The sequence below is a fragment of the Cynocephalus volans genome, chromosome 11 (assembly GCF_027409185.1).
Source record: "Cynocephalus volans isolate mCynVol1 chromosome 11, mCynVol1.pri, whole genome shotgun sequence".
Lineage (NCBI taxonomy): Eukaryota > Metazoa > Chordata > Mammalia > Dermoptera > Cynocephalidae > Cynocephalus > Cynocephalus volans.
In genome coordinates this window covers 83,328,792-83,472,970 of record NC_084470.1, presented here as the reverse complement: position 1 = coordinate 83,472,970, position 144,179 = coordinate 83,328,792, and the positions used below count along the sequence as shown (strand labels likewise).

Here is a 144,179-nt window from a genome sequence, read left to right as displayed (position 1 = left end):
TAGGGTCTCGGCCTTTTTGCAGGTTTGTCCTGAGCCCTCAGACCAAGAAATTTCTTACAAGGGGCTAATAAATTGGGGTGATCTTAGACATCATCCAGGAAGATTATGCACCCTGTAGTACTCTCAGCCAGTGAGGAAGTGGGGGCAGGGACTTGCCTACTAGGGGATAAATTACTTGCTACAGCCCTTTTCCGTGCACCTGCCCTTCAGATACCCAAACCTGGAAGGCTGTAATTAAAGTCTCATTTCACTGTACCTCGTGCCTTCATGTCCATCCTTTGGCATTGGACGGGTGAGGGTATTTCTCACACTGGCCACATCATAGAAACTACACAATACTTTCATTTCAACTGCTGAAAGTATAAATAACCTTAAATTTCAGTTCTCTCACCCAAAGATCAAGCCTAATGCTGAATACAAAGTAAGTGTTTAATAAAATATTATTATCCAATATTCACCAGGTATAGTGAACATATATTATTTTGATTATCAAGCCCAACCTCCAGTTGGGAACAGTTTCCATTCTAGCCTGTGACCTGTATCTTTTAATCATGTTGGTACAGCAGAAGCAGCCATGTCTATATAATACATCTCTACCATATAAATGCAATCTATTGACTTGGAGTGGACAGCTAACCCAGGATAAGCTCATGGAATCTCTTCCCCAGGAATTGAAAGATGAAGAGCCAATTCAGTTGTTCAGGTGCATGGACCAGTAACAGGAAAACTTGGGATAGAGCTATATTTGTAACATATAGCCTGTGGAATAGAGAATGTCAGTGAGTCACTGGGAAGAAAAATTAGGTAGATTCAAGAAAAAGAGCAAATGTAAAAGACAGAATGAGTGTCCTTTTATCATTTGTATCCTTTATTTCAGTTCTAAATTTATTCTAAATTTCTGATGTATTCCTATCTTTTGTTTACATGGCACATAAAACACATACCATATTGCTCCTAATTTTCTTCAAGTTAGTTCAAGTGGGCTTTGTTATATTAAAGAGCTTCAACTGATATGCCAGCATATATATGTATGTATGTGGTCTGGTTGCAATTAAGCATCAGACTTGTTTCTTTAATATGTTATTTGAAGTTATAACAAAAACTACTGAGATGCAGTGAAAATGGAAAGAAGCCATCTCTGTAGCAATCATGCTTTTGAAAAAATGGGAACTCGCTAAACATGAGTCCTTGTTGGCCTTGAATTTAGAACAGGAATATTAAATGTACAAATTGAAAGTACGTTGAAAAATATATTTAAACTATAAGAAGAAAACAAATTGCTTGAAGAAGCTTACCAGCATGTGATTATGCAAACTAATATAGGAATTTTAAACATTGGGGATTACTAAAGAAAAACACTTTACAGGACTATTTGCTAGAGCTTAAAATTCCTTAATATCAAAAGACATTCACAAGGTGCTAGTAAAAATTACTTAACTGAAAGTACTTAAATAGATGGTAGCTGATGGTTCTCCTGTGGTTATGCAAAATGGATTATATTCTGTACAAGAGACTGAACCAGATTACAATTAAGTTCACATATTGTGATTCAACCTCCATAAATAACACAGTGCATGGGGCATCATAGGAACTGAAAAAATTCAAATAATGTATAAAAAGATATTCACTTTCATTAGAATTAGAGAAATGTATAAAAAAGCAGTAGATGTGAACATTAGAAAATTAAACAATCTCACAATATTAAGTGTTGGCAAGAATAGGGAGAAAGGGGAAGTCTTATACTCCACTGGCAGAAATACAGTCTTACCCAATTTGTAAGAAAATTGTAAGGAAAATTAATAATGTGTATATAGTCCAATCCAATAATTCCAAGTCTAGGTTTGTAAACTACAATTACTGTTGTACATGTGTGCAATATGACATGTACAAGTATGTTCATTGAAGCATGTTTTATAGTAGCAAGAAAAATGAAACAATGTAAGTACCTATCCATAAGGGAATAGATAAATAGATAAATCAGATGTAATATATTCATAAAACTGAATCCTATAGATCAATTAAATGAACTAGATCTATGTAGAAATGGCTAGATAGCAAAAATATATTACTAAATTTCATAAGTTGAATGAGGCTTTCCATAGCATGAAACCATCTCTGTTAGTCCTGGTCCTGCAAGAAGCAGTCACCAAGAGATTGTATTAGGGGTACTGTCCATGTGAAGGGAAATAGGAAGGGAGCTGGGAAGGGCTGGGAAAGCCATGAGACTTTAATGCTAGTCTGACATGAGGTGGAGAGGGAAAAGTTTGAGTGGATGAAAACTACACTCCTTTGCTATCTGAGGAAGCTTCTACAAAGCCAACAAGAAGTCCTGAGCCAGTCAGCAGATGAATGTCAGGAGCGACTCTGCTTTAGTGTCTCTTAGCACTCACTCTTTGGCAGAAAGCAGCTTGTGAATGACATGGCCTCATCACAAACACTGCAATTGGTTTCAAAACAGCAGCTCGGACTCTTGGTCAGTTATGTTCCCTGTAGGAGGAGGTCTTTGAGGCACATCCTCATGACTGATGTGCCATCCTTAAAACAATCAAACGCACACAGACTAGACCAAAAATTGCTCATGGAGAAATTTATTTTTGTGAAATATTTTTTAGTGAAATATTTTAAAATGACCAGGAAGGATTTACACCAAAGTCCTAATAGTGATTTCTTCTAGAATTGGAAGGAAATGAGATTGTTAATGAGACACAAAAGGGAATTCAAATGTAATTGTAATGTTTATTTATTTACTTTTACTTAAAACAAGACAAAGAAATATAACAAATTGTTATCATAAGTCAATCTGGACCATACATATAATGATGCTTTATTATCTTCCATTGACTGGTGATTGATTTGTTGTCATAAAAAGTTTAGTATATTTCAATGGTATTTGTTGAATGAGAATGAATATCTACAGCAACACTGGGCCATCTCCAAACATCTACCTTTTACACTGTCTTGTAGTGTGGTCTGGGATGGTAGCATTAAATTAGAACCTGCTTTATGAAATTTTGGCATTGAGAATGCATATTTTTTTCTGACATAAATATAATACAAAATGAAAGTATCAATTCAGACAGGTCATGTCCTAAGAAACCTAGTTCCAAGCTATAATATGTAACATAAAATTAATATATAAACATCCTTTATGAAAAAGTTTAAATTCCTCCCAATCAGTACATAATGCCTTCTCCATCCCATAGAAATACCTATCACTAAAATCTATAAATCTTTGTTTAGTTAAATTGCTGAAGAGAGCCTTCAAGAGTCAATAATTGATGATTACTTTTTGGAATGTGAGAAGGTTGACTCCACAGTCATTTACTTAAGGCTTTAAGAGAGTGGTTCTAAAGAAATCCCGAAGGTCATAAATAAGATAGACTAATTTAGTGTAACCAGTTTCTCTTATTTAGCAATAGAATTTTGAGAAAACAGTTTATCTTTTGCACTCTAGTTCCTATGGACTGGAGTCTATTCTAACCCAACCACTTAAATTTCTTCTGATACAAAATGAAGAAAAGACTTCACACAGGAAAATGAAATTGGAAAGACTGCAATTAAATGATTGAAAGAGTATAGAAGACTTATAATGCTTTCCTCTTGGAGAAAACATTATTAGTCCCCAGAAACCCAGATTGGGAAAAAGGAGGCTAATAAAATAGTGTTCATACACTTTGTTGTCACTCAACAGCCCAAGCCTCCCTCAGTTTCCTCTTTAAATTAATTATTTTTTGCATGTCCACCCTTTTCCTGCATTTTCCTCCTCCATGTGAATATGGCAACATCTCCAGGTTAAAGGTCACTCCTGAATTAGGTGAGCCAGTCACTGGAACACAATTTCTCTTGTTAATAATGTCAAGAGTGAATTTGTGGCCTAATTCTGGCCAATGAGTTAGGAATAAATGTCTGCCAGAGGGCTCTTGTATAATGTTTTCCTACCAGCAAAGGGAACACACAGAAAAACCCACCTCTTCCTGCCTTTTAATGGTATCGTTTCTGGAAGTAACGTCTGGAAGTGCTACGACCTTCTTACTACCAGCCTGAAGATAAAGCCAGAACAAGAGGGAGTACAGATTCAAGGAACACCCTTCAAAAAAAGATGGAGAACCATGCCTGAAATAATGCCCTTTTATTATTTGGGCACCTTACCTAAGTGCATCATTTTAAAATGCACCTTACCCAAGTGCATCATTTTAAAATAATACATTCATTTATTGTTTAAGCTATTTGAGTGGTAGTTTTTCTATTACTTGAAATTATGGAAAATAATATCATGAGATTTTATCTGTTTTATTACACTTTATGTTCTGTTTTGTTTTAACATGATATGTTCCTTATTTGCCAACGGAAAATATCACATTAATTCTAAACTTATCTTGGTTCATTGTAGAATGTATTAACCAGATTTCAGCTTTTCCCCAACTTCTTTATTTTTGCTCTTTGTTCTTTGGTCATTTATTGTCCATTGGCAATATCTTCTGACATTGGCTTTGAGGAAGAGTTGAAATTTGATTCAGATAGTTTAGAAGTTTCTGTGTGATTCTAGTGAATGTTTATATGAATGTGGAACTGTACTATACATTGATGTTTACAATTTAGTAAAATTGTTAGCTAAAAAGCAGTTGAAATGATTTATTCATCTATAGATATCTACAGCATTCTTTCCTATATACTTGTGAATAGGCCTTGTAATAAAGGCTAAGAAAAAAATTTTTTAAGAAAATCCAGTACTCATAATACTTCTTTTTGCTCTTGACCCAACCATGAGACAATCTGTGAGACAATCAGATTTTGCAATCTGTGAAATGGGTATTAGAACAACATAATTTAATTTGAAATTATTCTGCCAAAATATTGCTAAAATTTATCAATAAAGGCTTCAAGCATATTAAACCTGCTCTATAGAAAACATATGAGCTTTTTAAAGTTGAAGCTGTCTTATTTCACCTTTCATAAAAAAAGGGTGGGGTGCAGGAGAGGGACATAGTTACTTGGCAAAGATAAACTGTTTTCTACTTCCACTAAGAGTTGTTAGTGGTAGGAGACCATCAAGACAAATTAGTCCAAACACTTGTGATGTCTCTTGAGGAAAGTGACATCCCTACGAGCCACCTCGTCTGGGGACTGTTGATGCATAAATCTAAATCACAATTTCAATTTCAGCATGTTCTTCAGTCTCATAGACCACAATGCTCAGTGTTTCTCCATTAAAGCATTTTATCTCATTTCACTTTAATTCACAATACAGTTCTGCTTTCATGCAGAAATTACCATTTTTGGCTCTTTCAACAAAGAACATTTATTCTTTGAAGTTTCCATGAAAGGGAAGACACTGAATTTAAATGGTTTGTTCTCTTGTGTGATATTCATTGGCTGAATGTAACTGAATAAAATCCATCAAACTGAGTAGCCAGCCAACAGGGGAACAAGATTAAAAAAAAAAAATTCCAATGTGTAAACTTCCATTTAGGATTTTTCACAGGATGCGAGGCTGCACAGTACAACAAAATATTTAGTATATGATAGCATTAAGCACTAATATTTAATCTTCATATTCATTAGAATCATTCCTCCCCCTCCCCCAGCAATTGACTAATGTTGACAGCATATAATGCTATGATTTATGTAGACAAGAGTTTTCCTAACTCCCATTAGTAACCTCATACCAATCCCTCTTCCATGCCCAAATAGTATCTGGGTGTTGTTACATCACATAATTAAAATCAGTGAAGACAGAAAAGTTGTATTCATTTAAATTTTTGGAAAACACATGCTCAATTCATGTTGTGCGATGTATTCCACAATTAACATATATTTAAAATGCTATTGTTACAGTCTGGCCTGTTAGCTCAGTTGGTTTAAGTTCAGTGTTATAACACCAAGGTAAGGGTTCTGATATACATTAAATAAAAAAAATATTTTCTTTACAGCAGTGCATTCACTGAAAAACACAGCCTACAATTTGTATTTGCTGGTTAGAAAGGGGGTCAGAGAACTAAGATGACAAATTTGCACAAGTAATATTTCATAGTTTCAGAATTCTCAAAGCTCATGAAATAGGAACGAAGCTCTTTCCCAGAATCCTAGGTAATCACCATTGTTCAGTTACAGTCACTGCCTCCTGACATTAAGGAGTCTTTTCTCTATATTTTAATTAGGTTTTTATTTTGTTGTCTCCCACATTAATAATGTATTTATATATCAAATTGTCAGCCAATAATCGAAACTTTTATCTCTGGAGGAAAAAAATTTAGAAAAATGTGTTCAATGTATGTAATTTTGAAATGGAGGAAAGATTTAATGTTAAAAAAAAAACCTTTATATTAATTATTAACCTTGATATTGAAATGGAGAAAATAAAAACCTTTATATTAATTAACTGAGTAACATCTTCATGGTGAGAATTACTATATTGAATATAAACCTATTACATCATAAAAATATAAAGTGCTCAACCACCATGTGTAGCTAATGACTGCATACTGGACAGTATAACTATAGAATATATAAAGCAGTCAAACAAATTAACAAAAGACACAACAAAATAGAAAAAAAAAAAAGCCTATAAAGAACATTTCCATTCTCACAGAGTGTTCTATTGAACAGCCCTAATATAGAGTAACCACACCTTACATTTTGTAATAACTCAAGTCAAATGTGGCATCTTCTTTGGTGTTTAATGATATTTTTTGAAAAAAGTTCATTTTGTGTTTTGTTTTCAATCACAAAATTACCTCTACTCCTTTCTGCAAAACAGTAGGACATGGGAATTATTAGCAAAGGAATATCCTAGGAACATAGCAATGAAGAAAAATCCAAAAGAGTAGATCAAGTCGTGCTGATGTCAGTGGAAAAAAAAAATATGGTCTTAAAGATAAGTAAGAAGGTAGGTAGTGGGTAAACCCTCTCTGCACCAACCTCCTTTAAGCAATGTTGCTGGTGAGTCACCACCTGCCCTTCCTTGGGCTACCTTCTAGCACACTGGTACACTCCTGTTTCACCAGGTGACTTACACATTTACTAACTTTAAATATTTAAACATTTAGAAACTAAAGTAATATGTATGTTCTATGAAACAAGTCATAAAGGGAATTTGCTCAAAAATTATTGTAAAACTAGGTATATGACAGTTTTAAATAATTGGGGAAAAATTATGAAAATATAAAAGAGCTCACTTTTGAAAAAAAAAAACAACAACTAAAACTGGAAACCTTAGGTGATGCAACATGAGTATTCTGTAATGAGCAAAGGGCAGTGAGGAACTCTGTCAGGGACCATGCTCAGTAAACAAAATGCTTTGGCTTTGCATCAAATGCTTGAGAATAAAAGAACATTTATATTCTTATATGAGAGGAGGAAAAAAAACACACACACACTGAGGGGAAAAACACAACTGTTTTCCTCTACTTTTACAACACAGTTATCGGCACATAAGACCAACTGCCATGAAGAGATGTTGGGGGCAGTTTTCTCTCCACCAGCAAACAAGTAACAAATGCTGCAGCAGACACCAGCGAGGTGCCTTCGAATCCAATCCTGACACTATCTACTTGGAGTAGGTCAGGTCCCGCGGATTGAAGTCTTAGTCCCCAGCATAGCCCCTCACCCTGACTTCTGATGCCAGTCACAAGCTACAATTTGTTTTTTCTGGGCTTCTGACCAACTGGCCGTAAATTACGGTTTGCACAACTCCTCTGTCGGTTTGATTAGTTAGCTGAGTGGCTCACAGAACTCAGGGAAACACTTACTGATGTTTACCCATTGATTATAAAGGATATTACAAAAGATACTGGTGAAGAGATGAATAGGGAGAGGTATGGGGAAGGGGCACAGAGCTTCCCTGCCCTCCCCTGGTCTGCCACCCTCTAGGAACCTCCATGTGTTCAGCTATCCAGAATCTCTCTGACCGCAGGCCCCTTGGATTTTCATAGAGACTTCATTACATAGGCATGATGGATGAGATAATTGGCCACTGGTAATCAACTTAATCTTCAGCCCCTCTCCTCTCCCTGGAGGTTGGGAAGGACGGGACTGTTTGGGTCTTTCCAGTGACCAGTCCCCATCCTGAAGCTACCTAGAGATTCTAAGGATTTTAGGAGTCGTTGTAAGTCAGAAAACAGGGAGGAAAACCAAATATGGATTTCTACAATATCACATACATTAAAAATGTTTGTATTTATCTATTGATATGATGCCATGTTATGTATTTTTATAAGACTGATCAAATACCAGAGCCAATTTTGTCAAATTGGGCTTCTCATGTATATTTTTCTTTAGCAACTAAATCCAAAGGACAAAACACCACTTATTGAATTATATTTTATTGAGAAAGAAAATATTCACATCATTATCATAGGTTTATTTAAAATGCTGTTTTTAAATTTTCTCCTCCATGTTTCTAAACCTCAGTTTCCTCACCTGTAAACTATATATAATAATAGCACCAACCTCAGAAATTTGTTGTGAGAAATAAATGAGATAATGTTATAAAATACAACACTGTCTAGGACTTAAGAGCTCAATACATTTTATATGATCTACTTACAGAGTACTTTTCAGAACTCCTCAACAAGCCTCAAAATTTACACTCCTCAGGTCACCACAGGGAACAGTAACATTCAGATCAGAAATTGGACGGAGAAAAAGCAACGTGGCTGGGCCAGCAGCCAACCATCTGGTTGCAGGGCCTTGCCAGACCTTTTCCTGTGCAAACTGGCACAACTCATTGTCTGAGGTGCTCAGCTGCAATCAGCTCAGTGCTCCACACTCCCGGCGCACATTCATAGGAAACCTAGTGGCCGTTGTCAACAGCCTGACACATCTGGGCATGGGGAGCATGGTTAGCTTACCGTTGACAATTGAGCTGCATGTTAGGGGAAGGGAAAAGGTGAGGCTGCGCTTGCAAAGTCTCTTCAGTCTATTTACGGTATTTTTTGTTTGTTTATCTGTCTGTTTATTTTGTTTGGTTGGGTGGCCAGTACAGGGATCAAACCCCAGACCTTGGTGTCGTCAGCACCATGTTCTAACCAAATGAGCTAACTGGCCAGCTCCCCTGCTCCCCACCCCATTTGCAGTAATATAAAAGCAAAATGCCTATCCTTGTAAATTATTTTCTCATCCATTTAGAGATTTTATTTAACTCCAAAGCTACATCCAGAATAGCTGCTTAGTAAAATGCTTGTTGAATATTAACTTTAGTTGATTATGTGTCCTTTCTAGATCTAAAAGTCTACACACTATTTTTCCCATTAATTATACTGTCACGTTGTCAATTCCATCACGCTTCCAGAGGACTACCTTTGTGGATAGAATTCATTCATCGCTAAAAGTCTATGACACTATAGTGCAATAAATGAATTCTATCCACAAAGATAGGCCTCTAGAAGCGTGATGGAATTGACAATGCTGGAGTATACATAATGGGAAAAATACACAAGTAATAGCAAACATTTATTGAGTGTTTGATATGTGCCAGACACCTTGCATGCCTTAGCTCATTTATTTTTCACAATATCTTTGTAAGTTAAATATTACTATTTCCATTTTATTTAGGAGTTTATGGCAAAACAAAAGGAAACTAAGCTGATGTCACAAAATTTAGATTCTTTGATTCCATATCTGTCTGATTTCAAAGAATGGGTTCCTCAACAACTAAATTATATTCCCTTCTGGAGATAATAACAATGAGATGGAGGGTTTGCTAGCTGAAAGATAAAAGAACATAGGTCATTGAGGCTGTTGTAACACGTAATTGCAAATACTTTGATATCCCTGCCAAGAGAATGGGGTCTATGTCCCCTCACCTTTTATCAGGACAGACTTATGATTGCTTAAACCAACAGCGTAAACCAACAGAGTATAATAGCAGTGACTCTATGTATCTTCCAATGCTAGGTCCTAAAAGGCCATGCACCTTCTGCCTTGTTCATGGACACACTTCCTGAGTAATCTGTGAGAAGTTAGACTACCTGGAAGCCATCATTCTGGAAAGGACATGTGCAGGTGTCCAAGGGACAGTCCAGACATGCCCACCAAGGCACCAGACATGTGTGCGAAGCCATCTTGGATGACTGAGACCAACTTATCCACCTGCTGATTACCACATTATGTGTGCAACAGCTATGAAAATGCACTGCTCAGGTCTTCGTCAAGGTAAATGGCTGCAGGGGACATAGGTGACTAACAGCCACTACTTTGGATCCTGCACTGTATTTGTGCCAAGCCATACTTCTGGGCTCCTTCCATCCAATGACTAAGCACAGTAAGGCTACTAGTGGATGTATGTTCCTGCAGGACAGAGGATTTTTCCAACAGATAACTTCTGGCCTGGCCAAACGTTTCTTACAACAATTCTGCAATCTAAGATTCTTCTACCCAATGCTTGTTCCTTCCCCCCTCTATCACAGGTGTCATGACTTGACAAGAAATAACCAGTCCAGGCAAATGAAGCCTGAGCTAGGGTGAGCAACCCATCCAGATGTTCCCATGACTTTCCTGGTTTTAGCACTGAAATTACAGGGTCTGAGGAAATGCCTCACTCCAGGGTAAATCATGACGGTGGGTCACCCTACCTGTAACTCTTCAAATGCAGTAAGTAAACAGGACTAAGATTTTCCTCTTGGCCTCCATGGCAAAAAGAATTTATCTCTTCCTCAGAGAAGCTCATTATCTTAACCAAGAGTCACACTGCTTAATATAATTGTTTGGTTATGAACTCAAGGTCATTTCTACAAAATTAAAATCTGACGATAATTTGGCCTTACTGCTGTCTCCTCTGTCAGGGGATTTCTTTGATGGAAAATCCCAAATACTTTCAATATAGTTTCCAGAAAACTTAGAAAGAAACTGTATACTTGATCCCAGCCATCACCATAGTCCAGACTGACATTTCCCAGAGGGTGTTACTCTTCTGAACTCTTGTGCTTTGAGAAGCTTAAAGAAAGAAGAAGGGGTCTGTGGTTAGTTTGGGAAAACTGCATATTGTGTATGCTTTCCGGAGAATCTCAGCACATAACAAGTTAAGAATTGGAGTACACTTGAAGAAAATTAATCTTTTCATAGGGAAATACAAATCACCAAGAGATCTATTTCACTTACCAGATTTGCAAAACCTAAAGTGATTTATAATATCCACTGGTAGCAAAAGAAGGAGAAAACAATTTCTTGGATAAGATGTTGAAAGTATAAATTAGTAGACATTTTTTGGAAGACAATTTAGCAGTTATTATTAAACATAAATGTATCTATTTCTCCATCCAGCAAGTCTGTCTTTTAGTATCATCTTAGAACAAATATTCGTTACCACACAAAGATATTTTTACAAGAACTTTTATAACCACACCTTTGTAATAGCAAAAACTTTATTTATGTATTTTTTAAATTTTTAATTAATTATTATTATTATTATTATACATTCTTGCTGTTGTGGAGCAGTTGGGGGTGAGAGAGAGAGTGGAAAAGAGAGGGGATAAGGTGGGAGGAGGAGAGGAGGGGGGTTATGGTTGAGGCCCATGGTACCCCCCTCATTCCAGCAGAGGAGCCCAGGGGGTTCCAGCAACAGCAGAGCTGGAGGTGAACTTTGGGGTGTGTGGCTGAGGCCCTCAGCCCTCCCCCTCCCCCTGTTTGGGAGCCAGGGGGCTTCTGGTCCTTCTAGGTTTTACAGGTGTTCTTTGGTGGTGTTAGACCTTTACTGGCTAATATCAGAACATTGTCTCTGATCTGTGTGATTTTTTCTTTCAGTTCTGTATTGGATTATTCACTATTCCTAGCACTTAAACTCCACACTGAAACTAATTTGTTGTCCTTCAGTTACTTCTAAATTGGAGGAACTTACTGTGGAAACCAGCACTTCAGTCCTGTGGTTGAGCTAAATTGCTGTTTGCTGATGATTCTGTGGGGAAGACTTTCTGTGCAGCCAGGTTTTAATTGTTGACCTTGTAAGCACTTTCGAGTCTTGAGTTCTGGTACACCTGGGTTGTGTGGAATCTCTGGTCTGAATCTGAGCCTTTTCGGTAAACTGCACCCTTGCAGTTCGACATTCCTGACCAGTCTCCACTGAGTGGGCCTGTGCTGATTGGGGGGCAGATCAGCTGTCCATGCTGTGCCCTAATATTCCCCTACTAGCCCATCTCTCCCACCCCCCACACTCCAAACACTTCCCATAGGACGGGCCATGTGCCAGTCCCTTGAGATGACTCTCTGGCCTCTGAGTAGCTCCTTTTTTCAGTTGTTGTGGCTCCTTGTTCCTGTGTGGGTCCATGGGAACCCTGTTAGTGGTCTTGCTGGTCTGGGGGCCACCAAGGCCCTCTTCTCCCCTGCAGACTCCAAGCAACTTCATACAAAGGGCACAGCACTGGCTTTTGCCAACTCTTGTTCCATGCGCTCAGTAGGGCCAGCCTTGAAGTGTTTGGGGCTCAAAATGGTCGGAGAGGTTCTTTCTTCCTCTCATCATGGCTTCTCCTGTCTTCATGAATTCTGTAGGTCCCTCCTCCTCTTCCCCTGAGCTCTAGCAGCCCCAGCTTGTCTGTCGTTGGTTTTTAATAGGTGTGAATTGGTGGATTGTGGGAGAAGGTGATACTGAGTATCATCTATTCCCCTGTCTTGGTCAGAAGTCTAGCAAAAAATTTAAATCAATCTAAATGCCCATGTGCATTTATTTTACAAGTGTATATTGAATGTTTGCTATATACCAAATATTGTTCTAGTCACAGGAGATGGACTAATGAAAAACAGAGATAAAATATCAATGGTCCATCATGAAGTTTATATAGATGGGACTTAGTCAGGGAAAAGGAAGACCTATAAGAAAAATAATAAGCAAACAAAAACTAGTAAATACATAGCACTTAGATTTAGATTTGGCTTGTTATAAAAGAGACCCAAAACAATAATGGCTTAAACAAAGGAGTTTGTTTCTTATGTCAAGTCTAGATGGGTGGTTTAGGGATGGTTTGCTGACTTTAGTCATATGGAGCTCCTACAGTCGGCTCCACTATCCCCACATGTAATTCTCAAACTCGGGATCCAACATAGAGCTCAAGCCATTGTCACATCCACATTCCAATCAAGACAGTGACAAAAGGTGGGAAGAAGGGACATGTATCTTGGAAGTTGCACCTACCATGTTCACTTAATCCCACTAGCCAGTCATCTTAAGGACATGACAAACTGCAAAAGAAGCTAGAAATTATGCTAATTTTTTTTCTTCTAAGCATTCATGTGTCCAGTAGTTCTATTAGTAAGGAAGCCAGAGAGAAGAGGTACTGGGTGATAGCTAGCAGTTTTTGTCATGAGATAGCAACAAGCTATAAGGACAGCAACCTAAGTGATGTTAGTGAAGATTGGGCAGCTTTTTAGATTGGGTTGTTAAGAAAAACATTTCTCATTATTTGATATTTAGGTTGATATCTGCCAGAGAAGAAGTCAGTTACTTTAGTTAACTAATTTCAATAATAAATCACCCCCAAAACTTAGTGGCTCAAAACAGCACATATTTATTATCTCAGTGTTTGTGTGAATCAGTAATTACGGCATAATTTATCTGCGTCTTCTGTTTCATGGCCTATAACAAGGCTAGAATCAAGACATGGGCCAGGGCTAGAATCTCATCTCAAGGCACAAATAGGGAAATATCTACTTCCAAGCTCATGTGGTTTTTAGCAGAATTCAATTTCTGGCAAGTTGCTGGACTGAGGTACTTGATTCTTCACTGGCAGTTAGCTAGAGGCTGCCCTCAGGTCCTGGCCACATGAGCCTCTCCAATAGGGCAGCTAGCTTCAACAAAGCATATAAGCTGAAAAGGCAATAAAGAAACTTTGCTATCAAAATGGAAGTCATGGACTTTTGTAACCTAATCTCTGAAGTTACATCCCATCCCTTTTGTGCTTTATTTTAGTTATTAGAAGGAAGTCACCAATTCCTGTCCATACCCAAGGAAAAGGGACTACACTAGGGCATGAAAATAGCAGGAGTTGGGCCTTCTTAAAAGACTGCATACTGCACCAGTTATGGAAATGTATGTATTAATATTATTCCAAGCAGAAAGGTCAACAAGTACAAATATCCTAATTTGATTTCAAAGTTGGTATGTTTACAAAAGAAGGAAGATATGTGTGATTGGAGTGTAGGAGAGAGAAGAAGCATGAAATGAGGACATAGTAGTAGATGAAAGTCAAATAATGTAGATTTTTTAGCCCCAGGTAGTCTGGATGTTAATATGCTAAATCCTTTGGAAGATTTTAAACAAGAAAGTAATATGGTGTAATTAATGTTTTAAAATTTTCGCTCTGGGTCATTGTGCAAAATAAGCCAAGGGCACTGAGATGGTATGGTCCATGGGTAAGAGGAAAATCATCAAAGTGTAGTGTCCTGGAAGGCAGGAGAAAAAATAATTTCATGATGGTGAATACTCCTGAGAAGTTAGGCCAGAGACAGAGAACTGACCATTGGGTTTGGGACCATGAGTGACATTAATAATATTGAAAGCAAGGGAGTACTGGGATTGGTTCCTGAAAAATAACTACCACTGCCATAAAAACCCAAGAAAAATCAATACCCACTAGTATATTAAAAATGGCATTCATGAAGAGAAAACAAGCAAACAAAAATGCTATCTACAACCTAAGGAACCAACAAACACAGAAACCAAACAGTAAATCAGAAAGCAAGGAACAAAAGACACCTAAGACAACCAAACAACCAATAAAATGCTGGGAATAAATCAACACCTTTCAATAACAACTCTTAATGTAAGAGGCTTAAATTCCCCAATCAAAAGACACAGACTGGCTGACTGGATCAAAAAGGAGGACCCAACTATATGCTACCTACAAGAGACCCACCTCACCCATAAAGATTCACACAGACTAAGAGTGAAAGGATGGAAAAAGAGTTACCATGCAAACAGAAAAGAAAAACGAGCTGGAGTAGCTATTCTTATATCTGACAAAATAGACTTTAAACTAAAAACCATAAAAAGAGACAATGAGGGACACTACTTAATGATAAAAGGACTGATCCAACAAGAAGACATAACAATCATAAATATGTACGCATCCAATGTCGGAGCAGCCAGGTTCATAAAACAAACTCTATTAGACCTAAGGAAGGAAATAGACACTAATACCATAATAGCAGGGGACCTGAACACCCCACTGGCAATATTAGACAGATCATCTAGGCAAAGAATCAGTAGAGAAACACAGATCTAAACAATACTCTAGACCAATTGGAATTGGCAGATATCTACAGAACATTCCACCCAACAACCTCAGAATATTCATTCTTCTCATCAGCACATGGATCTTTCTCCAGGATAGATCACATATTAGGTCACAAATCAAGTCTCAATAAATTCAAAATAATTGGAATTATCCCATGTATCTTCTCAGACCACAATGGATTAAAACTAGAAATTAATAACAAACGAAACTCTGGAAACTATACAAACGCATGGAAATTAAACAGCATTCTACTTAATGACATATGGGTCCAAGAAGAAATCAAGCAGGAAATCAAAAAATTTATTGAAACTAATGAAAACAATGATACATCATACCAAAACCTGTGGGATACTGCAAAAGCAGTATTGAGGGGAAAATTTATTGCATTAAACGCTCACTTCAGAAGAATGGAAAGATGGCAAGTGAACAACCTAACACTTCACCTTAAAGAACTAGAAAAACAAGAACAATCCAAACCTAAAGTTAGCAGACGGAAAGAAATCATTAAGATCAGAGCAGAACTGAATGAAATTGAAAGCAAAAAACAATTCAAAAGATCAACAAATCAAAAAGTTGGTTTTTTGAAAAGATAAATAAAATTGACAAACCATTAGCATGGCTAACAAAAAAAAGAAGAGAGAAGACTCAAATAACAAAAATGAGAAATGAAAAAGGCGATATTACAACTGATTCATATGAAATACAAGGAATCATTCGAGACTACTATAAACAACAATACGCCAACAAATTTGAAAATCTGGAGGAAATGGATAAATTTCTGGACACACACAAGCTCCCAAAACTGAACCGTGAAGACGTAGAAAATTTGAACAGACCAATAACAATAAAGGAGATTGAAGCTGTTATCAGAAGGCTCCCAACGAAGAAAAGCCCAGGACCAGATGGATTCACAGCAGAATTTTACCAAACATTCAAAGAGGAATTGACACCGATTCTTTACAACCTATTCCAAAAGATTGAAACAGACGCAAATCTCCCAAACTCATTCTATGAAGCAAACATCATCCTGATACCAAAACCAGGTAAAGATATGACCAAAAAAGAAAACTACAGGCCGATATCCTTGATGAATATAGATGCAAAAATCATCACTAAAATACTAGCAAACAGAATACAGCAACACATACGAAAAATTATTCATCACGATCAAGTGGGATTCATCCCAGGGATGCAAGGTTGGTTCAACATACGCAAATCAATAAATGTGATACACCATATTAATAAAGTCAAACACAAGGACCATATGATCATCTCTATAGATGCTGAAAAAGCATTTGATAAAGTTCAGCACTCATTCATGACAAAGACCCTCTATAAGTTAGGTATAGAGGGAACGTATCTCAACTTAATTAAAGCCATATATGCCAAACCCACTGCCAATATCATCCTGAATGGGGAAAAGCTGAAAGCTTTTCCTTTAAGAATAGGAACTAGACAAGGATGCCCACTCTCACCACTCCTATTCAACATAGTGTTGGAAGTACTAGCCAGAACAATCAGAGAAGAGAAGGAAATAAAGGGCATCCAGATTGGAAAAGAGGAAGTCAAACTGTCCCTGTTTGCAGATGACATGATCCTATATATCGAACAGCCTAAAACCTCTACAAAAAAACTGTTGGAATTGATAAACGATTTCAGCACTGTAGCAGGATACAAAATCAACACACAAAAATCAGTAGCATTTCTTTTCTCCAATAGTGAACATGCAGAACGAGAAATCAAGAAAGCCTGCCCATTTACAATAGCCACCAAAAAAATAAAATACTTAGGAATTGAGTTAACCAAGGAGGTGAAAAATCTCTATAATGAGAACTACAAACCACTGCTGAGAGAAATTAGAGAGGATGCAAGAAGATGGAAAGATATCCCATGCTCTTGGATTGGAAGAATCAACATAGTGAAAATGTCCATACTGCCCAAAGGGATATACAAATTCAATGCAATCCCCATCAAAATTCCAAAGACATTTTTCTCAGAAATGGAAAAAACTATCCAGTCATTTATATGGAACAATAAAAGACCACGCATAGCCAAAGCAATGCTGAGCAAAAAAAATAAAGCTGGAGGCATAACACTACCTGACTTTAAGCTATACTACAAAGCTATAATAACCAAAACAGTATGGTACTGGCATAAAAACAGACACACTGACCAATGGAATAGAATAGAGAATCCAGAAATCAACCCACACACTTACTGCCATCTGATCTTTGACAAAGGCACCAAGCCTATTCACTGGGGAAGGGACTGCCTCTTCAGCAAATGGTGCTGGGATAACTGGATATCCATATGCAGGAGAATGAAACTAGATCCATACCTCTCACCGTATACTAAAATCAACTCAAAATGGATTAAGGATTTAAATATACACCCTGAAACAATAAAACTTCTTAAAGAAAACATAGGAGAAACACTTCAGGAAATAGGACTGGACACAGACTTCATGAATACCACCCCAAAAGCACGGGCAACCAAAGGAAAAATAAACAAATGGGATTATATCAAACTAAAAAGCTTCTGCACAGCAAAAGAAATAATTAAAAGAGTTAAAAGACAACCAACAGAGTGGGAGAAAATATTTGCAAAATATACATCTGACAAAGGATTAATATCCAGAATATATAAGGACCTCAAAAAACTTTACAAGAAGAAAACAAGCAACCCAATTAAAAAATGGGCAAAAGAGCTAAGCAGGCATTTCTCTAAGGAAGATATACAAATGGCCAACAGACACATGAAAAAATGCTCAACATCACTCAGCATCCAGGAAATGCAAATCAAAACCAAATTGAGATACCATCTAACCCCAGTTAGGATGGCTAAAATCCGAAAGACTCTGAACGATAAATGCTGGCGAGGTTGCAGAGAAAAAGGAACTCTCATACATTGTTGGTGGGACTGCAAAATGGTGCAGCCTCTATGGAAAATGGTATGGAGGTTCCTCAAACAATTGCAGATAGATCTACCATACGACCCAGCTATCCCACTGTTGGGAATATACCCAGAGGAATGGAAATCATCAAGCTGAATGTATACCTGTTCCCCAATGTTCATCGCAGCACTCTTTACAATAGCCAAGAGTTGGAACCAGCCCAAATGTCCATCATCAGATGAGTGGATACGGAAAATGTGGTACATCTACACAATGGAATACTACTCAGCTATAAAAATGAATGAAATACTGCCATTTGCAACAACATGGATGGACCTCGAGAGAATTATATTAAGTGAAACAAGTCAGGCACAGAAAGAGAAATACCACATGTTCTCACTTATTGGTGGGAGCTAAAAATTAATATATAAATTCACACACAAACACACACATACACACAAAACCGGGGGAGGGGGAGAAGATATAACAACCACAATTATTTGATGTTGATACGACAAGCAAACAGAAAGGACATTGTGGGGGGGAGGGGGGGAGGGAGAAGGGAGGGAGGTTTTGGTGATGGGGAGCAATAATCAGCCACAATGTATATCGACACAATAAAATTAAAAATAATAATAATAATAATAATATTGAAAGCAATTTTAGAGCAGTGGTGGATATTGAAGGATGACTGGAGTGGAAAGATAATGATGATGTTGAGAAAGTAAATACAGTGAAGGTGAGTGAAGTTAGAGGCCAAAGGATGGCAGCAAGATTTTGTGTAGTGGTATCAGTTAAGCTTCACTAGGTCCATGGGTAAGAGGAAAATCATCAAAGTGTAGTGTCCTGGAAGGCAGGAGAAAAAATAATTTCATGATTGTGAATACTCCTGAGAATTTAGGCCAGAGACAGAGAACTGACCATTGGGTTTGGGACCATGAGTGACATTAATAATATTGAAAGCAATTTTAGAAGAGTGGTGGATATTGAAGGATGACTGGAGTGGAAAGATAATGATGATGTTGAGAAAGTAAATACTGTGAAGGTGAGTGAAGTTAGAGGCCAAAGGATGGCAGCATGATTTTGTGTAGTGGTATCAGTTAAGCTTCACTAGGTTATGTTGAGATAATAAACAACCCTGACATTCAGTAGTTTAACACTGCATATATTTCTCTCTCATGCTACAAATCTAATAAAGGCTTGAAAGGGCTTTGATTCTCATTCTCTCTCAGAGACCTAGGCTGATAAAGGCTTCATCTCAACACTTGCTTCTGTGATCACCTGGCATGAGGCAGAAAACATGAAAAGTCTTTCATTGTCTTGTGAAGCTTCCACTGGAAATGACTGGCCACAGCAAGTATCATGCCTATATATAAGTTCAAAAATCTTGAAGCGCGCAGTTATACCATGTGTTTTCAAGGAGAAGAAAACACTTTAAACATAGAGGGGAGACTTAAAAACCTTTGAAAAGAACTTCTACCATTACATATACATTTCAGAAACTCCATGAGATGACTGCTACAAGTAGGGATAGAAGTTAAAGATACAGGACAAAGAAGAATTGTGAAGATGAGACACAGGATGGGTCTTCAAACTCAAACAGAAAATATTCTTAATGTAATACAACCAGAAATTTTTTATCTATTATAACAAGAGGAAATGCAGAATGTTTGGAGAGGTTGATAGATTTGATGGGAATGTTTAAATAAATGACAGCACAACATGGTGTTGGCCTTTAAAATAATTGAGGTTTATCTATGTATACTGACAAAGACATATACCTAAAGTATATTGTCACTTGAAAAAAGTGACAGAAAAACACTTATAAGATGAAATACACAAGGAATATGGAAGTTATTAATGTAAACAGCTAACCCACACACATACCCATGGATGCCCATATACACTTTTGCTATGCAGTACACATACGTGTATGTACCATCATACAAAAAATGAATATGATGCTTACTCATTAAAATGTCAACAAGCAATGGATTTAAAAACTAGACCCAACTATATGCTGCTTACAAGAAACTCACCTCACCTGTGAAGACTCACACAGACTAATAGTGAAGGATGGAAAAAGATATACCATGAAAATGGAAACCAAAAATGAACAGAAGTAGCTATTTTTATATTGGATAAAATAGACTGTAAACCAGAAACTATAAAAAGAGACAAAGAAGGTCATTATATAATGATAAAAGGATCTATCCAGCAAGAGAATATAACTATTGTAAATATATATGCACCTGACATCAAAGTACCCAAATATATAAAGCAAATATTATCAAACCTAAAGAGAGAGATAGACCCCAATACATTAATATCTGTAGACGTCAACACTACTCTCTCAACATTGGATGGATCAGCTGGGAAAAAAAATAGCACAGACACACAATATTTAAACCACACTTTAGAAGAATTGGACTTGACAGACATTTACAAAACATTTCATCCAACAGTTACAGAATATACATTCTTCTCATCAGCACATGGAACATTCTCCAGGATAGACCACAGGTTGGGTCACAAATCAAGTCTCAACAAATTTTTTAAAAATTGAAATTATTTCAAGTATCTTTTTTGACAACAACAGAATAAAACTAGAAATCAATAACAATCAAAACTCAGGAAACTATACAAATACATGGAAACTAAACAACATGCTTCTGAACAACATGTGGGTCCCAGAAGAAATTAAGCAGGAAATAAAAATATTTCTTAAAACAAATGAAAACAAAAGTACATTATATCAAAACCTATAGGATACTGCAAAAGCAGTACTCAGAGGAAAATTTGTTGCAATAAGTGCCTGCATCAAAGGAAGAGATAGACTTCAAATAAACATCCTAATGCTACAGCTCAAAGAATTAGAAAAACAAGGAAATCCAATCCAAGAATTTTAGACAGAAATAAAGATTAGAGCAGAACTAAATAGACACCAAAAAAAGATACAAAAGATCAATGAAACAAAACGTTGGTTTTCTGAAAAGATAAAGAAAATGGGCAAACCATTAGCTAGACTAACTGAAAAAAGAAAGAAGACCCAAATACAAAAATCAGAACTGAAAAAGGAGACATTACAACTGGTATCACAGAAATACAAAATATCATTAGGGACTATTATGAACAACTTATACACTGGCAAATTTGAATATCTGGAGAATATGGACAAATTTCTGGACACACACAAACTATCAAGACTGAACCAAGAAGAAATAGAAAACCTGAACAGAACAATAATGAGCAACAAGATTGAAGCAATAATCAGTAGTCTCCCAACAAAGAAAATCCCAGGACCAGATGGCTTCACTGCTGAATTCCACCAAAACTTTAAAGAAAAATTAATACAATCCTTCAACTATTCCAAAAAATCAAAACAAAGATCATTCTCCCAAACTTAAACAATGAGGCCAGCATCATTCTGATACCAAAATCAGGCAAAGACACAACAAAATAAGAAAACTACAGGCCAATATCCTTGATGAACATGGATGCAAACATTCTGAAGAAAATATTAGTAAACAAAATTCAACAGCACATCAAAAGATTATACACCATAATCAAGTGGGATTCATCCCAAGGATGCAAAAATGGTTCAACATATGCAAATCAATAAATGTAATACACCACATCAATAAAATCAAGGACAAAAATCATAAGATCACCTCAATAGATGCAGGAAGGCATTTGACAAAATTCAACATTGCTTCATGATAAAGACTCTCAACAAATTAGGTATAAAAGGAAAATATCTCAACACAATAAAAGCCATAGATGTCAAACCCACTGCCAATATCATCCTGAATAGGGAAAAGCTGAAAGCTTTTTCTTTAAGAACAGAAACAAGACAAAGATACCCACTCTCACCACTCCAATTTAACATAGTACTAGAAGTTTTAGCCAGAGTAATAAGGCAAGAGAAAAAAATAAAGGGCATCCAGTCTGGAAAAGATGCAGTCAAATTGTCTTTGTTTGCAGATGACATGATCTTATATATGGAAAAACCTAAAGACTCAAACCAAAAACTCCTAGAGCTGATAAACAAGTTCAGTAAAGTTGCAGGATGTAAAATCAATACAAAAAATTCAGTAGCATTTTTATACACCAACAAAGAACTAGCAGAAAAAGAAATCAAGAAAGCAAGCCCATTTACAATAACTACCAAAAAAAGGAAATACCTAGGAATCAATTTAACCAAGGAAGTGAAAGATCTCTACAATGAGAACTAGAAAACAATGATGAAAGAAATTAAAGAGAACACAAAAAAATGTAAAGACATTCTGTGTCCATCGGTTGGAAGACTTAATGTGAAAAAAATGTTCATAGTACCTAAAGCAATCTACACATTCAAAGGAAATCCATTAAAATACCAATGGCATTCTTCACAGAAATAGAAAATAAAAAAAATCCTAACATTCATGTGGAACAAAAAAAGACCCGAAATAGCCAAAGCAATCCTGAGCAAAATAAATGAATAAATAAAGCCAGAGGCATTACACTACCTGATTTCAAATTATACAACAAAGCTATAGTAACCCAAACAGCATGGTACTGGCATAAAAACAGAAAGTCAGACCATTGGAACAAAATAGGGAACCTGGAAATCAATCCATATACTTACAATCAACTGATCTACAAAGGCACCAAGAACATATATTGGGGAAAGGACAGCCTCTTCTGTAAATGGTGCTGGGAAAACTGGATATCCATGTGTAGAAGAATGAAACTAGAGCCTTATCTCTTACCATTACCAGAATCAACTCAAAGTGGATTGAAGACTTAAATATAAGATCTGAAACTATTAAACTACTAAAAGAAAACACAGGGGAAACACTTCAGAATGTAGAACTGGGCAAAGACTTTATGAATATAACCTGAAATGCACAAGCAACAAAAGAAAAAAATAAACAAATGGGATTATATCAAACTAAAAAGTTTCTAAACAGCAAAGGAAACAAGAGACTGAAAAGACAACCTACAGTATGGTAGAAAATATTTGCAAACTATGCATCTGACAAGGGATTAATATCCAGAGTAAACAAGGAACTCAAACAACTTAATAATAAAAAAATAATAATCTGATTTAAACATGGGCAAAGAAGCAGAGTACATGTCTCTCAAAAGGCGACATGCACATAGCCAAGTAGTACATGTAAAAATGTTCAACATCAGTAATCATCAGGAAAATGCAAATCAAAACTACACTGAGATATCATTTCACCCCAGTTGGACTGGCTACTATCAAAAAGACAGAGAATACAAATGCTGTGGAGGATGCAGAGAAAGGGGAATCCTATATACTGTTGATGGAACTGTACATTAGCACAGCCATTATGGAAAACAGTATGGAGTTTTCTCAAACAACTATAGGTAGACCTACCATGTGGGCTAGCAATCCCATTACTGGGTATGTACACAAAGAATGGAAATCGTCAAGTTGAAGGGACACCTGTACTCCCATGTTCCTTGCAGCTCTATTTACAATAGCCAAGTCATGGAACCAACCTAAATGTCTATTGACGGATTACGGGACAAGGAAAATGTGGTATATATACACAATGGAATACTACTCAGCCATAAAAAAATAATCAAATTCTGCTATTCACAGCAGCATAGTTGAGCTTAGAGAAAATTATATTAAGTGAAATAAGCCAGACACAGAAGAGAAATACCATATATCCTCACTCATAGTGGGAGCTAGAAAAATAAATTAAAAAGAAAGAAAGAACAACCATAATAATATGTTGAACTTTCAGAAGGAGAGAATAGACTGTGATTACTAGAAGCCAAAAATGGGAAATGGAATGAGGGATAGCAAGAAATGGTTTGCGAAACAATTACTTGCGAAACAATAAGTTCTATTGATATACAGTCAAGCTAGGCATCTATAACTAACATTAATTTCCTGCATGTTATCAAATGACTAGAAGAGAGGAGATCGAAAGTCCTCAACACAAAGAAATGATTATGGTTTGGAATGTTGAATACGCTAATTGTTCTGACTTGATCATCAGACATTGTATCCAGGTATTGATATTCACCTCTGTGCCCCACAAATATGTATAATCAATTACGTTTCAATAAAAGATGAACGTTAACAAGTATTTTTATTTTGAAGGACTAGAGTGAAAATGAGCATAGAGAGAGATGAGAAGACTTTTTTTTTAATTGTTATTTTTTGTCATTTTTGTAAAAGGACAATATCCCATGTATTATTTGTATAATTTTTTAAAAAGCAAATTAACTTTTTTTAGCCCAGCATTTCTAAAATTTCTAAAATTTCTGTGAAATTTTAATAAGTGCTCTCTCTCTCTCTGTGTGTGTGTGTGTGTGTGTGTGTGTGTGTGTGTGTGTGTGTGTGTGTGTGTGTGTGTGTGTGTGTGTAATAAGTTGGGGAAATACATCTGACTTTTCTCCAGCTCCTTACTGGGGGCTCTACGGGAGGATGAGGAGAAATTATTATTATTTCACATTCATATCCCTTGCAAGGGGTATCTTGTCTCTGGCCCTTCAAAAAAACTGTCAGATTAGAAGATGCTATTTTTTAAAAATTTACATCCTTATAAATAAGTTTCTCATTTTTATTCTTTTTAAAAAAATTTCATGGTGTTCGATATAGTCTACATATGGTGTCAGGTTAAATAATATTAACTTTCTTTTCTTTAAGAAATGCTTCAAGATTATTTGCAAATCGATTAAAGATTTTCATTTGGATTTTATTAAAGTGTAAACAAGAGCACCCAGGTGGACTCACACAAACCTTATGCATAAATATTCCTTGACTGACAGAGCCAAACTCCATGATACATGGAAACTTCTTCCAAGACCCACCCTTGGGAAGGCCACTGAGTTTGCTTTGTAATACTCTCTTATCTACTTACTGAGGCATTTGAATTCCTTTAAAAATAAAATAATAGATTATGTGTTATTTTGAAGTGACACTTAAAGAATATTTATCATTAAATATGTATTTCAGAAATGTCAGTCCAAATATTTATCATCTGGTAGTTGAATCCATCCTGAAGAGAGCTATGCATTCACAAAGCAGATATTGTAATGTAGAAAAGATGAATATGCACAACAGAAATATTTTTGGCTACCAGAAAAAGTATAACTAAAGTTGACCTAAACAAATGGTTTTTTCACCATGTGACAAGAAGCCTACAACACAGTATTTGCTGGGTGGGTTCAGCAGTTCCAAAATGACAATGACTGGCATGTCTATGATTATTTGTATTTTCCCTGTATGTCACAAGATGACTGCATGGCTCCAAGCTTCACAGTCTCCACTACATGCAAAGGCATGAGGCAGGAGATGGTACAGAGAAGAGCATTTCTCCTTAAGCTCCCCCTTTAATAAGGGAAGGAATTTTTCCCAGAAGCCATTCAATTTATATCCCCTTACATTTTCCCCCTCTCTACATCAGTACCCTATATCAGTGTCCTTCTCCCCAGTAGGGAAAAGAGGCTCAATGACTTTGGAAAAAATAACGACCAGAGTCTGCATCCATAATCTTAACAGTAAGTCCTAGTAGTAAGAAGCACTTGTGCTTAACCAGGCATTGTTCTAAGCCTTTTATAAATATTAGCTTATTTACTCCTCAAAATAGGTATATAGGAGAGGTACTGTTATTATTCCCACTTTTCAGATGTTGATATTGAGGAACGGAGAAAGTAAATAAGTTAGCAGTGAGTAAGCACCCAGAGCCAGGATTTGAACACTGGCTGAATATCAGATTTCTTAATCATTCATGCTAAAGTGTCTCTCAGGATACAAGTGCCATAATGACTAAAAAATAATGCACGTGAAAAGCTCTCCTGCACTCTTGAACACTGCTATGTTAAAGTGGGAGGCAAATCTTGCACAAATCTTTCAGATCCCACTCAAAAAGGCATCACTCAACTGTAAACAAAAGCTAAAATGTGAAGAAATATGAATATGGAAAATGAAGGAAGGTTACCTTTATTCAGAAAAAATCATAAAAATGAAATTCAAAATGAAAAAAGAGGTAAGGAAGGAGGAGGAATAACTTAAAAGAAAACTAAAATATCCTATAGGTAATAAAGAGCAGGTAAGATTTGGGCACTGGGTGATTTCAGGTTGCAGTACTTTATTTTCCTTCTTAGAACCAGAGACACAAAGGCTAGCTTGAGATAGAGACTCATCAGAGTGAAGGATCAGGGAGCTGGGAGGAAATGACTCACATCCTTCCTGCTTTAGTATCTGACAAGGAAGGCTTTGTGATTCTGTCCTCAGGTGAGCTACAAGGAGAAATCAAACATAATATCCCAATCAAATTTCCCTGCTGAAGTCCTTGACTGAAGTTAACTAACACAAGGGGCCATTAGACTATAAATGATGTCTTAGCAGACATCCTATTATTTTAAAGACCACCTCTTATCACAAATAAGAAAGGCTAAATAAAAAAAAAGAAAGGAAAAAGAAAACAACATTAAGTCAGCCCTTCCCCAGCCCAAGTCAAGTGAAAAGGAATTTAACACATTCAATCACTGGATAATGTAAACTAAAAACTAGTTTTTAAAATTTTATTACTATGCAAATTTTTTTTTTTCATTTTTAAGGATCATTTTAAAATAATAATTTTATTCATTTATTTTTTAAGGTTACGGGCTAGTTTTTATTCCTTTCAGTTACAGAAATAGACAAAAAAATATTTATTCCTTTCTTGTCAACTCACAGCCAAGTATTTGAGTGCCTGAAAGCGTCAAACTCTTCATATATATTTAATATACTGCACCCCAATATTTACAGACAAACATAGTTGCATTGTTGTTGTTGCTGTTTTTAATAAATATCTTGCCTTATTTGCCATTTTCCCTGCAATCAACGGCTTTAATTTCCACCTCTGTGTTGATTATGGTTAAAACTATGAGCATTTTTCTTTCACTGTAAACTAATTTTTATTTCCCCTTGAGAGTAATTCTAGCATTTCAGAACTACAAAAAGCTGATGCTGTTTTATTGAAGTTGATAATATAGAACTAGGGTCAGCAAACTTTTCCTGTAAAGGGCTAGATAGTAAATATTCTAGGCTTTATGGGCCATACCCTCCGTGACAACTATTCAGCTCTGCAGTTACGATCTGAAGACAGTAAAAAACAATATGTAAATATGTGCACCTGTGTTCCAGTAAAACTTTACAAAAACAGAAGTTGAATTTGACCTAGGGACAGTAATTTACAGACCCCTGGTAAGGAACTATAGCTCTTAAAACACTGGGAGACTTAATTATGCATCTAGCTGTTATCATAGCAGTTTAAATAGAATGATCAATTTATAGAGATATGTGTAATGGAATTGTCAGCTGATATTGTGTATCATATCTTTTTTGTAAATTTAAATTTAATTATTAATTTCCTTATTTATTAGAAAACTGTTAATGCCTGATGAGAAATACGAAAAAATTCATAATTGCACGTTTTAGCAGGGAAATTATTTTGTAATGCACATGGAAACAATAGTGGATTTCCAAAACCTGATAACAGTGTTGTAAAAATCATGTTTTAGTATTACCTCTCCTTCTTAGTCATTCTTCCTCACTGCAACCAGCTTCCTCTCTTGTCTTGACATTGGATACTTCTACAATACTACTGTAAAATACATTAGATTGACATTATCATCGCCATTAAAATATGACGTGTAACAATGCAATGCCCACAAAGGTTAAATAACTTGCCCAAGATTCAAAAACACATGTAGTAGCAAAGCTGGAACTGGAACCCAGACATCCTGACTCTTTCTATTGCTGTTACTATCACACCACTCTGATCTCTTTTGGTAGAAAGAAATCTCCATTGGTCTTAGAGAGTGACTTTTTACCCTGCTGGCAGAAGTTCCAGGAAAATTACCCAGATTTGGGGAACTGAGGCAGCAGGTACTCAGCCACTGGTGACCAGATATTTGGATGATGCTGAATGGTACAGAGGTTTGGTGGCCCGAGTCTTTAGCAGCAGGATTCCATGTCTTTGATGGTTAACTGTTGGAAGTTGATCTCAAAGTATTTGTTAAGCGATTGCCCGGGACATTGGCAAATATTCGTATCTTTAGGCATTATGTATTATTGGCCTAGTTAACATATAAGCCAGGAAGCCTCAATTTGTGGTATGAGCCGTTAATTAAAATTTTGACCATATGGTGTATGGGCCTAGAATCCTCCAATCACACCCACGGCAGACATCACTTTTCCATCATGGCACCCTTAACAGCAGTGCTATATTTGAATCTTCAAGAGGATCTTCCCCATAGACTCCATTTGCCATTCTGAATATTCACAATATTTGAAATCTATTTGCCATCTTAGCCCTAGATGACCATATTATTAGCTGTAGTTCATGTCTGGAGAAGGCATTGGTTCCAGTCTTCCACACTTGTATATGAATTTTTTGATAAGCATCAACTTTGGTTTGAGACTTAGTCAATGAGCAGTGTTTTGGGTTGGGGCTTAGGTCATTGGTGCATGCATGTATGTAACCACATGTAGCAGTATATCTCTGGGTCTCAGTGAATGGCAGACATTTAGAAAGGTATTTTTATCTAGTGCATCACATTGTTGCAGAGGAAGGGGAAGAGAAAAATAAGCAAAGTGAAATGAAGAAAAGAGAAGGAGAAAAGCTTGACCCAACCATCATTTAGTCATTCAAATCGAAGCATTGGGACAATGGTAGAAACAAAAGGAGATTTTCTGCTATTCCTATTCAAGCTTCTTCGACTACTTTTTGGAATAAAGGACATTCTTCAGTTTTGCATTGATAAATCAGTTGTCTTTAATTCTCTGAATAATAACTAGTGTTCAATAAGTTTTGTATAATTTATTCTACATCTTTCTCTTAAGTTTTGCATGTGTCTTTGTTTTTTGTGGCTTACTACAAACCTTTTATATAACACAATCATGTTATTAATGTATGTACAGTTTCTATAAATGTGATTTACCTACATTTGAAATACTGTTATGTAAATCATAAAAAAGTCTATTTGTGCAACATCCTTTTTTCTCCCCCAAATTAAATCCAAATATGAACTTGATTTCATAGCTAGCTCGGTAAATTGTATGCTGTGTCTTGTCAAGTGGCATTAGCCTCTTTAGCTGATAAATATAAAACCAAGTTTTTCAGAATGAATCTTGAATTATTTTGAATTGTATAAGGCCTTTAGCAACACAACTGTACAGAAAGTGGAGTGCCCTGAAAATCAGAGTGTATTGAAATGGAGTTTCATCATGTAACTCAAGATTGATGAAATATCTAAAGAGGCCTGAAAAAATATTATCTATATAAAAATTTCTGAGCCCAAAAGGACTCAAATAATGATGAATACAGGCTCTTTAGCGATGAGAAATCTCACAGTATTTTCTCTAACTACTTGGGAAAGCTAAAATATCACGGCAGGAAAGTCACTATGCTTTATTGCTAATTGAACCAATAAGCAAAATCTGTCTGTAGTTCTAGGACTTGGCACTCACTAAAATACATCTGACAATGGATATAGGATAATTGAGGGTAATTACTGACTATAAAGACAATAATTATGGCAAAAATTTTCTGTATTTTCCATTGCAGAGAAATCTATCAGATAATTTTATTGGTTATTGTCTTGATTATAAGAACAAAAGAAATAACTATAGCCTTGTCAAATGGTCCAGAATGTGAAAATTGATAGGGTGTGGAGAAAAGATAGATAAGACGAACATCAGCTAATCCTTTGTCTGATGGAGGATTTTAAAGTTGGCTCCAGTTTATATTCTGTGTATATTTTATCGAGAATAAAATTAAGTTTTGTCACTACTCACACACAACCCGTCTTTTTGGAAATCACTTTGCCTTCTATTTTCCCCTCTCTACCCTTATTATTTGGGATTCCCTTGACCAAGTACTTCTTAATCCTCTTCTTTCTTGAGGCAAATGTTTCCCCTTAGCCAAATCATGTATAAAAAATCATTGTCTAAGTACATTTTTTTTATGAGTTGCCTTTGCATTTGGAATTCTACTATTTAGCTCTTGGCATGAAGACCCACATCTAAACACTGTGCCTTAAGTCATAGGGTGAATTAAGATATTTTAAATTAGAAGGCCAAAATGGTTGTTTCAGAGGGCTCTCATTATCAGTCCCCCTAGGAGTTCTCATCAAATATGAATGAAACTTTATTTCCGAAGAAGGTGTATAAAGCAGAATTATTAGTAAACTTCACAGATGTACAAAGTATGTTGGTACTGTAGGTTGGACTGTTAGGTTTGGGTAGGCTAATTGGTGGGTGCTAGGAGATGAAGTGTAAGACGGTTTAATAGTACTTTCTATCTGGTAATTTTATTCAAAGACATTTTTCTGAATGTAATGATTAAAATTTGTATACTAAGTTATTGTAACTCAGCCTTTTCAATTATTCTAAGAAAAAATAATAGTTATTGATACTTTAGTCTCCATAATTTACACACCATTAGCATCCCCCAAAACTCATGTTTTAAAACCCCAACCCTCAATGTGACTATATTTGGAGATAGGGTCTATGAGGTCTTAAGGGTGGGGTTCTGATCCTATAAGATTAGAGTTTTTATAAGAAGAAACACCAGAGAGCTTGTGTGCTCTCTCTTTCTCTCTTTCCTTCACCTGCCTCTGTCATGTGAGGATATAGCAAGAAGGAGTTTGTCTACAAGCCAGGAAGAGGGTCTTCGTCAGAAACTGAATTGATCTTGGACTTTCCAAACTCCAGAAGCATGAAAATAAATTTCTGTTGTTTAAGCCACCCAGTCTGTGGTATTTTGTTATAGCAGCAGGAGGTGAGAAAAACATACTCATTGACACTGGCTTAAATCAGTGCTATTCTATAGAATAGGAGACCCGAGAGACAAAATCCTCCCAATCTCTCCGTGGACTATGGAAAATAGTAAGAGGTAGCAGTTCAAGGCTGGATCTTGAACTCAAACGGCCCTGGGTTACAAAACTGGCTGTGAAAACGTGGGCCTCTTTAAGTGTAATTTTCCATATCTGGAAATCATTCTGGTCATAGTAACCAAAACTTAGTGAGGCTGTGAAGGTTTTTTAAAAATTAAAGGTGTGAAGCTCTGAACAGTGCTTCACATGAAGGTAATAAACAGAAATGATCACTAGTGCAGTACCTATTAGTATTCAGGGGAGACAAGTAAACCAATTCATGTGGGTGAGGCCCCACATTAACACTGGTGAATTGCAGCATTAAATATAACAGACGACTTGATGATTTTTGAAAACTAGTTGTAGATCTTTTCTAAAATGAAGTTGTTTTTGACTATAAAACATAGCTTGGTGCTTACCAACATACAGACCTTGAAGGTTACAATGTTGAGTTTTACCTGAGCGCTGTGCTCCAGAAAACACCAGAATTGAGAAGTCCTCCACTCCTTTATGTTCTGGGTAATGGCTTAACTTACTGCAAAGAAAGACCTTTCCCCATAGAACATAGATAAGACTCATGGCACTCCCTTGTTTAACAATGATAAGGCTAAACACAGACCCTCCAAATTCCCGTTGACTTCGAAATGATTAGCTAAACTGTTTTGCCCTACTGATCAATGTAACAAAATGGTTGTTGGCCAAACTTTGGTTAATCTTCTCTCCTTCTCCCAAACCCCTGAAATTTGACCCACCCTCTTCAGCACACAGCCCCTCCTTCATGGCCCCTCCAGGGAATAATAGGCTGATATCAGAGTTGAACATTCTCTGATCTATTTCTCTACATACACCCTCCCGGCTCATCAACTTCCCCCACCTGTTCTGCCTTATTTCCTCCCTCCTTACAAAAGAAACCCCTTTTTCGCCCACACCTTGAGACAATAGCTGACTGTGTGTCAGCCAGTCCCCTTCCCACTATTGCAGTGTCTGTCTACCTCTGTTGTAATGATCCCTTTGAGCAGTCTCTTCTTACCTAGGTCCTGATTTATTTTTTTATTTGACGAAGGAAACTTGAATGAAATAAAAAGTTCTCAAAAGCCTCTTTTATTAATTGGCTCCTCAAACTGTTCACCTCCTTTTCCCCATAATGACTGCCACTGTTTTTGGTTTCTGCTACTAAAATTGAAAAATTGATGGGTAAAAGTACAAATATATGTAACCAAACTGAAGAATTTACGTATGTTCTCAAGGGTATTTTCTGTCTAATCCAATCCTGAGTATTCTAATACAGTTTTTTGTTATTCAGCATTTTTTGTACAGAGTTGACTGAGTTATTTTGCCAAATCAGTTTTAGGGTGATTGTATAAGATACATTAGAAAATTCAACCATCTTTACTCTGTAGAGCAATGGACATGATTATATAGTCTCATAACATTCTGATCAAAAGGTTTGCATGTTAAAATGATCGGGATTCTCTCTAGAGCTATATGTTTTACTTAGAAGTAAGTTGGCTAGGGTTTGTAACATCTGGAAAGAACTGTGGTTTAGAGTCACATAGATTTGGGCCCCAATTTCAGTTTGCTGTTTTATAGCAGTTGAGTGACTTAGAACCTCAATCGCCTCACCTGGAAATTGGGCTAATAACACTTAGCTCACATGGGTGTTGGGAGCACCAAATATGGGCAAAGGTCTTAGCACAGTGTCTGGGACAGATTAAATCAATTAATACTATTATTATTAATATATTAACTTTATTCAGTCTTGTTCTGTCCCTCTGCTCAATGGCAGAAATTCTCTCCCTGTCTCTAGATAAATGTAGGTAGTTCTATGAATTTACTGGTCAATTTTAAGAATTACAAAGTTCAATGTTATTTTTTTCCCTGGCTCTATTGAGGTATGATTGGTATACAAAAATTGCACATAATTACTGCATACAATTTAGTTAGTTTGGACATATGTGTACATTCATGTTAGTGCATCCACAATCAATGTAATAAACATATCTATCACCTCCAAAAGTTTCCTTGTGCTCCTTTGTGTGCTTTGTTTTATGCGTGAGTGTGTGTGAGTGAGTGTGTGTGTGTGTGTGTGTGTGTGTGTTAAGAACAATTAATATGAGATCTACCCTCTAAACAAAATTTTAAGTGCACTATACCTTATTGTTATACCTTATACTACAGGCACTATGTTGTAGAGCGGATCTCTGGAACTTACTCATTTGTGTAAATGTAACTTCGTACACATTGAAGAACAACTCAATCTAATGCTGCCTTAAGTTACAAAACACATCTTCTGTTATCCTCCGTTCAGAAACTAGAATGTCCCCATCCAGATAACATTGATTTTAAAGTAAGCCAGCATATGGGATCTGGGTGGAGGTAGTGGGAAGAGTATCTGGTTTGCTTCTCTTTTTTCTCAGTCTGTAATCCTGGAAGGTGTTTGTTGCTGATTCTTCCATTCCCAGAAGGTTTTGTTGGCTCTTTGGAGACCAACATTTTCCCATTGTTGGAGAACTCTCTTTTCCATCTCTCTTGACTATGGCACAGAGATTCCCATTTCTGCTTGTCACTTCTTCTGTAGCAGCTTCTCTAGAATCCAGAAATCTACTGCCAGCTTTTGTCCACTGATGTAATTCCTCCAGGACAGTTGTCTTGAGCAAGATTTGACCACTGACTCCTGACCCCCTACCCCACACCAGCTCTCACTCCCTCATGGGCCACATCAGGACCACAGAAAACACTTTCCCATCCTTTGCCCCAGCAGACTCAGAGATTCCAAAGCATGTTTCTCTCCTTCCACTTGGAGAGAAACTGTCCTCAATTGTCCATCTCTTGCCCTTTGGATTTTTCAGTTAAGAATCAGACACCAGTCTACTGCTTCCTCAACCTCTGGGGACCCATTTTCAAGGTCTCTTTATGATTGTGTTGAAGTTATTTTCTCTAAAAGCAAATGGGGTAGCACCTCCAGTTCTTCTCTTAGACAGAACTAGAGGAGACAAAACTCATGGGAGACAAGGTGCTCCACAATCCTCTCCTGCATTTCATATTCAAAGCAGGTGAGCTGTTTCTGAGACATCTAACTGGTTCTCGGACACCTAAAGTTACCAAGTTCTATCCAGTGGACTCTTTCATGACACTCTATCAGCACCACGCTCACCCAGTGAGCAAACCGGCCATCCCTATATGGGATCTGAACCTGTGGCCTTGGTGTTATCAGCTCCGCACTCTCCCGAGTGAGCCACAGGCCGGCACCATTTCATGACACTCTAGAATGTCTGATATCTGATACTTTGGGTCTATTTTAACATCCAGTTCCATTATTATTACTTTATTAAGGTTATTTAACTCAGTAAAAATAAAGCCTGCTTAACAGTAATACATAGATGATTTGCACACTTAACTTATCGTCCAAAGGATTCTTTTAGGTGACCTAAGAAACTCCCAAAAGGCTTATGAGGGAAAGTAAATGCATAAAAAGAAAACAAAAATGTGAGTTTTAATACTTGGCACCAGATTCAGACCAACACCTACAGCTTGAGCATTAATGAAGTGACTGGTACTAACTTCAGTGGACACTGTAGCTTCTTTCTCAATTCATGTCTTCACTGATAGAATAAAAATAGTGGCTACCATTTTCACGTGCTTTATTAGCAGGCGTTGTGCTAAACAGCTTTATATTCATTGTCTCAAGTAATGTTTACATCATTCAGAATGCCAGAAATAATTTAAGAGTTTGTTCAAGATTACAAGATTAATACATGTAGAGACATAAAATTGATACCAGGTCTGTTGGAATCCTTAACCTGAGCTCGTAAACTCTGTCCTAGTTGATGTTATTCCAGACCTTTTTTTAGGTTATGCAAAAAACTTCTCCAAGGTCTATATTACACTCATGCCATGGACCCACTCAAACTATGAGGAAGAAAACCTGTTCTGAGATATTATACAGTATTTTTTTTCTTTAGTTTGGCTGGAGACATTATGCTGTTTACCAATTCAGAGAATGATGTCTCTTTTTAAGTTTTTCCAATGGTCCACCAGAAACACAATCAGAATCAAATTTAATAATTCAGTAATGGGTTCAAAAGTACATTCTGTGGTCATAAACAATAGAAAATAATTTCCTACTTCTTGTTTGAGGAGAATCAGACAGCCTACCATTAAGTAGATTAATAAAATTATGAAACAAATGGTTTTAAAAAAACCTAAATATAGATATATAGAGAGAGAGATAGATAGGTAGGTAGATAGATAGGTAGAGCTAGCAATACATTTAAGGACAGGAGGGGAAATGTTGAGATCATATTTCCCAAACATGTTCTCACAATGTCCCACATGATGTGAAAAGAGTTCTAAGAAAAAACAAGGCTGTGAAACAGGCTTCCATTCTATATTTTTGCAGTCTTTAACTTGTTTTTATTGGTTATGAATATTCATGAGATACAAAGCTGATTGTCACCCCTCGAGCCCAAGATGTGAAGGCAAGATCAATACTGGCAGCATGCCCATTACCACAAATTGTGATTGTACCCAGTGTCCCCCACCCGATTATCCCCAGCCTCCCTCCCCATCTGCCTTTCCCCCACTCCACTTTGTATCCCTATGTATGTTCTCTCCCTCTGTAAGTCCAATGCACCACTGTGGTCTTTCTTTCTTTCCTTCTTTCTCTCTTAGCTCCCACTTATGAGTGAGCACATGCAGTATTTATCCCTCTGTGCTTTGCTTATTTCACTCAACATATGTTTCTCCAGGCTCATCCATGTTGTTGTAAATAGGAAAGAATATGGAGGCTTCTCAGATAACCACAGATAGATCTTCCATACGATCCAGCAATCCCACTTATGGGTATATTCCCAGAGGGTTGGAAATCATCATGTCAAAGGGATACCTGCACTCCCATGTTCATTGCAGCTCTGTTTACAATAGCCAAGACATGGAACCAACCTGAATGTCAATCGATGGATGATTGGATAAGGAAACTGTGGTATATATACACCGTGGAATACTGCTTAGCCATAAAAAAGTCTTTAACATTTTTGACTCTCTAAGAAGGGGCGTGTTGTATTGTAGTTTCACATTCCTTTGATCGTAGAAGCCTTTTGTTCCCCCATCCACCCGCCCATTGAAGAAAGAAACTTTATGAAGTGGGGTGTCGGGGTCCAGGCAAGCTTCTTTGAGAAAAGGTGATCCAGGAGCTCACAGAGAGAAAGAAAGCCACTTTTCTAATAAGTCAGTTTTAATTGTGATTGTTGGGAAAGAAGTAGTCAGAATTACAGGGTTTTTTTTATCTAACGAGGAAAAGTCAAAACCATTTTCTGGTGAGAAAGAAAGTGTCCAAGTCAGATGTTTCGTCAGGAGGAACACTGCATAATGAGGTTGAACAGTCAAGCTGACAATTTGATATGCATACCCGAGACTGATGACCAGACTTTGACTTCTCTTTGAAACTTTTAAGCAATAAGTGCTCATTTGTGTCACCAAAAGTCAGTCTCTTTTCCCTTGTGATTTCCAGCTGAAATACTCATCCAAGTGATAATGTACAGACTGTATACTGCAGATAAACTTGCTTCTGCCATCTGCAAATGGAGCAAAAACAGCAGGAGGGCATAGTGGCTACAATACGTAGCTTCTTTTAGTAAAAACTAGAGAAGAGCAGCTGTTAGCAAGAGGAATGTTCCAGTCCTTTCTAATTTATTTATTTTACATCTCAAAGTGTTAAAGGAGTCATATTAATTTCATTTTTCATTACTGAAACTGGAAATAAGCTCTCCTGGTAAAAGAAGCTACTTAGACTGCTGTGAAAAATAGTGCAATTAAAATCTCTCCCACAGAAGCTGCCTTTGCTGGATTTTAAGAAAGAGTTTGATCTTAGACCCTCCCTCCACATGGCTGAGCCCAGCAAAACTGTTGCCCATGTAGGGCTTATGTTGATAGCTCAGAGATGGAGCAACCTTTGCCCACGAGCATTATAAACTAGTACTGAAGTCATCTGGCCATTCCTGGTCTTCTTGGATGACCCCACAATTCTAACAAACATTGCAATCATCAGCTTTCAAATCTGTTCTTAATCCTAAATGGCAATGGTTCCTGGAACTTCTTGAAAGTATAATTTCTTCAACTTTGAAACTAGGGATTCCAACACAAGAAATGACTTCTCCAAGAAGTTCCATTTAAATAAGTAATAATATAATCTGAAACCATCTGACAAAATATTAACGTTAACAATCTCAGATATTGGGTAGATGGTGTGTTATTCTTTGAGCTTCCTGAATTTTCAAAATGACATTGAAATGTCTATTTTTTTTTGCATGTGTATAGAACTTTAGAATTTAGAAATTATCTTTGCTTTCAGTATCCCAACTAAATATTTGTTAATGACACATTAGTGAGGAAGGTGGGGTATGTATTGGAAGCCCAACCATATGACTGACCCAAAAGAACTGAGCCTAGATTCTCCCCAATACCATCATGTTTCAAAAGCCAGCAAACCTTTCATATACCACAGCCAACTCCTGCAAAGTTTTCAGACATTTAGTTTGGAATCCCTTGAAAGAAATGACTTTTGTAGGATTAGGAAAATGTATAAGGGATTGCTATGAGTTCTTAATGTCCCTGCTGACCAGTTACTTCTTCAATGTGTGATAAAATATCCCTGCTTTATAATATCATTAGTACCAGTACTAATATTACCACCTAACTTTATTGGATACTCCACTATATGCCAGGTATCACTTTATATATATTTAATATCATAACCATCCAGAGAGAGAAATAATATTAATTTTCTTGATTTACAGTTGATGACTCTGAGAGATTAAATAACTAGCTCAAGGTCACTTGGCAACTTAGCTAGTAAGTGGTGATGACAGGAATTAAATCCAGGAATCTCTGACTCTTACAACCTAGGTTCATGACCACAAGCCCAGGAAAGGCAAATACACTGTGCACATGCTGCCACTCCCTGTTCCTACATGCAGGGCAGACATCACTAGTGGATGTCATCACTAGTGATGTCATGTCTCTCTGTTGGTCTACCTCGATGTGCCGACCTTCTCAAGACAGCTCTCCAGACAGTCACTACCTAGTGATTAGAGTTCACATGTAAAATGAGTTGCCATTTTTCCATTAACTATACTGACTTTAGAAATCATCCTCGAAACCACTAAGATACACTTTGAGGAAAAAAAATAGCTAACACACTTTTTTCATTGATTATTATCACCCTGTCACTATTAATACCACATAGTGATGTGTATATATGTATTTTTGTTGGCAAATAGGAAATGAAGTGAATGACTGTTAATTTTTTTCCTGCAATGCATGTAGCATGAGAGTGATGATCATGAACTTTTTTGATACCGAATATGCATATTTTATTATTTACGCAAACTTAGTCATTGTGACTAGTTCCAAAGTATAAATAACATTTTAGATACCAGGTGTCCAACCCTCTGCAGGATTCCAGTAGAATGTGTGTTGCAATGAACTTAACTATACAATGGGGAGTTGTGCAAGTGATTGGCTGCTTTGTATGTGTCCTCTGATTTCACCAAGACTAGCAGAGAAAGCAAGAATTTTGTAAGAAGAAAAAATAAAGAAAAATACATTCTTTTATTCATATCTGGGATAATGAATGTTATTGCCATCTACCCAGGGTCCTGAAGAAAATATAAGGGCCCTGAAATGAATTCTTAAAGGAGATTAAAATATCTTGTATTACATTAGTTTCCTGAAAATCTTCACTGAAACTACAACGACAGAGAATTACCCAATCAAGGGAAGCCCAGCATTGGACGACGATTAGATGTCAGTCCACAGAATTCTCTGCTAGTTGCTTTAATTATAAATGACTTTCAGACATTTTTCCGAGAAAGCCTGCAGATGGTTATCATTTATGCCGTGATGATTTCAATGGAAGTATGTAGACCATGACTATTAAAGACACTTTACTTCTAATTGCAGAGTAGAAAGATGCGAGATCTGTTCCTACAGAAACTCGACAGTTCCTACTCAAAAATTGTTTTCCTATGACTCTTGGCACAGAGAGGAGTAGTTGAGATGTTAGGATGTTTTCTAAAAATTCACAATGTAAATGATAAAGGATTTTTATTTTTTATAATCAGTTCTTTATGTTTCCATTTTGATCACCACAGTAATTATCTTTCTTTTTTTCACACATGATAATTGTCATGGTTAATTCTATGTATCAACTTGACTGGGTCAAAGGGTGCCCAATCTGTTGAAGGCCTGAATAGAAAAAAAACTAAGAAAGGATTCTCTCTCTTTGCCCGCCTGTGTTCAAGCCGACTCATCAGTCTTTTCCTGCCTTCAGACTCAAACTCAGAGTGGAACTTATACCATTGGCTCTCCTGGTTCACAGGGCTTTGAACTTGAACTGAAGCCATGCCAGTGGTTCTTCTGGGTCTCCAGCTTGCTGACTGCAGATCTTTGACTTCTCAGCCTTCATAATTGTGGGAGCTGATTTTTTGTAGTGGGTAGACAGATAGATGTGTATACATGTATACGTGTGTGTGTGTATATGCTATTGATTTCATTTTTCTGAACAACCCAGACTAATACAATAATAATTATATCCTATTTTTTAAGAGCCTATTTTGTTCCTTGCTATTTTAGTTATAAGGTTCTCATCCATGCCTTTCCAAAAACCTGAAAGTTAGATATTATTACAGATACCAAACTGAATTTGAAGAAGTTGGCTAGGTCATATAGCTAGTAAGTGAGGGAGCCAGTCTTTGAAATCTAAAATACCAGATGCCACACATCTACCTAAAAATTGGAGGCTACTTTTTTGGCTTTCATCATCTTAGACAAGCGATGTGATCCTGGACAAGTTCCTTTCTCTGGGCTCATTCTATAAAATAATGGTACTGAACTTGCTAGTCTATTTTTTCTACCAAGGAATTCTAATTCTGAACAATGACAAATTAAGAGTGCAAACATCAAAACACATTATAGGGGGTTTTATATTTTTAAAAATTATATAAATTATATATATATATATATATATATATATATGGAGAGAGAGAGAGAGACAGAGAGACAAAGAGACAGAGAAACAGAGAGAGAGAGAGAGAGAGAACTGGACTCGAAGTTAAAATACGTAGAACAAGGGCTTGTTTCTGTGGCATATGCTATAACAAGCACCATACCTTCAAGAAAAATAACTTTTTTTAAACCTTAGTTTTCTATTGCATTAAGTATGAGACTGACTAGATCAAGAGTTCCTGAGAGTGCTAAATAAACTGGGCTTCAGAGAATTCCTAAAACCCTTATATAAAATGCAAAAATGTGCATGGGGCCCCTTTGAGAGTCTGATGAAGGTTATTACACATATTTCCCAGCAAATATACATATGCACATAAGTGCAAGGTTTATATATAATGTCAAAGTATTGACTCCTGGACTAAATGAACTCCATGGGTCTTTTTGTTCTGACATTCTATCATTATAAAATATCAACTTCATAACAGGTTTTACTTGAAAATGACCATGTAAAACACTTGCATAATACTGATTCTTTTTCCTTATAGTTTAATGTAAATTATAGGAAAATGCAGTATGCTTAATTATTTTTCTAGAGTATATTTTGGAGCTTCTTATATATTTTGATACATATTACGAAATTGCTCTTCTTATATTACCCATTTTTATTACAAGCAGGAGTTACAAACAAATGGGTTAACGTTTCCTTTGCCAAACCTAGACATTAGCATAATTTTTCATTTTTGCCAATTCTTCAGGGAATAATGTTGTTCTGTCTCTTCACATTTTAATTTTACTGTTATCTTATTGCCGGTGTATTTACGTCTCAGATTTGAACTTGCCACAGCTACAACCTAGGTTGTGAATCTTTCTAACATCATGGCAAACCCTGAGAATGAAGACTATCACTCAGATGTGTTATATTTTCTGGATGAAGTACTAAGTAGTTGCTTTTGTCTGTAGAACTGGGTCCCCATGTACATCCTGTGTGGGTATTTGTGTGCTAATCTTACCATGAACATTAGATGTCACTATTAACTCAAAAACTTCCTAAAAATTTGTAAAACAGTCAAGCATGGAGGATCCTGGGAAGTAGGATAATTTAGAAAGGGTTTACAGTAATCTGCTGTAGGCTTGTACTTCAAAAACTGCTGGGGAGATAAAGAAATATCAGATACGAGTGGGGTGGGAACTGAGTTAGGGTACTGAAGGATTTAGGAAAGTCCTGTGTTGCTTATCCCAGTGCAAAGGGACTTCCCACCCAAACTTGGAGAGAACCATGAACAAATGTGAGATTCCTCTGCCACAGAAACAAAATAGATGCTGAAGAAATTTTTCAACCATTTTATGGCTCCTCAGAGTCCTTCAAGATTAGCTGTTTCATTGGCTCAATTGGAAAAAAATAAAATAAAATACAGAAGATAGTTGAGCAAATTTTCCTAGACCAGCATTTCTTGAAGGTAAAAAGTATAAATTATCTGCCAGATATTACAATCCATTGAAAATTTATATTACTGTGTGTGGATTTCAGTCCATAAATTATGAAGGATGTATACCATAACTTTTTCATTCTGAAAGTCCATTTCCTACTTCTTTAAAAAGAATATTCAGATAACTGATGAAACATCATTGTATTTAGGACTTATATTTATTCTATCTAAAATGTCCTTGGGTGTAACTGATTGTTTTCAAATCAATGCACTGTTGTAGGTCAGTCATTCTCAAGGTGTTATCCCTGGATCAGCAGCAGCTGCACCTAGGAACTTTTCAAAAATGCAAATTGTTGGTCCCCACCTCAAATCTACAGAACTTGAAACTCTGGAGATGGGACCCAGCCATCTGTGTTTTAACAAGCCCTCCAGGTGATCCAGATGCCTGCTGGAAACTGAGGCTTTTAATAAGGGTAGTGACCAATTATGTAGAAGTACTTAACCTTTAAGTACTGAAGTTAAAGTTCAACTTGATTTTGAAATTAATGCTTTATTTATAACATATGTTAACTCAGATTTCACCTAGTGATCTTCTTGACAAGATACAAAGCTTATTTCAGATAGAAACTTATTCTTGACTGTAGAATTATCAACATGACTGTTACTACAACTTTTCAATTGACAGTTTTGTAAAAGCGTTTAATTAATATGCCATAATGGGTAATTAGCCCTTCCCATATGACAGGTACTGTTCTAAGGTATTTACATATTTGAATTCATTTTTATCTTTATAGCAGTCATATGATATGGGCACTACTATTATATTTAGGTATGCATATATACATCAAAAATATTTTATCATCATACCTAATTTATTCATATATATATATATATCAATTTGTTTGGAAATAGATAATAATATAAATAATTCAGAGGTCACTTCCATCTATTTCTATCAGAATTAAGTTAAACTAAGAAACTATTTTGTCCTAAGTATTATATACCAAGATAATTTTTATCATGCTTTGTTAAGATTTTAAAAACACTGATCCCTTCAAAATTAAAAGAGACCTATATAATTTACAAAACTTGCATTAAAGAAAGTCAATAATAATTATAATGAGACCACACTTTAGAAGTAAAAGAAGTATAAATAAATTCCTAAGTAATACATACATAGTACATGCTGATACTTGAAAACTGCCTGCAGGGTAAAAAACACCTTGACTATAGGATGCTTTCCGTATGGCACAGTTTATATTACTTTGAAACACTTCCATCTAGTGGTTTAGTCCTTTAATTACATAATTACATTTTTTTTTTGAAACCAGCACAGTTTATATTATGCTTCCATTGTATAAATTCATCAAAGAAACATGTGTTGGAAATTTTAAAATTTATTTTAAAACAGAGTTGATTCTCATACTCTGTGTAGAAATTTATATTTTTATAATATGAGCATTGTCCCATAAAACTACAGTCATATATTATAAACAATTTAATCAATTATAATTATTCTAATATATACTTACTTCAGTTAATTTCATGTAACTTACTAAAGTTTGCCAAAACAAATTTTTATACTGATTCTTAGAATTACTGAGTTACATGTCACATAATTGTTTAACAAAATATTAATAACTTTCTTTCCCAAAAAGCAGAATAAGAGAGGGCTTGGCATCAGCTTAAAAAAAAAAAAAGAGTCTATATCTGTATCTATTCTATATCTCTCTATATATATTACTTTGCATTTTGATCAGGATTACTGAGTGCAGTTTTGTGTATCTGTGTACTACACAAGGGTTTTTGGTGTGGGGGTGCTGTATATTTTAAATATAAGAATATAAACCAATTAAAACCCAAGTCAATGGGTTTTGGTGGGCAGATTATTTAGGTTTTATTTTCTTACTATAATTTATTGCATTTTTCCTGTTTAGTTCATTCATTTACCCAACAAGTTTGGCATCTATTATGTGTGGGGGCCAATTCTGGGTGTGAGAGCAGAGAATTAGACAAAATTATTGTTCTTATGGAGATTAGGTTGTAGTTGTAGGTTCTTGTACTAAACTAATATAGTAATGATTGCTATGAAGAAATAAAAAGGAATAATGTAATAGAGCTTGGCTATTTCAAAGTTGGTAATCAGAAATGTCTACTCTGAAGAAGTGACCTTTAAACATTTATAAATAAAAATAAGCCAGTCTATACAGACTTGGGAGAAGAACATTTGAGACAGAAAGAAGAGCAATTACAAATGTCCTTAGGTAGGAATGACTTTTGTTGGGCTCTAGAAACACACAGAATAGCAGAGTGGCTCACGCTTCACTTTGGGGAAAGAATGTATGAGATAGGGTTGTAAGGTAGGCAAGAGCTAGCTAGCTCATGCATGGCCATGTGGTTACAAATTTGGGATTTGGGCTAAATTTATGACAAAATGTAAGCACAATTTGATTTATACTTTCTAAAGCTGCCTGGGGTTGTTTCATAGATTGGAGAAAGGAAGGGGCAAGAATGAAGCAAGAAGATCAGTTCCAGGAAAGAGATGCCTTTGGCTTGGTCTAGGGTGGTAGCAATCGCAGTGGAGAAAAATAATAAATTTAAAATATATCTTGGAGTTAGTGCTATAGGAGGTGATGATTGTATGTAAGCAGTGAGGGAAAGGGTGGATTCAAGAATGATTCTAAGGCTTTTGGCTTTAGTGACTGGGTGAAGGGCATGGTCATTTATCGTGATGGAGAACCATGGGGGAAGGAGAGTTGAGAGGTACAGAGACTTTTTTCATGCATCTGGACTTGCCTTTTCTCAAATGCATTCATTATTTGAAATATCTCCTCCTCGTGACACTCACTCTTTTATTTAGTATATATTTAATAAATGCCCATCACGTACCAGGCATTGTGCTAGATGGTTGGTATTTCCATTGAAAATGAAGCTGCATCTTCTGCCCTTATAGAACTTCTAGTCTAATAGGGGAAATCGAGATGGTAATGAAATAGCCATGCAATGAAATTAAAACCACAGCAGTGATTATTGCTAAAAATCAGAGGCATATTATACTATGATATGCTAAAATAAGATGATTTGACCTAGTTATGGAAGGCTTGTAAGGTTTTCCTGGAGAAATATTAAACTTAAACGCAGATCAGTGATCCCGTGAAGGAGAAATAAGAAATTTAAAGGTTTCAGGACAGGAAGTAATTCAGCAAATATTTGGAGCTGTTAAAAGGCAAGAGCCTTAGCCTGGATTCCTTAACAGCAGAACCTTCAGTAATTATTACACAAGGTACGAATTTATTAGGGAGTGCAGTCCTATGTAGCAGGTATGAAGCAAAAAGGGAGAGTGAGACAGTGATAGAGTTTGGATGTGTTGTCCCCACCAAAACTCATGTGGAAATCTGATCCCCAATGTGGCAGTGTTGGAAACTGATTGAGTCATGGGGGTGGATCCCTCCTGAATGGATTAATTTTTTCCCTGGGGGAGAGGGGAGTAATGAATGAGTTCTCGCTCTATTAGTTCCCACAAGAGCTGGTTGTTTAAAAGACACTGGCACCTCTTCTCTCTCTCTTGCTTCCTCTCACCATGTGATCTGCTTGTACCCGCTGGCTGCCTGCCACTTTGTGCCATGAGTAGAAGCAGGCTGAGGCCTGTGCCAGATGCAGCTGCCCCAGAATCATAAGCCAAATAAACCTCTATTCTTTATAAATCATACAGTCTCAGGTAGTTCTGTTATAGCAACACAAAATGGACTAAAACATAAAATTGGTACCAAGGAGTGGGGTGTTGCTATACAGATACCTGAAAATGTGGATGCAGCTTTGGAACTGGGTGTTAGGCAAAGGTTGGAGGAGTTTGGAGGACTTAGAAGAAGACAAAAAGATGAGGGAAAGTTTGGAAAATTTTAGAGACTGGTTAAATGTTTGTGGCCAGAATGCTGATAGAAATGTGGACAGTAAAGACCATGCAGATCATGAGGTCTCAGGCAAAAATGAGGAACTTACTGGGAATTGGACAAGAGATAACTCTTGCTACACCATAGTAAGGAACTTGGCTGCATTGTGTCCATGCCCTTGGAATTTGTGGAAGTTGGAGCTTGGAAGTTGTGAACCAGAGTATCTGGCAGAAGAAATTTCTAAGCTGGAAATCGTTAAGGAAGCTGCATGGTTACTTTTAACAGCTTACTCTGAGTTATGGCAGCAAAAGCATGATGTAAAGCCAGAATTTAAAAGGGAAGAAGAGCATAAAGGTTTGGAAAATTTGCAGCCTGGCCATGTGGTAGAGAGGCAGAGAGCCAGAGAAAAATGCAAGGGTGAAGTAGATGAACTGGTTGCTGAAGACATTAGCTTGGGGGTGAGGCAGCCAGATGCTAATAACCAACCGGGACAATGGGGAAAAAGCCCTAAAGGCATTTGAGAAGTCTGGAAGGGTGCCCCACCCATCACAGACCCTGAGTTGTCCCAAAGGACAGACCTGTAATGCAGCTTCCCTTGGGGAACCTGTTCCCTGCATCGCAGCTGCTCTGGAGCAGCACCAAGTGTGGTTCATGCAGCAGCTCTGGAGAATAGAAGCCTGAAACCTTGGTGGCATCCACATTGTGTTAAGTCTGTACGCCGGCAGGATGTGAGAGCAGTGGTGGTGTGGCAGCCTCCACCCAGATTTCAGAGGAAGTATGGAAAAGCCCATGGAATCAGGCAGAGACCTGCTGCAGGGGTGGAGCCACTGCAGAGGCCATCTACTAGAGCAATGCCAAGCAGGAAAGTAGGGTCAGAACCCCCACAGAGAGGCCCCACCAGGGAAATGTCTCCAGGAAAAATGTAGAGCCAAGGCAGCGGGGCTGCCACCAGGACCCCAGATCTGCAGGGCCACTGGAAACATGCAACATGCACCTGGAAAAGCTGCAGTCACCAGTGTTGCTCACTGGGCTATGCCTGGCAGAGCTGTGGAAGTGAGGTTGCCCAAGGTTGTGGGGGCCCAAATGCCCAATAGTGCCCAGGATGCAGGACTTGGAGTCAAAGAACATTATTTTGGAGGTTTAAGTCATAATGTCTGCCCTGCTGGGTTTTGGACTTGTTTGGGAACTGTTTTTCCTTTCTTCTGGCATATTCTTCCTTTTTGGAAGGGGAGTGTATACCCAATGTCTGTTCCACCATTGTATCTTGGCAGTAGATAAATTTGGTTTTGATTTTTACATGTTCACAGCTGAAAGGACTTTTGCTTTTAGTCTCAGATGAAACTTTGGACTTTGGACTTTTAAGTTGGTGCTCGAACAAGCTAAGACTTTTGGGACTGTTGGGATGGAATAATTGTATTTTGTATGTGAGAGTAACATGAGTTTTAGGGGCCTGGGGCAGAATGATAGATTTTGGATATGTTGTCTCCACCAAAACTCATGTGGAAATTTGATCCCCAATGTGGCAGTGTTGGAAACTGATTGAATCATGGGGGTGGATCCCCCATGAATGGATTAATGCTCTCCCTGGGGGAGAGGGGATTAATGAGTGAGTTCTCACTCTATTAGTTCCTGTGAGAGCTGGCTGTTTATAGGACCCTGGCACCTCCTCTCTCTCTCTTGCTTCCTCTCACCATGTGATCTGCTTGTACCCACCGGCTGCCTGCCACTTTTTGCCATTAGTAAAGCAGCCTGAGGCCCATGTCAGATGCAGCTGTCCAAGAATCATAAGCCAAATAAACCTCTCTTCTTTATAAATCACCCAGTCTCAGGTAGTTCTGTTATAGCAACACAAAACAGCCTAAAACAGACAGGAAGGAGAGAGAACCAACAGAAGGTGCGTTTTTGTGTTGGCCACTGTTAAATGCAAATAATTGCTCTATCCCATGGAACCAGGCTGTATAAGAAAGGGGGCAAAGGAGGCATGAGAAGAGAAAATGTTGAAGTTCATCCACCAATTCCCTTCTCTCACTGGATAAACATTTTCTCTACAAGGTGTTAACCCCTCCATGCTTCCAAGTTGAGCATGAATGGGCACCTGTCAGAGTCTCACAGCATCTCATGCCACAGTGCCAATGGGAAAGCCCCAGCAAGGGTGCATCATGAGCCCACCTTCAGTTACTCAGTGTTGTGGATTGAATTATGTTCCCCCAAAACTCATTGAAGCTTGAACTGTATCCCCCACATTTTTATGTATTAGAAACTTAGCCCCCACTGTGACTGTTAAGAGGGTGGGAAATCTTATTATGGTAATTAAAAGGTCGAGGCTTGAAGAGGTGATTGTATTGCAAGACCATGAAGTAGTGAATGGATTAAAAATGGTGGTCAGGGCATGGTTGTGAGGACTTTAAAAGAAGAGGAGAGTCTGTCTCTCTCTTGCTCTCTCTGCTTCCACCATCTTGCAATGTGAGACCCTTGGGTCACTGTCACTGCCACCAGATGGACTTTGGGCTTCCCAGACTCAGAAATTGTAAGCAATAAATTTTGTTTTTCTTTATAAATCACCCAGTTCTGTGTATTCTGTTATAAGCAACACAAACGGACTAACACACTCAGTTACTCAGTCATAGTCCTTGCAGAGTTGCTCACTCCAGCAGTGGCTGGTACAGGACAGATGAAACCTAGAGAATCTGCAGCAGTGCAGATGACATCTTTGATACGATCATTAAGCCTGGAATGGAGAGAGAAAAGGAAGATCGGGGGAAAAAAGGGACTACTTGGGAGCTAAGTAGGGATCTGACCATGTAGAATACTGAAGGACAGTTGAAGATTTCTGCTTTTGTCTTCAAAAAATTGAAAAGCTATTTTGTTGTTGCAGTTTTTTAATGTGGGGAAACAGTGTGAACAGATTTGCACCCTGCTTGCATGTGGAGAAGGGATTGAAGCGGGAGCCTGTGGACACAGAAAGGTCACTTGGCGTAATGATGGTCCAGCCACAGTGGTCACAGCGCAGAGAAGGGGCAGATCCGGGAGTTATTTGAATGGATACTGTTGCCATTCATGAACATGACAGTGGAAGAAAAAACAGGTTTGAAAGGGGAAAATTGTGCATTCACTTTTGAAACACTGAGTTTGAAGTATCCTTCAGACATCAGAGAGAATCCAAGTAGAAAGTTATATAAAAGCCTCAGAACCAAGAATGTTGAGCTAAAATAACTTGAAGACATCTGTCTGTACATGGCAATCAAAGTCTTGGTTGGGGCCGGGGGGATTACATTATGAAGACAATAGATTGAGAAAAAGACCTAAGTTTGAGTCTGTGAAGAACTCCAGGTTCCAACAAGTTTGGATACCATATTCTCCTGGAGATTCGCAGTGCAGTTTATTTATCAACTTAATTATTTTTACCAACATTCCCAAAATATTTTGGTCAAAAATAATATTTTCCAAAGAATCAGTGATTCAAAAAATCTCCTTTGGAAAAAAACTTATAGTGATGATAACTGTGGCAAATTTTATATTTTTCATTCCATTATAGACAGATGAATGAAACATTTTTTTCCTACTTTTTAACAGAATTTATATACTTGAGTTTCAGTGCAATATATTTCACTAAGATAACATATGGGTGTTTCCATATTTTAGCCTTTTTTTACTTAGGTAGATATATTGTTGCATATTATAAGTAATATAAGGATGATGTAAACCTCATTGTATTGACACATGCCTATCAACATACTAAACTAAATGTCCTTGAAAAGTTGTTGTCTTAACCACATATCTTAAAACCAAGAACTTTGTAACAGTATTAATGTCAGTGTTAAGCTCAAACTCACCTTCCTTTAGTGAATGTGGAGGAGTGAAGTAGTGAAAAAAACATACTACTGTAATGATTATGAGCCTGGGTTTTGGTGTCCAGTAGCCCTGGGTTTAATTCCTAGTTCTAGCCCATGCTGGTGACACTAAGTTATTTAACCTCTTGTGCCCTAATTCTGCAAACCAAAGAAGGTTGTCTAGGGTTAAATGTGATAATGTATGTAAAGTGCTTAGTACTGATAAAACAGTTTGTAAAGATCACAATTTTCAATAGATTGGCTGCTGAGCCAGATTGGGTATTCCAGTTCTAAAAGGCTACATCAAAATTATCTGCTAGCTTTATTTGAAAGTATAACATATTAGACATTTTCTTGAAAAGTGACATTTCTATATTTTTCTAAAAAGAACCCCCAGATGATTATGCATCATCTTAAATTTATATTTATAAACTTTATATTCATAAACTTTATTAGTATATTACATTTTGTAGATGTAGATGATATTAAATTATCTTCTTGTACAGTAATTTAAATCGAAGTATTTTATTTATACCTCATTTATATTTATTAACTTGTATTTCATTTATAGATATTCCAGGATCAGAGGCAACTGAAGTTAAGGTTGATATGTAAATTCTGATTTTTCTCAACTGGACAGAAAAGACTACAAACATTTATAGAGTACATGAAGTGAACTTTTATTTGGAAAGCTGAATTTCATGTATAATGAAAATATTTATAAACCATACTTGTTCGTAAGCATAATACAAACACCACCTACAATACAAACACATTTTAATAAAGTTCTACTGTGAATATTAATCTAAGCCCCCAAAAAAGGTAATAAGGTGAATCTGTACTACATATCTTTTATCTCTTTTGTTGATGTAATCAAACTATTTAAGGTACAAAACAAAGTAAGCTTTGGCTCAACCTTACTTACTTTGCTATAGGAACACTAGAATCTATTCTACCACAGATAACAAAATCAATCCCATTATAATCAATTTTAAATTGTTACAACAATCATATCTTAATGGCATGTAAACATATTCAGGGTTTCAATTGGCAATTATGTTTCAAATGCTTAGAAAAACACACCAACATTTCCTATTATTGTCCTCTCTTTAGCTTCTCTCTTCCATGAGTATAAAATAGGAGAAAAATATTATTTGAGACTTCCAGCATAATTTCATTGTGCTCTACATTTTTATAAACATGGGAACATCTAAAATATCAGATGCCTTTATACCAATAGAATAAATCCACCAAATTCACATTTTCTTATAAATACGCATGCAAAATTAGTGGCAAACACTTTTGTATAGCAAAGACCCTGCTTAATTTTCTTCTGATTAATAATTTTCAATGGCATGTGCAAATCATACTGCTTATTGAACAGTAGATTTATTTTCTGTAGATTTGGTTTTTTTATAAAAATATATTTATGTGCTCACAGGAAAAAAGTTGAGTTGGTGCGTGGGGGTGACTTTTTGACACATAATTAGATTATAGGTTTGTTTATGAAGTTAAAAGGCATCTTAGCTTTTATCATTTTCAAATTTTTCTTCATACAGAAGAACACCCTGTGACTTAGATAAGGTAACTGAGATGATCATTAGCACTTTATAGTTAAGAGTTTGAAGCAAAGGGGTTAAGTGACTTGCCTACAGTTCATGTACAAAATCAGAGCTGGAACCAGGAAGAGAACTTGGACAGCTTTCTAGGAACTCATCCCTATCAACCATCCTTGAGATTATATACAATCTATTACATTAAAATAATGACTAGAGAAAGTTCGTGTAAACCCAATTAAGAACACAGTTCTAAATATTGACTGCTGTCTTATCACTTGGTGGGCATTTTGCAAATAATTATCACCTGTTTATAATCATCACTGCAGGTCATGGATTCTGTTACTCATTTTCTGAAGGGAAGGAAAAAAGTCCTTTTAACCTACTTGGATTTTTTAAAAAATTTACTTAAAGCTTATTTTCATTCATAAAACATATGAATAATACAATTTCATATTTAAGATCACGGAAAGTCATGAAACTACTCCTTCTGTGCTGAAGATTCCCAGCAGAAGCCAAATAGTATTGAGAAAAGGTAATAAAGGGTGGTAGCCAACAGCAGTCAAAATCCAATCTCATTTTCTATATCTGTTAAGTTTTGATCATTCAGAGACTATACGTAGGACACCCTTGTTTCTCAGAGAGTTAAAGGAGAACACTGAAGTATAGCAAGAGCAAACATTTCAGTATTTGTGTTAACTTCTGACTTAAAGATTATTAAATTTCTAATAAACTACTCCTAATGTTTGCTTGACATTATTTCCAACTTACATGACTCTCTTAAAAGCAGGTTTTGGCTGATGACGAAGAAGAGGAAATAGAATAAAAACAGAACTAAACTTGAAATTCCCAACCTTCATCTCATCAGTAGCTGAGCATCATAAGTTCCTTCCAAATAATCAAAACATGATGATTCTCCCTCCAGAAAAGTTGCACCTTAGAAGTCAGATGGGGATGGAGTTCAGGTTGCACTGATGGACGTGCAGATTCTCACACTCACATGGAGTAGAGAACCAAGTTGCCGTCCCCCATTGGAAAAGCTCACTTCCAGTAGTGTGGTCAAATCCTGAGCTCATGAAGTATAGTTTTACATAAGATATTCTTTTCCTGCCTATGCATTCCGGAGGACACATGAAATTTAAAAGGACAATTAGATATACCTGCACATTACTGCATTCATCATAATGAATACCCCTAATTTTGGGTCCAAAGAAATATATTGGGTCACATAAATCAAAGTTGAACATTTAACAGCATATACCAATAATCACAGTTCAGAAAATAAAGTAAAATGTGTAAGTCAATTTCACTTGGACATAGTTAAACATTTCAGGGTAAAGCTTAAAAAAGTTACTATAAAACGAGAAGTTGAACACTGAATTTTACTGATACGTATGTATAGTCATTCATACTATTTCTAAAACAATTTCATGTACAATTTTAAAAGGGCTATTAGCCCACATGCCAGGAAATAAATTCCCTAAATATGTACTGGCTTTAACAGGAAGAGAATATACAAATTTAAAAAATCTCATTTACAGGTGTTTAAAACGTGATATAGTCAAACATAAGTATAGAAATTTCTGATGTAAACAGTTTTTCTTTTTGGGGCCTGATATAGGAGTACACTCAATAACAAAAACCTATTTTGAAAAATATGAAAACATTTCCCTCAATATTTATATGATATTTTATTTTGAAACTGTTGAAAAAAAAATCAGTATAAGAACAAAATGCAAATAATTTTTACAAAGTCTTCAGTTTTGGAAACTTATGTTATTGGTTGTAGCTCTGCAATGATGAAAATGGTATTTTACTATATACTCTAGCTGTACAGACATGCCTGTTAATGCTCTTTTTCTCACTTCAAAATAAAACACATCTATATTTTAAATTGTGTAAATATTAACAAAATATGTACAATGCATTCATGAAATATATGCAAGCATTCCATTATATAAACATGGAAAAAAGGTAAACATAATCAATTTAGAAATGAAGATGTTAAATAGATATAGCTATTGGAATCTAGAACAATGGACCCCTTATCCCTGTTCTTTCATAAAATAAACTGACCAATGCTTCCTTTGCAGTCGAGAAAAAAAAACAAAAAAAACCAAAAAAAATTCTCCTGGAATTTCTCATTGTCATAACCGACAGAAATGAAAATTTCATGTTAAAACTGAAAAAGTTATAATCCTGTTTAAACATAATCATCTCTGGGAAAATAGGAACTCAATAAATACTAGTTGATTGTTCACCTAAGACGTTTACTACTAAAATTTAAATAATACATCTAGACTGTATATATTCAATGAACTATTTTAATAAGACATTCATATTCCTTTTTACATTTTAAATAACCAGTTTGCTTATGATCTTTAACTTGTAGTGAAGGAAAGTCACTAAGACAGTTCTCAGAGACTGAATACAAATGTGCATACAGAAATAAGCCCACAAGTTAGCAACATCTACACAAACACACTGGATAGTAAAATCAGGCAAATATGGAGTACACTAAGTAGGTACTTTGGATTCAGTTGAGATGAATCTAAATACAAGATTTGTTTGTGTTCTGCATTTTGAGCACCTGAAAAACAAAAACAAAACAAAACATGGGCCTGAAGTGCTGGGTATTTTATGTTTTGAAAGAAGTGCTATTTTTCTCAAATAATTGCAGGATGTTGAATTCTGGATGAAATCTTCGGCCAACATATTTCTTTTCCTATGTTCAAGTTCTTGTTCCCTTGAGCAGAGAAATATGAATGGTTGGGGTGATATTGTTTACATGTGTTTTGTTTATGCCCGGAGTGGAAATGTTGCTGTAGAACTTCCATTGCTTTCAACAGATCCTTTCTCCTTAGATCCAGTATAAGCTCCAATAAACGATCCATCTTCATTGAAGAGACCGTGGTCTCCCTCTCCGTATTCGACTAAGCTGTCAGCACTTTCTGTGGCCTGCATGTTCCTATTAAGAGACCGAAGGCTTCCTTTGAGAGGTTTTTCATCACTGTCACTAGAAAACAAGACAGAATAGTTCAACAAAAACTGACATTCATGTTCACATAAAGCAAGACTCATTCATAAGTGCTAATAGGTCTTATAATTTTCAGGACATTCAAATTAGCATGGAAGACAGGTATATAAAGCCCAAATGATGTTTCCACAAATAAATGTTTAAAATGTCATGATCAATTTGCATCATTCAGAGTACTTAAGAAACGATTTTCTGTTATTCACAACACTTCTGCTTCCCTTTAAAACTGGGAGCTTTTGTGGAACATGTGGAGATTCAACCTGTTCACATACTTAGCGGCTTGAATCCCCCCCAAATTCCTATGTTGAAACCTATTCATCAAGATCGTGTTTCTAGAGGTAAAGTCTCTGACAGGTGATTAGATCACGAGGGTGGAGCCCTCATGAATGATATTAGTATCCTTATAGAAGAGGCCCCAGAGAGCTGCCTCACCCATCTCGTGAGGACACAGAGAGAAGGGTCCACTTTCTATAAACCAGAAAGTAGACCCTCACGAGACACCAAATCTGCCGGCAACTTGATATTAGACTTCCAGACTCCCAAACCATGAGAAATAAATTTCTGTTGTTTATAAGCCCCTTGGTTTATGGTATTTGGTTATAGCAGCTTAAATGAACTAAGAAGACAAACGTTATATTCCTTGCTTTCATGGACTTTTGGAGCTCCTAGCTCCAAAGTCTTGATCTTCTGTCTTTACTTTGGATCCTGTACATTCTCCAATATCCTTTCAAAAATTTCTCTTTTACGTAGGTTAATCAATCAAATTCTGTTTCTTGAAACCAAAGAACTTTCTTTAATACAGTCAACAAACTCAAGTTTTTTTAAATTAAGAAAAAAAAAAAAGGAAATGTGTGATATTGTGATATTTTAAGAACACAAATACCATCATATACTGTACTTATAATGTGGGTTTTATTCTTCAACAAAAGCAATGCTGAGTTAGTAAAACGTCAACAAAATGATACAATCATCTAAATTTCTAATCATGACTTTTTAAAGTACCAACTATTACTATTACATAATGCAGTTGTGCATCAAATAAAATGATTTTATAAAATTTAAAAAAGGAAGAATTTGGAAAAAATATAATTAAAATGTCTATAGCATTTTATAATTTGAGGTATTTATCAATGTTGTTCATCAAATATGTCCAGTTCTCAGCTTTCTGGGAACATGGCAGGTCATACTTCTCTGTACACTCTGAGTTAGGCATCACCAGGTAACTTGTTTTGACTAAAAAAAAGTGAGTAAAGGTAACATGTTACTTCCAAGTTGGACAGTTAGAGCTAGTGCTTAATTTGTCCTGTTCCATCTCCACTGCTGTGGTGACCTAGATCCTCATTCACCAGCCAATTCTCCTAAATGCCTAAGATAACCAGAAAAATCTGTGTTGGACACACAACCTGAAGAAGAAAAAGGTTTTGGAGTTGTTTTTGACAACAGCATAACGCAGACCTCCCTGACTGATATACTAATTGGCTCAGAATTAGAATATTGCAGTTACAAAAACAAATCAAAAATAATAATGATAATAAAAAAGAAAGAAAAGAAAAGAAAAAAGGAAAGGAAAGCAAAGCAAGAAAAGAAAAGATGTGGCATTGGCATAGGATCCAAGCAACAAGTAGTGCAGAGAAATAATGAAGAAACTATTACCAGAAACTAGAAGGATAAGAATTCATGTTACGCAAGTATCTAGCAGAACTACCTCCTGGGATAAGGTGGAGAATAGACAATTTTCCTGATCAATGTGTAGTTTGGGGGAAAGAGGTTGGAAAACATTAATTACTATAAAGGGATGCCATATAAATAATGCAGGGGCTGGTGATATCTGTCTTTTTAAAGAAGCAGCAGAGTGTAGGGAAATGAGTTTTTGGCAAGGCATTATTTTAAATTTTTTTGCCTATAAAATTGAACTAATACTGTCTTTCAAAAGTATTTTGAACTGTTGTCATAGATCTCTAATGATCCCTAGTTTTCAATGGTTTCTGCCTCATGGAATTTAAGCCTTTGTTTAATCCACTCCCCTTGAGTGTGGGCTGAACTTCCCAACTCACTCCTACAGAATATAACAGAAGTGATGGGATATCACTTCCAAAATTAGGTTACAAAAAGACTGCGGTTTCCAACCTGGGTGCTTTCTCTTGATTGCTTACAATAAGGGAAGCCAGCTGCCCTGTTGTGAGCTGCACTATGGAAAGGTCCACAGGGCATGGAATTAAAGATAACCTCTGGCCTGTACAGCCCTTAATTTAATTTAACAGTCTGTATGGCATTGAATTCTGCCAATAGCCACATGAGTGGCCTCGGAAATGCATCCTGCTCCAGGTGAGCCTTTAGATGAGACCGTAGCCCTGGTCAAAACCCTGCTGAAACCTCAGGAGAGACCCTGAGCCAGAGGTACCCAGCTGAACCACACCTGGATTCCTGACTCACAAGGTCTTTGAGATAATAAAAGTTTATTATTTTAAGCTGCTAAGTATTGGAGGTAATTGTTATAAGGCAACTGATAACTAATACAATAGTAATGAGCACAATTTGTAAAGTTCCAAAATCCATCCTTCCTTCCTTCCTTTTTTCCTCCCTTTCTCCCTCCTTCCCTTCCTTTCTTTCATTTTTAAAGATCCTTATTCTTGAAAGAGTTTGAAGTTATTATCAAGAAATACAAAAATATAAAAAGAGAGCATTTACTAAGTAGAAGAAGAACAAATAAGTATAGAGCAAAGAGGCACAAGGAGGCTCAAATGTACGACAGTTAACCCAGGATAGCTAATCAGAATACTCCACATCCCCGGTTACTGTGATGAGCCAATCAGGGCCACTCAGATCTTCTTTGATATGGATTCTGGTATCATGTATGCTAAAGTCAATAGAAGCACATAAATTTCAGTAGCTCTCTTTGCTGCAATATACAGAAGAGTTGGCTAAAAATGATGACATCTCAAGCAAGAAGTGCTAGGAAATAGAGAGGCTAAGAAAGGAGAGAAGATGAGAGAGAACCAGAGAGTGAGAAGTTTTAATGCTTTCTCAGAGCTACCTACCTCATACTAGACTTCTTGCTGTTTCTCCCATGGATGGCACTCTTTTACACCCTCATGTATTTGGTCATGCTCTGCCCAGCAGTTAACAGTAACACACAGTTTTTCATCCTTTAAGGCCTAGCTTTTCTCTTTTGGATGATCCTTTTTTCCAGAATCCCTCCTACTCAGAAAATATTACTCCTTTTTATGCTCTCTTATTCTATTTAGTTACTTACAGTTATTTGCATACTTTTTTTCCCCTCTGCACATGAAATTCTAATTTTTTTCCTAAGTTTTTTTTTTTCCTCTGCAGACTAGAGAAAAGGTTGTGTAACTTATTTACCTTTGTAGGTGCACACAGTAGGTTTCCAGATATGTGTCATATGTGTCTGTGGATGTAAACGAATACAATCCAAGATCATAATGGCCATGATAAAGAGTAGCTTCAAGATGTTTTACTACCCCAGATAGATATTCAATTTAAATAAAAATAGTGTCCTTATGTTACACATAGAGCTTCAAGAAAAGGGTCCTAACATACACTTCTGCCTGGATTGTGGTACTTAACACACCCCCACCACCACACACAAAAATTCAGTTGCTATCACTTACATAGGCTCTACTTGTACAAAGTTTTCTTTACGAGGGCATTACAATATAGTCCTGCAACTTTTCTGGTAAGAATACACACTTTTTTGTTCATTTAAGCTTATAACCTAATGAATATGTATTGTGATACATTTTTAAACACAACATTATGTTACCTGTATTCACCAAAGGTTTCATCTTTTACAGACTGAACTTCTGGATCTGGATGCAAATCTTCCTTTTCTTTCACTACAAAAAAAAAAAAAGAAGGAAAGTAATGCAAATAATTTTTAAAGACATTTTAACAGTGCTGTAGAAAGATGGATAAACATGAAGGAAAGCATTGCTCAATTTTTTTCCATGCCAGTGACATAAGATTTTTGTGGCTGTATCTACAACCCATCTGTTACCTCTTTGTTTAAGCAAAAAAGGAAAGAGATTTTCTGGGTTCTACTTATCGATTATCAATCTTGCCAAATGTTGCAAATCATCATGTAACTACTCAAGGGGCAGTAAGTCTTATTGGAAGAGTCCAACTTAGTTTGATCTCTCAATAAAGAACAAATTACTAAATATTCATTTTATTATCCAGACTTTCTGAAGATGCCAGAGGCTTCTATCAGATGTATGTCATTAAACCATCAAAAAATTTAAAAAGTCAATCATTTAGTTGTTCTATTTCACTCATACTCAAAATTGACTCAATAATCACAATATTCAGATCTATAGCAACGTTTCAAATAAGATTTATTTTAAATAGTAGGATACAAGACAAGGAAGGTCTTGCTTTGCTTTGCTCAGAAAACTCAAATAAATAATCCTTCATCATGGTACTTGTTACAACTGCTTGCAGAGATCTAGGGGATTTTCTTAGTTGTCCTACAATATGAGATGCTGATTTGCTTTACTTTTAAGGGCATAATTTGAGGAAGCTTCTTTAAAACATAGATGGGGCCACGCTTCACAAATGATTATTTCTTGAGGATACTCAAAGGGGAAGCTCTATCTCTTTAAAGTTTTCAGTGAATTACCTCCAATATTCAGTAGTCATTCATTATAACACAGTCTTCAGAGGAAAAAATGAAATGCATGACTGCATAAATTATGTATGTAATTTTACAAAAACATACACTCTTGATGATTCTATGTGTATGATGGGTTCCCAATAAATATTTGCTGGGTGAATCATAAGCCAATAAGAAACTTCTCTCACTAATATGAACATCATCAAACTAATACAGTGGGATCTATGCTTCTCTCTATATAAAAGCATCATGAATACTAAGCAAAATAATATTAGTAATACATCATGTATATCTAAAAAAGACAAAACAGATTTGGAAGTTGAATTAAATTAAAGCGAAAGCAAACATTATGTTTACAACTAGGATGGTTTTTGTTTATATTTTATGTACCATTAATTCAAGAAGCAGTATGTTCAATATGTCATGATAATAAGAAATGCATTCCCAGTAATGGTTAACAAAGTTGTCAAATGGAGCCAATAATATTAGAATGCACTAGTGCAAAACATCTGAGTCGTGTATATGTATACAGGCATGCTGTAGATGAGCCCCTTCTTCTTACGACATCAAAACATATGTGTGTCTTAGCAATATGTCTCCTCAATATCTCTGATATTTTACAAATAGAAAATAACAGCTTGGAAATACAATAAGTCTTGTGAGAGCCTATTTTAAGTACCAGAAAAGAGAAAACAAGTAACTACCTAGAGATAATATTATAGATCATACATATTCCCTTTGGTTAGTTAATCTTGTAACCCTCTCAGTATATCGTAGGTTTAATTTACTAATATAAATTTGACTTAAATGAGTAATTAAAAAAATTAAATAAAATATGTCTCTGAAAAATGCCTCCCAGAAAATACATTTAATAACCTGAAAATCACGTTAAGAGACAGTTGTACCTGAATACTTTCCACCTCTGTTCCTCTTCACAAAGCAAACAGTCAACAACATGAGTGTGAGAAGAGCAACTGCACACATCAGTCCAATGAACCAGCCTTGAGTGGAGATGTCGTCATATAAACCAGCATATTCTGTCCCATAAAAAGAAGTCAGAACATTGAATACAGTCTTTGGCTTTATGTAACTTTTGGGAAAATCAGACATTATTTTTGAACATACAAAACAGCATCAATTTTATTTTTCCATTGAATGGCCCAAGAGAGAATGTGATTTGAAGGACCTTTCATGTGGGGGTTGGGGGGAGGCGGGTACTGATAAATTATTCCTTCTTGATTTAGAAAGGGCATTCTTCAAGTGGCATTTGATTCTGAGGATGAAAACCAAGGAAGGACAGTGCAGGCAGACGAAGTTGAATAGAAAAGCAGCAGGAAGCAAGCAAAAGCACAAGCTGCCCTGGTGTTAAGCAGATTACCATGGAGCCTCTGTGGCTGTATTGTTTTTCTTTTCTTTTTAGTCTTTGTCATTAACACGTGTTAATTAGCAGGAGATGTTTCCAGACAACTGCTCTGGTAAACGCAATAAAAGGATAGGTTGGACAATGGTGGAACATTTTTCATTTTGATAATTTTAAAATGCTATGCCCAAACAAATTGAAATTATGATTTTTATAGCTAAGGTACTCCATATTCTTTATCTATCATATAGCACATATGTAAAATTAAATAATCTACGGGACACACTTATTGTCTAAGACTGCCCCAGATATAATCTCATTTCTCACCTCTCCCTCTTGTCTCAATTACATCTTGAAAAATGCTATCGTTATCACCCCAATTCTTAGTCATTAGGCGAACGATATGTTCAGCTCCATGCTCAAATACCTCTATTGGGTGAATCTTTTGAGTAAGATTTACTTCTTCTGATAGCTTCCCGATATCTTTACCTAAGAAATGTACACAGTTAAATCATATGAATTGTAATCATTGAAAAGCAGGCTATAAAAGGTAAAACAACAACAACAAAAAAAAAGCTATTGTTATTTGAGATGAATAAGAAAGCTACTTGTACCATTTTTTTTCTGAGATAGTTTTTGAATTATCAGAAGATGAAGAAAAACAACACTTTAAGACTTTTTTCACATACTGAAATTGAGTAAAAAAAAAGGAACTCAATTCATGGCCACTCAAGGTGATAGATTTGTTAATAAAATGGTACTATACATCTGTCTGCTCACATGAATGGTTTGAAACCAAACACAGACTTTAAAAAATTATATATATAATGTTGTGTAATTTGGATTTTCACAACCTAGCAGCAAGTTGAGTATGGTCTTTTTGGTTTATAATTGACATCATATAATATTATGATCTTAACTAACTATATACTAATTTTTTCCTTGTTCTTCTCCATAAATACTGATAAAATAGCATCATAATAGGTCATATACTAAAAATTTGAAATTTGTGGAAATTTAAGCTGCATAAAGTGCAGGTTTACAGGTTAATTTAAATGGAATAATTTCACTGACATTTTGAATGTGGCATAAGAATTAATAATTTTCAAAAAAGAAATATCAATAAGTCAATATGTTAATAAATCTCAGAGTAGCAAATAAAGCGAAATTTAATTAAAATATACATTAATTTTTGACCTTACAGCTAAATGTCTAAAATATTTTTGCGTTCAGTCCAAATGCTAGGAGTCAACTCAATATAGTAAATGTAAACCAGAAAATATTAGCCAATTATATGTAAAATAAAATATGTTCCTTACCAAGAATACTAGGGGTTATGAAACTCTGTTTTAAGTGGGTATATGTTACACACTAATATTTTGTTATAACTTTTCACCATAAAGTAAAAAATGATTATATAGTTACTGAATAACAAAAAGACTTCATTAAAAAATGGCACCATGGGAGAAAAAAGGTGAGTTATATAGCTGAGCAAAGCCTTTGAGATTGAGCACCATTGAAACAGAATGCAATTAATTTTGACCTTGAAAAACAGAAATATTAGTATAACATTAAGTAGTGCAAGTTTTTGAAAAATAGGGCAAAGAAGTGATTTATTCAAATCGCTAATGACAAAAAAAGAATATTTCTGATTAACTCCATTTTCCTCCTTTTAGATTACGGAATATGATCCAATTGAAAATTGGAATGACAACCAAAAAACAAGAAGAAAAAAATGCTTATTGATCAAATCTCACTCTCTGAATAAATGCCAAATAACCTTAAAATGGGCTATCTAGGCAGAACAAGAAGACACACAGTAGTAGATTCTGATGTGTACAAAATTCATAAATTTTAGAGTTTATAGTGATATTAAGATGTATCTCCTCAGTGGAGATACATATATATTCAAAGATCGTGTTGAAATGCAGTGGGAAAAGAGGTTACAATTTTTTCCCGTAAATTTGGCAAGACATGTCTATAGAAGTGAAATCAGTGTCAACTGGGGAAGGGACAGTAGCTGGAATACTGAAAATGCAGATTCCTGAAAAAGAGCACAAACACTAGTAAGGAACATTTTAAAATTACTGACACAGAAGACAGTGAAGAAATCTGCTTTAAGACACTCAACCACATTAGTCCATATCAGTTTTTAGAAAAGATGTGGCATCAGTTATAAAATCACACAAATAGCATTTCCATTCTCCAAAAAACAACTTGATAAACATAAATGCAACCAAGACCAAACTTTCCAAGATATATACTAGAATGTGTAATATTTGTAAGGCAATTTGTGGATATTGTTACATGCTGCAAAACTGGCAAGAATGGGATTAGCATTCCTCGTGCATATGATGGTCTTGGTTCTATCAAAATATCAACCACATCAGTGCCTTAAACTCTGTTTTTAAAAAATACAGAAGTTGTATATTTACTTGACTACTATCCTGACTTCTTCGTATTGAACACTTGATGCCAGCTGGAACACTTGAGAAATAAAATCCTTTTAGTTACTAGGAAGTTTTCAATCACCATCTAAATCTAATTTTTACGAGAAGATAAATGAGTTCTTCATTTCACTTGGTGTTCAATTCATCCTATAATCTGTGAGTCTTTTGGGAGAAATTATTTGAATACATATATGCTTTTTCTATGTAAGGAATTTTAATTATTTAATGAGTCTGAGAAAAATATAAGCCCTTCACTATTTAGATACATTGGGAACAATAAGAGGGAGAAACCCCTGACAACAAAGGTCAGAGCATAACCAATCACACGCAAACACCTTGATTTACAGTGATTCACAAATTTGAATGTATTTTAACATAATTTCTTTAATAAGTGACAGACAATTAATTTTCCTCTTTACTTTTTTCTCCTCTTCCTGGTATCTCTTGCATTACTTCTACCACTTTTCTAATCTACAGTTTGGAGAAGCATTCAGAACAGAGTATGACACGTTCTACATGGTATATAATTCTATTTCCCTTCCTGCCATTTCCCATTCCCTCCTTCTCTTCCCCAAATATACTTCCATGCCTGACCAGCCTGAACCCCACACAAGTCCCTCTTTTTTAACTTATCAGTGTGTACATCAGTTCCTCTGATCCATTTCTCTTTATTACTCTACGCTCTTATTTCTCTGCTGATGCCCTATTGATGTCATGGACAGCCTTAGCAAGAACCTGCTATGCTTATAATTGGAGAAATAACTTGGGAAGGGAAATGGTTATGAGGAAGAAAAAAAAATAGGAAAGTGAAATTAAATTAGGAGGATTGTACCACAAGTGAAACCATAGATTTATGAGACATTTTAAAGCCAGTTATTTGGCATCAACCACCAGACAATAAAATGAAACTGACATATGAATCAATGTATACATGAGTCAAGGCATGGAAGTGAAATGAATTAGATCTGTGTTGTGAAATGTCTACCAATGCAAGAGAAAAATATTTTTCTGTATGGAAACATTTCCAAAAGAAAAAATATCCCTCTACTGACCTCGTGAATAACTTTATGACCTTATGTTCCCCTATTTTAATTAAGTCAAATTATAGTTTCTGACCTTGTATACAATAAGCAATGGTTTGGTTGCTGTTGGGCAGAAATCCATAAATTAAGTCAATGTGAACTTTACAAATAAGATTAATAAATTCTGTATCTATGTGGAAAAACAGAAGGTCAGATGGATTTGGATCACAATCATTTTTAATTTATAGTGAATAGCATGGTACATTCTTTTCAGAGCAGTTTTTTAAAAGAAACAGCATGTAGAAGCTTCAGATACTTACTCCCTTCCCCTAATGTGGAGCTCTCCTCAGTGACTGGTTTTCCACAGCCCTTTGAAGTACAAGCCCTCAAGTAGAATTTGTATTTAGTAGTTGCACTGAGGTTTGAGAGACGCCAGCTGGGCTTTGATGGAGTTGTAATGTTGATATCATTTAATTCTCCAATTTCATAGGTGTCATTTACTAAAGAAATAAACATGAACAAAAATGCCTCAAATTCTGTAGTACTTAATTCAAGACACATTGTTCTTTATTTTTGCTTCTACCATGCTTTGCTATGCAAGAAGTTATCTTAATTATTTACAACCATCAACTCACTTAATCCTATGAGGTAGTACAATCACTATGACCATCTCATACATGGGGAAATTGAGGTCTGGCAAGAATAAACAGCTTACCCAGATCTAGAGCCAGTAATTGGCAAGCTAGGATTTAAATCCAAACCATGTTTTTTTTGACTCCAGAGACCAAATTCTTAACTACTGTGACATACTGGAACCAACCACCTTCATAATACGTATTAAAAATGATGGACTTCCCCCCATTATTATATTATCATTGTATCCTTGACTAAAGTACTTTTAATCTACTTTTGGGTAAATAATTTGGATAATGTTTTATTTTTGTCTTCTAAGTTTTCTAGTTTAATATGTGGCACTGAATAGTAGAATCAATCGATCAATCAATAAATTATTTTTAAATATCTAGTGTGTGCTAAGCACTATGTAAAGTGCCAAGGGATAAAAAGATGAATCAGATAATTTCTTTCAACAAATTTGGAATCTAGCAAGGATATGAGATTTGTGTAACAGCACAGAGTATTAAAAAATGACTATAAGAACAGTCCAAGAGATTAAATCAGTTGTCCAAGAGAGTGCAGCTGTTAATGGCAACAAAAGGACTATAATTGTTCTTGACTCTCAGGCCACGATATCACACAGGTAAAAAACTGTATTTATGGTTAACATAAAAATTCCTTCCTTGGTCTATACGGTGCAATTAGATCAATGAAAAGAAAGAAAAAGCAAATGAACAAACTAGGGATCCAAACATTGGAAATAAGGAAGTAAGATCATCACTACTTATAAATTATTTAACAGCACAATTGTAAAATGGCACAACATCAACTGAAAAACTACAACAATCAATATAAAAATTCAGGGAAGTATATATAGAGCTCTCATATATACAAACAGCAACTATTTAGAACATATAACAGCAATAACAAGAAAGGTAAACTACCTTAAAATGTCTCAATCACTTAATATTAATAGACAGCAAAATAATAATAAATTTAATCATTCTATAAAAAATCCACATATTAAGCAGTATAATAATCATTATAACTGTTAATATTTCACCTTCTTCTCTCTATCATCTAAGAACCTGTTTTTAAATTAAATTTCAATCTTACATACAAATCAATATGAAGGCTAGAATTTAATTAATATTGAGTTTTTAATTGTCAGGATAAGGATAAGGCATATCTTTGCCAAACAAATTTTTAAAAATCATCAAATATTTCTTCAATTCTTTCTACATTTTTGAAAACTGGCTTATGGAACAGTTTAAGCTAAGAACTAAGCAACTGGAATTAGATCAACTTGGGTTTGCCTTCTTACTTTAACACTTATCATACCGCATGACCCTAGGCAAGTGCACACCAAATGCCTCAATTCCCTCATGCACACAATAGTGACCGTACATAACTCATAGATTTCTTATTGAATGAAGTAATGCAGTGAGAGTACTTAGTACTGATCCTGCCACATAACAAGCACTGAAATTTTGACTTTTTAAAAATTCATGTTCTCAAAATCTAAAATTTTCGTGGTAGGACGGCTGCTAAAATTTTCTATAATTTCAGTCCTCCAATTTCCATTTTGAGATAATTCTTAGATTTGAAGACTGTTAGAGGTGGGAGATGGCTATGATTAAACATGACCTGATTTTGTTTAAACATTCTTTTTTCAATGTAATGGCACAGCAGCATGTGGGTAGAGCCTGTTCTGAATAATGGTCCAAAGACAACTTTTTAGTCCTCTCAATATTACCTACCTAAACCAGCAGGCTACCGGTAAAGTATTCTACAAACATAAGTGTATTTAGGGTTGAGACTGGCAGCATTTATCTGAGGCACAAGAGGGAGCATAGTGTGGAAGTTACATGTGCTTTAAATCTCCATTACAACACTTACTAACTCTGCTCTTTGGCATCTTTTTTAATTCCCAAGGCCTCTTCTATATAAATATTAAACACACTTTTTTTTGGTATCCACTGGCACATTGCTTTTCTCTTACAACAGGGGTCAGCAAACCCTCCTGTCAAGGGCTAGATTGTAAATATTTTAGACCCTGCAGACCATGCAGCCTACATTGCAAAGACTCAACTCTGCCACTCTAGTAAGAAAGCAGCTATAGGCAATATGTAAATAAGTGGACATAGCTATGTTTCAATAAAACTTTATTTATAAACACAAGCAACAGGCTGGATTTGTCCAGTGCCCTAAGGACGTATATAAACAAGCCTACAAACCATGGCCTTAAGTGATCATTATATTATTAATAAAGGAAACTAAAGACTCAGCCAAAAAACGAAATATTAACAGGTTAATCCCAATTCAAATTTCTATCTACTTACTTATCTGGTATTGTAATAAATAGCCAGTTAAGTTTCCATTTAATTTTGTAGGTAGTCCCCAGGATAAAGTGGCAGTGTCTTTATCAACTTTGATGACCTTGAGAAAAGTTGGCTGTTCAGGTACTAGAAAACACAAGACCAAGAATAAACACTCATAAACTGGTAAATTTCTTAAAAGTAAGCCTCATTAGATATCAAGTTTTTATAGGAATTGAGAAGCTAACTCATATAAAGTATACATTAACTACTAACAAGGGAGGCAATGTCTAACGTGGTTATTGGAAAATTTCCATTGTTGGCACCATTCCAAAATGTTATTCTCTCACCTCCTTCTGGTGTTTGAAATGTATAAGGCTCACTTTCTGGACCAGCTCCTTTGGAATTATAGGCTAAGACTGTTAAGTGAAATTCACTAAAGGCATCTAGGGAAGGAACCATTCCATGGTTTCTTTGTCCTGAAAATCTTAGAGTGTTTACTTCTTTGGGATGTGTTCTTCCATCCAACAGACTTTTTGTTTTCCACCAATTTATCTGCAATGAAAATATGAACCCTTTAACATATCAACCATGGTGGCAGATTCTCTTTCGGCTTTTTCTGAAATCAGTTTTTATTCCCGGGCGTGATACTAATTCAACAACAAGAAGGGAAAACATGATAAAAACCTGATATCCTTTCAGATGTCCATGTACTCTGTCCTTTGGAATTGTTGACCAGGAAACTTTAACTAATGTACTGTTTATAATGTCCACCCCATGGATCACGGGAGCTGTGTCAGGATCTGTTAAGCAAGTAAGGTTGATTAGCTTTCAATAACCTCCAAATATGATTATTAGGATACTTTGCAAAAGGTGATTTCCATCATGTTTAATCTGGGGAAAGCACTTTTATGAAATCAATCCCAAATGAAACCAAGATAATTTCTCATTACAGAGAAGTTTCTCAGCCCAAATACATTCCTAGGAGAAGAGGACAGCTTGTACAAAAATGAAGCTCTCCAGATGGAGACAATTTGGTCAAATATAACTGGAAACTTAAAACAGTAGCCACTGAAATGTCCTGTGGGCATCTTACCTTTGGAAGCAAGTGAACTACACTAGTTATATAAATAAAATTACTTGGAAATGTGGTTAATCAAATATTAATAACAACAGCTAACATTACTTGAACATATGCTATATGTCAGGCTCTCTACTAAGGGCCTTTTATGGATTTGCTCATATAGTCCTTAGAATAACCCAATGAAGTAGGTATCATTATCCCCATTCTATACGGGTTCTTACAACAGATGGATAAACCAAACACAGAGAAGTCAAGTGATGTGTCCTGTGTCCTTTTATTTGGGTAGAAGAATTTGAATAGTAGGTTCTTGACCTTCTTCTATTCTTGGATCAAAATATTACTTTGGATGCAGGAAGAACAATGAGAATGTGCTTAGTCTATAGTGATATAGAATGAAGTGTAATTTCTTTTTCCAATAATAAATTTGTAGCAGTTGTCAGTATCTAATAATATGATCAAATCAGCAGTACCTCAAAATTGCCTGTGTGTGTGTGTGTGTGTGTGTGTGTAATTCTATACACAATCTGGGTCTATATCTAATTTGTGTTAGGAAGGTTCCAGGCATGCAACTGAGGCCCAGAGCAGGGAAGCAGGTGGCTGTCAGGAGGTTCTTGACAAGTAAGGGCAAAAGTAATTGAAAGCCTTGAAAACCTTATGACAGCTGTGCAGCTTAACTGAGTGCAGTGATGAATCCACGCCTTTGATTTTCAACATAGAAATCTCTTTACTGAGAAACAGAATAAATTTAAAATTTTCAAAATATTTTTTAGCACTGTATACTGAGCAACTGTCCTGCAGGCAACTCTAAGGTAGGAACCATATGTTATATTTCTTTTTATCTCCCACAGCTAGTACATGCTTTTTGAACACAATAGATGCTCCAAAATGTTTACTGACATAAATTCAATATACTTAGAGAAACTGTTATTGAAGTGCTTAGTAGTTTCAGGTGCACCACTTACAGTCTTCTCCAGAATAGAGAGTCACTGACTGAGGTTCAGGCCCAGAGCCGAGTTGATTGACAGCTTGGACTTGGACATCATAAGGAGCATAGACAGTAGGTGTCATCACCCGCAATGTGTGGTTTGTGACTGTTTCTTCTTCCCACTCCATTGGGGCTCCCTGTGGCTTCCAGGAGACTCTGTACTCCAGTCCTGGCCCATTCTGCTCCATGGATTTCAAAGGCTAAAATACAAGCAAGACTCATTTGGTATGATCACAGATATGTTGACTCAGAGACAATGATGGATCACTGCTATAGAGAGATCATTTCTTCAGAGATCATAAATCCCCCTCCTACATTTAGAAACAGTTATGAATATTTTTGTCATTCAGTAAGTTTAAATTTGAAAATTAGTCCCCCATCTCCCTGTGTAAAGGGACCCACACACTTTAGATGTCTGGATTATGCCCTTACGGTTAAGTCTAAGTTTTCTTATAAGAAAGGATTTACAAAGAAATTCCACAGAAGATTTTAGCTTTGGCTTCTGTTTTCCACTATCTTCCACCTTTTCACTCCTAATGAACTGGCAGAAATAAAAAGGACATGACTGTGAATTCTTTGGTTGTGAATGGGATTCTCCCATGACTTTTAGGCAGAACTGTTTCCTCCATCTGATACCATCCTTCTCTGTCTTTCTTCCATGGAAGGAGAAAGATTAAGTAAATCTTTATTTTTGAAGAATACGCATGTTTATAAATTAGTAACCAGAAGCAATAGCATCTCTCTTTACCCATTTACTTTGCTGTATGAAAATATTTGGTGGAGGAATTTTTAGTATAGGAATTCAATTATTTCCACTCTAGTTTTTAATTGAGTCATGCTTTAATTTTTAAAAATTAATGTAATTTAAACCACCTGTTTAATTTCACAAAAATGGGAATTTGCATTTAAATGAATCCATTATATCAAACATGGTACATTTAAAAATGTGATTTTAAGATTATAAGGTTCACTTACATAAACAGTAATTTTGTCTGCATATGTGGGTGATTCAATAATGTCATATATAGAGTTCTTACAGAATTTGTAATGCTTCTTGACTCAGTCTAATTTACTAAAATACTTATTAGAGGCATTGATTTGAATTAAGTTGAAAGCATAGTGCTATATCAGCAAATTACTTTCAAGTCTATGCTTATTCCAAGGTAAATACTTAAATTATCTGTGAGGAAAGAAAATCAAAACAAAAACTTTATGAGATTTTCCAAAGCCATTGTTAATACTTGCATTCATTGAAAAGTCTTCCTTCAAGACATCTTTTAGTATGATATGAATTTAAATTCACTAGGGGCTTTAGCATTGTCCAGATGAATTAGCCACAAGCTTTTAGTTCCATACTGCAATATGGAATTATAATTTACTTCGGCCCTACTGACAATAAATGCATACAAATAATGTTCAATTTACACATTTTGCTCCAGGAAAAACAAATAAATTTAATAAAGGTCCCTGGTAAATTTAAAACAAACTGTACAATTTTTAAGAAAAATCTTTAGCTATATAGTCATCCCTCCGTGGAGTATCCATGAGGGATTGGTCCCAGGACCTCCCATGATAACAAAACTCACAGATGCTGAAGTCTCTGGTATAAAATGGTGTAATATTTGCATATACCATATACACATCCTCCTATAAACTTTAAATCTAGATTTACTTATAATATCTAGATTACCTATAATACCTAATACAATGTAAATGCTAACTAAATAGTTGTTACACTGTATTATTTAGAAAATGATGACATGTTCAGTACAGATGCTACATTTTTCCTGGATATTTTCTATCCAAGGTTGGTTGAATCCATGGATGCAGAATTCACGGATATGGAGGGCTAACTATACTACCAGCCTCTTTGGTGCCTGGGCTCCCAAAGAAACAGTAGGAACACTTTGTATTTGGCTCTGAGAAAATGGCCAACAAAACCTCAGAAAATTCTCAAATAAGCCTCCTAACAAAGATAGAAGACAAGGAGCAAGGGGAGAAGCAAGAGCAGAGCAGGCATGAAGTCCAGGGGCCTTCTCTTCCCCTCATAAAGTTGCCCTCAAGGAAGTGGTCTCTAGAAAAGAGGTTCTTAACCTGGGGTCTTGGAATCTCTAGATGAGGTCCAGGGATGCCCTTCAAAGAATCTGAGAAGCCCATGACATTATTAGCAAAACTTTTTGTGTACAATTTCCTAGAAAAACATTCTGTACTTTTAACACATTGTCAAAGAGATCTACGAACCAAGCAAGATTATCCCTACTGATCTAGAAACTGCACAGATTGTCATGCTGCCTTAATTCCATTTTATTTTTAAAAATTTTTTAACACTTTTATTTATTTTTTAATTGACAAAAATTGTGTATCTTTATTGTGTGCAACATGTTGTTTTGAAGTATGTATACATTGTGGAATGACTAAATCTAGCTAATTAACATATTCATTACCTCACAGAAGTAATTTTTGTGGTGAGAACACTTAGATCTACTTCCTTAGCCATTTTCAAAAAGATAATACGTTGTTATTAACTATAGTCACCATGTTGTACAATATTCCATTTAATTCCACTTAATTCCAATTTAAAGCAGCTGGATTTTCTTATTACACTTTTAACAGAAATACTAAAACCTAGCTTCTTTAGGTGTTAAACAACTTGGCTGTGATGATATAACCAGGCAATTGAAGAAGTCTTTACCTCCCAACATCAGTGGGGTTTTGGGGGTTGTTTGTTTGTTTGTTTTTTGGTGTTTTTGAAATTAGAAATTTGTTATTTGATTAAAAGAAGTTAAAAATTCATATAAATATACTTCTGTATATTTACAGGAGAATAGGAACTATCAAGCAAAAAACATCCTGATACAAATATTTACTTGACTAGGTCGTAGTGGGCTCTGTTCCTCTGTTTTGAGAAATAGGAAATTATCATGTTTAAACATTTAAAGTATGTAAGTGAGACATGACCCAATTAATATATGAAAAGTGAATTTTAGAAGATAATGCTAACTAAAAAGACTAGTTCTACCATTAAGTTAACATTTAATGTGTTAATTTTAAATGAATCCTGTTTAATGCTAAATGAAAAACATAAAAGAGACAAAAATTAAGGACATCCAGTTTGTTCCTATTTTCATCTATATTTTTAATCCTTTTGTGAAAGATCAATTTTTTTTTTTAAACAAGCTGTGTCTCTCTGATCATTATCTTGTAGACAGAAATTATTTTGTGAGTCAAGTCTCTGGAGAGGGTCTGGTAATTGATTCACAGTATCTGCTTGTCAACTTGGGAAATACCTGGCATCTAGCTCCCTTCTACAGGATGATCCAAGGAAAACAACACTCAATGAATGAATATTCTTAAACATCACTGGCTGTGCTGGTGAAGGTATCTGATAGGAGTACTTCAAGATAATATGAAACATGATGAACATACGAATGTAACAATTTAGATCCAAATCTATGTGACTACATCCTTCCTCTTCAGTCAATTAATTACTGAATTACATGTCATCTGCTCTTCAAAGACAAATTATAAACACTTTCTTGGCTTAGTCTTATTCTTACAAGAAGAGAACATTAGTAATCAGTCTTTTTATCTTTTGGGGGAAAAAAGGTAACTTACGAGTAAGAGGAGCAATAAGGAAGACTCAAGTTTTCTGCCCTGTTTTCAGTGTGATTCAGCACACGGCATCCAGGTGATATTATTAAACTCTGGGGATCCCAGCTTCTGCGTATGAAACATAAGACTGACACCCCTGAGCTACTGTAGCCCCCTAGAGGAGTGGTGAGGTTTAATGAGCTAACATTATGGGAACATGTGTGCTTCTCTGAGAAAGTGACCTGCAAACTACGTAATATTAATAGGTGATATTCAATCAGTTATATCATCTACCTTACTGAAACTTCTATGAAATTTAAAGGAGGATAAGACAGGTATACTTTCAAATAATAAAAGACTAATAATTTCAAACTATAAATTAAGTAATTATCAAGACAACGTGATAGTAACTATTTGTGGCCACAAATTCAAGGAAAGAATAATATTCTTGGATATATTAAGTTTTTATGTATTACCAAATTTTTCTTCAAATTTTCGACATCTTAAATTTGCAAAACTTAATTTTACTAAAATGAAAATAAAGGGTTAGTGTTGATATAAAAAAGGTTGTCTAAATATTTTACAGGTATGAGCTGTGTGATTATGTAATGAGTTACAAGATCAATATATGAGGGTAAAAAAAGCGAACCAGACTTTATAAACTTTAAAATTCTTCCAAGAACCATACCTAGAATAAGGTGTGGAAATAAATTAAAATGTCCCATCGTATATTAAAAAGTATTCTGTTTTCACAAAACTCAATGAATTCAATGTCAGAGGCTTACTATTAATTAGAATGCTTGAAAGGTAATCTACATATACTTGTTCATAAAATATGTCCACATGGCAGAAAGAAAATAAAGTTCTCTACTGTTACAGAAGAAACTTGGAAATAACAGTAGAAAAATTAAAGCTATCTTAGCAGATATAAATTTTTATGCCAAATTCAAAGAATAAAGTCTATTTAATAACATTTAGCAGAGATATGTAAAGAGGGAAAAGAAAGTGGGTTTGAAGTCCAAGATAACCATGTTTAAATCGTAGCTTGGTTAATTTCTATTTGTGTGGTGATAGGCAAGACATTCATCACCCTGGATGTCTTATTTATATCTAGAACAAGGTGGTAATGATGCTTTCTTGACAGGTTGTTCTCAGAATTAGAAATGAGTATATAGAATGACTAATGATACTTCATAAATGGAAACTATTATTGGGGGAGGGGAGGTCATCTTTTAAACACACATAAAACTTAGACCATATACTAAATTTAGTAAAAGGTTTTCAGTACTTTTAAAATGAGAGATAATCTAGAAAATAGGTAATAAAAATAATAGAAATCTGAAACTTTTGGTCATCTTTTCCAATGAAATCAACCTGTACAGTCTTCCTTAAATTGTTTACTGGTGTTAACGTATTTACAACGTATCATTGTAATCACAATGATCTTTATACAATGATGATGACTCACAAATTCATTTCATCACTAACTTTATCTCTTTGTTCTTAAAAAGTACTGTACTATCATTCTACTTAGCATGCAGAGCTAAGAGAAAGAAAAAAGAGCACAAAGAAATACATAATACAGTAAGGAATACAAACCTCCCATTTTATAATCATCTCCTTAGGCTGAGAGGCTTGAACCCTTATGTGTCGTGGATTCTTGTCTGGAGCTGAAAAATTACAAGCGTTAACATTATTTTTCCCATTTTATGGTAACCCATGGGTAAATCATCATATCACCCCTGCCTCCTCCTCCAAACCCAGACATTTAAATAACTATGATTATATTTATTAATTTCTACCCGGTCCAATTCCTACGAGGATTTAAGGCAGCTTTTAAATATATATTCTATTTAAAGGAATAAAATAGTATTCTTGGAGTGATATTATTATTAACAAATAGAGAGTATTCTTGGAGTGATATTATTATTAACAAATAGAGAGTACAGATGGTTTACTATATACAAGCATGTCTTAATTTTAAATTTGCTTTGTAAATTTTTAAGGCTGCCTTTTGAAAATTCTAAACTTGCTTTTTAAAAACATGTTTTAATTTTAAACCTGCTTTACTTTTTAAAATTAGATTTGTTGTTAGAAGTATATTTGTAAATATTTGCCTCTATGAGAATAAAATTAAACATCATATATTAATATCAACAACCAGGTTTTAGGAACATCAGATAGAAAATAGCACATAATGTAATCATGAAATATATTCAGGTGGATCCTTTTTATTAGAAAGAGCTAAGTTGGGAGTTTAGCGCTGAGATCAACAAATACTAAAATCACACAAGTATCTGATCCAGTTATTACTTTGGCTTGCTTTTTCAAAATCCAAAAAGGGAATTATACCCTAAAATATTTATTTCACCTAGGGGAAAAAAAATACTATGCTATGACCACAGTGTTCAGTAACACAAATTTTAGCACTGTTATTCTTGAGATTAAAAAAAAAACAAACAAAAAAAACAAAACAAAAAACCAAACACACATCTTGGGAATTTAGATAGACATGGAGATACAAAAAATACACTAAATGCATAAAAATTGATGATGTCAGATACACTGAAAATTTAACAAAGTGCCTATAGTGAGTCAAAAGTTTCATTTCAGAAAGTTGAATCCTTGATTTTCCTAATATATTGAACGCTAATTTAGAAAATACTTAACAATGTCTTATTTAAATATATTTAGCTATAAGAAATAAGAGTAATGTTTTCTAATATACCATCCCCTAATTTCCTGCTGTCTATCAAACACTTGTGTAATACTTATGAGACTGGTGTACTTTGAATATTTGGGGTGTTGTTAGTTTACAGAACTGTTCAAGCTATTTGGAGATATCTAAAATCCTATACCACTCCATTCATCTTTTTCTTTTCTTTTCTTTTCTTTTTTTTAATGTTTAAAGATGGGACAAAACTAAAATATTTTGTTAGAAACCTGATGTGAGAAGCTGCATACCTGCTGGTGGTGTTTCATGGTGGTCAGATGGCTGGCTGGGTTGACTTCTCCCCACCTCATTCACGGCTATGACCCTGAACTGGTATCTCACATATGGAGCCAAATGTAACACAAGGGTTGTTTCCTTTCCTTGGACTCTAGTCAGTTCCTCCCACCTTCCAGGTTCCTCTTTATTTCCTTCAAATTCAATGATATACTCTGGCAGTAGGAAAATGGGAAGAAATATTAGAATGTATTGCGTATGCTTATGTTATACTAAGATTCATATATAGTATTAAAAGTTTAAAAGGATGCTCTAAGAAGGATATCCATCAAAGGTGGTTAAAAATGCTTTTAATATTAATTTTGACTCAGTAGGGTAAGCAAGAAAAATAGTTATCCCAAGTCTTCCTACCGCTAATATTGCTATTGTGGTCATCTCCAGCTTCCCAGGTTAGCCGAACACTCCTGTTCTGTCTTTCAGACAAGTGAAGGCCTTCTGGTGGATCCGGAACATCTAATTAATAAGAAAAGATAAAAGTAATGAAAATGCACAGCATTGCCTTTGTTTACCCAATTCCCTCTCTCGGACATATTGCCAGACCCCCTTCCTCTCTGGGCCATGTCTTCAATCTCAATCATTCACATCTCACCAGCCCTTGAGATTCCATTTCAAATGCAGCTTCCTTCATGCCTGTCCCCCAGTTGTCCATATTACCTTCCTCTTCTCTGATTCCAGCTCTCACATGGCCATCCTTGACTGCAGGCATCAGAATTTCTTTTAAGAGCAGTTATCAACAATGAAGATTCCTGGGCCCTATCTCTGGCTTGCTGAAGGAGCTGTGCCCAAGAGTCTGCATTTGTAAACGAGTCCCCTGGGTGATGATTATGCACACTCAAGTTAGAAAATGTGATGTATCTCAAATGGATCACTTACTTTCTTCCAGTTCACACTTACTTACATGCCTGATGCATCTCCTGTGTGTAACTAAAAGGACCTTCAACAGTAGGGAACCATATTCTATCAATCTCTGCATTGCTCACAGTGCTTTGCACATAAATGTTTTTTGACTAAATGAGTAAGTGAAAAAAATACATGATCACTTCAATCATGCATATAATTACCATATTAAAGCAATAAAAATTAGGTCCTGTGGTTACAGAAAAATAAAATAGGGAACATAAGCTCTGCTTTTCTTTTCTGCAACTGTGTTGAATTTCTATTATAATTTATAATGAACTCTCAGTATATTTCAGCAATTTTTATCCTCTTGGCCTGAAGTTCTGAAAAGGAGTAGGAAGGCAGTTTATGTTGGAAGAGATTTGGCACTGATTTTTGAAACCGGAAAATTGAGTAGGTGATGACATATTTTAGTGTTTAAGTACATGGAAATTTCTGGTACTTTTACAATAAAAGCAACAGTAAGAAGAAATCTTATCTCTAATCTTATCTCCTTTTTTCTAAAATTTCGTCTGAATTCTCTCAAGTATTCTAGAGTATTTATCTTTTCTCATAGACAATGAGGGTATTATCTAATGTGTCCTGTCAATGACTCTTTTTTTCTCCAAGTGAAAAACATCATCTACTGCCCCGGCTAAATATTTGCCAATTGTTGAAAATTTACACTGATAAATTACATTGTTTTCAATTTAGAACAAGAGCATGCTTATTTTTAAAATGTGCTTATTTTTAAGATGTAGTTAGTGCCTGTGTCCAAACTTTAGGGCCTTAAGTAAGAAGTGTGAAGGGTACTAACATTAATCAAGCACATGTATTTTACAGGGCCTAACTTTTTAGAATTACACATAGAAACGGTAAGCTTGCAAAAGACAGAAAACTTTCCCTGAGCTAAAATCTCTGTTGTAGATAAAGAATTGTAACACAGCAAAGTTGCTGGCTCTAAGAGCAGATGTCCTTTGTGCAGCTAAATCTAATGATTGTTGCCATGACAATTATCTTACTATTTTTTTTTGTAATCACCAGTGTTCCTTTTCTGTAACTTTGTGGCCTGGAGAATGAATACTGAAAGAGAACCCTAGTTCAGTGTTATTTTCTGGTGTTATTTTCCGAGGAGGAATGCCTCTCTCTTGAGGGTTCCTGGAAATTAACCCCTTTGGGGCATCTCACTGCTCAGAAGAAATGGGCTTTGAGTAATCCTTTGCATCTCTGTCAACCTGAGAGAGATGACAAGAAGTCATTTTTTCAATAGTTTTCAGAACCTCTAAGGTCAGAGAATTTATGTTTCTGTTAAGTACTTCCTAAGAGTCTACTAATTTCTGAAGTTTCCTGTAATAACTAAGGCTGTATCTGTGATTAAAATCTGGTCCCTCCGAGAATCATATGGAGCTAGAATTGATAAACGCAACTGAGACTTAAAAGAATGATATTCTCAAAGCATATTAAGTCAAGGCTTTTGAAAATAACTGATTGAAGAGGGTCAAGTATATGCTTTTAAAAATTATTTTCCTTGGGAATAAAAAGTCTTTTAGAAACTACAGGTGTGTCTACTCATATAACCTTTTATTATTGTCAGTTGTGGAGATGTGTTTTTCTAAGCAAGAGGATCACCTAAAAAATTAGAATGTAAAGTCATAGAAGTGGCTTAAAAAATGCAGCCTATCTCATAGAATATTCTTTAAAAATATTTTACTTTTATCCTAAAAAATTTGGCAGATTATTTTACACATAAACAGTATATATAATCATAACAACTATTCATTTAAAATTACTAAAGTTTAATGGTTCTAAAAAACGGCAGCCTAATCACAAGAAATTTTGCAATTTTAAATTTTGCAGGGAAATTTAGAAGGTAAGGACCAAGCAGTAGGGAATCCAGTCGCCTTGCTACCTGCCATTGCTTGAATTACTTAGGGGCAAAGCCTGTGGATCCTGACACTTACCTGAAGCTCACCTATTTTATTTGGAGAATTGCTGTTAGAATAATTACTAGAGAACTAAACCTCTCTGCTTGTACGGCCCTTAAAAAGCTGAAATACATAGGGCCAAATGTCTTCCTGAAAGGTTCAATCCTACTGAGACAAGTCCATACCTTGTATAACCTGGGAACTGCCTTTTTTTTTTTTTTTTTTGGAAGAAGCCATTCTGGTGGCCATTTGCTTCACCTGAGACATGATGACCATTTATTTCACTTGAAACACATCGGCCAATTGCTTCCATTGAAGAGATTCAGCCTATTTACCCAGTTTTCACCAACCCACCTCAGAAGAGACGGCGTTTTTTTTCTCAGTCTATGTCCCTGGTGAGCAACTTACCTGTGGCCCCCCAGCAACCGAAGTCTAAAGATTAAGGCCTGTTAATAATGATTAATCTAGATATCTGATGAAGGAGTTTAGCTACAACCAAACTCTTTTAAGGAATATCAGCAAACTAAAGGAAAGACTAAATGGTGTGCACTGAAACAGTACATAGTAAGTGTGAAAACGTCTGTAGCGGTAGAGTCCCAGCAGAAAATAAACAGCTCACACAATTTAGGATATTTCAAAAAGTTTTTAGTAAAGACTCTTTTTAAAAGGGTGGCAGGGTGGCAGGGGATTGAGTAGGAGGGGACTTGAAATAATGGTGGGGGGACTGGGGGGAGCAGTTACTAGAATTCCACCAGAAGGAAATGTGTGGAAAGAGCCTCCGTGGAGAAGCTTATGACTTGGGCAGTGAGACCGAGCCAGCTTTCAGGGAAAGAGTAAGGAGAATAAACAATCCCCCCACCCCCACCGCCTCCTCTACTCCCAGGGCTTCCCATGAAAGATGGAGAGTGGTTTATTGACGTTGTCCTTACAGGCTGAGTTTCCAGGTCAAAGAGCTAGTGGAGAGTGAATGCAAAAGGGAAATTGGAAAATATCCAGCAGATGGTCTAAGAGCTTTAAATGTTGGTGATTTCAGGGGTAACTGCATTGATTACATTAGTGAAGTGTACACACTGTTTTCTAATTAACATGATCACTAAAAAAAATCAAAAGCATTCCTTTGCAAAATGCTGGAAGTCCCTCCTGCTCTCCTTGGGACCGTGGGAGCTCAGTGTGTGCCTCTGGTTTAGGGCATGACCACTGTGCACCCATCCACCTCTGGACCCCCATCTGCATCCCTCCACTCTAGCTCACCTCCTTTCCTCAGCCCTAGTTCTCTGAACCCCAGGAAATAGATGTGCTAGGAACAAGAGTGTTAGGAACTCAAGCATGCTTCATTTTTCTTTCTCCTGATAGCATCGCTTACCTCCTACTGCTGTTGGCAACGTTACCCATATAGGGAATAGAAATTAAGCATTAATTAATTTCTTTTATATGAGAAGACGAGAAAGCAATTGAAAGCAGGATTACTTTTTAAATGAAAAATTCAAACCAACAATATATATGCAGGGACTGAAATAATCATTGGCTTTAATGCCTAGGAACAATGGAATTTAATCAGAAATGAAGAAGAAATAACCAGAGATTTCTCATTAGTTAGTGCACTTACCAAGGACAGTTACTTGAGTTATATCAGCAGCGCTATCTAGAGCAGTTAGAGCTGTACAGGAGTAAACCCCACGGTCCTCTAAAGTGACATTTGATATGGTCAGATTAGTGCCGTCAATAATTATCCTACCAGAAAAAAAAAAAAAAATGAGTATATGATGAGGATGAAAACTCCAAAAACAATGGAAACACAATGCTTACAAAAATGTGTTTTCCCCATGGGGAAAAAAGTTCATGGAAGAGTAAAAAAAGAACTTCACATAAGTGCAAATTTTATTCAAGGATGCCACTGCTGAGACCTGGAGATAAAGCATTATTCAAGCATACACAATGTCTACATAGCTGTAAACAAGATGATATTAAAATATATATATATATGAAATCCAAACATCTGTGATGCACGGGTCAGTGACAGAACTGTGTGTTGCCTGGTGTGGCTAAAGAGCACATCAGACCTTACAGCAGCTAAGATACACTTGAATAATAATTCTTAAGGCATATTTAGGGAACCATCTACTTAGGATCAACTGGGTGCTTCTTACAAAGGCAGATTCCCGCATCCCACCCGGTTCCGCAGAACCAGAATATGTGAGGTGGAGTCTGATAATCTCTCTTTTTGACTAGTTTCCCTTGTCTATACCTCTCAACCTTCTCCATAAAATTTTTCCTAGTAGCCATCATATTTCTACTATTTGACCTAGAAACCGCCACCTTCTACGTAGAATGCACATTAAAATCTAATAACAAATTATGTAATTTATTTGACCAGTAGATGGCAGTCTAGCACCACTCATTTCAACTAGACTTTTATCATTTGTTCTATTTTTGCCAATCGTACGCAGGTTTACAACTTGAAAATTGCTTCTTTATAAATTATACCTTTTACCCTATACTATGTATTGTCAACATAACTATTCAAGGATTCTTTTAAATGAATCTCCATTAGATTTAAATTATATTCGCAGCAATTACCATTTATTTGAAATCATTTAAATAGTGTCATCCTTGTGTGAAGGGAGACTCTTACATAATTAAGATTTTTAATGTAAAACTCATATAAACTGCTGAGATGTTTTAATTATAGAAAAATACTTCAATTTGTAGTAAAATCAAACTTGGTTCTGCCTTTGTATTCGGGACAGAGACAGCCTCTTATTCCTGTAGCAATAACTGAACAATTTGGCAATTGATATTACCTGGTATTTCTCGTCAACAATCCTACTATAATTCTAGATATAATAAAACTTTGACATGAATTAATTTCTCAGTTCATATTAGTTATGCGTCCTTTTGATACAGTATCAGAATGTTGCATACACTGACAATTTTGGGAAAGTTTACTTTCTTAAATGAGGAACTATAATTTAATAACCTCTTCAAACAGGGTTTCTGTGCCCTGCACAAAGCTACTCTACTTCAGGACAAAAAGAAAGAGCAACTTTTTAGTAATTCATTGTTGCATTATGCTTTTTTCTATCCCAGAAACGTACCTTAGGTGCCTCAAATTAATCAAGGTAGAGGGATCCACTGGTCTTCGACATTTGGTGGGTAGGGTGTACCTAAGGAGCTTCTTACAAATTTCATTCCCCAGCCTCAGTCCAGGTTCCAAATCAGAACATTTGGAGGTGGGGCAAGGGCCGTTGCATTGGGACACAATGCCGAGGTAGTTCGGGCACACATCAGAATCCGACGACTGTTTTGCGTTAGCAAAGACACACATTATGTTGTGCCGCGGTAACAAGCAGCTCCAGGTTCTCAATGCTTAAGACAAAAACTGTATTTCTCTGCCATGTTATATTCCCATCATGGGTCAACTGGATTCTGCCTCAAGTCCAATTGTTTCTGCTCTTACAGAACCTGCTCTTCAGCTTCATCTCCAACTCCCTGCCTCCCCGTCTCTTCCTCTGTTTGACTTTACCCGCTTGATCACCTCACCTGAAAAACCTGCTATTACCTAAGACCCATTGCCTCCTTCCTCTGCGATATCCAGCATGCTAGCCCCCAGCCCATGTTAACCTCTGCTGTCGTCCTAACCCTCTCTGTCTGGGTGTGTCTTGGTGAAGCCATGCTCTGGTGAAGGCCACGCAACAAAATGATGCTGTCTTTGGAGACCTGCATTTGAGGCTCAGCTTCATCAATCATTCTTTAAATCACCTTAAACAAAACATTGAGCCTAATTCACCTTGCCTGAATAATGGGTATAAAAATATTTTCTTTCTCTTCAGGAGAAGTAAATGAGGTAAAGCACATAAAGTAATTAGTATTTACAGCTGGGTGTAGTACGTGCTCAATGGCTGTAACTAATAATATTAATCAAATTGATTTTACTCATTTCTGGCTTATCGTTAATCATATTCCTCATGGTAGATATTTCCACGTCTGCAACTCCCCTCCTTCCTGCCTCTCTGCTTGAACAAATTAGTTGCTAGTCTGTTAGGAAGAGACCTTCACGATGAGAGCCTTAGAATCTGGGCATCCTCATCTCCCCGCCGCCACCCCGCAAATCGATTTGCCACCATTTCTGAAGGGAAAACAGCAGCCCTTCTCTGGTGCCAGGGCTAGAAGCTCCCACCTTTGCTCTCAACACCCTTTCCTCCCCCGTCCATCCAGCCATCAGTTTATCACGTGTCCCTCCCTCCCCTGCCACTGCGGTCTCTCCTGCAGGGCTGGATCCTTTGCTCTGCCTACAGTCATGAGCAGTCTCTGTTACCTTTGAGAAGCACAGTAGAAAATTTTTAAATGGTTTCATACCCATTTTTCATAACAATAGTGTGTGGTCTAGAGCCACCTGCAGATTAGAAATCCACAGAAAATTCCTTGGGGTCATTTCAGCCTACCTAATAGGGCTGCTGTCCTCATGGGATTATTGAGGGAGGGAAAGCATGTATGGGAAATACTAACACCACGTGAGCCACCCGGTGATACAATGGTCCAGAGCAGCAGTTCCCAGCACTTACCACACCCCCCTGAAAGGGGACAGAAGGACAGAGAAAGAGGGATTTTCTCTGTGCACCATTTGATTAGAAATGCAACCTTTTTCTAGGTAAAAGCTCCTGGTCCTCAGCCTAGTGATAAGGAGAAACTGTCCCAGCAGAAGGTGAGAAGCTTGTGCTTACTGATGGTTGCCTAGAAATTCAGCAGACACCTGTGATCTCAGCTCCATGCCTGCCCTTGGCAGCAGTCAAGGTCAGACAGCTATAGTCATTCCCAGCCTTCCCCACTTTCAAGGGCTCTTATGAGCTGAGGTTACTGTCCCTCAACCCCACTGCTTATTAGGGAGAGTTGGAAAAACATCTACATCGCTTGCTCAGTCCACTCACACAGCCAGAGTTTCATTTGAGTGTGAACACCAGCATTCTGCTGAAACTGTAAAACTGGGCCACACAAAGAGGCTGCTTGGAGTTCCTGGGGTCACAGCCTACATATGCATGTCACATTACCAACAAGACATGGGTCTCTGATTCCCTTCTTGGCTGTAGTCCAGAGGTCACACAGAAAACCCCAGATAACCACACAGTAATGAAAAAAGAGGGAGAATTTAGGCAGATCTGAGCAGAAGACAGATCAACTGAGAATGAACCTGAGGCTGAAGATCTCTATTGAAAAGTACAGCCTTTTAGGCATGTATAATTGATCTCTCGTTTCAATGACAACTGGTTGCAATACACATGCTGCCTTTCCACAAACCTTCATATTTATTATGTGTATATATGCACATATGTGCGTATGTAGGAAGGGAGGGAATTAGTTAAGTACCACAGCTGAAATCAATGCCTTTATATAGAGGTGGCACACACAAAAATACTGATAGAGGCCACACAAGTAACAGAAATTAGATAAGTAGGCTGGGGACAGGAGTAGTACAAAGGATAACCATGAAAATGGACTGGTATGTTAACTCACAATAACACTATCATGAAGGTACCATTAAAAACATTTGTTTAAATCAAACTATGTGATGGAATGTAAACCTGAGGCACAGAGACATTTAGCAGCTTGTCTAAGGGAATAGACCAAGTAGGTGACAAAGCTGGGATTTGAACTCAGGCCCCTGAGTTCCACAGTCCATGCTCTTAATCATGACACTGCTGCCATCTCATCAAAGGAGTGCATGTCCTATCTAAAGACCTTCAGATTCACTTTTTCAGAGTGATAAGTAACATAACCTAACTGCAGGTGAACTTGGCTCCAAGATGGTCAATTTTTAACCCTTGCTCAGTAACAATGCAAAAGAAAGCAAAGCTGAGCCAGCATGCTTTCAAAAGGCAGAGCAAGCATTCAGTGATAGAATCATCTTTTCTCCTCCTCTGATGTACTTAATATTGTCAAGTGCTATTCAGCATCTATCCACACTTCCTAACTGGTAAAGGGCTGAACCAGGATATGAACCCAAGTCTCTTCTACATTTTTCCTATATACTCTCTACAGAGGTTGGAAGACTCAAACATACACTTGCCAATACTTCCTAGCAGGAAGAATTCCATATATGGTTTAGGTTCTGCAGTGAGAAAACTCAGGTGAAGCTGGGAGGCAGAAGGGAAATGGGCACTGTCTTCTCCAGGTGGGGGACCAAGAGTGGCTCTGGCAGACGGAAGAAGAGGCAGTGACTAGACTCACAACAGCACTCATGGAGTGAGGTACTGCAAGGACAGCAGCAGTGTCCAGATCCCTGCAGTGCAGCTACAAGGCTGTGTGATCAAGACCCCCAACAAATTAGTATGTGGCTCACTGTAGGCCTAGCTCCTCCAGATTTTCCAGTGGTTTCGTAAGCACCTGAGCCCATGCAGTAAATCTGCTTCAGTTATCTAGAATGGCTTCTGTTTCATGCACTAACAAGATGGTACACATTGCATAAACAGTAGCAAAAATGAGAAGACAAACATGTGATAGGAAAGTGACATGACTTAACACTCAAATATGTTTGTCCATGTTTACATTTTTAATTCAGTATAAATACTTTTAGAACTTTTTTTTTCCAAATGCAAGGTGTTAATCCCAAACAAATATTATGACATAACACGAGTTTACCTACCTGCCATCTTCTGTTGCATTCATTTCAAAGGCTTCTCCATCTTTACTCCAGGACAACTTCAAACTGTGTTTCAGATGTGAGTCGCATTCGCTCTCACAATGTAATTCAAGCATGTGTGATTTGGGGACGCGAGGATTCTTTGGAGAAACTCGAAGTTTTGTAGCATCTGTTTTCACCAAACAAAGCTATTAATTAGAAGTACAGAGCACAGCTTACTTAGTCATTAAGTGCCTGCAATTTAATCAACTGAAATTGTCAACAGAATAGTCAAATCTTCATGCAATATTTGTCCCATTGTAATTTCCTACCATCATATATCATTACTATTTTATTTCCATTCAGGCCTGGGCATCTGACAAAATTTGGGTGGAAGTATCAATTAACAGTAATTTCCCTTGCTACCTCTTGGGCAACAATATGAAGCTCCAAGATTAGTACTGTGGGGCTGGCCCCATGGCTCACTCAGGAGAGTGTGGTGCTGGTAGCGCCGAGGCCCTGGGTTCGGATCCTATATAGGGATGGCCGATGCGCTCACTGGCTGAGCATGGGTTGCGATCCCCTTACCAGTCATAAAAAAGATTAGTACTGTGGCTGTCTTTAAAAATGCTTGCTTTGTTACGATTGTTTCAAAACATACAATCCTTAACCTCTAAGCCCTATGTTAAAGGTAGAAATACTTCTAATGTGGCACTTGGCACTCTGAGACACTCTCAGAGACCAAATTTCATGAGCTGACCTCCAATTCCACAATTATACTCTAATACTTGCTATCCACATGTTTCTCGAGAAACTGATTAAAAACTTAAAAGCTTTAATAAAATTGATTATTTGGTATTACAGGCATGAAACTTAAAGAGATTATTAAACTGAATTAATTTTAAGTGAATTACTAAACATCCTACTTCTAATTCTAAATTTCTCCTCTAATGGAGAAATCCATCTAATAATAATAGATGCTATTTAATAAGCACTTACTCTATTTACCAAGACTCTGCTAAGAAGTTCACTGTGGCATTTTATAATTACCACGACTCTATGAATATTAATATTCCCACCTTACAGAGAAGACAACTTAAGGCTAAAATGAAATTAAGTGATGAAACCAAGGTTTCCTAACTGGTAAGGGGCTGAACAAGGATTTGAACCCCTATCTGGCTGAGACCAAAACTCACACTTGCAATCACTGTACTACATAACCTTTTACCTCCATTCTCAATGTTCCTTTTTTATATGAGGGTACTTCAAAACATTCATGGAAAAGCACAATTAAAAGATAATACTAATATTTCCATGAACTTTTTGAAGACTTTATATGCAAAAATTGTGTCTTTAATCCTTCATTGATATGATTTGAATATATTCCTTACATGTAAAATGGACTTTAGAACATACTGATAGTTCATGAACTTGCCCATCTCTCTGGCCACTAGAAGTTTTGAGGTCCACTTTGGGCTAAGAACTGTGCTGGGCAATAGCAATGAAAAGGTTTATTTAGATTGCAGGCTTCACTCTCTTGGACTCAACCTAGCTGAGTTGCTTAACTTTGATATAGATTTACTTTTTCAAGTATAAAAACAATCATTTTCATTGACTTTAAAGGGGCATCTTGAAAATTTTACATAACCCTTGAAAATGCAGGAAGACATCAGAGATTAGTAGAAAATGTGGGAGAATATTTATGTGCTTTAAAAATACAGTCCGTGAAGTTGGCATGTTAAATAACTTAGGACACAGAAAGAGAAAATACTAGAAAATATTAAAAGAGTATAAGACAGAAGAGAAGGAAGGAAGGAAGGAAAAAAGGAAGGAGTATATGGAAAGAGAGTGAAAGAAATTTCAAGGTAACAGTGAAAACAGATAGTCAAATATGTGCCCCTCAGCTAAGCAGAGGTAGGTAGCAAGTCATGATATTAACATGACCCAAGAAATACAAATCTTCCCACTATTACTGCAAGACCGCTCCATTCTTGTTTCTTTCCCGAAAGGAATTCTCTGAACAATACCAGTGAAGCCCAAAAGACTATTAATGGCTTCCAGGACTTTGTCCCAAAGAGAGAAATAATACAAAAAGAATGATTCATAATGAGAACAAAAAAATCTCCTCATTCTGTCATGCCTCAGTCTTTATGAAGCTAAACTTTTTTTGACTTAATGACATTTTTAGCTCAAAGACTTGCTTACCAGTAACATTACCTTGAATTGGCTTTTGAAATAAAATATAGAAATACACCAAAATAGGGAATTTTAAAATATTGCCTGTCATCCATCACTAAGGACATCTAGCTCTCTCTTAAAATTGTGTGAAGCTATGAGCACGTCAGTGGCATACGCTGTAATTCTTTTAGATGAAAGATAAAACACAATCCAGGAGTTTTGTAAAATGGTCTAAAGAATTTTAAAGAGGTGATCAAACTTAAACTGCATTGTTCCATTTGGGAAAATGAAGACAGACTGAACCATGCAAGAATTCATGCAAAGTAACGGTGAAATAAAAATACTTCTAATATCCAAATTGGCTGTGACTGCAGTTTTTCCTATAGCATTTTCTACCCAACAAGAGTATGACCCAGCATCTTCTTCGGTGGTTCTGTTGATCTGTAATGTGCCGTTTTCGTGGATATGGTACCGCTTGCCTTCAAGGGGTTTTGCTTCTTCCACCTTCTGCCTGTAGACAAAGAAGGCATAAATCAACTTGGGCTGTGACAGAATTGTATATTTTCAATATTAGTTGCTGATATCATTCAAGCTAATCCCTTCTTCAGAAGCTTAGCTGACCTTATGAAATGTTTCATTAGGTTTTACACTTTTCTCCAAATCAGTCATGGATGTACATTTCATCTGCCCAAACAGACTGTGGCTAGTGGAAATCCAAGTCCCTGCTCTCTGCTTCTGCTGTATTTCTCACAGCAATCAGCACCATTTTGCATCTGTCCTTAGAGCTTAATATTTTCTGGCTTATTGATGGTGAACTCTTTAGTTAATGGTTGCTCCAGGGTACTAAATGGGAAAGCTAGTAATTGAAAGAGATAATGAACCTTCCAAACCTCCTGCTGTCCTGAGAGAACATTGGTCATTCAGAAATATTATAAGCCACGACGTCTTGCCTGTCCTGTGGACATGCATTACATTTACCTTATCAACCCCAGGGTCATTTTCTCCTACATTCATCCATTTTCCAAGCATTTGCTGTCACAGCTTGATTTACCCTGTACATTTCAAGTGACTGCGAGAGTTAAAAAATCCAAAGGATAAACAGTAGCTACTGTTCACACAGGATTTTTCAGGGCAGGGACTAGGCTGAGATGCGTGAGAGGCTTGCCTCAGATGCAAAGTTTAAAAGGGTGCCAAACATCTTAGTAATCAAGATGAATAATAATTTAATAGAGTGGTTTTTAAAATAAAAAACAATGCAAAAAAAGTCATGATGAACAAAATATCACAAATTTTTAATAAAGACAGGGTAGAGTCTTACACTAGTGTGAACGGAGCTCAGTTGTCTCATCCTGTCCCTGCACAGCAAGGACAAACTTATTTAAGAGCAATTTAACCAAGTTTTCTCAGTAAAGTAACTAATATGGTAGATCCATCTGACAATGTCTTTGTGTTTATGATACCAATTAATATATTGAAATTAAAATCAAAATGAATGTTAGAAAAGTCATAAGCATATGTGTTTGGAATTAAAAGCAGACTTGGATAATTATTTAGGCAATCCCCAAACAGCAACAATAAAGTAAAATGTGACCTTCAGAAATCTCCAAAATGAAAAACCAATTCTACCTATAATATTGTCTTAGTAATCACTTCCATTCTTTGCTTTTCTTTATGAACACATAAAGAAATATATGGCTTTATATATTTCCCCATATGAGAAAATTCTAGAAACTCAGCCAATGTTTTCAGGAGAGGTAATTAAGTTTGTTCTCTTATTTCTCAGAGGCATTGAGTACATGTAGACACAATGACGCCTGTCAAATGATGGATGAAGAAATAAGGCGAAATCTACAACGGACATTTCTTAAGAAAATCATGTGCTAGCTTACCAGGACACTATTGCCTCGGGTGAAGCAAAGAACTTGCAATCTAAGAAAGCACTGTACCCAACCACGGTAGCATAATTTTCTTCATCTTTAGTTTGTATCAATGGACGAACATCTATTTGAAAATAACATAAATACAGCTTTAAACTTTCAAGTAAGAAATATGTGCCAATTAAATTTTTCTATGTCCTAGCTAATTAATAAAAACAAAAAGCAGCTGAATATTACAGTACGTATTCTTGAATTAGAAAAGTATCCAAATTCAGTACATTTCTGCAAGTGTAATTTCAGTATGAAGTGTAGTGCCCAAATATAAGGTGAAATGTGTTTTGATTTTTTTTCCTATGTCTTAGGTGTCAAAAATTCAGTCAGTCCTTGTGAACATGACCTTAACCATTTCCTTCAGAAAACAGCAGGATAAGGCCACTCTCAGGTGTGCTTACCTACAACATCAATATTGGCACTGGCAAGGATCGTTCCGTGGACATTTGAGGCTTCGCACTGGTACACAGCAGTATGATTCGGTTGTAGGTTGGTAAAACTGATTTCCCTGGGGAAGACAACATCACCAGCAAATGGATGATCTGAAAGAGATTAAAGAATGTCAGTTTGATAAAGAGTAGGACATAAAATATTTATACACCATTTATTAAATGTGTCACACAGTATTTATATTTTAAGACCAGTTTAGGGTGAATAATAGTTCATTGAAGCCAACTCTTTAGACTTTCTTAACATCAACCATGGATTATTCTCTCCAGATCTTTTTGAATTTTCAATCTTCCATCAAATTAATTATTATTGTCAAAATATCTGTTGTTCTCCAGCTCACTGGCTCTCAATACCCAGAGCCATAAGGAAGATTCCAGAAGATTTGCTTGGCATTCAGTCCTGCTGTGAACTGACCCACACTGACTCCTCAGAATTTAAAGTCCAGATACTGCCCAGCACAAATTACATGGTCAACACATAGTGGTCCCCCCAGTCCACCAGCGTTGGCTGCTGTTTTCTCCCCGGATGCCTTTGTGCCTGTCCCACTTCTCTGCCCTTCTGCAATTTCCCGATCTATACCATCCATTTCATTTATCTTGCTTCACTATTTAACCACTTCAGGTTCATAGCTTGTGTATTTCATTTTCCCAGTAAGACTAAACTTTCTTTGAGAGCACAAACCAGGTTTTCTACTTTGGCAATAAAACCTACCTCACTCCTGATCCAAGTATAATTCTGGAAATAGCTTTTGGAAATGAGAATATCTAACATTTCTGGTGCATTTATTATGGGCTAAAGAACTCTACTGGATGTGGCACATGCGTATCTCATTGACTCTACTCAGAAACTGCCAGATCAGCAATTACGTGGCCATTTTAGAGGTGACGGATTCAGAGAATCTTCTCTGGATTTCAGAGAAGGTGACTGACATATCCCACTGCATCTAGCGGCATTTCTGACTTACACCCCATGCCTTGGCTATGACACTACAATAAAGCAGCATAAAGGAAAGCATATAAACTAGGAATGTCAAATGAGGGGCAAAGATGTTAAAATTTTTCATTTAAATGAAATGACAAGATTAGCAATTAATCTAATTTCTGTTTTCTGATTGCATCTCCATTTTACAAAATAATAATTATACTAAGTTTTAAGTGACAGGAAACATTGAATATTACATATTCAAATAGAAGACTTTTCTTATACATCTTTTTCCTATGGGGAATCATAAACAAATATATTTTTTTCACTTGACTGTGAGCTCCATGAGGGCAGGGTCTTGTCTGTGTGGTTGTGCAGTGGGTCCCAGTGCCTAAAGAAGAGCTGTCACACAGGAGGGAGTTAGTAGGTATTTGTTGGAATGACTGAATAAGTTACATTGTGTGGTGTTTTATTCCTGAAAGCCTCCTATACATAGTCAGAACAGCCCCTAAGAGATGTCCACGTTCTAATCCCTAGAATTTGTGAATATGTGACCTTATATGAAAAAGAAACTTTGCAGATGTGATTAAGGTTAAGGACCTTGAGATGGAGGGATTATCATGGATTATCCAGGTGGACCTAGTATAATTACAAGCCTCCTTAAAAATACAAAACCCTTCCTGGCTGTGGCCAGAGGAAGGTATGACTATGGAAGCAGGGTCAGAGAGATGCAATGCTGCTGGCTTTGAAGGTAGAAGGGAGCCATAGACCAAGGAATGTGGGCAGACTCTAGAAGCCAGGGAAGGAAAAGAAGTGGTTCTCTCCTATTGCCTCCAGAAGAGAACACAGTCCTGCTGACACCTTGATTTTAGCTCAGCAAGACTCGTGTTCGAATTCTAACCTACAAAATTGCAAAACAGTAGATCTGCACTGTTGTAATCCAATAAGTTTCTGGTAGTTTGTTATAGCCATCTTAATTTATCACGTATCTCTTGATAATCAGCAAAATGAGCAAGGTAAGGCTGAACTCTTAAAGAATGTGGCAAAGGACTGAGTCTCTGATCAGATTCTTCACTCCCACACACCACACCCAGAGTTCTAAGCCTTTCAGAGTTAACCACATCCCCTTTAATTTTCCTTTTACCATCCGACCCATGGGTGGCTCTGAATCAACATAGCATTGCAAAAGGAAAAAATGAGATCATGGCCTCAAGTTTGAGATGAAAAACAAATAAACGTTCAAATCTGTATTCTGGGATAAGTATGGAAATGGCAGAGTATTGCTGCATATTGGCAAAGGCTAGCAGGAGCTTCTGGGATTCAAGAAAGCCAAGTCTTTGTAATATCAAACAGAACACACTAGTCTTGACATAATTCAGAAATTCCTTGTCAGTTTTGTCTTTGGTCAGTTCAATGAGAAATAATGAAATACAGTAGGAGAAACTGCAGCTCTGGACTTAACCATTTCTGGGATCCATTTCTAGCTCTAAATGTACTTGGGTTGGGTTTGCAAATAAGTAATGTAACCCCTCTGAGCCTCAGTTGCCTCCTCTGCAAACTGGAGAATAATGAAATCTACTTTTCAAGGCTGCTATGAGGCTCAGAAATATTGGATGCAAAGCAAGTGAGAAAGGTTAGGCCTGTAATGAATAATAGTAATCATTCTGATTTAATATTGAAATAATACAGAGAAAGGATATGTAATACCTTAAATTATAAGCTCAAAGAGATTTCAAATCCTTTTGCCAACCCACTGTCATCAAACATGCCAAGCTATGAAGGTTCATGACCTGTTTGCAGAAAAGCAAGGAGAGCCGTGGTCAAGAGCTGGGGAAAGGACCCTGGGCTTGGGTTCCAACGGTGTGGCTTTGGTTCTAGGTCTGCCATAATTCAGCTGTGCCGTTGTGCATAAGTTTATCTTCAGCCTTCACTTCCTCATCCATCAACAAACCTGTTGGCTGTACTTTGGGAATAAATCCAGGACCTAAGCACCAGTACTACCAATCCAGCCCCAGCCTCAGCTTCTTTCAGGCAACCTCTTAACAGAGGTCATGCAGCTGAGTCTCCATCAGAGGCCAGAAAATCCCTTCTTAAAACGTAAAGTAGATCATGTCACTCTTCTCCCCTCCACGAGCTGCCCAGCATATTTTCAGTAAAATCCCAAGGCCCTACTTGGGCTTTCACCTTTACCTGTGCTCTGGCCCCTTCACCTCTTGGCTGAACTTGTCACCTAGCACTGCCCTCTCTTCACTCAGCTGCAGCCACACGACCTTTTCCCTAACACACCAAACACACCTTGGGGTCTTTGCACTCACTGACTTCTCCACCCTGAAAGCACTTTCACAGATATTTGCAAGGCTGACTTCCTCCTCTCCTTTGGGTCTCCATTCAAAGGTGAATTACCAGAGGGACCTACTATTACTATCTTCAAATACCACAGCAACCCTTGTTACACGCTCCCCTTACCCTACCACTCTGCAGCACACACTCACGGGTTTATCTATCAACCATCTCTCCCCACTAGAATGTCCCATCCGGGAGAGCAAGGATTCTGTCCATTTTACTCACTGCTATGCCCCAAGCAATAAGCCTAGTGCCCTGCACATAGGAGGTGCTCAATACTGAATGAATCTGTTAAATATAAATAATAGTACCTCCTTTATAAGGTTCTTTTGGGGATTCTAAGTAATTTGGAAATGCTTTTCAGAAACAGTCAAATGCCATTCAAATATGAAATGTTATGATTTTCTGTTCCAGAGAACATAAAATCTGCATTCCTTATTTTAGCAAACTTAACTTTCTTTACAAACAAGAGTTGCCTTCACTTCTCTTCAGTCTACCCAAATCCTCATTTTTTTTTTCATTTCTTATTGTGTTTTCTAAAAAGGTGAAGAAAAAGTCTCAAATTTGAAGATAATAATGAAGACTAAGGGTTCCTGAGAGCTTGCCATGTGCAAACGATAACCATAAACAATATTTTGGGAGTGCCGTTTGTTTGGCAATCCCTGTGCTAAGCATTCTTTGTCAGTGTTTCTATTAATCCACATAACAACATGAGTCAGTCCGGTTTTGATCCCCATTTTACTGATGAGGGAACAGGTTTTAAAAGGGTCAGTAATACTCGCCGTCATGCAGCTAGCAAATGGTAGACTGGCATGCAAACACAGACAGTCTGGCTCAGGAGTTTATAAACTACCATGATTCTCTACAAATAAATCACTACCCTGTGTGGTTGACCAGATTTATCTCATTCAATCACAACCAACTACCATCATCTCCATTTTGCAGTTTAAAAAACGTAAGCTTGGGGAGATGCAGTAAACAGCTCAAGACCAAACAGCTAGGAAGAGACACAGCCCAGAGAGGACTCCAGGTCTGTGGACCACCAGGAGCCCCACCCTTGACGTGTGTGGGCTCAGGCAAAAGCACAAATGAAAGCCAAATACATATATCTCAACATTTTACCCACTCTCAATCCAGCTAATCAATTGACACAAAAAGTATGCTCTGTTCCCCTGACTGGACAAATACATTTGAAATGACCTGAGCCCCAGGTGCAAACCGAGGACTGGGGGACTGCTTGCTGTCTACGCTGGAGCATGGTGGAGTGAGGACAGTAGGCCCTCAATGCTGCTTCATCCTGCTTTGCATACCCAGCCCATCCGGACACGTCTCGGAGCTGACTGGACAAGGGAGTTTTCAGCTCTTGGGACTGGAGCTTGGTCAAGAACCAGCAGGGAGCCAGGGGGAACTGGCACAGGTTCAGGCTTGGCATGTCCCCTTGTCCCTGTGGATTTTTCCAATCGTGCAAATAAGCATGACCAGAGGATGGCCAGAGAAGGTCCCTGTGAAGGTCAGAGACCAGAATGGGAGTTGCCGTCCCCTGGGTCTAAGGCAAGTTGTGACTTCCAACCAGTGCTCTCAACCACTAGGTCACTATACACATTTCTTCTCAGGGAGATGAACAACAGTTGGCTTTCCTCTTTGAATGCATCCTCTTTCTCATTCAGCTGCTTTTTAAAAAAATTTTTATTTTTATATTTAATTAATGCAATGACCTACGCAGTAAAAACATTATTTATGGTTCTTCCATGAGGATTAGGTCTCAACAACTGAATTGCTTAGAAAGAGGCAATTTCTGATACCCTGGTTAGATCTGTCCTGCTGATCTAGCCACTTGCTAACTCTGTTTCACACATAACCTGACTATTATCTATCCCACCAAAGCACTGCCTCCAGCATTGCATTACAATTGGTTTTTTAACTCACTGTCAATAGGGGAGCCATTGACTCTCCACTTGATTGTGGGTTGAGGCTCTCCTTCTGCTTCACATAACAGGATTCCACTGCTGCCGGTGCTATACACGCCACTCTGAGGTTTCTTCGTCCAGCGAGGGGGCTCTGGAAACAAAGCAAAGAGGTCATCAGAAATTTTCTACCAAAAGGTCCAAAAATGTTAAGGCTTGTATTTCTACTATGCACCAGCAGAGGGCAGAAACCACAAAGTGGTTTGTGGCAACTGTTAGGTTAAATTTGATCTGCAAAGCAAGGTGGGAGTTGCTCCTGTGTGGTATGAGGTGTGTGTGCGTATGTGTTTAATTTGGCCTCTTAGCATGTATAATAAATCAATGTACTAAAAGTAGTTATATACAACTGCTTTATTTAGCCACACAAGCATCTATCTCACTAACAGAAAATGGGGTAGGAATAAGCAGATGGTACATTTATTTAGTGCTCGTTACAGCTTATTTTCAAGCTGCAGCATGACATCTACAAAAGGATGTTATTCAAGAAATATATTCTGAGCATTTTTTAAATGAAAGTAAATCAAAATTTTTAACACTTACTTAAAATATTTCTTAATTAATGACTTGATAGCATTTATATATACATATCTATATCTATTTATCTAATCAATTTGGAAAGTATTATGTACTAGAGATTCTTTTTGTAAAAGGGAAGGGAGAGATGCCTAAAAGCAACACTAGCTTTTTTGCCCTCAAAACAACAGAGGAAAAGATATGTTTAAATTACTTGCATTTTTCTATGCCCTAATACTCTAATATAATTCTAAGTGGGGCTTCAGAACAGAATGTGACATTTTTCTTCGGTTCAAACATTACTGTCATGTTTTGTCATCTTAAGAATATTACTAGGTCAGGAGTGAATAAAAGATTCAGATTAAAGTGTGGATGGTCTGGATGATTTGATTCAGAGAAAATTGCCCCAAAACTGCAGGTAGTAATTCCCATCAAGTGTTGATTGGTTATTTCCCCCAAGGCATTTTAGATTTCTATTTTTAGTTAAAAAGGAAAATCTTTAAAGATATATGGATGTATAAAATAAAAAATGTTATTTGAATATTTTTTAAAGTAAAGGAGGAAAAAGGGGATTATGTGAAAAAATATAACTTCGCCACAAGCAAAAGTATACAAATACCATGGCAAGCTCAAGTCTGAGCAGGAAGAGTACCTCTGTAATTATTCCACAGGGTGTGGACTGACTTGATGAATTCCAAGATAAATATTCATAATCTGTTCAGTTTGTAAATATTTAGCCACTTAGTTTAAAATGCAATAATATGAATTATGAAATGTGAATCACTTTCTGAGGTAAAGGGTTATTGTTTTTTTTTTCATTTTTGATGTTATCATTCTTTTTTTTTTTTAACTCTTTTCATACAACCACAAAAAAATTAAACATTTGTATGTTAGAGAAAAAAGCTCCCTGACCATGAGAATTATCATGTCTAAGATAGAAAATAACAATTATTGTTTTGAGAGCAGGTAAAAACAAAGATTACATAATGATGATATTTCTTTAAATGTCCATAAGTAATAAAATCAAGATTTCTATTCTCATCCTACAAATTTCATTATTCCCTTAGTGTCTACATTAAGATCTGTTACTGTTAGGACTAAAAGGGGACTAAGTTATCACCTTGTCCAACCCTTTCACCTTAGAGAGAAAAGACAGAGCTTTGGAAAAGTGATCTAAGCTGCCCAGGGTCATCACTAAAAGAATCCCCATTTCCTGTTCCTGCCACTCCGTGGATCTGCAGACAGAACCCACAGGTGCGCAGCACTGAGACTCTGAAGCATGGGGTTTGCTTCCAATTCACTGGGATCTCATTAATGTGAACCACAGACAGGAACCAAGGCCAACTCAAGGTACCACCTGTCACTTTCTGCTTCCAAATCCAAGCTCTCCCAGTATCTATCAAATAACTCAAGAAGTTTTGAGCATTCACTAGGAATCATCTTTAAACTTTATCTTAACCCTTCTTCATAAGCTTCTTCATTTCTTTACAAATGCTTGGACATTTATTTGTATCCTTCTCAACCCTGTTTCTCCCGTAGAAGTGGACTGGTCCTGAGCCAAAGAGGTAGACTTTGCCATGCAGTTTAAGAGCAACTTCAAGCCTGTCCTGCTCAAAAACATCTCCTTCTTCAGCCTGCCATGATACTGCCCTCACTTCCAGCCCAGACTCAGGCTCTCTGTGCCAGAGTCAGTGGTGACAGTCACTAGACTAGGGATCATCTTTCTTGTGTCCCCTCTGCTTGGCACAATGTCTGATATGGAACAGACACACATGGAGTAATTTGGGGTTGAAATGAAAGGATCATTCTTCAAAGACTCCAGTGGAAATGAGGAAAGAAGAGAACTCTGACAGGAGGGAATCACTACCTTCTTTCTAGTCATTCACAGTTTCGGTTTCAGGTATTTCCTGAACACCTTAGCCAGGTGCTACTGTGTTCACTAGAGAAGGCATAGTGAGCCTGAGGACAACAGATTTGGGCTGTGAAACTTTGGTGGTCAAGGTGTAGGTCAGGGGCAAGTAGTGACAGAGAACAAACATGTTTTCCAAAGCTTAGACCATGCAGCTCTATTCCTGAAGGGTACAATGTAGTGGAGAGGATGGGGAAAAAAGGCTCCAGAGAAAAGAACAGTTAAAACTAAATATTCTGATTAAAAACATCATCGTTGAATCCGGTTCTTTGTCACTTATCCTAAGATATACAGTAACTGATAAAAAATTATTCATGTAGAAACTTTATCCATTTTGTTATAATTGTAAATAAAAAAAAGAAGATGGTAAATTTCTCTTATGCTGCTGCTGAAAACAGAGATGCAAATGTCTAAACATTGAGAATCTAATAAACAACTTAATTAGAGATGTTTATCACTAGAAGAAAAACAAAACAGGAAATTTGATACCAATAAAACATACAACACAATGGTTTTCTTAGTAAACTATCTTATTACAGATTCTTATTGCATATCTATAGTTTAACAAACAAAAAATTGTTAGGTTCATTAACAGTTAGATTTAATTGCAACTTTTTAGGAATAGATTTGTTATTTGAAAATGAGGTTTTCTTAAGTAAATCAATGACTGAACTGCATTTAGTTCATGATATCCTTTTGAAACAGCTCCTTCCTCCAGCTGTGACTTTTAACTACGTAATAATATACAGAGAAAGTTGGTGTTCTAAGACTCTGTGTGGCTGTGTGATTTCTGTACATTTGCAATTAGGAATATCAAAGATTTATTTAGCTATTAAAAAAAGTAAAACAATTTTTTTTAAATGTTGTTTTGTTTTGTTTTGCAGAGGCTGGTATGGGGATCCAAACCCGTAATCCTGGTGTTGTAAGGCTGCACTCGAACCAACTGAGCTAACTGGCCAGACCCTGTAAAATAATTTTGGATAATATTATGGATATATAATTATATTTAAAATGCTTTCCCATTACACTTACTAAAATTCAAAATCTATAAATGATTCAAGAGCTGACAATATAAAAATTGTTGGTGGGAGCTTATTTTTAAATAAACAGCTGAAATGTGATTTTGATCATATTTTGACTTCTGGATTTAGAATGTTTTAGATACCATTCTAATATATATCTTTTTATTGATGTATAATTATTCATATCATGAATAAAAGAGAAAGGACAGTTATACTTAGTCAAGACATCCTAGCTGGTTTTGCTTATACATATTTTAGGGTTTGAAATGCAGTTGAATTTGATATTTAGGATGTTATAACTTAAATTACAAGGTTAGAGAATTTGATTTTGTTTAGTAATAAGGAAGAAATATCACATGTAGGGAGAATACAATTCAGTCCATGCTTTCACTTAAGCACACTGAGCATTTTCAGAATGGACTAGATTTTCAAAGTACACAATAGCGTCACTCTTTTCCCATATGGCTAATCCTTGTTATTTAATTTGGGTTTCCAAACAGGCGACAAAAAAGGGAAAGAAGAGGGTGTAGGAAGGCAGAAAAAATTTGAATAAAAGTGAACTCATTCATCCAGATGATTAATGAAGATTATATTTACTGCTTTCACACTTTAGGATGAAAACAAAAGACTTCTTGAGCTCAATTTGCTTTTCACGTGCATTGTTGTAAAGAGAAACTCCTAAAACACATAACTGAGGGTACATTTAGTAATTTCTCACTAAGAAGAAAGGGTTAAATGTTCCTCATAAAAACATTATTAATATCTCCAGTGCTAATAGCTATTTTATAAATAGTGAGAACAATTTGTTTAGGAAACCTATATTCCTTTGGAGTCCTATAGTCAACATTTTAAATTGCATATTAATTTTACATCTTTGATTTTTTTTTGCAAACCTTGCAATCCTTTTGAAAGCTTTGGTATTACAAGAAAACTGTGGCCAGATTGTTAAAATATTCAGCTACCGTAGCAATGTTCCAGCCATCTGGAAGGGTTTCTAATAGTCAGCAACTTGAAGTAGGAGCAGCTAACAATTAGACATGTCTGGTTCGTGGGGATCTGTGTGCACCAGGGAGGGGGTGGGAGTTATAGAAAAACATCCCTGATGCACGATGCAGCCAAATTACATGGAAGCATCAAATGATGACTAAAAATATAGATAACTCTTTTAAACTTTTCCTCTCTGAATTTTTTGAGAATAATTTAATGTCAGTGGAATATATCTCTGTTGTCAGATATTTATGTTAATGCATAATATTGGGATTTCTCCTATATGGGTTTTGCTTTTCTCAACCAAACAAAATCAAATTTTCATCTTTGGTTTTCCGTTTTTCCTACTTTAACTCATAATACACATTGCAGAGAGGACTTAGAAACACAGTGTTATTCCAAACAAACAGAGGCATGACTAAATCAATTATCTTAACATTTATCTGTGAGTGGAATCTGTGTGAGTCTTTTTTTTTTTTTTTCATTAATTAAAACAACAGGCCATTACTTAGGTGTTCCTTGTATAAATGAAAGCTTTAAGAGGTGAGCTTTACTGGAATATTAATGGGTGCCCTAGAGCACTAGTTCACTAAATGGTAGCCTGAAAGAGACAATTCTTTTCAATAGTTAAGCCTACACAGCACTAAATAAGTACAAATGCAGTGATTCTTCTTTAAATTTGATCAATACAGTCAACTAAGCCATAGATAGGAGGCCTCGATGTGATCAGATCCAGAGAAAATAGTCCGCATCAATCAAATTTACAGGAGGACTGGATAGTCTTCACTTTTGCCAAGCGGACACAGCCCTAATATCTGCGTTTTGTACCTGAACCTTTTTAAAAATGGTGTCATCATTGCCAACTTGTTTCTGTAACTACAACAAACGATAGCAGAACCTCAATTGATCAAAACGCTTGGACTTTGAAAGAGCAGATGGCTTGAATATAATGTTTTTTTCACTTTTTGATAGAGAATATTTATAACATACAATCTATTCTTCTTTCTTCATAATTAATATATTGAATATCACCTAAACCCAAGATATGAAAAAAAAAAAAAGTTGCATTTAAGAAAGAACTAAGACAATAATTTGACTCCCTTATTCCTCTAATGAAGAAACTAAGGTACAGAAAGGTGAAATAAAGTGACAAAGGACACAGTAAGTTAATGACAGGATTAGGAAGCAAAGTCCAAGATTTCTTCCAGGCCCTATCTATCATAATCCTTACTTCTTCTTTTATGATTCAATATTATGCAGTGCCCATACATGTATTACAATAAAAATCATTTCTCACAATATGATGATATAGGAAACTAGGTTCAATGACTACTTGAACAAAGCGTGGAAGTCATCTGTCTTTAACCCCTAACATGAGATCTTTTCTTGTCATTTGTCCATTCTACGTGATTTTGGGCAGTAAATGACAAACCTGATTAACTGAGGTGTGATACAGTAGCCCCCCCCCCTTATCTGTAGAGGATATATCCCAAGACCCCTGGTAGATACCTGAAATTGAGGATAGTATCAAAACCTATACATACTATGTTTTCTCGATCCGATAATCCATATGGGTACTAAGTGACTGATGGGTGGGTGGCATAGATAGTGTAGATATACTGGAGAAAAAGATGATTCTTGTCCCAGGCAGGACAGAGAAGGACGGCACAAGATTTCATTATGCCACTCAGGATGGCATGCAATTTAAAATTTGTGAATTATTTATTTCTGGAAATTTCCATTTAATATTTTCAGACCGCAGTTGACTATGGGTAATTGAAACCACGGAAGGCAAAACTATGGATAAAAGAGAACTACTGTATAATTCAGTGTCCACACTACAATCAAAAGTTCGAGATGCTTACCTGTTTTAATGTAATGCTTTAGAGGCAAAGACCCACTACGTGTATGAATTCGCTTTTTTTTAAAGTAGAAAAATAAATCAATCTAGGGAATGTACCTTCTACTATAACATGAAAATCATGAGTGGCTGTTCCCAAGAAATTGCTGGCTGTGCAGCGATAATTTCCTTTGTCCCGGTAGGAGACATTCTCTATCTTCAAAGTTTTGCCATAGTTTTCTTTTGTTTCTCTTCCCTTTGGTAAGTCACTACCCATTTTCTTCCAATCAACTTGTGGAGTTGGTCTGCAAAAAATAGTAATGAATAAACAAACATTTTTAAAAAGTGGAAAATAAAATGTAAGGAAACCCTCAGGACACATCTTTTATATATGCTCAGGTTACACTGAGTTACGTTAGCCTTCCCAGTGGACAGACCTGCACATCACCATCAACTGTGAACATCAAGGCTGGAGCAACTGCAAGCCCCTTTAATAGTCTACTTCCTTGGAAATTTTCTTTCCCCTCCATTAAGGGAGTTAACTACATGCAAATGCTGACTAGGTGTGGCTGGATGAAGGATAAATAATTGGAACCCATAGAAATAATATTATGAGACTTTTTTTTTCAAGTGTGAAAATCTCCCTGTGAGTGGTTTGAAGGGGCCAGAACTAATAGCCCTCTTCCTTGTGTGAGTTTAAAAAATACCATGCAGTAGGACCCAAGAGTCACGAAAAGGAAGCTGCGATTTCCCCTTTAATCCTAATGAAGCTGATACTGGAGAATGTGGCTCAGAGGAGAGCCAAATGTGTCTGGTAGACCGAGGAACAGCCCACTCTGGAGCAAGTTAGAGTCTGCAGCAAAAATGTTGCTGCCTCAGTTGCCTTCTCACTCCTGTGGGAGATAATGGAAAAGAAAATGAATCAAATCACCCTTGCTTAGGGCTTGGGAAAGATTCAATCATCCAGTCAAAACAACAAATAAACAAAAAACCAAGGTGATAACTTGTCACCAACGTGATAAAAACCTTCTCCACCTTAATAGGGAGGAAAATGGGATTGGGAAATCAAGGCAACTGGCTTAAGAAAAATCCCTTCTCATGAAAACCAGACAGGTGGAGAAGTGTTACCTTCTGCAACTCATTTGATTTAAAAATGATGTGGAAAGCATTAATGGCTGATTTTAACTGGAGGATGATTATTTTGTTTCTCCTCCCCAGTTGGGCTATATGAGATAGTGGAAGAAACTTAATTTTGCTAATTTTATTGGTGCTCCTTTTTCTTCCTGTCCATTTTTTTTTTTATTACTAATAGCTGTAAATTATTGCATACATTCTCAAGGTGGCCATTATTATCATCATTTTACCAGTAAGGAATACAAAGCTCCAAAAAACTATATTTGTGCTTTTCAGTCAATGTCCTTCCTAACTGTATATTCTTAGAATATATGCTTGTTGCCAAACCAACTATTAGTTAATAGCTAATAATTGAACAATTACCTCCAATTGTTTGTGTCAATGTTCTCAGTTGTTTGTATTGACAGGTAATGGTAAAACAGTTCAGTTATCATGCAAGAAAATATTGGAGGTAAAAATGAAGACCCTTTAATCCATATACATCTACCCTTTTCCCCCTCCTTTCAAGGCTCAAGTTCTTACCTGCCTTATAGATCTGGAATAATTGTGTTGTATTTTACCAGCACATGGCACACTTCTGTAGAAAACAGCAATGGTGCTCAGACAGGCAGCTGTAAGAATATATGCTTTGCTGGCTTCCTGAGCACATCACCTAATAGGACACATAACCCAAGTCTCCTAACTGCTTGCTTTTCTCTCCATCTGTCAAGTGGCAATTTGCCAAGTTACAGGCTGCTCTGGACCTCAGTTCCTCCCAAACAGAAGTTTTTCATGAGTCCATACTTTAATAGCACAAGCATCTCACTTTCTGCAAGATTTTTTTTCCCCTGGTCTTTGAAAACTAGTCTAATCCTCTAACACCTTTTACATAAAATAATAAAATAAAATAATTATAAGTATCAGGTGAACATGAGTCATAATTTTTCTAGGGACGGGTCTATACCACTGCAAGAATTTCCAACTATATTCTTGCCATTTTTTTTCTTTCATTTTTTTAAAATTTAAGGAACATTTTCTAACAGTATTTGAGCAAAGATCTTTTGAGGGAAAATATATTGCTTAATCCCTTTTTGTACACAAACATACACTATCTCATAATCTCAGATTTTTGTTTAGGTCTTTGGCCAACTTTTATTCTTATATCTATTTGTTTAAAATGTAGTGTCTTGCAATAGAATCATACCTAGCTTAAACTCATAAATTTACAAAACAGAGAGAAAACATTTGAGCAGGGCAGATGAGTCTATCACCACTATGCAGGGTGTGAATGAGTGTGAATTGGTACACAAATGTGCTCTTTCCACTGATGGAAAGACTCACTGTCTGCACTTCTCCTGGGGAATGAACACCTTTTCATCCTAATGAGATTCAAAATATCATTTTGACTATTCCCAATTTTCATCTAACTGAATCAACAGAATCGAAGTCCCTCACCATGGGCATCCCTTTGAAAACTTTCCTGTTGTAGTTAATACTATCAACATTTTCATTATTACTAACCATTTGCTGCAATATCCAATATTTACAACTTCTTCAGATTCAGGGGCAACGTCATTCTTTACTTGTTTCCCACCCCCTTTAAATGAGCAGAACAGTTTATTTGGTTAAAATATTGGGGTTCTGGGGACAGAGAGAATGGAATCCCAGCTCCTCCTTACACTAAACTTGCAGAATTGAATTCAACTCTCCCGGCTTCATTTACCTGCAAGTGGGAATAACAACAGCTATGAAATCTCATGAGGATAAAAGTACAGTGTCTTAGCTGTAACTATTTTTGTTACTGTTACTGTGTCTTAGCTATGATAAGACAGAGTCTTAGCTATGATAAGACAAAGTAAGACTCTTATTTTGTTACTGAATTTTAAAGTACGCTAAAAAACTTTTAAGAAATGTGTCACCTTTATCTAAAAAAGGACCAGATCAGATAGGATTACCCAACACAAACCCAGTACATGTAAAAAGAAATCACTTCAGGTGAAATCTCTTATGACAACGCATAGTGAATCTTCATGTCCCAAGGAAAACACTTATTTATATCCACTTTCTTTTCATATGTTGCTTCATGACACTTCGTTTTCAAAAAAGCACATGAGAGCATTTCTATTATTTTGAAGACAATCTGTGCAGTTGCCAGCCAATTCAAGAGGTAAATGATGGCATTTGTGGGAAATAAGAAAAAAGAATTACTGAAATGTTTACTTTGCCCAAAAAGTCAACCTAGAATAGTGGTGAACCTGCAAAGAATTTAATTTTTACCACTGTAAACACATATGAATGCAACCAATAGCGCAGGTGGTTACCACTATGATTCATACTGAACATGACGCTTTCATCTTCAAAAATAATACAGGGACCAAACTTCCTGAACAAAGGCCATGTCACAGCACATCTAACTAATTACATCAATATATGCTAGAAATTTAAAGCAGATAAGCAACCTGGAAATTTTTGCTGGATGAAAAGAGAAATTTACAAAGTTTAGGGGTCATAAAACCACTAAAATCTGCTCCTTTTCTTCATAATCTAACTTAAAACTAGTCATTCAGAATATATGCTGAATGATAAATGGATGTGATTTCTAAAATTTCAAATCCTAGTCAATCGAGTGCACTCCAAAAAGCCCTAAGACAAACTGATTATGGTTCAGACAAGTCAACTTGGGTGCTGGGGACATGGAATGCATTTTCCCATCATGTTCTGATTGGTAAGGAAGGATCATGAATTTGGAGGGATAGAGATAGAGACAGGCGACCTTGTATGACAAATATTAAATAAGATGGTCCCTGGTCACATGGACTTACACAGTAGTTACTCAATAAAGGTACCAATTTCAAGAGGTGACCAAGTGAGGTCTTTTAGTGCTTTCTGGGAGGAATTAGAAAAATACATTATTTTTTCATTTAAGAAGAAAGTCTAGTTAATTAGTTCTTGATTTGAAATTCTGAAATTGTATGGTCTGGACTTCCTCTGCAAAGAACAGTAGGGTCAAACACAGATAACTAGGGATCCTGAGAATCTGAAAAGAGAGCAGAGCTAGTAGCTTAGAAAAGAGGAGTGGGACAGATAATGTAGCAGGGAGAGAAAAACCGGGCACCAATAGCAAGGGCTGTCTACTAACAACCTCATGCTCGAAGGATAGCATCCTGCTATTGACTTAACTAAGGAAAATGGTGTCACTGTCCCCTGCATTCACAGTATCATATGGTGACAGAGAGATCTGGTTATAAGTCAGTCTCACTCACAGCCTGAAGTATGTAGAGTGAAGTGTAACAGAAATAGAGTAACAGAGTTTACTTATTTTCTAAAAAAGAACTAGTTTAAAAATGGATAGGCAAGCACATTCTTAATTGATGCCTTATTCTTTACAAGACTGCATGGACGAAGTCATGAGCAGGAGTCAGGTTACTCACAGGCCTTCAGCAAAACACTCGAGCAACAAGGTGTCCCCTTTGAGGACGGTAACTGAAGACTCACTGCCACTCTCCGTAGGAGGCAACAGCAGTCTGGGTTTTCTTTGCTTGATTGAATTTGCTACAAAATGGGGGGAAAAAAATGTCAGATTTTTTTCAAACTAAGATAGTTAAAGTTCTGTGGCACTAAATCTTTCTTAACACATATGTATCTATGTATTTATGTGTGTGTGTGTGTATGTGTGCCAATATGTGTGTTTACAAATATATGTGTATATATACATTTAAATATATTTCTATTAAAACAGACACCTCTTCTCTTACCATGAAGCACCGGTCGTCTGTCCCTCAGATGCGTTAACTAAGTGCAGCACCAAGTTTTAAGAAGGTTGTGATTTATACCAGCTCTTCCAATTCAGCAATTCAAACATTGTTTAAGATAAATAATTTCTTGATGAAGACCTTAGGTTAATTTATAGTCTATGATTTTATAGTCTACACCTCTAATCATATGTGGTCATATTTGATGGCTGTGTGTTTTTCTTCAATTTAATGTGCCTAAGTATTTTATAAGTTTCCTGTTAAAAACACAGCTTTCTGGGCTGTGCACCCAGAAATTCCAATTGAGGAAGCTTATGGTAGATACTAGGCATCTATGAATCAAGCTCTTCAGGCAACTCTACTAATAGTTTCAGGCCCTCAAAGAGAAGCACTGTTTTAGAAAATTATTAGCAAGCATTCTCACTAACTACAGATTGAAACATTCATTCCATTTCTTATTTTCTTAAGAATGCTTTTCCAGTACAACGGCAAAGTACAAGACTTCCATTTTCATTGCAAATGTTTATTTCATTTCTAAATGTTAACATAAAATGTTTTTCCCATCCAATGTCAATGTCATTTGACATGACATGGAAAGACAAAAAAAGGCTGACATTTCCACTCTCAGAAAGGAGGAATGTAAGGCGCTGGAAGCAGTCTATATACCTTGCTATATAGACTTCCTTATGGGTGTTTATTTATTAAAAAATAATTGTTGAACATATACTATGTGCAAAGGCTTTTATTGAATGCTGTGAAGATACAGCAATATATATGTGTGAACTATTAATCTCAAAGAAAATGATGTTGTGGAGGAATCAGTCAACCTTAAAACTGAAGGTGCTCCAAGAAGAGCCCTCATCTACTTCTGCTGGTGGCCATGTTGCCCGTGTATTGGTATCTGAGTTAAGTCACTGGTCCACATGATATAAAGAATATCTGTGGCATTCATGTCAATGATTCTTCTCATTATAGTAGACTAGCCTATTGCACAATTCAGGTTCACTCAGGCGTCTCCCATAGAACACAAATTCTGGTAGCTGTTCTATGGAAAAATAGAATTAAATAAATTTTAAAAGGTACCATAGACAAATGAGTTTGGAAAATGATGCAAACTGTATCCTTTCTCAGAGAGTCACAATGCACAGTTGTATGTTAAATATTCCAATATCCAAATAGAAACCCCAAATAATTACTCCACTAAATATGTACATCTATATATTTATCTATATCTATGTTAATTATATCATAAAGATTTCATTATATTTATATAATTATATACTTATAAAGATCACTCCCTTTACATATATTTAAGAGGAAAGGAGGGCAATAAAACCCTCTAAGCTAAAGGGTTTTCCTTAACAGGAATAATAATATCTCTATTAAACACTGAGATTTAATAAACTAATAGAGGAAAAATTCAAATTCTGAGATGATGATGCGCTACTTAAGGTGAAAATAAATGTCCACATTCTATGTATTCAACTTACCCTGGGAACCAATTTCTGTGGATGAACTTGAGTCAATAGCATGCTTTACTGAAATTAAAAAAAAAAAAAAAATGGAAGAAAAAAATCCCACAAACATAATGGTAGATGCTGATGTCAATAAAGAATGAAAAATCATATTTTCCTCTTACAAAAATTATAAAATGAGGTAGAACCATACTTCACTAGAACATTGTCTTTGAGAATAGAGTTTTACATAGAAGAAAATCTTACAATGAGCTTAATCGTCAATTACCACAGATGAATCCAGGTGGAGAGAATTGAAGTTATAGCTCCATTAAAGAGAATTGAGACCACTCAAAGGATGTTATAGTGAAGCCCTGGCATATTGCACCTACACATAACAATGAAAAATCATGGACTAAATTAGACAATGAAATGGTAATGCCAACTTTTAACAATATCAGGGCCAATTATTCAGTCAGTGAACTGCTGGGGATTATCTCTTCCTTTTGAATATTATGGTTCTTCCTGTCACTAATTACTTTTTCCCATTTGGGTACCCAGACTGGCATCTGCAGAATGAAGTAGGGAAGAGGAGAAATTCAAATAATTTTGCCAATTTGGGAAGGACCAAAAAAAGCTTGATATAATAAAAAATTTAATATTGATTCTTTTTATTTTCGGTTCTTTGTTATTTCTCTCCCATTTTCAGTCTGCTTGTTATCTAAGATCACAATAAATCAATGTCTTAGAGTTGCTTAGAAATCCCTGGAATTTCTTTGTGTATTTCACCCACTGAAAATGACTAGATCCTGCAGATGTCTAATGAAATACATTTGTGTCGTGAATTGAGATTTGATTTTCTGGCTGCAAGAGACAGAGCTACTGTGAATTTGCAGCTGCAGATGTCTCTTTCATCTGGATGAAGTCTCTAGAGTTGAAATAAACAATGGCAGAAAGTATCAACCTGGCTTTAAATGGCTTCAGCCAGAACAGAATTACAGACACATTTACATTCAGCATTCGCAATGGAAAGGTAAATTATCTGGACTTACAACTGTTAACTGTTAGCTTCATTGGCATTTTCTGTACAATAGTCCTTAATCTTGGAAATGCAGCAAAGCAACAGTAATCATTCCGACTGTCTTTTTCTTCCACATTTGCAAAGTATAGATCTCCCTTTTGGCTCATGTATACTCTTTCATCTTGTTCAATGTGTTCTAATTCTGGAAAGAAATATCTTGTCATCAAAAGGGGCAACTGTCCCTCATTACATCTCATCTTCCTTTTTCATTTCCCACTCTTTTCTATTATTTGATTTCATTTTTCTTGTCTGCTCTTCCTATTGTTTTCAAGTATGGTACTATGGGAGCAATGGGTGTGCAAGAAGTAAAAACAAATAGCAGCAACAAACCCCCTGAGAGCGTGGTTTTCACCATTAACCAAAAAAGCCCACTGGCGGACAACCAGTCTGTGCATACGACCTTTCCTTACCATCCAGACCTCCACCTCTGCTCTATTGGTCTACACTGGCTTATCTGAAAACTGGTCAATTCATATAATGACCTAATGGTTATTTTTATTTTCTTAGGATCATATTGCTTTAAAACAGAGGTCCCCAAAACTGTGTCTCTTTCCTGGATGCAGCCTGGAAGGTTCTAGGGTGACTGGAGCCCAGAACTTTTGGTTGTAGCCATGAATAGCTTCATTAGCTTTCATCTGAGGGCTACACAAGTATTTTTTCCCTGTGAGGCATAATGAGAAAACATGTAGCAGCACTGCTGAGGCAAATGTGAGAAGTGGGCTTTACAAGAAACTGGAATTTCAAATTGAGAGCCAGCAAAACTTTTTGGAAAATTAAGCACAAAGGTCAATACTAATTTCTTGGTGAGTCACTGCATTTAGCAGGTAGAACATTACTAAATTAGAAATATTAAGCTAGCCACACAAAACACAAACCACCATCACTGTAACACAGCTATATTCTAAAGAGAAGTTGTTTTGAATATAGAAAGTATTTTCTTCACAGAGACACTTTATCATTTCAGTAGCCGCTCCCCTTTTTAAATATGATGAAATAAAAAAATAAATAAATAGTGGTTTTCTAGTGTTTCACATACACACTTCAGTTTATGTTTAGGACTAGGCACAGACTTTAAATTTATCTAATTTTTAAAATCAATCTGATTCTACATTGATAACCTTATATAAATATTTTATTTTTGGTTTCATTATGTTATTTACATTGTGCATGAAAATAGAATTCTCCATTATTGATAGAACAGAGCATTACTTACCAATATTCATCCAATAAATGTGTAGAGGTGGGAGGCCTTTGGGAGGATTGCATGGCAGGACAATCGGATCTCCCTCCTCCACTTCAAGAGGGTCAATTTTTTCTTTTGGGAATTTTGGAACACCTGGCATACAAAATCATTTTAAGACATTATTTTAAAAGTAACTTTTAATGTCACAACTAATACCTTACTACATTCTTAAAAAAAATTGAGCATTTTTAATAAATTCAGCACTCTAGATCCTGGTTCTCCATTTCCCCTGCAGAGGTAAAATACTGTTAAGAATCTGGTGTGTGCACTCCCATGTTCATCGCAACACCATTCACAATAGCCAACCTAAATGTCCATCAGTGGATGAATGGATGGGGAAAGCTGTGGTATATATACACAATGGAATACTATTCCACTATAAAAAGAAATGATATCCCATCATTTGCAGTAACATGGATAGAACTGAAAATCATCATGTTAAAGTGACATTAGGCACAGACACAAAAATACTGCATGATCATATGCATATGTGGAATCTAAAAAAAAGTGGTTCTTATAGAAGTAGAAAGTAGAATAATGGTTACCAGAGGGAGGATGGAAGAGGAGGGGAAGCGAGTGGGGTTTGGGGGAGGAGAAGTAGCGGGCTAACAGGTACAAAATTATGCTATCTACGCTAAGTGAATCATTGTGCAGTATACACACGGATTGAAACAAAAAACTGTACTCCACAAATATGTACAAGTAAACGTTAAAATAATTTTTTTTTTTAAAAAGGATCTGGTGTGCATCCTTACACAACCTTGTATTTTGAAACCCTGGACAAAGAATATTTTTGCTATGTGACATCAATAAGACAAGAATACACTTGTGAATATTTCTGTGACCAGAGGTGTAAACCCTGAGTTGTAGGATTTGCCCATCTTAGTTTTGATAGATATAAAATTGGTTTTCTCTAAACACTGTGATTTTTTTAAGCAGTTACATATTCTCTATCTCTTGCTTTATTGTGAATGCCTTGAATGTGACTGGCAAATATACCACTTAGAGCATTAACCACGTTAAATAAAAAATTCAAAGCCCACATGGGGAAATGGTAACAATGCAATAAAAAATCAACCATGACCACTTTAAGTTGCAAAGAGAGCTCTCACATTGGAATCACTTCCAGTAAATAAAATTTTAAATGAAATAACATCGATGTAGGAAAGGAGACTCTCCAATATTTCAACCTATTGTTTCCTCCCCATATTAGAGTAAATTTCCCAAAAGAGCAATGCAGTTACAATGACAATATGTCAAAAATGTGCAGAATTTGAAATACAACACCAATGTTTAATATTTTTATAAAAGAATTTCTATTTATAAGGATATTCTTCCTGAACATTATATTGGTATCTTTCCAGTTTGTTGGGAGAATTTGCATTATGGAATTACACAGGCTCTTATAGAGGAGAGGGACCTTAAGAAGGCATTTATAATGGTACTGACCAGATGGAACTTATTAGGGGATATTCCATCTCTGTATCTCCTTCCTAAATTGTGATAAACAACAGTTTAGACTTGCAAGTCTAAAGATGTACTCATTTACTGCAAAATTTCTTCTGGAGAAGCTCTGTGCATTTTCTGCATATTTGTCCTACTACCTGTCTACCCTCACCCCAACTCTTTGTGGTTGAGGGAATTTGCTGACATTTTTCTTATTGATGCACCAGCTGGTTACAATGAATTGCTTTTTGTCTAAATTCGAGGATCTTTCAAAGCTTAACATTGCAGGGAGTAGGGAGGTTACTACAGTGCCTTTCCAACTTGGGAAGGCAAGCTTCAGTTCTCTTTATACATTCAGCCATGTGACAGTCAGTCCTTTGGTGGATTCCCTTCTGGTCCACTCATTCTATCAAATTTCTCCTGGAAACGCTGAAAACATGTTTAAAATGGCAACAATCTTTGAATCACATTTTTGCTACAGGTAACAGAAAGTATGTTTAGTACATTCAATACATTAAGATCCTGTAGATAAAATATTATGTCAGCTATTTGGAAAAGCCTTGACTTTGGTGGAGAGCAAATGCTATGCAAGTCATTTTGCAGAAAGTACACTTTGCAAATAAGATGTTGTAATTTACAAAACTATTATATACCCAAAGCTCCAAATTCAAGTCACCTGTTCAGTGCCACTTGCTACAACTGAAGCTCCATATTCACTGGCATTGAAGTTAGTGGTGTGTGGGGTAGTTGTTGAATCTACTTATACGCATATACAAGGGGCAACAGAGGAAGGAAAACATAGATTGTAATGAATGAAAAGGGCAGGTAATTCTCTTCTTACAACAAGAAAACTTTACAGTGCCTAATATGAATATACAGTTCACTGGACGATATTTATTATAAAATGGCTAATTACTAAGATGTATAAATCCCTTAATTGGAGAGCTGCTCCCTCAGAGCATTCAGAAAAATCTAATGAATCAAACAGATATTACGAATACTGCCAGTGAAGCACTATCATCCCTGCATTCATTAAATCTAGACTGTAGAATTCTAATTCCAAAAATGTAAATATGTATGTAATTCAACTGGCTTCCAAGGCATTAATAATAAAAAATAAAATAAAATAAAATTTATAAGTCTACCAAACTCTTTCTTACCTGCCATAAATCTTCAGAATAGCTTTTACCTAAAGATGAAATTACTAACAGGAAACAGGCTCTAGTATTTATACATTAATTAATTTAAGGTCTTAGAAAACTCATTGTAAAGAACATTTACCTGTCAGGATTTTTTAGGTCTTATTCTTTGACTTTGAAACTATTTAGCGAGTTTGATGGCATGCTAGAAAGCAAAATTTTAATATTCACAGATAAATGTGAAATTGAATTACTGTAACACAAGAGCGGGCATGAAGTCTACCTCAATTCAGATAAAGAAATGACTCCATGTAAAAATAACTCTAACTAATGACTTTTACTAACTGTGTTTCTCTGGTGATAAACATTAGCATTGTTGAATTCAGACAGATGCAATACTTTTCAAAGCACATTATAAACATTTCTTTTTTGTATGCGCATGTGAGGCAACTACACTCCTCTAGCTTGACAACAAATTTCCATCAACACCAGTTACAAAACCACTTGACTGTGTTTCGATAAGACTGGACTTGACCCCGAATGTCCTCTCTCCAAAAGGATCATCAACATCTACCTAAGCAGGTCTTTAAAAAATGTTTGGAAGGCCCATTATAACCAAGTCTAAATGAAATTAATTTTTTTCCTATGTGATTATAGGTCTATTTATATCAGCAAATCAAGCATATCACAGCATCTATCTCTTTACTATTCTCCAATGGGCTTTCACATTTATTATTCCAAATAGTAGACAAATTTCAAGTAACAACTCCAAGAGTTTAAGTGACACTCAAACACATTCATATCTAGGTTTGTGCAAATTTCCCCAGTTAAAATCTAGCATGGAAAAACTTTCCTAGAGACAAGTTAGCTGCACGCCAGTCTCATTACCAGAGCTACCAAGACACAGCAAATCTGCAAATAAGAAATCTGTAGGAGCTCTGCAACTTCAGGTGCTGTCAGTGAGTTTTGAAAATGCATCATCTCAATTCTTTCAACATAATATACAGAAAAAAATAACATCTTCATACCTTAAATAAAGAAGACTTCTGAAAATGATTCTGCATCTACAGGATATCTTATAGAATAAACAGTATTCTGCCCCAGGCACTAAAACTAACTGGCTAAGTAGCTTTAGACCAATATCTTATCTTTCTGTATCTCCTTTTACTTTTCTCTGGTATCCTAAATCCTTTGAATTCTTCTCTTTGGGCTCCTTAAAAGTCTCACTAGGTCAGAAGCTTCATAAGGGTTGAGATACTGTAAAACTTAAGCTGTGCAACTCTTTCATGCCAACACAATTAATAGTGAAAAATACTAATGAAAATGGCCTCAGGGTATTTAACTAAACAAAATTCATGCTTACTGAACAGGTCAATGAAACAGGCACTGGAAATTTAACTACTACGAAGTTACATAATAGCACTACAGATTATTCTCTCCCACTGAAGGAATAACAATGGTTTCCCTATAATCTCCTGCCTCTACATGGTTCTGATACTCTACATCAAGGTATTTTCAACAAAAAAGTACAGTGCCTTTCTGCTCATCCAGAGGACGTGTTACCTGAATGATCAAAGTATAGGAAACCCTAGACAGCATCAGGTACACACATGAACTCTGGAGTCAACTGCTTGGGGCTGAGTCCTGGCTTCATCTCTTACTATGTGATCTTGAGCCTGTTACATAATGTGCCTCAGTTTCCTCATCCATAAAATGGAAAATGTAATTGTTGGGGTGAACAGGACTGAAGCCATGTTGGGACCTAACACTGCACGGGCTGTAGGCAAATTTTCAAAGGACACAGTTTAGCTCCTGGCATGCATTTCTATGAGTTCCCTCTTTTACCATTGTTATTTGATATTTTGAACCTTGGTTTCGGGGCAAGATGACATTATCTACATGAATGTAAAATTTTTTTCCAGCCAGCCTTTAGCTGCAGACTTACATGTACTATCCAGACCCTGGAAAACCAATGAAGACATCAATAAAGCTACGCTGATTCCACCCTCCAGCAGGACCCTGAGATGATAGCAAAAGTGGGAGCAGAGGCTTACTGAGTGCCTTCTAGGTGCCAGGCACTTTCCAGGACTGGGTTACAGCAATGAACAAGACAGGCAAAACCCTTGCCCTCAGCGGAGAGGCATGCTGGCTGCCCCTGTGTCACAGCCTCCATGGACGATATCTATTTTGAGCACACCATTAGGTTACTTTGAAAAGTTTGTGGAAAGGCTTTTCAAGATGGCGGCGGCTGCGGCGGCTGGCGCGGAGTAGCTGAGGTGGAAAAGGCGGCCACTGGGACTCAGGCAGCCGGAAAACTTGTGGTCCTTCCTCTCGCCATCTCTTAAGGGAGGACTGCTGCTGCTGACCGGTCGTGGGGGGTGACCGCCACTTTGCCCCCGGCAGGAGAGGCTGCCTCATTTACAGACAACAGCTTTAAAGTGTGGAGCAGGAAAAGAACTGTTTCTTAGCTGCAAAAGTGAGTCTCGAAAAAGGGAACACGGCGCCAGGGCTGCTGTGGATGCAGCCAGGATCCCGGAGGCCGGGGCCGCACTGAAGGCGGCCAGCTGCCCTATTCAGGATTCGAGGTTTCAGGCCGGCATTAAAGAAGATTCCTGGGAGCGCCCGAGCCGCGCCGCGACTGAACAGCCCGAGGCGGCAGCGGCCGAGAACACGGGAGGCAACAAACCAGAGACAGAGCGAGCGCCCGACCTGGCACAGCACTGTGAGTGATCCCTGGCACAGCTCTGTTCGGGGGGTGGATGCCCACGCGGCTCCCCTGCACCACCAGCCCACTCACCGCTGGTGCTGCCTCCATTTTCCCAGGTGCGGGCAGCTCCGCCCTGCTCAGCCATCACTGAGCCCTCCCACTTGCTGGCCTGGCGCCAGGCTTTCCGGAGCCTGCGGACCGGCCTTGGCTCCCACTCCCTCTGCGGTTCTCTGGCGGGGCTGGTGGCGGAGGGCCTCCCAGGCCAGTTTCGGGAGGGCAAGGAAGTACGGGCGGGCTGACTGTCACTCCACCATACCCTGGACTCCGGCCCCAGGTAAACTCCCTCTTACTGGGAGGCAGATACCATGTGTGCGGCCACCAGTTTGGAAAAAAGCCTAACGAATTTCTGGTTGGGAATAGTGTGGAAGGAGAGTTCCCAGGTCCGCTTGAACCTGCCGGAGACCAGGCTGCAGGTGGGCGCTAGACTCAGTTTATACTGGGGGGATACAAAGGTGAACAAGACCCGAGAAAGATCTACATAGTGCCACAAAGGCACCCAGAGAGACCGGTCGTCTGTGCCCAGCAGAAACCTGGTAGACTTCCTGGGCGAGGCGGTACCGAGCAGGGTCTTGAAGGCCCAGCTGTTAGACGAGGGGTGCAGAAGACACGCCCCAGCCCAGCACAGTGCGCACAGAGTGGGGAGACGTGCGGCCAGGGAGGCGGAGACTCGACAAAAATCACACACCCGGTGGGGTCGCTACTGCACGATCTAACAGCCTGGGCCAGAGCACACGGAACAGGGAGAAGTCCTGCACAGGAAGTGAAAGCTCAACAGAGATCACACACCCTGTGGTACGTGACCCACCAGCCCAGCAGAGTCCAAGCTGACCAGAAAGGTGGCTCCCCGGAGAAGCCCAAGACCCGAGGCAACCACACACACAAGGCACTAGAGGCCAACTGAGCAGTCACGGAGGGAGCCATACGAAATTGACAACCACAGCAACATCCTAGTTAGTCATTAGTCTCAAACCGGTGAACTGTGAAACCCCCGGCCACAATGAATAAACACCAAAAAAAAGATACCAGAAATACAAAAAATCAAGAAAGTACACCACCAAAAGTTAATAAATCTCAAACTCTAGATCCTATAGAACAAGAAGCCCTTGAAATGACTGACAAGGAATTTCGAGTGATAATTCTAAAGAAACTGAATGAGATACAAGAAAACTCAGCTAGACATCATGATGAAATGAGGAAAAGTATACAGGATCTGAAAGAGGAAATGTACAAGGAAATCAATGTCCTGAAAAAAAATGTAGCAGAACTTGCTGAACTGAAGAAGTTATTCAGCGAAATAAAAAACACAACGGAGAGTTTAACCAGCAGGCTTGTCGAAGTTGAAGAGAGAACCTCTGAACTTGAAGATGGGCTGTTTGAAATAACACAAGCAGACAAAAAGAAAGAAAAAAGAATCAAGCACATGGAAGAAAATCTGAGAGAGATATCAGACAACCTCAAGCGCTCAAATATCCGAGTCATGGGTATTCCAGAAGGGGAGGAAAATGGAGATTCCATTGAAAACATATTCAACAAAATAGTGGCAGAAAACTTCCCAGGTATAGGAAAAATCACAGATCTTCAGATCCAGGAAGCTCAACGATCTCCAAACGTATTCAACCGAAAAAGGCCTTCTCCAAGACATGTCATAGTCAAATTGGCAAAACTCAGAGACAAAGAGAGAATCTTAAAAGCTGCAAGAGAGAAGCGTCAAATCACCTATAAGGGAGCCCCAATCAGGTTAACATCAGACTTTTCATCACAAACCCTAAAAGCTAGAAAGGAATGGGATGATATTTTCAAAATACTAAAAGACAAAGATTGCCAGCCAAGAATACTCTACCCTGCAAGGCTATCCTTCCGAAATGAGGGGCAAATAGTATATTTCTCAGACAAACAAAAACTGCGGGAGTTCACTACCACAAGACCACCCTTACAAGAAATCCTCAAGGGAGTACTGGGTTTGGTTCCTGAAAAATAACTACCACTGCCATAAAAACCCAAGAAAAATCTAAACCCACTAGTACAATAAAAATGGCATTCATGAAGAGAAAACAAGCTAACAAAAACACTATCTACAACCTAAGGAACCAACAAACACAGAAAACAAACAGTAAATCAGAAAGCAAGGAACAAAAGACACTTAAGACAACCAAACAACCAATAAAATGCTAGGAATAAATCAACACCTTTCAATAACAACTCTTAATGTAAAAGGCTTAAATTCCCCAATTAAAAGACACAGACTGGCTGACTGGATCAAAAAGCAGGACCCAACTATATGCTGCCTACAAGAGACCCACCTCACCCATAAAGATTCACACAGACTAAGAGTGAAAGGATGGAAAAAGATTTACCATGCAAACAGAAAAGAAAAACGAGCTGGAGTAGCTATTCTTATATCTGACAAAATAGACTTTAAACTAAAAACCATAAAAAGAGACAATGAGGGACACTACTTAATGATAAAAGGACTGATCCATCAAGAAGACATAACAATCATAAATATGTATGCACCCAATGTTGGAGCAGCCAGATTTATAAAACAAACTCTATTAGACCTAAAGAAGGAAATAGACACTAATACCATAATAGCAGGGGACCTGAACACCCCACTGTCAATATTAGACAGATCATCTAGGCAAAGAATCAGTAGAGAAACACAAGATCTAAACAAGACTCTAGACCAATTGGAATTGGCAGATATCTACAGAACATTCCACCCAACAACCTCAGAATATTCATTCTTCTCATCAGCACATGGATCATTCTCCAGGATAGATCACATATTAGGTCACAAATCAAGTCTCAATAAATTCAAAATAATTGGAATTATCCCATGTATCTTCTCAGACCACAATGGATTAAAACTAGAAATTAATAACAAACGAACCTCTGGAAACTATACAAACACATGGAAGTTAAACAGCATTCTACTTAATGACATATGGGTCCAAGAAGAAATCAAGCAGGAAATCAAAAAATTTATTGAAACTAATGAAAACAATGATACATCATACCAAAACCTGTGGGATAATGCAAAAGCAGTATTGAGGGGAAAATTTATTGCATTAAACGCTCACTTCAGAAGAATAGAAAGATGGCAAGTGAACAACCTAACACTTCACCTTAAAGAACTAGAAAAACAAGAACAATCCAATCCTAAAGTTAGCAGACGGAAAGAAATCATTAAGATCAGAGCAGAACTGAATGAAATTGAAAACCAAAAAACAATTCAAAAGATCAACGAATCAAAAAGTTGGTTTTTTGAAAAGATAAATAAAATTGACAAACCATTAGCATGGCTAACAAAAAAAAGAAGAGAGAAGACTCAAATAACAAAAATTAGAAATGAAAAAGGCGATATTACAACTGATTCATCTGAAATACAAGGAATCATTCGAGACTACTATAAACAACTATACGCCAACAAATTTGAAAATCTGGAGGAAATGGATAAATTTCTGGACACACACAAGCTCCCAAAACTGAACCGTGAAGACGTAGAAAATTTGAACAGACCAATAACAATAAAGGAGATTGAAGCTGTTATCAGAAGGCTCCCAACAAAGAAAAGCCCAGGACCAGATGGATTCACAGCAGAATTTTACCAAACATTCAAAAAGGAATTGACACCGATTCTTTACAAACTATTCCAAAAGATTGAAACGGACGCAAATCTCCCAAACTCATTCTATGAAGCAAACATCATCCTGATACCAAAACCAGGTAAAGATATAACCAAAAAAGAAAACTACAGGCCAATATCCCTGATGAATATAGATGCAAAAATCCTCACTAAATTACTAGCAAACAGAATACAGCAACACATACGAAAAATTATTCATTACGATCAAGTGGGATTCATCCCAGGGATGCAAGGTTGGTTCAACATACGCAAATCAATAAATGTGATACACCATATTAATAAACTCAAACACAAGGACCATATGATCATCTCTTTAGATGCTGAAAAAGCATTTGATAAAGTTCAGCACTCATTCATGACAAAGACCCTCTATAAGTTAGGTATAGAGGGAAAGTATCTCAACATAATTAAAGCCATATATGCCAAACCCACAGCCAATATCATCCTGAATGGGGAAAAGCTGAAAGCTTTTCCTTTAAGAACAGGAACTAGACAAGGATGCCCACTCTCACCACTCCTATTCAACATAGTGTTGGAAGTACTAGCCAGAGCAATCAGAGAAGAGAAGGAAATAAAGGGCATCCAGATTGGAAAAGATGAAGTCAAACTGTCCCTGTTTGCAGATGACATGATCCTATATATCGAACAGCCTAAAACCTCTACAAAAAAACTGTTGGAATTGATAAATGATTTCAGCACAGTAGCAGGATACAAAATCAACACACAAAAATCAGTAGCATTTCTTTTCTCCAATAGTGAACATGCAGAAAGAGAAATCAAGAAAGCCTGCCCATTTACAATAGCCACCAAAAAAATAAAATACTTAGGAATTGAGTTAACCAAGGAGGTGAAAAATCTCTATAATGAGAACTACAAAACACTGCTGAGAGAAATTAGAGAGGATACAAGAAGATGGAAAGATATCCCATGCTCTTGGACTGGAAGAATCAGCATAGTGAAAATGTCCATACTACCCAAAGTTATATACAAATTCAATGCAATCCCCATCAAAATTCCAAAGACATTTTTCTCAGAAATGGAAAAAACTATCCAGACATTTATATGGAACAATAAAAGACCACGCATAGCCAAAGCAATGCTCAGCAAAAAAAATAAAGCCGGAGGCATAACACTACCTGACTTTAAGCTATACTACAAAGCTATAATAACCAAAACAGTATGGTACTGGCATAAAAACAGACACACTGACCAATGGAATAGAATAGAGAATCCAGAAATCAACCCACACACTTACTGTCAGCTGATCTTTGACAAAGGCATCAAGCCTATTCAGTGGCGAAGGGACTGCCTCTTCAGCAAATGGTGCTGGGACAACTGGATATCCATATGCAGGAGAATGAAACTTGATCCATACCTCTCGCCGTATACTAAAATCAACTCAAAATGGATTAAGGATTTAAATATACACCCTGAAACAATAAAACTTCTTAAAGAAAACATAGGAGAAACACTTCAGGAAATAGGACTGGGTACAGACTTCATGAATACGACCCCAAAAGCACGGGCAACCAAAGGAAAAATAAACAAATGGGATTATATCAAACTAAAAAGCTTCTGCACAGCAAAAGAAACAATTAACAGAGTTAAAAGACAACCAACAGAGTGGGAGAAAATATTTGCAAAATATACATCTGACAAAGGATTAATATCCAGAATATATAAGGAACTCAAACAACTGTCCAAGAAGAAAACAAGCAACCCAATTAAAAAATGGGCAAAAGAGCTAAGTAGGCATTTCTCTAAGGAAGATATACAAATGGCCAACAGACATATGAAAAAATGCTCAACATCACTCAGCATCCGGGAAATGCAAATCAAAACCACATTGAGATACCATCTAACCCCAGTTAGGATGGCTAAAATCCAAAAGACTATGAACGATAAATGCTGGCGAGGCTGCGGAGAAAAAGGAACTCTCATACATTGTTGGTGGGACTGCAAAATGGTGCAGCCTCTATGGAAAATGGTATGGAGGTTCCTCAAACAATTGCAGATAGATCTACCATACGACCCAGCTATCCCACTGTTGGGAATATACCCAGAAGAATGGAAATCATCAAGTCGAAGGTATACCTGTTTCCCAATGTTCATCGCAGCCCTCTTTACAATAGCCAAGAGTTGGAACCAGCCCAAATGCCCATCATCGGATGAGTGGATACGGAAAATGTGGTACATCTACACAATGGAATACTACTCAGCTATAATAACGAATGAAATACTGCCATTTGCAACAACATGGATGGACCTTGAGAGAATTATATTAAGTGAAACGAGTCAGGCACAGAAAGAGAAATACCACATGTTCTCACTTATTGGTGGGAGCTAAAAATTAATATATAAATTCACACACACACACACACACACACACACACGCACACAAACCGGGGGGGGGGGGGTGGAAGAAGATATAACAACCACAATTATTTGAAGTTGATATGACAAGCAAACAGAAAGGACATTGTTGGGGGGGAGGGGGGGAGCGAGAAGGGAGGGAGGTTTTGGTGACGGGGAGCAATAATCAGCCACAATGTATATCGACAAAATAAAATTAAAAAAAAAAAAAAAAAAAAAAAAAAATTTGTGGAAAAATAGAATTGAAAGATAATAAAAAAAAAAATTGAATGTTAAAAAAAAAAAAAAAAAAAAAAAAAAAAAAAGTGGGAGCAGAAATCAGACGGAGTTTTAGTGAGACCTTGCACAAAGTCCCCACAGCTCACATCCCCCTCCCTCCTGCTTTTCATTTCCCACATTCTGTTCCCTTATCCCCCTCTTTAAAAACCCTTCAGTAAATCTGAGTCTCGGAGATGGCCTTAGCCAACCATCCTCCTTCAGGTTTACTGGAGAGATGGGTGAGCCTAACATCTCTCCTCAGGTCACTGGGATTCCTGAATAAAAGCTGACTTCCATTTTCACCAACATTTGACTTTTGAATGGCTCATTTTTGAAAGGGGGCAGGTGGCTGGACCTGTGTGCCTGGTAACAATGCCACCTAACTCATTTGATTTATGTCAGTTTAAATAAAATATTTTATGTGAGTCAACTAAAATAATGCTGGGTACTTAGAAAGTACTTATACATGTTGGTTACTATTCAGATATTTTTACTTTGCGTGGTACTCAGAGTCACATGTCTAGAGATGAGATGGCAAAGTGACAAAGGAATTTTCTTCTGCTGATGTTCCTGACTTTTCCTGCGGCCTATATGTTAACAACTTCTGTAATTTTATGCAAATATTTGAATTAACTTTTTCAGAGGAGTTTGAGGGGGCAAATCAGAGAAAATGATGTGCATTTCTTGTAGAACTACAATTCTTTTATTAAATTATTTTACCCCTTCTCATCAGTGGGCTAATCTTCCTATTCAAAGAGCTTTATCTGTTTTGACTTCTCACTCTGTTTACAGGCCTAGTCTGGTGCGCTTTTGAGTGCCTTACATCTCACTTGAATGTGCTTGGCAAACTGCTTACACTCTGGAGTCATTACCATGAATGCATGCTACTGACCCCACATGTGGTACATCCCCTAACTCCAGTTTCCATCTGTAAAGAGATTTAATTGATTCCCATTTCCTGCAGAGTACCCCATTAATCCACTTAAGACCACAGAGAAATAACACTGCCTTTCAGTCCACGAGCTCGTAATGAATTCACATTAAGGAAGGATTCCCGATTCAGCCCATTTCACTCCAGTCATTCACATACTCTGACCAAAGTGAGCAAAATCCTCAGCCTTAGTTAAACTTTTAAAGTTCAAAGTTGTGCTCTCAACTAAACAAACTGATCTTGTTTGGTTGGTTTGCACATATTAGTACAAGAAGTTAGCATTTGCTCTCAGAGCCATTGTTCCTACTCCACGCCTCCCAAATCAGACTGGTAAAAAGCCAGGGTCCATCTTAAGGAAACTGTCCTGAGGAATATGAGGAAGCTACACAAATGTAGAAACCCAGCACATTAGTAATTCTAATTGGTTTTCATGAAAACATTATACAGTTATATAGAGGGTTTCATCCTTAAGTCTGCCATTTCTTAGATTATTTTAACAGTATGTGAAAATTGTATTATTACTTTTATTCATTCTTTTATTCTTCAGTCTATCAACCAATAAATCAATCACTAATAATAAGCGTTTTTGCAGCATCTAACAGGCAATGCAAAGAAGAAAAAATGTAATAGCACAACATCTTTCTCGTTTTTAAGGATCCTAATTAATATCTATGACAAACAACAGATTCTCCTGAAAGTACACAACTAAATGCTTTAAAAACTCCAAAAAATTTACAGCAGCACTGTTTTTAATAGCCAAAAAGTAGAAACCATCCAAATGGCCAACAATTGGCGAATGGATAAACAATATGTTGTATTCATATAATGGAATACTGTTCAGCAATAAAAAGGAACAAACTACTGATACATGCTACAACATGGATAAACCTCAAAAACATGCTAAGTGAAAGAAGCCACTTGGAAAAGACCACATATTATTTGATTTCATCTATGTAAAATGTCCAGAAAAGTACAAAAGACAGAAAGTGGATCTGGGGTTGCCGAGGGCTGGGATGGGGACAGAATGACTACAAGTGTCCACAAGACATCTTTTTGTGATGATGAAAATGCTCTAATTCTAGATTATGATGATGTTCCACTAAAAAATTGTTGGTTGTACACTGAAAACAGGTCAAGTCTATGACATGTAAATGATACCTCAAAAAAGTTGCTTAAAAAAATCAGAGAAAAGAAAAATCCGTGTAGGCCAGCATAGATTAGGAATGCTATGAGGAGAAAGCTGATCTGTTCCCTGAAGGTGGGTGGTATTAAATAGCCAGAGTAGAATTATTTATGTTATCATTTTAACCTTATTGATAGTTAAATAATGAAGGCAAGAAAATAGCTTCCACTCTTACCAGAGCCACCTGCCACATCCTTAGGATGTAAGCTTCTTGAGGGGAGTCTCTGTTCAGTTATATCCCAAATTACTAGGAAAGTGGCTGGCACATGAGGGGAGTTTAATAAAGACTTGTTGAATAATTCACTGAGTAAATCCCTATTTCATGTCTTGGAAAACACATTTAGTTTTCCATGTATTTGAAAACAGTATGTTTTGTTTAGTTGGTTGTTTTTTTCTCTCACTCTTTCCTCAGCAAACTCAATGGCAGTGTTGTTGAAAATAGAAAACTGAACCTTGGGTATACAGGTTTTTATTTGTAGGGAGTAATAACAGCAGATTGAGAGAAATAAACTCTAAAACTCAAATCAGAAAGTTTCTATCAATATAAAAGAAGAATCGATTCTCTACAGCTTAAGAGAAGAATGAATTGTTAAAGGTTGTAGGGAGCTTTAGATGATCTCTGGTTTATAAACTCCTAAGGATTAGGGTAGTGGTCCTATTCAACATATAATTACAGAAAGCTGTCAGATGATGAAGTTATTTTAGGAGAGACTGGAAATGATGCATAAGAAATCTAATTAATTTTGCTCTTTTCTACAGCAGCAGAAAAATAGAGCAATTACCCAATAGATAGCTGAGATCCAACTCCCAACTCTTAACTATAAGATTAGCATATGCTGGCCAGAATTATCCTTACATTGTTCATTCACTTGGTCTGCTTAGATAACGAGAGAAAATACTTTTAAAAAATGCTTTAATTGCAGAATCTTATACTAAATTGTGCCATTTCTTTTTCTCTGCAATAGATCTAGCTACTTACTGCCTTTTCCTTTGCATCACCATAGCAACCACTAGAATTCAGGTTAGGGATCACCCTAATGCATTGTCTTTTACAACAGATATTTGATCTCCCTCTCTCTCATTTTATATTTCTAGTCTTAACTTATTTCAGTTAAGTGTGTATATGTGTGTATGTGTATGTGTGTGTGTGTGTGCGTGTGTGTGTAGTTCCATGATTCTTAACTGCAATCTTCATGGCGATACTTTCTGATCCAGAATTCATATACATTTCCTATTGCATGTCATTTCAAATCCAAACTCCTGGGGCCACTTCCGAGTTTACACGTCACTGCTCTGTCCATATCCATGCTATAATAGATGGGGAATCCGGATATAGAGGGCTGACTGTATTTTGAACTTACATAAATAAAATCACACTGTATGTATTTCTCCAAGATTTGCTATTATTGCTCAACATATTTCTGAAGTTTTTTTTCACTCCTAAGTAGTATTTTCTGTATCAATATATCACAACTTACTTATCCATTCTACTATAAGTAACCTTTTTCCCCCAGTATATTTCTTAACACAAACAATACTACCACATATTCCTGGTTCATATAGACAATGTTTTTAATAAATATGCATACTTTTCACTGTAAAAGTTGTATACCACTTTGTTAGATTTACTTTTTCTATACTATTTTCTCTCTTCCTTCCAGTTTATTCTGCTACTTTAAGTTAGCTCATTCATTTTCACCCTAAAATTGTTACCTAATAAGCTGACATAATTAATTTTTATCCTTTCTTCTTTTCAAATATAAATTTTTAAGATGACATACATTCTTCTTAATAATGCTTTTGCTGCATCAAATATATTTAGTTATGCAGAGTTTTTGCTGTCTTCAGAACATATTCTATTTTCCCTTGCCATCTGTTACTGGGCCTATGAGTTACTTAGAGATATATTTATTCATTTTCAAAGAAATGAGACAAGAAAAATAAGTTCTATTGATGTATAGTCGAGGTAGGCATCTTTAATTAACAATAATTTACTGCACGTTATCAAATGACTAGGAGAGGAGATACAATGTCCTCAACACAAAGAAATGATTACATTTTGTGATGATGAATATGGTAACTCTCTTGACTTGATCATCACACGTTGTACACAGGTATTTATATTCAACTCTGCACCTCACAAATATGAATATTCAATTACGTTTCAAGTAAAAAAACAAAGACATAAAACTTTTTAAGTTTTCTTTTCTTTATCGATTTCTACCATAGTTCCATATTGATCATATTCTCTTCATGGCTCAGTGTCATCAAATACAATTTTTTTCTTGTGCACATAAAAAAATGCATTCTACAGTTTTAGGGACAATGTTCTGTACATATTCCTTAGCTGGAGTTTATAATTGGGCTCTTTAAACCTCCTACATGCTTACTGATGTTTTTCTCAACTTGAGCCACCAAATAATGAAAGAGATATGTTAATATCTCTCATTATTATTATAGATTTCTCTCTTTCTCCTTGTACTTCTATTTTTGCTTCCTGTATTTCAATTAACGTGCATATTTAGTGAATTAATCTCCAGGAAGGCTTTCAAAAACAGTCTAGACTGATATCATACTAAGTATGTGAATTAATACATACTTAGTGAATTAATCTCCAGGAAGGCTTTTTAAAACAGTCTAGACTTCTCCTTCTGCATGTTCACTATTGGAGAAAAGAAATGCTACTGATTTTTGTGTGTTGATTTTGTATCCTGCTACTGTGCTGAAATCATTTATCAATTCCAACAGTTTTTTTGTAGAGGTTTTAGGCTGTTCGATATATAGGATCATGTCATCTGCAAACAGGGACAGTTTGACTTCATCTTTTCCAATCTGGATGCCCTTTATTTCCTTCTCTTCTCTGATTGCTCTGGCTAGTACTTCCAACACTATGTTGAATAGGAGTGGTGAGAGTGGGCATCCTTGTCTAGTTCCTGTTCTTAAAGGAAAAGCTTTCAGCTTTTCCCCATTCAGGATGATATTGGCAGCGGGTTTGGCATATATGGCTTTAATTATGTTGAGATACTTTCCCTCTATACCTAACTTATAGAGGGTCTTTGTCATGAATGAGTGCTGAACTTTATCAAATGCTTTTTCAGCATCTATAGAGATGATCATATGGTCCTTGTGTTTGAGTTTATTAATATGGTGTATCACATTTACTGATTTGCGTATGTTGAACCAACCTTGCATCCCTGGGATGAATCCCACTTGATCGTGATGAATAATTTTTCGTATGTGTTGCTGTATTCTGTTTGCTAGTATTTTAGTGAGGATTTTTGCATCTACACCTGCCCATTTACAATAGCCACCAAAAAAATAAAATACTTAGGAATTGAGTTAACCAAGGAGGTGAAAAATCTCTATAATGAGAACTACAAACCACTGCTGAGAGAAATTAGAGAGGATGCAAGAAGATGGAAAGATATTCCATGCTCTTGGATTGGAAGAATCAACATAGTGAAAATGTCCATACTACCCAAAGTGATATACAAATTCAACGCAATCCCCATCAAAATTCCAAAGACATTTTTCTCAGAAATGGAAAAAACTATTCAGACATTTATATGGAACAATAAAAGACCACGAATAGCCAAAGCAATGCTCAGCAAAAAAAATAAAGCTGGAGGCATCACACTACCTGACTTTAAGCTATACTACAAAGCTATAATAACCAAAACAGTATGGTACTGGCATAAAAACAGACACACTGACCAATGGAATAGAATAGAGAATCCAGAAATCAACCCACACACTTACTGCCATCTGATCTTTGACAAAGGCACCAAGCCTATTCACTGGGGAAGGGACTGCCTCTTCAGCAAGTGGTGCTGGGATAACTGGATATCGATATGCAGGAGAATGAAACTAGATCCATACCTCTCACCGTATACTAAAATCAACTCAAAATGGATTAAGGATTTAAATATACACCCTGAGACAATAAAACTTCTTAAAGAAAACATAGGAGAAACACTTCAGGAAATAGGACTGGGCACAGACTTCATGAATACGACCCCAAAAGCACGGGCAACCAAAGGAAAAATAAACAAATGGGATTATATCAAACCAAAAAGCTTCTGCACAGCAAAAGAAACAATTAAAAGAGTTAAAAGACAACCAGCAGAGTGGGAGAAAATATTTGCAAAATATACATCTGACAAAGGATTAATATCCAGAATATATAAGGAACTCAAACAACTTTACAAGAAGAAAACAAGCAACCCAATTAAAAAATGGGCAAAAGAGCTAAGTAGGCATTTCTCTAAGGAAGATATACAAATGGCCAACAGACATATGAAAAAATGCTCAACATCACTCAGCATCTGGGAAATGCAAATCAAAACCACATTGAGATACCATCTAACCCCAGTTAGGATGGCTAAAATCCAAAAGACTATGAACGATAAATGCTGGCGAGGCTGCGGAGAAAAAGGAACTCTCATACATTGTTGGTGGGACTGCAAAATGGTGCAGCCTCTATGGAAAATGGTATGGAGGTTCCTTAAACAATTGCAAATAGATCTACCATACGACCCAGCCATCCCACTGTTGGGAATATACCCAGAGGAATGGAAATCATCAAGTCGAAGGTATACCTGTTCCCCAATGTTCATCGCAGCACTCTTTACAATAGACAAGAGTTGGAACCAGCCCAAATGCCCATCATCAGATGAGTGGATACGGAAAATGTGGTACATCTACACAATGGAATACTACTCAGGTATAAAAGCGAATGAAATACTGCCATTTGCAACAACATGGATGGACCTTGAGAGAATTATATTAAGTGAAACAAGTCAGACACAGAAAGAGAAATACCACATGTTCTCACTTATTGGAGGGAGCTAAAAATTAATATATAAATTCACACACACACACACACACACACAAACCGGGGGGGGGGGGAAGAAGATATAACAACCACAATTATTTGAAGTCGATACGACAAGCAAACAGAAAGGACATTGTTGGGGGGGGGAGGGAGAAGGGAGGGAGGTTTTGGCGATGGGGAGCAATAATCAGCTACAATGTATATCGACAAAATAAAATTAAAAAAAAAAAACAGTCTAGACTGATATCAATGTAGTCGTATCTACCTTCTTTTGGATAGCATTTACCTGGGATATCTTTTCTATCTTTTTCATTTTGATTTATTCTGTATCCTTATAATTTAGATGTATTATGTTGTAAAGAGTCACAGTTTTGTTTTGTTTTTTAAGTTGGAGCACTTATTCTATTTCTATCTTTCATTCGTGACATATTTGGATTTATTTCTACATTTCTTTCTTTCTACTTATCTCATTTTTCTTGTTTTCTCTCCTTTCTTACCTTTTATCCCTCCCATGCATCACAGTTTCATAATCGCTCAGTCCTTTTCTATACTTTTAGTGTAATTACTCTATAAATTTTAAGATGCATATTTTACTTATAAGACTCAAAATGTTATCTATATTCCCTCCTCTAGAATTATATATGAACTTTAGAGCAATTTAAATACAATGCTCTCTCACTACTTGCGGGATAAACAATGGTCATTATTTGTTTTTCTGAAGTCTGTGTACATTCTGCACCCCAGAATCAAATGTCCATATTTTGTAGGATCTAGGACTTTCTTTGAATTCTTTCAGTGTCCAGGACTCTGAAAGAAGAAATTGCCAAATAGAAGGTAACTGACAGTTTTATATGTAAGAATCTACCCTGTAAAACCTTTGGTTAGAACTGTGTATGTGTGTAGAATGATGTGTACCTTAAGATCAGGGAAAAGAAATGACCAAATATGGAAGGTGCTCATCAAATATCCCATGAACAAAGGCAAAATATGCTCATAATAAACTACTCCTGGTGACAATTATTGATAAATAAATAACACCCTTAACAGCAAAGTGCTTTGCAGTTTTCCATGATTTTTATTTAGCAATACCAACAGCTGGTTCTCCTTTCCTAATGGGCACTCATGTTATTGAAGTTACATCAGGCAATGTGACCTGCTTTTCCCCACCTAAGGAAATAAGAGTAGAAGGTGCTTGTGTAACTTCTCCCTGGAAGCATTTAAGTGACTGCATAAAACTGATTGTGCTCTCTGTCCCAGACTCTGACCAAAGTGGCATGTTTCACAAGATGCCACCAGAGGATGATGATGTGTCTTCATCAGCTTGGATCACCAAGGAAGTCACACACAGAACATTTGCCCTGAGGAATTGACAGACTCACAGCAAATTGCATTATCAAAGAATAACTTTGTGCTGATACATGGGCTTTGAAATCTATTACTGTAGCTTAATTTAGCCAAATCTAAATAATAACGTATTTAACTTAATTCTCATTGTGTGAGGCAAAGTGGTATTATTTTTTCCCATATTAGATGTAAGTCTACTGAAACAAAACAAAATTATGTTGCTGTCTAAGGTCATCCAATTTTAAGCCACAAGATCTGTGAGAGAATTGCCCTTATAAATAAAATATAAGACATACATAAACTGATTAAATTAATAATGCTTTATTTCATTAGAGCCCAATATAACTCCTATTTAACATTTCTCTAAAACATTTGTTAAAAAAAAAAATCTCCATTGTAATACTTACTTGGAACTACAAATTCTATTTCTTCTGACATAGCAACTCCCAGTTTATTAGAAGCAAAACAGCGGTATTTCCCTTGAAAGTGGGATATGTGCCCCTCATTTGGGATCTTGAATGTTCCTGAATTGTTAGATACGATTATCCGAGGGTCAGAGAGATTAAAATGCTTGTCATCCTTAGTCCACATAAATCTGTAAGATAAAACTAGACTCAATAATCCTAAAAAATTATAACATATTTGGTAATTTTAAAGTATAAACAAATACACAAAAATGACCAAACCAAGACATTTTATAGTAAAAAATATCTATTTGGTGGAATATAATAAAATATAAATATGGATCTCAGAAAAATCTGAAAAATCTTACAATCCATGAAAAAGCTGTGACAACTAAAAGAATGCAATTGAAGGTGAGTTTGGTTCTGCTCTTTTTAATTAATGCTATTTTAAAATTTTTCTAATAAGAAATATAATGCAAGGTTATTACTAATATTTTTGAGACTGCAATAAATATATTTATAACATACAATTGAAAGAAAGTGAGCTGAGATGCTGGGTACCGATCAAGCTTTATTAAAGGAAAAGAATCTGCCAGGCTGCACCCAAAGTGGGGGTGGGAGGGTAGCCCAGGGCTGCCCTCAAAATGGAGGACAGCACCAGGTGTGGGAGTGGTAGAGCTTATATAGGGTGCCAAGGGTTGGCTGATCAAGGAGGGGCATTATGCTAATGTGGAAACTATGTGACCAGGGTGGAGAACTGCGCCCTTGTGGAAGCAAAAGGGTTTCTGTTTAAGTCTCGAGGCTTCTTATAAAGGGAAGCAGGGGAGGGGTTTGGTGCTGGAGTGGAAGACAAGGCCTGTGGCTATTTTGTGCTTATTGTGTGCACAATGGTGCCAGTCACGTCCAAGAACCATCAATAATATATAATACATTTGTGCTTGTGTGTAAAAAAGCTCACTCAAAATCCAAAAACACACAAGCAAGTATTATTAGTTGGTTTATTTCCTAATTTCCTATTTTTAGACTTATTTGTCAAATATTCGAGACCATGCTGAATACATAATTCTACCAATTGATTTTTTTTAGTTCTAACAACATTAGTAAAGACAGTTTTTATCACTACGTTATCTTCTGTCATTGGTTACTATTTTAACTACTTAAACATTTCAATGTTTTCCCTTTTATGAACAATATGGTGATAAACAACCATACGTATTTATTTTCTGGTAATTGTTCAAATATTTCTTTAGGCCAATTTCTTGGAAACGACATTAATAGACCAATAATGTCAGAAATTTTTTATGCTTTGATAAATATTGCAGAATTGTATTCCTGAAAAATATATACACATTAAATTCCCACCACAACATGCAATGGTGTCAGTTCCATGAACAATAATATAAAAAGCATTTTGATCTTGATCAATCTAATAGACAAATAATGACTTCCCGATTAGATTTTACTTGGCTATATAACAATTACCTATGTAAATTTGTATATACGAAAATTATTGAATTAATAAAACAATAAGAGATAATAGTATACCATGTAGATAGTGTTCTGCCATCTGGCATGACAGTATTTCTATGAGAACTTAAAAAAAAACCAAGTAACCTATTCACAGAATAAGAGGTGTGTCCAATTTAAAGAAATCCAATAATAAATGTTTAGAATGTTGTTCGTAAATGTGTTAACTTTAGATTAATACTAACTTTCACTAAGTAAAATAAAGGATTTTCTAGTTTTCAGCTACCTTCTTTACTTTTATGGTAAGGAATTGCTGAGTACTTCCACTGTGCCAAAGACAGCTCTAAGTATTTAACATAAGGCACTTTAGTTTATGGTAAAATAAATTCAACTGGCAGAACACATGTAAAATAACCAAACTTTTTTACACACTTGGCTGTTATTCACTTGTAAACCCTTAGCTTCAATCATATGAGTATGCAGATTTCTATTTCAAGAAGCTTATGATGGTCAGAGTAAAATATAGTGTAAAGGACAGCACAGATTTAAGGAACTACTGCGTTTGAAGGAATACTCACATTGGCTCTGGATTTCCTTTAGCTTCACATTCAATTTGAAAATACTCATCAAAGGGAAAGGCAACTTGCACTTTTGACTGTTTCGTGATTGTTGGAACCTGTTGAACTAAATATTAAAATAAGTTCTTAAAGAACATGCTCCTCAAAAACTGGGCAAGGTTAATTTAGCTATAACAGGAACACTTTTTAACAAGCTTCTGTATTGGTAAGTAAAAGAATGATACAGGAGTGAAAATTATGAAAGAAACCTGACTTCCTCTTTGCAACATGTGTTTACTCCTAAGGAATACACTTCACTGACGTCATCTTATGTTACCTAATTTGTTAATTTTATTTAAACCCAGAATAATGTAACAAATTTTAAAGCACAACAAATACTGCCATATCACTGCAACTTTAAACTATCTACAGTACTTTTTAAATTATTGACATTCAGTCTACATTGACATGCATATGCATTTTTATTTAGTTCAGTCATTTTTTAAGTTCTCTTTATGATTTTTTATGCTTCTGTATAGACATTATAAATAATTTTCTGCTTTCACATTATTTCTTCCCATTGATATGGTATAACTTATTCAATAATTCTCCTATTATTGGCCTTTTGATTGTTTTTTTTTTTTTTTCTTTCCAGGTAACATGTATTTCAATAAACATCCTTGAGCATATATATTTTTCCTATGCTGAATTACTGATTCATAATAAATTTGCAGGAATGAACAGAAATGGGAATGATGCTGGATAAATGCTAATATCATTTTATTAAGAGATATTGACCATAAACAACACGTGAGTACAGTGGTACCCTACATCCTGGCCACCAATGAACACTAGCATTTAAAAGTGATAAAAATATTTTACTATTTACTACAAAAGAAAATATAACCTCCCCATTCTCTTTATTTCAATTTCCATTTATTGCTTTTGCCAGTCAATGTTTTTCCATTAACTTGCTTAGTATTTGTTATTTCCCATTTATACATTTTCCTTTTATATCTTTTTCCCACTTATCTCTTAGAAGCTTGAATTTTTGGTTTTGGGGAGTCTTTTTCTTATAGAATTTTAACCCACTAATAATCATTAATGCAAAAATAATAGCTAATACATAACATGGGTTCTTTGTTGTTGTTAATAGAGTCTTCATATTCAAATACCCCCTCATCTTGTAATAAATTTGAAAAAATAGGGGGTGACTTTGCCTCTCACCCAGTCAAGTAGCTAGACCACATTTTTGAGAATTGTAACTATAAAATATATGTACTACTGCTAAAGATACAAACTTGGATTGTCTGGAAATAGGACACAGATCATAATGTATGTAAAAATCTACTGCTAATGAACACTCAACATTTTTCAAATTGAGACATTCCTATTTTAATACAGTTCTTAGAACATCTAATAAAGGGACAGGGTTAAATTTGTAAGGAAATGCAAACTTTTCAGCAGCAGGAATCTGAGTTTGGCAAAGATGTTTCAAGAAAAGCAGTTTGCTGACAGGCAAAGAGCCTGATTTATATGAGTAATATCCCACAATAGAGTTACAAATAGGACCCTAAAACCTGTGACATTGGGCCAGGCCCTGAACCACTCTCTGTTTTCTCATTTATAAAATTAAGTATTCAGCCTAGATAAGTTGTTCTCAGACATTTTGGTCTCACGTCTCTTTTATATTCTTAACAATTATAAGATATCCCAAAGAGCTTTTTTCATGTAGATTATATGTAACAACATTAACCATATTAAGAATTAAAATTGGAAAATATTTAAAATATTTACTATGAATGCATTTAAAATAATCCTATGATATGCTGAAATAAATAACATTTTATGAAAAACTAAATATAATGAAAAGAGTGGCACTGTTTTACATTACTACAAATCTCTAATTTTTTAAGAGAAGGCAACCGGATTCTCGAATCTGCTTCTGCGTTCAATCTGCTGCAATAGGTTGATTTGTTTAAAAATGTGAAGGAAATTCAGCCTTGTGTAGATATGTAGTTGAAAAACGGTGGGAAATTTTATAGTCTTTTCTGATTATTGCAGATATTCCTATTGATTAGTACACTGAAACCAAACAAGTGGTAATTTCTTAAACATTTATTGTAATGTGGAATCTGAAACCTATCAATAAACATTTCATATTCTGTTACATTAAACTATTTTACTTATGGGCTCTTTTAAACCTATGCATGATGTTCTAACATGATGTTGTAAAATCACGCAGTAGACATTTGGAAAAAATACACAGATCTTCCAAATATTGACATATTTCATTATAGAATATCAAAAATTTTGCTTGAACACTCAAATTTTATCGTTGACAACATATATTGCCAGTTGTTGACCTTGAAATGACAGGCTCTCTTGGTTCATTTTGAGGAAAATATCTGCCTTATATCCATCTGAGAGACTGGAATTTGTCAGTCATACTATCCAATAAAAATGATGCCCAGTTTAGGAATCAAGGAACAGAAACAATCATTGTACTTTGATACACAGCAGAATTATTTTATGTCTATTTCCCAGTTCATCCCAATATTAGAAAGAATTACTCAAAGGTAGGAAATTACTGCAATTAATAATGCTTAACTGCTTCAACAATTGAAATCTTAAGCAAAACTGTTTTCTTTTTTAGATTATTTACTGTGAGTATGTGACCATGAAGAACACCTTGAGTATGAGTACAGTCTGGTGCCAATGCCTTGACTAAGCTAGGGCAACAGCAGTTTTGCCACCATTGCTTTTGTCCCATCAGAGCAAATGACAACACGGTGAAACAGTAAAAATAGCAACTTAGTGTTATTAGTATCTCTGGGACCCCAAAATTCCATTTTCTTTACTTTTGCCTAATAAATCTGATAAGTGAGTTTTACTAGTTTATGGATATTAGTTTAAGGTTGGTCTTTATACATAGGATATTTCTAAATATTTTACTAACATGCTAAAAAATCCATGTTTTCATTGACATTTACCTTATTTCTGATTACTGCTATTTCTAAGTAGAGCAGATCTTGAGGTCACTGCAAATTCATATTATTTAAATTTTATTACAGTTATAAATGCTGAGGGATAATGCACAACAGCAACAATACCTCATCTGAGGATAACTTGCAAACGACTTGTTCAGTACAACATTATTCTTCCTTAAATTTGCTAAGGTTGTAAAGGCTCAGCAATAACTAATTACTCAGGGAATGGAGCTAATAACCTTTGGGTGTTTATAAGAATATATATTCTACATTATAAATCCTTTCCTCTATAATTAGGCCAATTACAGAGACACCAGGATGGTTGACATTCAAATTGGATACCTGCCTTAGTTGCATTTACTAGTGAGTGCTCTGGAGTACTGAAATAAATGAATAATATTCAGTCCTGAAAACATGCCATTAATATTTTATAACAATTGTTGTCTAAGGATGTTACGGCACGAAAATGCATAAGTAACTGAGACAACCAGAATAAAAATGTGTGCCATGGATTAATACAAAATTTCACATCCTTCACCACTGATGAACAAAGTGAGAAAAGATGAAGAATAAGTGTGTATGTCAAAGAATATGATCAAGAACCTGAATCAGGAATCTCAGTGGCATCTTTGTTGTTACTGAGAAGAAAATGTGAAATTATTAACCCCTTTTTCTCCGGATCACCAAGAAACTTGCTCTTAATCCAGCCTTCCATATTCAAACCAAAAGAATCCACTAAAGATGAGGGTACTTCAGCCCATTAACCAGCATTTTTACAACTAAGCTGGCCAGTGATGAAATTTGATATATTGTGTGTAAGCTGAAATATTTCAGCTTAATGTAACGAGAACTTTGAATCTGTATATCTGTAGGACAGGTAAGAGGAATTCCTTAAGAAATGGGAATATTGAAACAGTCTTAACCGTCTGCTAAGAACAGTAGAGAAGGAATTTTTACCTGGGGGGTTGAACTACAAGTGCAAAGCTTCGCAAAGTATGTGATGTAAAACTCCTACATGAAGGAATCTAAGACAGCCCTCAGAAATGGTTTTAAAAGACATTATATTATACAGTCAGAGACCCATTTCCTTTTCTATTTACATTCAGTCTGTCTGAGTAATTCAAAAAGAAATCTTCAGTTCATTCTTTTCTAACAGCAATTACATTTTCTGAGTTCGAGACTATTTCTCTAGAATTTAGATGATCCACAAAGATCATTTCCAATGCTGATTCTAATAAACAACTAATACCACTTATATTATAACTCTCCAAATTATATAGGAATTATACCTGAACTGTATGGGTAAAAATTTCAAAGTAACCTCTTAAGGGTCTTTTATATCCTATATGCTTGTAACACAAGAAAAATTTCCCAAATCTCTACATTACAGATGCAATGTACTATCTCATAAATTGTGTTTGCAGATGTATTATTTTTTGAATAATTAATTACTATAACTATTTCAAACGAATTTATGATCCATTTTACCAACATATGTTAAGACATGTATTTCCATAAGACCACGGACTAACCTCTTGATATGAATTCATACTACATAATACTCTAGATTTTAAGTTGATATCGTCTTATATTTTTAGTTGTAAAATGTCTTTTTCATTTTTCGAATACATTGTTTTTATTCTTAAATATATAGTCTTTTTTTAAAGAATTCAAAGTTTATTCAGTTCCTTTTTGGTATAATTGTTTGAATGCCAGTAATTTCTGAATCACAAGCCTCTCCGAAATAAATTAACCAAAGTGTACAAAAGTAAAAGCTTTTTGTAATATTACAGACAGTCTTAGACATATAGCAAAATACCATTGGATCTATAGATTATTTTTCTTGCTATGTGCTAAGAGGCAAAAAACCTGCACTGCAAAATGATTGTAGTACCCAAATATCAGCTACCTGGAATATGAAAACGGTAAACATAAATTTTGATGACAGATTGCTGGAAAATATATAGAAATATGGTAGAAAAGTCATATCATCAAACTCCAAGTATTCTACTTAAAAATCAAAATGCAAATATAAAATTCCATAAATAGGTACTGAATGCTATTACTTTACCTGAGAGTGGTATTTCAATCGCTGTTGAGAATTTCAACAGAAGGAAAATTAAGGATATGATTAATCCTCTTCCATTTAAAAGCACCTCCATTTCTCTTCAGGAAGAAAACAACCCAGAAATGATGAAAATCGTAATGTCTTCTCTTAGTTTTGGTAAAAAGCTGAGGAAAACCTGGAAACACAAAAACAAACAGAATAATATATTAGTTCACATACTCTAAAATGTCAACATAACAGAAATTAAATACATTTTTCTGTTTGGCAGTATGTTTTCCTCTTTACAAACTGTTCTCTAATAGCGCCACATAAATAAAATTAGTTTTTCCTCTTTACATATAAAATAAATGGCAGTGAATATATATCATAAACCATAAACTAGTCCAATGAATCATCAGAGAAACTTTTACTTGGAAAGTACTCTATTTTACACTGAGTGTCAATGGCTAAGAGAAGAACTTCAATTAGTTAATTTCATTCAAAAGGTAGCTCATTTTCAATCAATTTTTATATTAGGCATCAAACCCCATTTGAATTATTATTAAGAATCACAAATATAAATCTTTGATTTTTCTGATGGGATAACTTTTTATGTTCAAAATTTTTACACCAGTAGAAGGTGAACAGTTCTAGCAAGATATAAAGAAGAGAAGAATAAAGGACCTACTATTTTAACTAAAATTTACAAATGCGGGTTTGGTTCAAGCAGAAGAAAATGGCATCAGTTGCTTCCCATTTAAGCAGAATGTTTATTTACTCCAAAGTTTATAGTAATAAAATAAGAATTAAAATTTCGTTTTTTCTTTACTCATTCCTATTATTTCAATATTTTCTGAAACATAACAGCTATCTCAACATGGTTGATAATGTATTCTTAAAAGTAATAATATAACAATTTGTTCCAAAATGTGATAGCCTTTCAGGAATATAACTGTCTCTTTTTTTCCTAAAAATCAATTACTGAATTCGTTCCTTTAGAACTGGTGAAAAAAATTTAATGAAGATGGAGACAAGAAAGACACTAAATTTATGATTAATTTAAGAATTTTGACTTTTTAATTTCATCTTAGATTGCATCTTAAGAGATTATGAACCTGTATGATACACAGGTAGGTCAAATTTAAAGTAGTAACTAATGTTGTTTTGTTTTACAATTTTCAAAGTCTTAAGGGACAGTAATACTATTTAGATTTTACTTTGGGAAAAGTAAACTCCTCTTTACTCCCCACCCACCCCCCAAAAAAAGTTATGAATCTTTGTCCTGAATTAGAATAATAGCATTACTCTACTTTGTCCAATCTCAATTGACCCATCTGAAAAGACTATCCTTGTGTGCTTCAGAATATTTCCTAAAATGACAAATAACTTACATTAGTAATTAAAATTTTATTTTCAAATATGTCACTATGTTAACTGACACTACTCTCCTGATGACATGAGTTATTTCAATCAATGAAATAAAATGTACAAAAAAAAAAGTTTTCATTACAAAAATCAGAGCACTACCTTTAACTACAAAAATCTGTGTTCTATGTATTTATACAAAGTTAGAAGACACTGAATCTTGTAGCTATTCCTAAGAAGAAAAATCTGAAGAAAATATTAAGGCCTTGTCCTTTTTAATTTTCCTTTCCACACTCTTCTCGGAAACAGTTTAATAATAGTCATCTAAATTCATTGGTTATAGTTATCTATCATTCTTTACCTGTAATCAATTATTTAATATTATGTGCCATTAATATTCAGGGCTGATTGCTTTAAGGGCATCTCTCATCCGTGTGTTTAATGAGCTGCCCTCTATTTGTATGTAGCAGGCCTTTGAAAACCACGATGCTATTAGGAAACTGTATTTTCAGATTAGGATCTCATATATCATCCCACCTTGGAATAAGATATAAAAATACTAGATAGCCAAATATGTGAGAACGGGTTCAATTTCAACTAATCCAATGATTTAGGCCAGCAGTCTCTAATTGTTATAGTAAAGTAGATCGTAAATACTACGTGGTTCAATAGTGATGATGTGACTTTTGGAATTTTAATGGTCTTAAGAACATAGTCTTGACCCAAGACATTTTTTTTTTTTCATAAAAGGATGTAACAATGAATCCCTGCCTTAAAATAAGACTATATTTTAAGAGACATAAGAAACACTGATGACACCATCACTTTCCAGAATATGGATAATGGTTAATTCTATATCTGACCTTATCTCCTGCAGGTTTAGCTTCAATTTTCCTAAGACTTATATGTTCAGAGGCTGTTTTGTGGAAGTCACTAAAAGTTAAAATGTGATCCCCTGCAAGCAAGACTTCATTAGGTGATGACAAAATTCCAACAATATCTTTCAGATGAAACAGAGAAAGTCAGTCTTAATTTCATTGTCAGAATGCAAAAAGGGCACACTATTTAGTAATTCTGTCTTGCAATAGTAAAATGGCAACAAAATTATATTTCCATTTATCTTCTTGAAAGTGTGAGTTGAATGCCTCACACCAGACCTCAAAGATAAAAGCAATTGGAACTCAAGATGCAGTTGACACTAAGACAAGAACAAAATATACTAACATATTTTTGAGGCCCATTCACATTAAGCTGATGTCTGATTACTTATGTTCATGATATTAACTCACATTCAAAAAGGAATCAATTTTCATGCATCTGAATAAATTGGATTAAATCTTCCTATTATCCTTGTTCATCCTTAGAAGGAAGAAAACCATCTCTGCCATCTCAAGTCAAAGGACAATAGATGTCTTAGTGTCATATCACACAATTGACCCTTCCTGACTGCCTCAGCTTTCCCAGTATGACTAGGATAAGGAGGAAGAACACAATGGTTTTGAGATAGAAGCAAAAACATGGACAAGCATGCATAGCTCATAGGACTACTTCCAATTCAGCAATAGGAAAATAAAGGCTATTTCAAAACAAAAGCTTCTAGTATATATATATATATATATATATATGTTTTCAGTATTACATATGGACCTCAGATCCCCCTGATGTTTTAAAAGTAGCTCCATGATGGCAAATCTAGAAACAACTTACTTCCTTAATTTAATCTTCTGCCTTAATAAATGGAAGAGAAGTTTTAAGCCTTTGTCAATTCTACCTGGCCTCCCAAGTAAATGCAAAGCTACAGATGCCAGCTGACCAGCCAGCAAGAGAAAGTGATGTGTAGTGAGTAAGGTCATGGGGAATCGAGTCAATATAACCCACGCTCAAAGCCATCTTCCTAGGTGGCCGTGGGCAGTTGACCCAACCTTGCTCACTCATCTCTATAATGGCATGTACTAGTTGCTGAGGTAGTGTATCATTAGCACAGAAAAATAAATGAAAATTCCTAATAATGGTGATAGTGATGGTCATTATGTTGTTTGTTGTAATGAGGATACGGTCCCTACTAATATTCTGATCCATAGAGCATGGTTAACTTCTTTGGCTTCTGTTAGAGTTAAAAACTTATAACAACTTAAAAAAATAAAAAGTATATTCCCTAAACCATTAGTGGCAAAATAATATTAATTGATTTAAAATACTCTTAAAAGTGGGGGGGAGTGTTGTTGATTACAAAAACGTCTTCAAATTCTTCTCCCCTACTTGTATCCACACACTTTGTAATATGACTTTACGGCTCTTAAGAAGCTATTTCCTCATCTCTTAAATCTGAGTCCAGGCCTCAAGAAGACTTGTACTTTTTTACTCTCTCTGTATATCTCTGGGAACCCTGCTCTGGTATCATCAGAACAAGCCTGAGCTACCTTACTGAAAGATGGCAGACATGCTGCCTGTCACCCCAATGTAAAAGGGCAGCCATCCTAGATGAGCCAGCTGCAGATGATCTGCCAGCTGAACACAGATGCAAGAGCCAACCTGGTCACTATCAGCCAAGACTGGCCCAAATCAGCAGAATCACCCAAAGAAATGGTAAACTTAAGAAGAGTAATAATAATTGTTTTTTTTTTTTATTAAATCACTCTGTTTTGGGTGGTTTGCAATGCAGAAATAGCTAATTGGTACAGAGAGGAAAGAATAAACAAATCGATACAATATTGAATATTATTGAAGCTGCACAGTATATATTTAGGTTCTTTACACTATTTTCTATTTGAGAGTGCATTTTAACATTTTCATAATAGAAATATTTTTAATATCTATTGATTCTGTAGAAATCAGAAAGCAGGCTAAAATATTTCCACAGCAGTAAGGAGGTTCTTTTAGGCAAAAGGTAGACAAAGTCATGAGAATGCCTACTGGCATACATTTAATGCAAAAATGAACAGGAAAAAAAAAAAAAAAAAAAAAGACTCCTTAAGCCTACCATCCTATCCATGCCTCTTCTGTTGGAACTAGATTCAGAAAATGCAACGTCCCTTTGAACATCAGTATGTATGTTCTGTGCATTCAGCACAAGTAATTAATATAATTCAATGTTTTTTCCTTATCAGTTTTAGAGTTTGGAAAGTCTTAAAGAAAATGCAAGCCCAACTTAAAGTAATTATTTAAATTAGCAGCTGTTAGTATATAGTCATAATGCCTTTTCATCTTTTTTTCATGCTTTGATTTTTAATCACCAATTTTGCATTGTGCTTCCATTAGAGACTGTTTTAAATTCCATCAAGAAAATATAGAAAGGCAAATATGAATAAAAATGGGTTAAAACTAAATTTCCACTTTGGACAATTATATATATTTGACCCATATAAATTGAACACAAACAAATTATTTTAAAATTAAAGGACTCTGGCTATTGTTAATGTATTCTGAATAATAATCATTCCCTACTAATCACTTGTTTTTTTTCACCTAACAGTAATGGTGTCATGTTTACACAAAACCTTTGACCTTATGGTTCTCTAATGGTCCTAATGAACTGTAAACACTTTTATTTTCCTTTTGCAAATGATATTATTTAAATTTATATGCTGGAATTTAAAAATAAAGAGGCTTCTACTTCATTCTAAATGGAAATAGAATCTAACCAGTGTGGTAAATGAACAGAAAACAGCTTAGAAAGGCAGCTAAAAAAGAAAGGGATAGCACATTTTATCTTGTGAGGTTTTTTCAAATCCTTGGCATTTTCTCTCAATAATTATTCACAAACATGTTTCTGGTCAAATTTCCAAAGAGAAAATATAACAAGGCAAATCCAAAGAAAAAAAGACATCTCTTATGATCACTATTTTAAAAACTCTCATTTTTATGGCAGCACCACACAAAGCGGAAACTTTAGTGACAGTCCATCTGCCATTTTTACAGAGGCATGGAATGTGTACAGCCAAAAAAAAAAAAAAAAGTGCCGTGTTAACATTCCTCTTCACTAAGAAACAGCATTAAGTTGTTTCTGCCACTATGAACTCCAGAGATTGGAATGAACTTTGTGCTTGTTAAATCATTAAACCACATTTTTCTACTTGGGGAGCTTGAAATAGATCAACAACTTTTATTATAGCCAGCAGTTAGGAATACATTATGACACTGGAGTCTAAATTATAGTTTTAAAAATGACTCAATGGATTTGTCTGAGAGAGTGCTATAACTTGAAATTGTTTAAATTTTCTTTTTTCTCCACAATAAACGGGCTTAAGAATCACTGAGCTGCATCAGGCAAGGTGTCTTATACAAAGCCATTTGACATTTTCATGATAGAGTGGATGTCACCTTCCCTTCCCTCTGACCTCAAGTGACCTTTTATGAAAGTCCTTCTTACATGATTGTCACCCTAGGGTAAACTATTCCCCTGATTCAGAATTGGGTCTTATGGGCAGGAGGCCCAGCACATTTCCATAAGCCTGAAGTGTGATCTAAATCACTCAACACCTTGAAGCTGAGGGAAGACAAACAAAGAAAATTAAAAGGTTTTTGTTCCATCATCTGCTTGGCTAATACCATAAATCAATTTACAAGTGTCATAAACATAGTAATCCTGAAATAACTGTTAATAGCTTCTCACTCTGAAAACAAAGGAAATACTGTTCATTATAGCCATATCCATTCAAACTCTGTTTCATGTCACTGAAGCGACCACACAAAAGAATTGCTTAGAGTGTTAATTCTTTCTTCCTGCAAAGCTGGCATATTTTCATACAGTGGTTCAAAGAAATTTGGATTTTAATATAAGTAAATTGACTATCGAAAAATGTCAGCTCTAGTTAATAATTTGTGAGATAAACTAATATTGATAATAATACCATTTATTTAATTAAATAGTAAAATACTGTCATTGAGCTCTGACAGGAATGTAACTAAATATAGCATATATATACATATTTTGTTTACCCCCTTTATTTACATATACATCCACAATTCTTGACGAGTAGTACACTGTAATGATATGTAATTCAATTTTTTTTTCACAATGGAGGTTAAGAAAGAAAACTACCAAAAATCAAGGTCATTTAACTGCAGGTTTGGAGAATATGATCTTACATCTCAACAAGTAAGTTATCTTTTATATCAGAGATGGTCACCTGGGGACTATCCTTAAAAAAAAAAAACACAGATGTTCTAAAATGCACAGAACAAAAGCGTACAGTTAAGCAAATTTTTACATATGTATAAATCTGCATAACCACTTTTCACAATTCTTAAGGAGATTTAGTCACCCAAAACATTCCATTAGCTTCACTCCTAGAGGATTCTTGATGGCCCCTTCATAAGAGAGGAAAACCTGTTTGTGTCCCTCTAGCCTTTTGGATTTCAACTAATGTCTGGATTATGAGGGGGCAGTTTTGGTTTTCACAGTGACTGGGGAGAGCTATCGGCATTTAGTAGGCAGGAGCCATGGATTCTAAATGACCCATCCACTGAAGAATGGCCCCAGCTGAAAAGTGCCAACCCCCACTGTGAGCTATACCGGTGCTTTAGTATGCTGGTTGAAAAGAAACTTGTGAGGGTCAATAAATTACAGATATGCTATATGTTCTACTATTGAAACAGTCACTTTGGAAGACAGTTTAATGGTTTCTCACAAAACTCAACAAACTCTTGCCATATGACCCAGTAATTGTGCTTTTTGGTGTTTACCCAAAGGAGTTGAAAACTTACGTTCACACAGAATCCTGCACATGGATGTCTACTACTTTATTTATAATTGCTACAACTTGGAAGCAAACAAGATGTCCTTCAGTAGGTGAATGGATAAATAAACTGTGGTACACCTAGACAACAGAATATTGGAGCTAAGAAGAAATGAGCTACCAAGCCATGAAAAAACATGGAGGAAACTGAAGTGCATGTTAGTAAGTGAAACAAATCAATCCAAAAAAGGCTACATACTGTATGATTCCAACTATGTGACCTCTGGAAAAGGGGAAACTCTGGAGTCACTAAAAGAATCAGTGGTTGCCAGGAGTTAGGTGAGAAGGAGGGATGGATAGACAGCACAGAGGGTTTTTAGGGCAATGAAACTACTCTGTATAATACTACAGTTGTGGGTACATGTCATTGTCAAAACCCATAGGATGTACAGCACCAAAAGCAAACCCTAATTTACACAATGGATTTGGGGTGACATTGATGTGTCAATGTAGGTTCATCAACTGTTACAATGTCCCACTCGGGTGGGGGTGTTGATAACGGGGGAGGCTGTACATGTGTGGGGTGGGGGAATAAGGAAACTCTGTACCTTCTACTCAACCTAATTTTGCTCTCAACCTAAAACTGCTCCCCAAATAAAGTCTACTTAACAAAGAAGAGCTGCAATACATGGGAGAAAGCAGTTATGACATATGACAGATATCTAAACTATAATAAAAAATCAACTTCAGGAAAATTAAAGAAAGCCTCCTGATAACTCTTTCAGGCTTCCATCGCCCAGCCCCACCTCACAATACCTAAAATCAGAG

At 36.2% G+C, this 144,179-nt stretch overlaps 1 protein-coding gene across 3 annotated transcripts; it reads right to left on the bottom strand.

The window, feature by feature from the left end:
- Positions 1-53,510: 53,510 nt before the first annotated feature.
- Positions 53,511-136,423, bottom strand: CHL1 (cell adhesion molecule L1 like). 3 transcript variants are annotated; one of them, XM_063114835.1, is made up of 26 exons: positions 136,333-136,423; positions 131,293-131,398; positions 129,251-129,438; positions 108,893-109,015; positions 107,651-107,821; positions 106,635-106,682; positions 104,824-104,944; positions 100,400-100,584; positions 93,971-94,102; positions 88,732-88,872; positions 88,292-88,403; positions 86,747-86,913; positions 84,249-84,414; positions 79,218-79,342; positions 75,162-75,263; positions 74,768-74,965; positions 73,403-73,473; positions 68,190-68,412; positions 66,831-66,946; positions 66,494-66,698; positions 66,168-66,290; positions 63,531-63,710; positions 60,066-60,227; positions 59,284-59,415; positions 57,530-57,602; positions 53,511-53,727 (listed from the first exon to the last, which is right to left on the bottom strand). In XM_063114835.1, the coding sequence occupies exons 1-26, from the start codon at positions 136,421-136,423 to the stop codon at positions 53,511-53,513; spliced, it is 3,678 nt and encodes a 1,225-aa protein (XP_062970905.1). The 3 variants fall into 3 exon arrangements, with proteins under 3 accessions (XP_062970905.1, XP_062970907.1, XP_062970906.1); XM_063114837.1 differs by lacking the exon at positions 60,066-60,227; XM_063114836.1 differs by lacking the exon at positions 106,635-106,682.
- Between the last annotated feature and the right edge of the window lie 7,756 nt (positions 136,424-144,179).

Bases quoted from the DNA above. Each gene is read 5' to 3' on its own strand.
- CHL1 (XM_063114835.1), bottom strand. From the start codon at position 136,423: ATGGAGGTGCTTTTAAATGGAAGAGGATTAATCATATCCTTAATTTTC. The intron at 75,264-79,217 runs GTAAGTGCACTA...CTTATTAATTAG, and splicing joins AACTCAAGTAACTGTCCTTG to ATGTTCCGGATCCACCAGAA. The intron at 53,728-57,529 runs GTAACATAATGT...CTTGTTTTCTAG, and splicing joins GAAACCTTTGGTGAATACAG to TGACAGTGATGAAAAACCTC.